Genomic DNA, 109,050 nt, shown 5'->3' on the forward strand with positions numbered 1-109,050 from the left:
AATTTGCGAACTCCAAGCTTTTATGCTTTTGTTTACGTGGTTTAAAACAAGACCCAGAGGTTATGGAAGTTGAATCATTCTCTGGTTCAAAGGATGACCCCGCCATTGCCTCTACTTGAACTTCTAAGTTTTCTGACGCAAAACAGCTAACAAGTATGCTTCGGCGTTATTTATAACCATAAACAGCACAGTTATATCATGCAAACATCAATTTTTTGAACTACGAAAGTAGGGCATGGTGTGTTTCCATGGTTACCAAATATGTTTACGGTCATGTTTATATTCCCATTGTGAATGACTACTTAATTTTACGGTAACGTTTGTTACGCTATTTTGATGTTTAATTTTCATTGTTGGGCCTTTAGAGAATACAATATTATTTATTAACAATGCCACGTTCGCTATTTCATCGCCGACCACTATATTAAAATAATATTAAATTACATTTTAATTTTAAAACCGTTTTAGATCAGGAGCACTAGCATGGTGATTACGAAGGCATAGCCTAGCCATCTCAAATATCGATCTTGGGAAGGCGTAGTCAGCCTCTTACGGCGTGATCCAGGTCTTCTCTTCACATCACTGGTTTCACGCTTTAATTTCAGCACCCGGGATACTGTTGAGTGGTGGCAGCCTAGGGTCTTGAGCTGGATATCATCATTCTTCTCTTTTTTGGTGGTTCCCTTCTACTTCTCTCTCTCTCTCTCTCTCTCTCTCTCTCTCTCTCTCTCTCTCTCTCTCTCTCTCTCTCTCTCTCTCAGGGTAACTCTTTTTTGGCTGATGCAGCATAAGCTTCAGGCTTCCTTGCACCATACAGCTAATAATAATAATATGGAGCCATGCTTATACCTCCAGAAAACATACTAATGAACGTGTATACCCTTCCAATTCCGTATTTATAGAAACGACTGATGCAATACCTTGCAATTACTGTCTGATGCAATAGAGGCATTATGTGACGCAATACCTTTGAGACAAACAAAATGACTGTAATCAAACAATATCTTATACGTTTCACTGTAAATGTTACTTTGTTTAAGGTGATGCAGTTTTTTTTTCGCCATTGTATTTACAACGAACTCCCGTATAACGCGATATATGTCTTCGCGATATAACGCGAAGACTGCTGCACAAATTGGAGCAGTGTGGCATTGGAGGCAAGTTGCTGCTATGGATAAAGGGGTGGTTGAGGGGGAGAAGACAGAGAGTGGTAATCAATGGACACTGCTCATCGTGGACTAATGTTATTAGTGGAGTCCCTCAGGGTTCAGTATTGGGGCCTTTATTGTTTTCTGTATTTATAAATGATATTGATGATGGTATATCAGGCTTAATGTCCAAGTTTGCAGACGATACGAAGGTTGGCAGGGTTGTCAAGGACACTACTGACACTATGCTGCTGCAACAGGATTTGGAAAGGTTGAGCAGATGGGCTTCGAGGTGGCAAATGAAGTTTAACATTGACAAATGTAAAGTACTACATATGGGAAACAGCAACCCCAGAGCAACGTATCAACTCTGTGGTACTACACTGACAGTGGTAGAGAATGAAAGGGACCTGGGGGTGGTGGTGCAGGCAGATATGAAGTTCTCTGAGCAGTGCAGACGAGCTGCAAGAGTAGCTCATGGTGTATTGTCAATGATATATAGGAATTTTTCTAGCAGGGATAAGGAGGTGATTATTCCCTTGTATAAGGCAATGGTCAGGCCACACCTAGAGTACTGTATACAGGCCTGGAGGCCTCATTTCAGGAAGGATGTAGAGCTGCTGGAACGAGTACAGAGAAGGGCAACTAGATTGGTGAATGGGACAAAGGGGTTCTCTTACGAAGAAAGGCTTAAGTTTTGCAAATTACAGTGTCTGGAAACTAGGCACCAGCGGGGTGATCTGATAGAGGTGTACAAAGCCTTGAATGGTTTGAGCATGCTCAATGCTGATGGGATTCTTCCTCTAGCTCAGAAAAATCACCTGAGAGGGCATAAATTCAAATTGAGGAAAGACAGATGTAGGATAGATGTGCGGAAATTTGCCTTTAGCCAGCGGGTGGTTGGTGGGTGGAACAGACTTCCATCCCTTGTCGTGGAAGTTGATAGCCTAAATAAGTTTAAGGCTCAGCTGGACAGGTATTTCGAACGAACAGAGGGGTGAAGTGGAAGTGGTTATTTTTATTTATTTATGTTACTTTTTTTTTTTTGGCTGATGCTGCATAAGCTTGCTTTCTTGCATCAAATGCCTCTACTAATGCTAATGCTAATGCTAATATCAATCCCAGGGGCTCACCACCGGCGAGTATGGGCTTGGTGCACCCAGGGTCCTGAGCTGGATATCATCATTCTTCTCTTTCTTGGTGATTCCCTTCTACTTATCTATCTCTCTCTCAGGTAACAGAATTTCTTATTTATTTATTTATTTATTTTATTTTTTTTTTTTTTTTTTTTGTGGAGCATAAGCCTCTGGTTTCCTTGCACCATATGGCTAATAATAATAATAATACAAAATATAATGTGTACTTGCAAAGCGAAAGTAATCGAATTTTGTGCCCCCTATGTTTCATGACGTCGCTTCAAGTACAGCTGAGTTGTTGGTGGAATGTGTAGTTGGATGAAGTTAGGCCTAATTGTGTCTGAAATAATGGCTTGATTTATGAATTTCTTTTGACAATGGAGTTTAAGAACGTCGTGTTTAATGCAGCGAGAGACGGCAAGCTTCGCCGTTTAAAGGCAAGCGAAAGTTATGTTATATTTTATCAAAATTATTCATATCTGAAGACTTATTAGAAACACGTATGATTTTTTTTTTGTGAGACCTTGGGTTCTAAAGCAACAAGGATTGTGTTTATGCTTCATTGACAAATTCTTGTCCTTGACATATTTTATAAAAATGTTTTCTTGTATATCTGATGCTGTTCTTTTCATTTGAATTTTAACTTGATTTGTCTAGAAGCGATGATGTGTGATATTTATCCCTTAACACTATATTTCAATGTGTCAAAGATGTGTAAGGTGCAATGTCGGAAATCTCTCCCCCCCCCCACCGTCGGTTTTGGAGGGATTTTCTGGATAAATTTTTGTTTTGAAAGTAAAAGTTAAACAACCAAAAATAAAAGACAATCAGTCAGTATAACCTTTAAACGAGTGTAAAGTTAAAACTAAGGCCGAGTTATTTTACTGTAATGTAGAGAAAGTTGCTAGTCATTTTATTGCGTGTTACGAGTCGGAGAGTATCGTGAGTGGAAAGTGTGTTCATTCAACCAGGGTATTGTTGACTCAGTGTTGAATTAAGGTCGCTTATTACGCATGAGTTATAATTCTTTAAATATTTAAAGACAATGTTTGAAATATGGGCACCTATATACAAATTAAATTTACTATGTTAGATGGGAATGCCGCACCTTTTTACAGTTTTTGATCTTACGTTGTTAAAGTTTTAAGTCGTATTTTTCAATTTATTTTAATTGAATGGTCTATGACCTTCAGAAATTGATGCTGAGCATTTTTTTTTTTTTTTATTCATGGAGTTGCATTAAAAATCTGAGCATGCACAAACACCAGGAAAATTTTCCACCGAGCTGGCAGCTGAAAGTTTGTTTCAGAAACTTGAAGTATTATTAACTCTTTTACGTATGTGTTAAATGAAAATTTATCTCATATTTTTTGAAATCTCTCTGCAAAAGCTTGGTATCTGATTCAGTCACAGTGTCATATTGAATAAGGAACAATAAAATGATTTTGTATAGGGACAGTACACACAAGTACACACAGTTAGAATCAAAGGCGATAAATAGCTGTTAGAACTACTGACGTCTTTCAACAAACCATAATTTTTGAGGACCAAGTTGTGTGGAAATGCTTGAGTCCATATGACTTTGCCCTCGGTTAACCATTGCTAATTTAGTGTTCATTGGAGAGAGATCAGTCACCTGGCCCAGTCATATGATTTCAGTTTTTAGAAAAGGTTAATGCCAAGTGAGTGGCAACAGAATCTTTTTATTGTTAGTGACTACATACGATTGGGTTTAAAGGTAAATAACATGGCTTCTAGTTAGCACTACTGTTATCATCCAGAAAAATATAATTTTGCTTTTGTATGTTGGCAGTTTTGTAAAATCATTGGGTAAAGATTCAGGGATGGGTACCCCTTTCAAAATGGTGGTGAGGAGAGGAGGGGGAAAGCAGTGATTGGCTGGTTAGAGGGGGAACAGGTATTGTGTGTGTTATCAGACACTCAGTCTAAAACACTGATGGATCCAATATCTTTCTATTACAGAAGATTTAGGAGAAGTCCGTTTGGCCTGCCTCCCTAAAATCCACTCATGCACACCTCAATGGTAAGCCTTGTTACATCACTTAGGTGGCAACGAATGTGTAGAGTGGTTCTCTTCAAGACGCCTGGTCAGCGTGAAGAGGAAAAGACCAAACCCTCCAGCATATGACAGCACAATGAAACAAATGGCCCTCAGTCCCCAGCGGCTTTCACTTCCCCTCTTACGGCAGCAAGAGGATCAGAGTGGAAGCAGAGGGTGCTAAGAATCTCTGGGTACGACCAGGCTGCCATGCACGGAAACTGAACTTGGCCTTTTACAACGTAAGATTGCTGATTGGGTAAGACAGGATATCGCTGGAAAAGGAATTAGAAAATGTGAATTGTAATATCGTCGGTTTGGCTGAAACAAGAAGAAGAATTGAATCACTTATAAGTTTATCAAGTGGAAATCTGCTGTACACCTATGGAAACAGTGAAAGGAGTGAAGGTGGAGTTGGGTTTCTGGTCCATAAAGATTTAAAAAACAACATTTTGGAATTCAAAAGTACATCACCAAGGGTGTCAAGACTAAAAGGTACAAGCTAAAGATTATAATGATTTATGCACCAACCTCGAGCCATGATGATGAAGAGGTTGAAGAAATGTACACCGAAATTGAGAGTCTTCTAGATGAGCAGAAAACCCACTACACTATTATTATGGGGGACTTCAATGCTAAGGTTGGAAAAAGACAAAACAGCACAGAAAGGGGAACTATAGGAAATTTTGGAATTGGTGAAAGAGGTGAAAGAATTGCGGAAATTGCAGAATCTCAAGGATTGTCAGTAATGAACACTTTTTTCAAGAAAAGGGTGAACAGAAAGTGGACATGGAAGAGTCCAAATGGATTAACAACTAATGAAATCGACTTCATTCTCACTAACAGAAGATATATCGTGAATGATGTTACCGTCCTGAATAAGGTAAATGTTGGAAGTGATCACAGAATGGTAAGATGTACACTTGATATAGATGTAGGAAAGGAAAAAAGTGACTAATACAAAGGTCTTTGAGATAACAGAGTAAATAATACAAAGTAAATAATGTATTAGTAAATAATACAAAGGTCTTTGAGATAACAGAGGAGGAGAAAAAGCAGTATGTACTGGAACTTAAGAACAAGTTTGAGCCTCTGCAGACTGCTCAGGACCAAGGTGTCGATGAGGAATATTACAACTTTCTGAAAGTGATAAAGCCTAAGGGAAAAAATTAGTCAAGAAACACTTGTTATGATGAACCAAAGGCGACAAATGAAGAGCAAGATAAACACTGACAAGGAGAAAATTGAGTTTACTGAGCTATGCAAAGCCATCAGAAAGAGACTCGGAGAGGACATAAGAAGATTTAACACAAGAAAAGTAGAACAAGCATTAAGGGAAAACAAAGGACTTAAATCAGCAGCCATGAGCAGTAATGCAAAAAGACAAATGATACTGAAACTGAAGGATAGCGATGGTGTACTTATAAATAGCAGAGAAGGCATAATTCAAATAACAGAAGACTACTATAGAGAATTATACAAGGAGCGAGGGAATGATACCAGCAGTGGGGAAGATGGATTGCAAAAGCACATACTACATACCCAATATTCTTCCTGATGTAGTAGAACATGCATTGAAGAAAATGAAGAATTGGAAAGCCCCGGGGGAAGATAAAGTTACTGTAGAGTTGTTAAAATTGGGAGGAAGAGACATAACACAAAAACTGGCAAGGCTCTTCACAAAGTGCATTAGAAAAGGTGTGACGCCTAAGCAGTGGAATAATGCAATCATACTTTTGCTGCATAAGAAAGGAGATAAATCAGAAATGGGAAATTATAGACCAATTAGTTTGTTATCCCACATCTACAAGTTGTTCACAAGGGTCATTACTAACAGATTAGAAAGAATTCTTGATGAGAATCAACCGAAAGAGCAAGCTGGCTTTAGGACAGGATTCTCAACTATGGATATATTCTCAACAAGATAAGCACCTTTACATAATGTCACACCTAACCTAACGGAAAAAGCAAATGAATATAAAACACCATTATGCCTGGCATTTGTGGAATATTAAAAAATGCAATAGACTCCATACAGCATAAGGCAATGTTTCGGGCACTGGAAAGACAAGGCATAAGAACCCCACATATTATGATTTTGAAGAAAATATATGAGAACACTACCTCCTTTATTCGACTAGACAAAGACAGTAGCAAATTTAAAATCGAGAAAGGAGTTCGACAAGGAGACACAATATCTCCGAAGCTGTTTACTGCTGCCCTTGAGGAAGCTTTCAGAAGATTAGACTGGTCGCAGAAAGGAGTCAATGTGAATGGAAAGTACCTAAACCATTTATGATTTGCAGATGACATTGTAGTCATAAGCCACGATCCCAAAGAATTAGAGGAAAATCTTAATCAGTTAGTAAGGATTTTGTACTAAAGATGAATATGGAGGAAACAAAAGTAAAGATGAACAAGTATGCCACAGAAAACGACATAATGATTGAAGGAGCAGTAATTGAAAAGGTATACTGGAGTTACAGCATGGATTTGTTAAGGGGCAATCTTGCCTGACCAGTCTGATTGGCTACTGGGATGCAGTAACAAAGGAACTGGATGCAAAAAATAATTTTGATATCATATACTTGGATTTCAGGAATGCTTTTGGTACTGTTACACATAAGGCTGCTGTACCTTTGCTTCCAACTACAAACTGGAACAAGTGGTATTAAGGACAAGTTACTACTGTGGATAAAAGTATGGTTTAGTGGGAGAGGACTGATTATCAATAGGGATTACTTTTTGTCTACTAATGTTATTAGTGGAGTCCCCAGGGTTTAGTACTGGACCCATTGTTGTTTTCAATATTTATTAATGATATTGATGAAGGTATATTAGGCTTAATTTCTAAGTTTGCAAACGATACAAAAGTTGGCAGGGTCATTAATGACACTAATCAAGATAAGCTACTGCAATAAGGTCTGGAAAAATTAGGCAGGTGGGCTGATAAATGGCAGTTTAAGTTTAACATTGAGAAATGCAAGGTGCTGCATATGGGTAGCAGTAATCCGAGTTTAACATACAAACTGTGTGGTACTACACTCAGGTTAATGGAAAATGAAAAAGACCTGGGTTAATTGTGCAGTCAGATATGAAGTTCTCTGAGCAATGCAGACAGGCCACGCTGAGGGCTCATGGTGTTTTGTCATTGATATACAGGAACTTTGCTATCAGGGATTAGCATTAGTAGAGGCATTTGATGCAAGAAAGCAAGCTTATGCAGCATCAGCCAAAAAAAAAAAAATAAAGTAAAATAAATAAATAAAAAATAACCACTTCCACTTCACCCCTCTGTTCGTTCGAAATACCTATCCAGCTGAGCCTTAAACTTATTTAGGCTATCAACTTCCATGACAAGGGATGGAAGTCTGTTCCACCAACCAACCACCCGCTGGCTAAAGGTAAATTTCCTCACGTCTATCCTACATCTGTCTTTCCTCAGTTTGAATTTATGCCCTCTCAGGTGATTATTCTGAGCGAGAGGAAGAATCCCATCAGCATTGAGCGTGCTCAAACCATTCAAGGCTTTATACACCTCTATCAGATCACCTCGCTGGTGCCTAGTCTCCAGACACTGTAATTTGCAAAACTTAAGCCTTTCTTCATAAGAGCACCCCTTTGTTCCATTCACCAATCTTGTTGCCCTTCTCTGTACTCGTTCCAGTATCCTACATCCTTCTTCAAATGAGGCCTCCACACCTATATACAGTACTCTAGTTGTGGCCTGACCATTGCCTTATACAAGGGAATAATCACCTCCTTATCCCTGCTAGAAAAATTCCTATATATCATTGACAATACACCATGATCTACTCTTGCAGCCCATCTGCACTGCTCTGAGAACTTCATATCTGCCTGCACAACCACCCCCAGGTCCTTTTCACAGAGTTGATCCGTTGCTCTGGGTTTGCTGTTTCCCATATGTAGTACTTTACATTTGTCAATGTTAAACTTCATTTGCCACTTCTCAGCCCATCTGCTCAACCTTTCCAGATCCTGTTGCAGTAGCATAGTGTCAGTAGTGTCCTTGACAACCCTGCCAACCTTCGTATCGTCTGCAAATTTGGACATTAAGCTTGATATACTATGATCAATATCATTTATAAATATAGAAAACAATAATGGACCCAATACTGAATGCTGAGGGATTCCACTAATAACATTAGTCCACAATGAGCAGTGTCCATTGATTACCACTCTGTCTTTTCCCCCTCAACCACCCCTTTATCCATAGCAGCAATTTGCCTCCAATGCCACACTGCTCCAATTTGTGCAGCAGTCTTCCATGTGCAACAGTATCAAAAGCCTTTCTAAGATCCAAGTATATAATATCAAAGTTATTCCCTGCATCCAGTTCTTTTGTGACTGCATCATAGTATCCAATCAAATTGTTCAGGCAAGACTTCCCCTTAACAAAACCATGCTGTGTCCGAGCTATAACTGAAGTCTTGTCTAGATGATCCTGCAGTGCTTCTTTAACCAGTGCCTCCATTAATTTTCCGGGAACAGAAGTTAAACTAACAGGTCTATAATGACTTGTGTCGCCCTTTGATCCTCCTTTGTGAATTGGGGTCACATTTGCACATCTCCAGTCCATGGGTACTTCCCCTGAGTCCAAGGAAGCTCTCATAATTATGGCTAAAGGTTTGCTTACTTCCTTTGCTGCCTCCTTTAATATAACTGGATAGTATCAGCTGGAGAATAAATTCTGGCAACGATGCACAAAAGGTAAAATGCTGATGTTATGTCTGTCTCCTCTCTCTTCTTGTAATTTTATAATTTTGAAATTTTTGTAATTTTGTACACTTTTGTAATTTTTCTTGTGCTTGAGATAAAAAAATTGTATAAGTAATTCTGTTTACATGTTCGTCGAACATTTCTTTTGTAGGTGGTAGATGACTTTCATCAACCGGTGAAATACCACCACTTTGCTTATTGGAGGCTTGAAGTGGTGAAACCCATGTTTAGTCTCTAGAGCAAAGTTTCCGGCATCCCCCTCACCCCATATGTTTCCTTCAACCCATGCTTTTTTAACCCAAGCACGGTACTAAGTACTATAGGTTCTAATACATCTCGTGTTTGGGGTTCACATAAAAAAAAAAAAAAAAAAATCAAATTCAGCACACATTGTTGTGACTGCTGCATAAGTATATAGGGAAATTCTGACTTACGTAAGTCATGGAGTGACTGTATTGATAGCAGTGGAAGAGAGAGAGAGACACAAGTGTCGAAAGCTGCTGTAAGTATTTTATTTTTATTAAAAGAAGCAAGCGCTGCAATCAGAGGGCGAAGCCCCCTAGTTTAAACATTCAGGGTCTAGAATGACCCTGTCAGAATAGCTAACCAAATTAGTTAAACATGATTTTCTCTTTATAAAACCATGCCGAGCATCCTTCAGAATTCCATTTATATCTAAATGATCCTGAATTCCACCCTTGATCATTGTCTCCACAATTTTCCTTACTACTGAATTTAGACTGACCGGCCGGTAATTTCCCACTTCACTCTTAGAACTGCCCTTATGTATTGGAGATACATTGGCACTTTTCCAATTCAATGAAATTATTTCCGAATCCAGTGTTTCTCTCATAATTAGCTTCAATAGTTCAATGTACTCACTTGCCACCTCCCTTAAGATTATAGGATATATCCCATCAACCCTAGGAGCCTTAATGGCCAGTAGGTTCGAAAGTTTTTTCATTAAAAAAACTGAAATTTCGGTATTATTAATAACATATTTTTCAACTTCACTCCCATAATTTCTCATGATATAAAGGGTTTTTCTTCTGTATGTATCGAAGCAAAGTGTTGAGTTCATCTGCAACATCATTCTCATAATCTTCCTTTGCCAACCTTTTCTGTGCCACTATTACAGATCAATCTGTAGCTGTTATAGGTTTCAATACTTTTTATTGCTCTGTAACTTTTCCATGCCATCTTTTTCTGCTCAAGTAATCTGGCAACTTCCATATTCGTCTAACTTGGAATCTTCCTCGGAGATTATTTTTTTAATGGTATATATGAATTCAAGGCTTCTGTGATGTTTTAAAGGTGTACCATAATTTTGATTGTATTTGCTATCAGTGAGATATCTACCCAGTTAATAGAGGCAGTGTAACACCTTAAGCCATCATAATTTCCTTTCCTGAAATTATAACCCATTCCTTTGCCTTTAACTGCTGTCTTCATTGTCCACCGTAGCACTCCGTGATCACTTCCTGCTTCTGGTTCGTGTACTGTCAGCCCTATTATGTCGTCTGGTTCGTGGGTGATGATGAGGTCTAGAATATTCTTTTCCCTAGTACTTTCCGTGACATGTTGCTACAAATAGCAATCATCTAGTTGATTTTAAAATTTTGACCCCTATGTCAAGTTTTCTTCCCATTTACTCCAATCAATTAGAGGCAAATTAAAATCACCCATAATAAGACATTGATGCTTACTTGCCCATTCCATTTGCATGTAGAGGCTCTCATCATAATCTTCACAATCACCTGGCCTGTAGATTACTTATATAGAAAATCAATTGATTTGGGAGGCGTAATATGGCTTAAGTAGCCCTTGCGCCAGAAAACACCACAACAACAACAACTGTAGATTACTCCCACTCTCATTATACCCTTGCTTCCAACTATCTCACACCATTCAGATTCTATACTAGCATGTGAAACGTCTGAATCCGGGAGTTCAAAAACTCTTAACAAGAATTTTTCCCCTGGAATGCCAGCTTATTTCTGATTAAAGCAGCAGCGTCGCATGTTCACTGCCCATTTCTTCACAAAGTAACTTTAACTCTCTATTAAGTAGCCTTGATTTAATGTGGTTCAGTATCTTTACAGCATTGTTCAACATAGTTTTTAGGTCTCTTTCCATCATTTTGGTGACAAGTACTTATCAATGGAGCACATGGCTACTCGAACAAGATGGCATCAACTCTTTGATGTGCATCACCACCCCAGCTGTTTTTACTGTTATTGTTCTGCCCTTATCAGTGCACACATCAACACACTTTTCCCAATTGATTTCAGGTTTTATTATGTAACTGTTTATGACATTAACATTTCTCCAGTCGTGTGACTTTCAAGAGATTTACAGAGCAGTAAATCTTCCTCGATTTTGTTCTGGAACAAGTAACATACAAATACTAATGTTATTAGTGGAGTCCCTCAGGGTTCAGTATTGGGTCCATTATTGTTTTCTGTATTTATAAATGATATTGAAGATGGTATATCAAGCTTAATGTCCAAGTTTGCCGACGATACGAAGGTTGGCAGGGTTGTCAAGGACACTACTGACACTATGCTACTGCAACAGGATCTGGAAAGGTTGAGCAGATGGGCTGAGAGGTGGCAAATGAAGTTTAACATTGACAAATGTAAAGTACTACATATGGGAAACAGCAACCCCAGAGCAACGGATCAACTCTATGGTACTACACTGACAGTGGTAGAGAATGAAAGGCACCTGGGGGTGGTTGTGCAGGCAGATATGAAGTTTTCTGAGCAGTGCAGACGGGCTGCAAGAGTAGCTCATGGTGTATTGTCGATGATATATAGGAATTTTTCTAGCAGGAATAAGGAGGTGATTATTCCCTTGTATAAGGCAATGGTCAGACCACACCTAGAGTACTGTATACAGGTCTGGAGGCCTCATTTCAAGAACGATGTAGAGATGCTGGAACGAGTACAGAGAAGGGCAACGAGATTAGTGAATGGAACAAAGGGGTGCTCTTACGAAGAAAGGCTTAAGTTTTGCAAATTGCAGTGTCTGGAGACTAGGCACCGGTGAGGTGATCTGATAGAGGTGTATAAAGCCTTGAATGGGTTGACCATGCTCAGTGCTGATGGGATTCTTCCTCTTGCTCAGAATAATCACCTGAGAGGGCATAAATTCAAATTGAGAAAATACAGATGTAGGATAGACGTGAGGAAATTTGCCTTTAGCTAGTGGGTGGTTGGTTGGTGGAATAAACTTCCATCCCTTGTCGTGGAAGTTGATAGTCTAAATAAGTTTAAGGCTCAGCTGGACAGGTATTTCGAACGAACAGAGGGGTGAAGTGGAAGTGGTTATTTTATTTATTTATTATTTTTTTATTTATCTATTTATTTATTTTTTATTTTTTTTGGCTGATGCTGCATAAGCTTGCTTTCTTGCATCAAATGCCTCTACTAATGCTAATGCTAAAATACAAGTACAGGCTGGCCTCGATTAATGCGATTAATTTGTCCCGCAAGCACATTGTGCAAAACGGAAATGTGTTAATCGAATATAATAATCAATAGAAAAAATGAATTGGTCCTTGACCTTCTGGAATGTCCATAAAGAATTTTAAAAATACCTTTTAAATAACTTTTTAACTGTATACAATGTAAAAGATAATAAAAATAGTTATGGAATTAAATGTTTATTGCATAAAACAGTGGTTCCCAAACTGTGCACCATGGAATATTTTAAATTTTCAAGGGAAACACAGCAATATTGTTTAGTTCATGCTAATAGTTCGAATTAATGGTTCGCGTGGTGTCTGAAATCTGTTGGACACCGCGTGAACTATTAGCTTGAGGTAGTTCACAGTTTCAACATTCCGTATTAAGTTATTTGGACCTAACTATTTAATAAACAGAACTGTTAGGTATTTCTTTTGGTCTAGGTGCACCATGGAAGAATTACTGAGACACTAAGGGTGCCATGAACCGAGAAAGTTTGGGAACCTCTGGCATAAAATACAATGAAGAAATGACTATTGCGGAAATATTTGAACAGTGTTGACTTTCTCTTTTCATCAATCAATTTCCAATAGCCGACAACAATCTTCTCTGGGCCCTGGTGAAATAAATATTGCAGATAACCTCAAACCTCTTGTTTGAGGTTCTCTGCGATACGAAAGATTTCATCTAGTTCTTTTACCGTTATCTCCTCAATGGTAAAATTTTCATCTGGCTCATTTAAAAATTTGAATTTTTAAATTAGCATTGTCGGGGGGCATTGTCGAGTCCACGTTATGTCAAGGATCTGGGTATATTCTTACCACGTGTACGCCATATCCAAAAACTTCATTGCTTCATACAGCATGTCCCACCCACTTTTTCTTACTATTGAATATACCATGAATTGTCAAACTAATAGAGTAAGCTTATCTGCGAAAAGATCTAAACCTCCCAAACACTTCCTAATTCATTTCACAAATATACATGGTCTCAATTCTAATCTCAACAATGTTCGTTTCCACTTGCAGTCTGCCAAACCCCATGTACTTTTTCTGACAGAATCTCAGTTATTGGTTGATTCAACTACTGCTCATCTCAGTTGCCCAGATTATTCACTCTATGATTCCTTTCGCCTCAAAGTGGTACTTGTGCATATGTCTGTTCTGATATTCCCTGTCAGAGACTTGGTAATCTGGAACCTCCTCTCTTCATCTTCTCTGGCTTAAAATCTCTCTACCTCGTTGTGTGAAATTCATCTGTTTTCTCTACCATTCTCCCAACTCCACTAATTACTTGGAATTCTCTGACTTCCTCTCTCTGCAACTTGACTTTCTCCAGTCCAACTTTCCTAAGAATGAGGTAATTTTCCCTGGTGATTTTAATGTTCACAACTCCAGCTGGCTTCCGTTTTCTAGATAAACTGACCAGCTGGTCGAGATGCTGAGGCTTTTGCAATTACTAATTACCTTGCACAGATTGTTCATTTACCTACAAGAATACTGGACAATCCTAACTATACAGCTAACACACTTAATCTTTTTCTCACAAACAACCCTTCTAAGTACACGGTCGAAGTGAGAGGTCCTTTAGGCACCTCAGATCACAACTTGGTGATTGTCTCTTCTCCAATGGAGCCTCTATCTCATGGTTATTCCCAACCTCGTATTGTTTGGCATTACAAGAACGCAAAATGGGATGACCTGCGAGATTTGTTTTCCTTGGTCGGATTACTGTTTCAAAACTTTTAATGTCCACGTTTTCTCAGATCGTGTCAGTAAAATTATTCTTGTGGGAATGGTATCCTTTATTCCACACTCCACTTTAAAATCTCGTCATTTATCTGAACCTTAGTTTTCCAATAAATGTGCTAAGGCTGTTCAAGAGAAGAATGTTGCATATGGTAATTGGCTTGTTTCTGATTCTCCAGTTTCATTTTCTGCCTACACCAAAGCTCGCAACAATTGTAAAGCAGTTATTAATCAGTCCAAACTAGAGTTTGAACAGGCTAAGAGTAGAAAACTTGCTTCTTGCCCTAATGGTAGCTGAGCATTCTGGTCTCTTGCCAAAGCTATTGGCGCCAACTTTTGCCCATCTCTGCTCCCTTCTCTGTCAAAACCAGATGGTTCTATTGTTACTTCAGCCAAGGATAAAGCTAACCTGCTAGCATCCCATTTTTCTTCCAACTCATGTATTAATGATCTCGGTAAAACACATCCCACCATTCCTAGTACACTCCATTCAATGCCTACTGTGGTCTTCCATCAAAAGGATGTCAGAAGGTTTTGAACAATCTTGATGCTAAGAAAGCTCCAGGTCCCGATGGTATTTGTGCGCTTGTTCTCAAAACCTGTGCTTCTCAACTTACTCCTCTTTTTGCTGCCTTTTTTTCACTTTCTTATTCCAAAGGTGTTTTTCCTTCTGCTTGGAAACTTGCTTATATCCAGCCAGTTCCTAAATTATGGTGACAAATCCCTCCCATCCAATTATCGTCCCATTGCAATTACTTCTACTCTATCTAAAGTAATGGAGAAATCAATTAATTGCCAACTCTTAAACTACCTAGAATCCTTCCGTCTGATCAAGAGCAACTGCTTGTGTTTCACGAAGCTTTTCCATATTCTGGCTTATGTTACCCATTTATGGACAAATTCAATGGAAAAGTTTCGTGAAACACAAGCAGCTGCTCTTGACATCTCAAAGGCTTTCGATGGTGTTTGCCCTAAAGGTCTTCTAAACAAGCTTCCATCTTATGGCGCTTCTTGATTAGACCGGGATTCGAGCCCATTACCACCAAATACGGAGGATGCGGAAAGGTCAGGGAATGACCACAACACATCCCGGAGCAATACGGCCTTAGTTGCTAATGCTCCTAAAAACCAAATGACAAACAAACCATCTTATGGTTTGCCAACTGTTTTTTGTGATTGGTTATCCAGTTTTCTCTCTGACGCTCACTGGGGTATATCTCTTTTGGGGATTACCCTGACTTCTAATCTCTCTTGGCAGGAGCACTTTGCAAATATTGCTTCCTCTGCATCTAAAAAACTTGTTTTTCTCTTTCGCTCTCGGCGTTACTTTGCTTCCAAACAGTTATTCATGCTGTACAAATTGCAAATCCGCCCTACCATGGAATATTGTTCCCACATCTAGGGCGGTGCCTCCAAAACCTCTCAGGCTTCTAGATTCCATTCAGAAGAGGGCAGTTAAGTTAATTAATGACTCATCTCTAATAGAGTCTCTCCACTCTCTCTCTCATTGACATACATGTACTATGTCCGCTGCATGCTTTTCTATACTTCCATTGGCACTATTCTTCTGAATTGGCTTCTATAATTCCCACTCTCTCTCTTTCAAAATAGTCCGAACACATGCAGCCACCATCAACATCCGTTTACTGTCCCACTTCAAACTCACAGAACCAACTTTTCATCTTCCTCATTTATTCATTCAACTGCTGTTTTCTGGAACAACTTTGCTTCATACGTTTTTCCTGAAAATTACAGTCTACAGAAGTTCAAGTCTAATGTCAACAAATATCTCCTTTCATCTTCTCAACCTCCAACCCATGCACGGTACCAAGCACTATAGGTTCTAATACCTCTTGCATTTGGGGTTTCATAAAAAAAAAAAATAATAAAATAAATTCAAATTGAGAAAAGACAGTTGTAGAATAGATTGCAAAAATTTGGCTTTAGCCAGCCAGTAGTTGATCATTGGAAAAAACATCCATCTGTTGTAGTGGAGGTCAACAACTTAAATAAGTTCGAGGGGGAACTAGACAAACATTTGGAGTGAATGGACGGGTGAAATAGGAAGGGTTTTTTTTTTTTTTTTTTTTTTTGGCTGATGCTATAATAGCTTGCTTTCTTACATCATATGCTTCTACTAATGGTAAATGCTAATGAACGTGTTCATCCGAAATGTTACTCTTGAATAATCTAAGTGTCTTTTGTAAGAAGGTTGGAAAATCAAAAAGGACAACTATCAAAGTGCCTGATCTGTACCAGGGAGTATCTGCTTTTGAGAGGTTGCTTAACATGTAATTTCAAATACTTTTGGCCTGAACTCAAGCCTTGAGTGTCCACAACAAGGGGTGTCTGTTAAAGGAGGTTTCACTGTGCTAAGTTGACAGCCATTGTGACAAATTTACGTAAAAGCTTTCTCCAAATAATTTCATAGTAGCTCAGAATGAAGAATCCTTGAAATTCTCCAAGGAGTAAGGATTTGTTATGAAAATAATATACTCTGGAAATCTATGATAACTATGTGCCTTATTAGTGCCATTAGATGAGTCTTTCAAAATTGGACCTAGTCATAATGATAGTTTGCTAATGCTAGTTGTCTGTGGTCAAAGATGGTTGCCCACAGACTAGTTGCTTGTTGTCAAAGATGGACTGAAAAATCACTATTATAATTCCCAGGAATGCTAGTTATTTTCTCCACTTAAATGCTAGTTTGAAACCAAGTCATGCTTACATATTTTTTTTTTTTTTTCAATGATTAAGTCTACAGATTAACCCTCTACTGGGTGCAATAAAAATATGTCGTTAGTAGTCGCTGTTCTCCCCAAAAAATTTGGCATTGTGAAGTAGCTGGGTGGGGAAGTGTAATACTTCGCAATATTATAAAATTTTCTGTTATTTATAAATCTGACTTATCCAGAGCACAAATTAATTGCATAATTTAACATTATATGCTCCTGTCACATTGACCTCGATCCATAGTATGTTCAAATTAATATTGATCAAGATCAGTGAGCAGTACCATACGGTACCGTGAGAATCGCTTAAATTTTAGTCAGGCAGTCAGTTAAATTCACTGGGCGGTGCGACCATTCAATAGGTCCTGGGGAGAACACTAGTAGTAACCATTATGTTTGTAATAAAGGAATTAAATAATGAAAAAAAAAAATTTTTTTTTTTTTTTTTTGAAGCATAAGCTAACTTTATTTTCATTTTGTTTTGAACACAACTATGAAAAATCCATTTTTTATATTTTCGATTATTTTTTTAAGAATAATCTGCTTCCCCCTCCACATGCTTCACATATACACTTCAGACGTGTTTTTCTAAGTTTATTAAAACCTGCACATGGGTGTTATCTTCATTGTTAGCAATTTAAAAAACATGTGCTTCATTGGTTGGATAATGGCAATAAACATCTGACACAAGTACAGTGTTGGCATTGCAATATGCTGCGGAAACATGGTGCCATCCTTGTTGATTGGACAATAAAAAAAAAGCTGATATTTTTAAATTCACATTTTGAAGTGCTTGATAATTACAGCAATACCCCACATAGCACTGACAATTGGTACCAAAACTGTTCCGTGTTATGTGAAACCATGCTAATTGAGGTATAATTATAATGGGTTTAAATTGAATGTGTACCAGAGAAAGTCTATAAACAAATTATAATAAATCTATAAACAATTTGCACTTGATAGCCAATTAAAAGGATTTGAAATAAAAAATATTGCAAAAATTTTATTAATGAAAAGGTAACAACATCCGGATCTGGTGAAGTTGTCTCTTCTTTTTCTTGGCATACAAGTCTTTGTGGCATCGAATCCCATCTTGTAAAATTTGCCACATCTTGATGCTATGTTCAACATCCAGATCTCGATTCATAATCACCTCTCAGGCCACGTCAGTCCCCCAAAAAACTTTCTCCAATTCTTCTGTTGAAAATTATTTTGGTTCCACTTCAGTGTTATCCACTTCAGAATTAATTTCCTCTTCTTCATATGCAGTTTGCTCATCGATTTCAAGGAGAGTTGCATCATCTAAGTCATTTGCATGTGAGTCGGTGCAGTCACGTACATTGGCAATATCCAAAGTTTCGAATCCCAAGTCTCTTTCAATCTTCACAACGTCTTCAGTGAATGTCTGAATTTGCAATTCAAAACCAGTGAAATCATTTGCCAAATGGGGCCAAACAGAACGCATGTTGGTGGCAGTGATTTATAGCCAAGATGCAAATATAGTTTTGATCGTATTTAGAGGGGTAAAAAATAAATTGTGAAATGAAAAGCTATCACATCATCTTGTCAGGATGGAATTAAAAATATTGAACACCGTTGCACGTTGCTACTGACTGCCCGAAGGGAGCTATTGGCACATGTGCATGTGAGACAATAGAGTTTACACCGTAACATATATTTATGCATACCTAGGCTATGACAATGCAGCATATATGTAGAGTAAGTGTCTAGGCTATTGAATGTGTTTCAATATGTACAGTAAATTTTTGACTTAAACTTAATTGAAAATAGTGTTATAGTGAAACCCGTGCTGTTTGAAGCCGTGCTAAGTGAGGTATTGCTGTATATGCAAGAAGAGGCTTTAGAAAGCTTAAAAAAACTAAGAATTTTTAAATTCTTAAGAATTAAACATAAGAATTTTTTATGGCCAAACTTCTTCACTAACAAAACTAATGAAACAGTTAAAAAGTCAAACCAGTAATGATATAAAACTAAAATTCATTGTTATTTCTCTAATAGATATTTTTACTTCCAAGTTTAAGTCATTTTGATGGACAATTCAACAACAATATGCCTGGCAGTGGGTTAAATGCAATAAGTGTATTGAACTTTGAGGGAAGTGGGGGGAGAATGCAATTTTGTACCTGTGTATTTTATACTCTGTCCTCCAAACTTTTTGGCCGCTCCCTTAAATATATGTCATTTGCCTTGCAATAATATTTTACATTCTTTCATAATTGCACTTCCCTGTAAGCTATTTTTTGGGTTTTTCCACTTGCACAGTATAAATTAGCATTAGTAGAGGCATTTGATGCAAGAAAGCAAGCTTATGCAGCATCAGCCAAAAAAAAAAATAAATAAATAAATAAATAAAAAATAACCACTTCCACTTCACCCCTCTGTTCGTTCAAAATACCTGTCCAGCTGAGCCTTAAACTTATTTAGGCTATCAACTTCCACGACAAGGGGTGGAAGTCTGTTCCACCAACCAACCAACCGCTGGCTAAAGGCAAATTTCCGCACGTCTATCCTACATCTGTCTTTCCTCAATTTGAATTTATGCCTTCTCAAGTGATTATTCTGAGCAAGAGGAAGAATCCCATCAGCATTGAGCATGCCCAAACCATTCAAGGCTTTATACACCTCTATCAGATCACCTCGCTGGTGCCTAGTCTCCAGACACTGTAATTTGCAAAACTTAAGCCTTTCTTTGTAAGCGCACCCCTTTGTTCCATTCACTAATCTTGTTGCCCTTCTCTGTACTCGTTCCAGCAGCTCTACATCCTTCTTGAAATGAGGCCTCCAGACCTGTATACAGTACTCTAGGCGTAGCCTGACCATTGCCTTATACAAGGAAATAATCACCTCCTTGTCCCTTCTAGAAAAATTCCTATATATCATTGACAATACACCATGAGCTACTCTTGCAGCCCGTCTGCACTGCTCAGAGAACTTCATATCTGCCTGCACAACCACCCCCAGGTCCCTTTCATTCTCTACCATTGTCATTGTAGTACCACAGAGTTGATACATTGCTCTGGGGTTGCTATTTCCCATATGTAGTACTTTGCATTTGTCAATGTTAAACTTCATTTGCCACCTCTCAGCCCATCTGCTCAACCTTTCCAGATCCTGTGCAGTAGCATAGTGTCAGTAGTGTCCTTGATAACACTGCCAACCTTCGTATCGTCTGGCCTGTGAACATGCTCATCTACAGACATAATACACCTTGGTCATGAGTTCGTGCTTGGGGGGACAGTTATTATCTATTTATAATTTTGTGCTTCCTTGATATAAAATAATTTGTGATACATTTTCTCCCACACTATCACTAATGTTAGTCAGAGTAGCACTAAAAAAAGGTAAATTGCAGTCATTACAACCCACTGCAGGGTGGAAGCCTCCTCAACAATTCATGCTGAGGGAAATGGACCATAATCTGCCATGCTGGTCCAGTGCGAGTTAGCAGATCGACCGTATTTAGCAGTCAGTGGCTTGAACCCCGGTCTACTCAAGAGCATGTGCTACTGCACTCCTGCTCCTGACCACTCAGCTACGGAGGCCGTCAGAGTAGCACTACTCCTAGATTAACACCCTCTGACAAAAGAGAACTCCGTTTATGTGTCCAGTAACTTTATTTAATTTACTATTGATATTGAAATTCTTGTCTCATTTGAGTCACCACACAGATATCTTGTCTTGAGGAAGATATCTTGTCTTGAAGTATGGAAGTTTCTCTCTAGAAATGCTGATTAGTGTAGAAACAGACAGACTTGCTCTTAATGAGAGAGTTCTCACTTTCTAGGAAAAACTAACCTTGTTGCTCTTTGCTGCCCTTTTCTAGCAGATCCACTTTCCTTCTGAATTGGGGTTCCATACCTATGAACAAAGCCCAAGATGTGGCCAAAACTCTTAATGGAATAATTACCTCTTTGTTCCTGCTAGAAAAATTACTATGCATAATAGGTAAAACATCACATGCCATACTGTCAGCCTGTCTATGCTGTCGAGAGACTATGTTGGATTGCACAGTTATGTCTGTCTTTTTCATTTTCTGCTGCCTTAAGTTTGTTGCTTTTCGAGTAATAAGATAACCTGAGGTTGAGACTTTGACATTTTTCTGTTTTTAGCTGAATAGTTTTAGGTCTTGTTGCAGCAGCATACCTTGGTTACTATTATTAACCACCCTCCCAACCTTTATATCATCGTCAAATTTTGACATCAAACCTGTTGTGTGCTCATTGGTATCTAACAAATATTAGAAACAAGAACCTACTACAAAATCTTGTAGAGCTCTACTAGAAACTTTGATCCAGTTAGAGCAGTAGCTATTTATAACTATTTGTTTCTTGTCACCTAACTTTTTATCCACTGTAATACTGTTTTACCAGTGGCACATTTTTCAGATTTATGTAAATGGTGTTCGTGCAGGATAATATCAGAAACCTTACTAAAGTCTAAATATACTGTCAAAATTATCCTTTAGGTCCAGTTCCCTTTTTTTTTTTTTTCTTTTCAACTTTACAATAGCTTATCAGATTAGTTAGATATGATTTCCCTTTAATAAACTCATGCCATTCTTTTATAATTCCATTTCTACCCAGATGATAATGCCTTAATCATGGATTCCATTAATTTTCTCCTGCCATAGGAGTTACACTGACAAGTTCATAATCCTTTCACACTTCCAATATGCTGGGATTTCATTTGAGTCAAGAGGAACATGCTTTATAATAGATGAGTCTGGAAGTTTCTTCTGCTGCTTGCTTTAATATCACTGAATAATTCACATTTGCATCTTTATTGTAGAATGGCAGATACTGATGGTCACAACCAGATGAGCTTTAAAGCCTAAAATCTGGGACAGACAAAAAAAAAAAAAAAAAAAACACAGGATGATGAGAACTTTGTGTTTAGGTAATATTTGTTCTAAAAATGAAAAAATCATTTATAAAAAAAGAATGTAGTTTAATTTATCTTAAAAATTGTTACATTCATACATTTTAGAAATAATTAAACAGCATTGCTAAAAAAAGTCAGACTGACTAGTCCATAGTTAGCCACCTCATTCTTGTAACCATCTTTAAAAATTTCTCTACGCCGACTGGGCTAGCCGAGTGGGTAAAGCACCTGCCTGGCAACCCAAAGGTCGCTGGTTCGAATCCTGCCTCGGGCTTGGATCAAAGTACTGCAAAAACCTTGGGAGGTGCATTATGGCCACAGAAGCCGATGCGCCAATAACTACCAAAGAAAAAAAAAAATAATTTCTCTACCAATCTGTTTTTAGTGATCGCATAATTATATAGTTTCCATTAATTCTTATCTTTTTTTTTTTTTTTTTTTTATGTGAACCCCAAACACGAGAGGTATTAGAACCTATAGTACTTAGTACCGTGCTTGGGTTGGAGGTTGAGAAGACGAAAGAAGATATTTGTTGACATTGGACTTGAACTTCTGTAGATTGTAATTTTCAGGAAATACGTATGAAGGAAGGTTGTTCCAGAAAACGGCAGTTGAATGAATAAATGAGGAAGATGAAAAGTTGGTTCTGTGGGTTTGAAGTTGGACAGTAAATGGATGTTGGCTGGTGGTAGCACGTGTTCGGACTGTTTTGAAAGAGAGAGCGGGAATTATAGAAGCCAATTCAGAAGAACAGTGCCCATGGAAGTATCTGTAAAAGAGGCATGCAGCAGAAACAGTGCGTCTATGAGAAAGCGAGTGGAGAGACTCTGTTAGAGATGAGTCATTAATTAACCTAACTGCCCTCTTCTGAATGGAATCAAGAAGCCTGAGAGAGGTTTTGGGGGCACCACCCCAAATGTGGGAACAATATTCCATGGCAGGGCGGATTTGCGATTTATACAGAGTGAGCAGCTGTTTGGAAGAAAAGTAACGCCGAGAGCGAAAGAGAAAACCAAGTTTTTTAGATGCAGAAGAAGCAATATTTGTAATGTGCTTGTGCCAAGAGAGATTAGAAGTCAGGGTAATCCCCAAAAGAGATATATCCTTTTGCCTAGAAATTGGAGTGTCACTAAAGATAAGCATAGGAGCAGAAGAATCCTTTTTGCGAGATATAAGACAAGACTGAGTTTTAGAAGGGTTGAAATCAACTAAGTTGTCTTTGCCCCACTGAAGAATTACCTGAAGATCGGCATTTAAGGAATTGGTAGCAGATTTTCGAGAAGTTGAAGCTGATTGAGCAGGACAAGGTTTTTCAAAATGGAAAGTTGAATGCAATGTGCTATCATCGGCAAAACTATGGATAGGATTTCCAGTCAATGGAAGAAGGTCATTGATATACAAGAGGAAAAGAGTGGGGGAAAGAACTGAACCTTGGGGGACACCGGCATTAGTGGAGAAGTTAGAAGACAGAGAGCCATCTACCATCACCCTCAGTGAGCGATCAGAGAGAAAACTGGATAACCAATTACTAAAAACAGTTGGCAAACCATAAGATGGAAGCTTGTTTAGAAGACCTTTATGCCAAACACGATCAAAAGCCTTTGAGATGTCAAGAGCAACTACTTGTGTTTCACCTAACCTTTCCATTGAAGTAGTCCATAAATGGGTAACATAAGCCAGGATATCACCAGTGGATCGACACTGACGGAATCCATACTGGTGATCGTTGATCAGACGGAAGGTTTCTAGGTAGTTTAAGAGTTGGCGGTTAATTGATTTCTCCATTACTTTAGAAAGAGTAGAAGTAATTGCAATGGGACGATAATTGGATGGGAGGGATTTGTCACCCTTTTTAGGAACTGGCTGGATATGAGCAAATTTCCAAGCAGAAGGAAAAACACCTTTGGAATAAGAAAGTGAAAAAAGGCGGCAAAGAATAGGAGTAAGTTCAGGAGCACAGATTTTGAGAACAAGTGGAGAAATACCATCAGGACCTGGAGCTTTCTTAGCATCAAGGTTCATCAAAGTCCTTCTGATATCCTTTTGACGGAAGACCACAGGAGGCATTGAATGGACCGTGTTGGGAATGGTGGGAGGTGTTTTTCCAAGTTTATTAATACATGAGCTGGAAGAAAAATGGGATGCTAGCAGGTCAGCTTTATCCTTGGCTGAAGTGACAACAGAACCATCTGGTTTGGACAGAGGTGGAAGCAGAGATGGGCAAAAGTTGCGGCCAATAGCTTTGGCAAGAGACCAGAATGCTCGGCTACCATTAGGGCATGAAGCAAGTTTTCTACTCTTAGCCTGTTCAAACTCTAGTTTGGACTGATTAATAACTGCTTTACAATTGTTGCGAGCTTTGGTGTAGGCAGAAAGTGAAACTGAAGAATTAGAAACAAGCCAATTACGATATGCAACATTCTTCTCTTGAACAGCCTTAGCACATTTATTGGAAAACCAAGGTTTAGATAAAGGACGAGATTTTAAAGTGGAGTGTGGGATAAAGGATTCCATTCCTGCAAGAATAATTTCACTGACACGATCTGAGCAAACGTTGACATCAGAAGTTTTGAAACAGTAATCAGACCAAGGAAAAGAAGAAAAGAAGTCTCGCAGGTCATCCCATTTTGCATTCTTGTAATGCCAAACAACACGAGGTTGGGAATAGCCATGAGATAAAGGTTCCATTGGAGAAGAGACAATCACCAAGTTGTGATCTGAAGTGCCTAAAGGACCTCTCACTTCGACCGTGTACTTAGAAGGGTTGTTTGTGAGAAAAAGATCAAGCGTATTGGCTGTATGATTAGGATTGTCCGGTATTCTTGTAGGTAAATGAACAATCTGTGCTAGGTCATTAGTAATTTCAAAAGCCTCAGCATCTCGACCTGCTGGGTCGATGTGACTAGAAAACGGAAGCCAGCTGGAGTTGTGAACATTAAAATCACCAAGGAAAATTACCTCACTGTTAGGAAAGTTGGACTGGAGAAAGTCAAGTTGCAACGAGAGGAAGTCAAAGAGCTCCAAGTGATTAGTGGAGTTGGGAGAACGGTAGAGACAACAGATGAATTTGACACAATGAGGTAGAGAGATTTTAAGCCAGAGAAGATCGAAGAGAGGAGATTCCAAATTGCCAAGTCTCTGACAGGGAATATCAGAACGGACATATGCACAAGTACCACCTTTGAGGCGAAAGGAATCATACAGCGAATAATTTGGGCATCTGAGATGAGCAGTAGTTGAATCAACCGATAACTGAGATTCTGTCAGAAAAAGCACATGGGGTTTGGCAGACTGCAAGTGGAAATGGACATCGTTGAGATTAGAATTGAGACCACGTATATTTGTGAAATGAATTAGGAAGTCCTTGGGAGGTTTAGATCTTTTCGCAGATAAGCTTGTTCTATTAGTTTGACAATTCATGGTGTATTCAATAGTAAGAAAAAGTGGGTGGGACATGCTGTATGAAGTAATGAAATTTTTGGATATGGCGTACATGTGGTAAGAATATACCCAGATCCTTGACATAACGTGGCCTCGACAATGCTCCCCGCATACACACTACTCGGACTCCCTCCAGTCACTATCTGGCAGAGTAGAGGTAGCAAGATTATTCACTAGCTGATCCGGAAGCCTCCTAGAGAGTTACCAATAGGTTCGGTCCGGTGTACTAACTAGCGGCCGGCCTGCGAAAACCGTTTTAGAGCTGTACCCTCGAAATGTAAGGAATATTGGATCTCGCCACGACGTTCATCATAACCTCAAAAGTCATCAATCATACTGCATGATGGAAGAGATAGGGAACGGTTGACCGGAACTTAGCTCTAGAGACTAAACATGGGTTCCACCACTTCAAGCCTCCAATAAGCAAAGTGGTGGTATTTCACCGGTTGATGAGAGTCATCTACCACCTAGTACTGCCTGGTAACATAGAGGGGCGGCGTTCCTCCATGTGGTGTGGGCGCCACACCTCGACCCCTGCTTACGTTGGTTCACACCTGGGTGGTCACCCACCATGTGCTTGTGCATGGAGGTTATACCCAGGATTACTAACAGTCCTACCATCGTGAAGGTGCAAGCAGAGGATTTGGCTGTCACAGACCGTCCGGACTTCGCCGAAATTGGGTCCACTTGACTTGAGTGTCACCCGAATATCAGTTCCATCAGCGTTTTAGACTCCCAGGTAGCAAGTACAGCTTGTCTGGCATATCTGAGAGAATGTCTGTGACAACCTCAAGGACCTGAATGAATAGTTACATGCTTACATGTAAATATTGTTGCAAAAAATTTATTTAATTCATCACTTATTACCAAAGCCGTTTTGAGTCTATTTTAGCATTCTTACATCCTGAGTAGATTTACAGATTAATTTATATTTATCCCACTGCGCAATTTTGTTTTCTGTCGTCACCAACCCTTTTGTTGTCTACTTTGGTCTAGGCCTTTGAACATCTTTCATTTAGAATTTACATTTGTTTGGTTCACCAGCTGGTTCCCATTAACAAATTTGAGTAATGCTCAAGGCAATCTTAATTTTCCTTGCAAAAATTAACTCTTCCTTTTACCCTTGATACCACTTGCTCTTTAGATATGCTCCATATTAATACATTACGATAACTACTTGCTAATGGATCCTTATTGCAAAAGTTCTCATTACTCAAATCATTGATAACAACAAAGTGAAGAATATTGTTCTTCCATTTGTCTTTTCTGTAGTTACTATTAATGTGGCATGAAACAGTATTAATTTTTGATCCTTTTTGCTAAAATACTTTAACTATATAGAGTAATATAGTATATTGCAGTAATATCTAAATATATGTGTGCATTAAGTGGTCTTCTGCCACCACGACAATTTGTGCTCCCTTGCCGTTCAACTGGGAGTGGAATCTTGCCCAATTATAGTTAAAAGCATTTCCTAAAGAATTCACAGAGGATGCTGGTCAGACATCAGGACATTTCCCCATTGCATTCTATATACATGCTGAATTATGTTAATGTCAGGAGACCATGCTGGCAGTTCAAAATGCTCAATATCCTCCTTGTTCACTGTTTTTTTAATCATTCATATCTGAGATAAGATATTGTCATGCAGGAAAATTAATATTTCACTAATATCTGTAGCATATGGAAGGGCTATTGGTTTCAGGTGTCAGTTACCTATTTCTATTTCTTTATGCCATGATGACTGGAATGATAGTCTGACATTTCAGAGTCATTCCAATCCCACTAAACTGATGCTATTTCACCACATGGATCAGGTTGTTTTGGATTCCATGTTGTCAAATAAGGACTTGTCTGTAAAGAGTTTGGTTCCATTGATCCAGTTGATGTTTTTGAACTTTGCATCTATATATATAAAATGCTTAGGTATGTATGCTGCCCAACAATTAGCAGCTGGCAACTGCTAATTGTTGCCAGCACCTGTTCACGTGGTTCACCTCGCATGACCACCATATCGGGCATTCTTTTTTAACTTTTGTACTAACGTTTTTCGACTGAAGAAAGGCAAGCTATGCCTGAAAGGTAACTGCTATTTTGACTGTTTATTTTATCTCTCTTTCTACAGAAAAAAAGCTGAACTTATTATTAACATAATCAATTTAAGTTTTAAGAAGTGTAAAAATGGCTGAACATCTAATAGACTAAGAGACTGAAACCAGACTGACTATGAAGACTGACAGACAACATTGAAGAAAGAGAAGTAAGATTGGAAATGAGAAGACAGGTGAAACTCTGTAGGACTAATCAAATAGAAGTATCAGATGTGAATAATCAACAATCTGTAATTAATGTGGAAGAGCATGACATCGGAAATGTGTTACAACTGTGAGTATTGCAATGTAAGATATTGGGGACATAAGTTAAACATATCGAATAAATACACTAAATACTGTCATGATGGAAAGGTTTCACTTGACCCACTGTCTGAGACTCATACTCTATTACGAGAGCTGATCACAGGGGATACATTATGAAGCAAATAACTACAGAGAACATATATGAGAGTACAACTGAGCATTGGCGTTCTCATCAGTGGATGCAGATATTATATCACCGCCTGGAAATGGTCCATACTGTTTTAGAATACACGGCCAGATTTACCATTTGGTCTCACTGTTATATCCGAACGAGGCAAATAAGCCAGGATATGGACAACTTTATATTTTCGATTCTGCTGAAGCAACAACAAATTGGCTTGAAAAACAGTCAAGCCAAGGGTTTGTGTTCTAAGTAATGCAACAATTGGATGCATTGCTGTGACAAGTTTACCCATTTGCTTAGTCATATAAACAAATGTTTCAAATAATCCAGGCCAACAATGAATGTGCACATGGTATTTATAGAAGACCCAGACTTAGATAAGAGACAATATAATGCACCTACATCCAAAATGGAGATTGCTGCAATATTTGCTGCAATTCCGTTTAGCCTAATTCACTGCTATGAATTAGGCTAAACGGAATTATCTGTTTAGCCTAATTCATAGCACTGAGAAATTATTTCAGCAGTACATTGTAGACGCCTATGTCAATGAAGACTTGAAGGATCTAGATTAACTATTTATGCCATACTCAGAAAGATCTACGAGTGGAAATGTACCATGGACTATTGGATGCAGTAGAAGCAAGAGCTCAGAATCAAAACTTGAGAGTAGGGAAGATGATAATTCTCTTGCTTTTGACTTTCCAAGGCAGCCCAAGGTACATGCAACAAAACTATCAAGATGCAATGGGAATTGTATGAAATTTTTGGGAGACCTGATCTATTCGATACATTTACTTGCAATCCTGCCTGGCCCTGATATTGTTGAATGTAATGGAAGGGAAGCAACGACCCGAACACAAACCAGACAGAACTGTGCGAATGTTCAAAATAAAACTTGCAGAACTGCTTGACGACATTCTTAAGTGGAATCTTTTTGGTACTGTGATAGCCTTCATCTACTTGATAGTTTCAGAAACGTGCACTACCACATGCATGTATACTCTTCACTCTGTCTACAGATTCTAAAATACGCACAAAGGATTACATTGACAGTCATAAGTGCAGAGCTACCATGCTTAAAAACAAATCCAAGGTTGTTTGAAATCATCACAAAGTGCATGCTACATGGTTCCTGTGCCTCACTCAACCTCCGTGCACGAAAGAATGTGTATGCAGTAAGGGATTTCTGAAGAATTTGTATGCAGTAAGGGATTTCTACTTGATAGAGTTTCAGAAGCGTGCACTACCACATGCACGCATACTCCTCACTCTGTCTACAGATTCTAAAATATGCACAAAGGATTACATTGACAGTCATAAGTGCAGAGCTACCATGCTTAAAAACAAATCCAAGATTGTTTGAAATCATCACAAAGTGCATGCTACATGGTTCCTGCGGCTCACTCAACCTCCGTGCATGAAAGAATGTGTATGCAGTAAGGGATTTCCGAAAGAGTTCATAGATACAACAGAAGAGAATGTTAACTGCTATCCGATATATAAGAGAAGAGAAGGACCTGCTGAATAAAGTACCTCTATAAATATGTTTATAAAGGTCATGATGTGGCATCTGTATGATTGCAGAGAGAGAAGGTGCCGATGGTAGTTTGGTCTTTGATGAGATTCAAACTTTCTTAGATGGACTGTACGTTGGTGCACCTGAAGCAATGTGGCTTTTGATTGAGTTTCCGATGTCAGAGAAGTCTCACTCCATTATAAAATTGGCAGTGCATCTACCTGGTCAACAGCAAGTGATCTTCCAAGAGGGCAGAGAAGAGGGCCTTGCAGCGGGAAATGTCTACAAAGCATGGTTTGAATTAAACGGAACAGATGTGCAAGCAACGCTATGAAATTACACAGAGATAACAAAGTACTATGTATTTGAGAAAAAATCAGGCAAACGTAAGAAAAGAGGTGATGGTGTTGTTGGATGTATGCCTGTTGTAAGTGTTCAAATCAGTGAGCGCTACTATCTACGCATGCTTGTTACAAGTTTTGAGCATTTGTGAACAGTCAGTGGACAACTCTGTGAAACATTTCAGCAAGCTTGCAGAGAACATGGACTTTTGAAAGGAGACAGGATATGGAACAACACACTTTCCGAGGCAATTTAAGCACATACACCAAGTTATATATGGTTACTGTTTGCAATGATATGTGGATTTGGAGAACCCGAAGATGTACCTGAACTATGGGAAAGACATAAGCAGGACATGAGTGAAGATTTCATAAGATGTTATTCTGAAGAAACTTGCCCTCTCTATGCTCTTGCAGAAATAAATGAAATGTTGAAAAATTATGGTCTGAGCCTTTGAAAAGTCCATCTGTTGAAACGATTGGCAAATGATTGCCAATGCAGCACTTCTGCATTGGCAATCATTTGATGTTTTGGAAGAACAAGCTAAAGCGATCGCAAATACAGAAAAATTAAACAACGAACAAAAAATGGCATTTGACATTATTCTTGATGCCATATACAATAAGTCAAACCCTAATCGTAACTGGGGTTTTTTTTTTTTTTTAGATTGTCTGGCTAGAACTGGGAAAACATTTCTTTACTCAACTATACTACATGCCATACGAGGCAAGGGAGATAGTGTTACTCTTGTTGCATATACAGGTATTTCAGCAATTCTGTTAGCAGGAGGCAGAACTGCTCACTCTGTTCAAGATACCTCTGCTTCTGAATGCAACTTCAACATGCAATTTAAAGCTGAACACAGGAAGCTAAGGCATTTCTACCATCAAAACACTAGTTTTGATTGTCTGTGGGATGAAGTACCAGTGACTCATGTTCACGCCTTTTAAGCAGTAAACAGACTACTACACAATCTGACAGGATTAGACAAGTCTTTTGGAGGGAAGTTATACTACTAGGCAGAGATTTTAGGCAAGTCCTACTGGTGATCGAGGCTCCAGATCACTAACAGTTGCCAGTTGTATAAAGAAAAACTTAGGCTATGGACCCAATTCCATGTACTGAAACTTATATGTAATATGCGAACAATAGCAAGCAAGAAGGAATTTTCAGACTGGCTATTAGAAGTAGGCGATGGGAGAAGTGGTGCAACTATAAGCCTACAGCCTGTTTCTCAAACACACAAGACCCTGTAGAACAACTCTTTGGTGACATTAACTTTCACACTGTTACAGCTCAGCAACTCAAAGGCAGAGCAATACTAAGTGTTACATACGGGGATTCTTTGGAACTGAACAAAGTGTTAGACCGTATTCCCAGAGAAGTAACTGTTTACAGAAGTGTGGATATTGTAGCAAGTGATGAACAAAGTGAGCATGTGGCATACCCTGAAGAATTTCTCAACAGCTTTAATACCAACAGGAATGCCTCCTCACAAGCTAAAACTGAAAGTAGGTGCTGTAATCATGCTACTGTGGAATCTTATGCCATCAAGGGAACTCTGCAATGGAACAAGATTGATAATTATGCATCTATAAAGAATCAGAGGCCCACGTAAAAGATGGATTGAACTTAGATGCTGTTCTCATACCATGAATACCTCGTATTCTATCTGATACAAATATGCTTTTCAAATTCAAAAGAAGACAGTTACGTATGCGTTTAGCATTTTCAATGACCATCAAGTCACAGGGACAGGCTTTTAAAGAATATGCTTATACCCTCCCAAACCTGTATTCAGTCATGGGCAACTATATGTTGGTCTCTCAAGAGTTAGATCAATGGACTCATTAAGTATTGTATCTGAGAAGAATGAAATTTTTAATTGTTTATAATGAAATTTATGAATAAATAAATAAAATGTGTTATTTAATTAATAACCTTTAAGACATGATGCTGATGGCATATGCTACACCGGGTACAACTAGTTTTTTAGATTCAAGCTAATTTTTGTGAGGTAGAGAAGCGGCAACAGAATAAGGAAGTGTTAAAAGGTAATTGAAAACATTGGTTAACTCTGGAGCATGGGTTCTAAGACCAAGTGGAGAAATGTCAGAAGGACCTGAAGACTTCTTATCATCAAGATTGTTCAGGATCCTTCTAAATTTACAAGTTAATCTGTAATAGTACCAGAAATAAGGTTAGGGAGGCCGATGTTGCATATGAGAAAGCATTGGCTAAGAGAGCAAAGAATAGGAATCCTCGTCCGATCTGATTAGCTTTATGATGTTGGAAATTCATAATAACCCAGCTGATGTTGTGGATGAATTGAATGGGTATTTTGCATCAGTCTTTACTGATGAAAGATCCTTCATAGTGAGAAGAGGTTGTGCAAATGAGGCTGAGCCATATAAAATTAGTGATTTCGTAATTACAAATGATTGTTTATTAAAAAAACTTTTGAGCATAAAGGCAAGTAATGCTCCCGGAGTCAATGGCATATATCTGATAGTTTTGAGGGATAGTGCCAGGGAGCGTATTGAACCATTGACATTGATTACGAGAATATCTTTGGACTCTGGGGAGATTCCTTTGAATTGGAGAAGTGTCAACGTATCGCCAATACATAAAGGTAGTTCTAAGAGTGAAGTTGATAATTAGAGACCAATCAGTCTGACTTCAGTGGTAGGAAAAATCTTAGAGGCAATAATTAAGAGTGCAATCCAGGGACATTTATATAGATATGGCATTCCAAAAGATGCATCTATACGGTGACACAATATGGTTTTGTTAAGGGAAATTCATGTTTAACTGACAGTAGCTATTTTGATATAGTTATTCATGAGCTGAATGTAGGGAAAATTTTCGACTTAAGTTTATTTGGATTTTTGCAAAGACTCTATCCCTCATGAGAGGTTACTGTATAAACTTGAACAGGTGGGGATTACTGGTAAGATTCTAAGATGGATTGCTGAGTGGCTGCAGGGCAGAAGGTTGTGATTAATGAATATTCTTCAGATTGGTGTGTTTTTTTTTGTTTTTTTTTTTGTTAGTTGTTGGCGCATCGGCTTCTGTGGCCATAATGCACCTCCCAAAGTTTTTTTTTGCATTTTTACTGTGATCCAAGCCCGAGGGGGGATTTGAGCCCACAACCTTTGGGTTGCCAGGCAGGCACTTTACCCACCAGGCTAGCCCAGTTTGCTCAGATTGGTGTAACATCAGGAGTGGGGTCCTTCAAGAATCAATTCTTAGACTACTGTTTCTCATTTTTATAAATTACATTGATGAAGGGATAGAAGGCGTGATATCAAAATTTGCAGATGATATAAAGGTTGGTAGAGTTGTTAATGACCAGTGCCAGGCAGCACTCCTTCAGGAAGACTTGAACAGGTTTCAGGAATGGTCAGAAAAGTGGCAGCTAAGTTTTAATGCAGCAAAATGCAAGTTCTTACATTTGGAGAAGAGCAACCCCAAAATAAATTATACACTTTGTGGAATTGAATTAAAAACAGTAGAGGAAGAAGGGGATCTGGAAGTTACGATACGGGCAGACATGAAGTTTTCTGAACAGTGTAAACAGGCAGCCAGAAAAGTCCATAGTCTCCTATCGATGATTTATCAAATGTTATCCTCTAAAGATAGGGAAGTCATAATCCCATTGCATATGGCAATTGTAAGACCGCATTTGGAATACTGTGTTAAAGTATGGAGGCCTCATCCGAAAAAAAGACATTGAGCTTCTTGAAAGGATCCAAAGGCAAGCAACTCGAAAGGTGAGATTAACAAAAAGACAACTGTAGGAGGAAAGACTGATTATGTGGTCTGCAGAGCTTGGCAACCAGGCACCTCAGAGGTGACCTGACAGGGTTATAAAGCACTGAGAGGATTAGTAAAACGAAAGAAAGTGAAATTTTCACTGTTATAAATAATTCCAGAACTCATCATCATCATCATCATCAGCCATTTTCAATCCACTGCAGGATGAAGGCCTCTCCAGCAACTTTCCAGTTCCTTCTGTTTTGAGCACTGGCCATCCATTTACTACTCAAAAACTCATGAATTTCATCTATCCATTTCCGCCTTTGTCTTCCAGGTTTTCTTCTAGCTCCTCTTGACTGTTATTAAACAGTCATTATTTTATTATTTGACCTCTTGACTGTTATTATTTTAATAACAGAATGGTACCCATTCTGTTATTAAAATAACAGAATGGGTACCATTCTGTTATTTTCTTAGTCCATCTGTCATCATGTCTTCGAGCTATGTGTCCTGCCCAAGACCATTTTAGTTCTTTAGTTTTGATAAGAATGTCCTTTACTTGAGTTTGCTGCCTAATCCATGTGTTTCTCTTCTTATCTAACAGTCTGATTCCCAATATAATTCGTTCCATTCTTCGCTGTGTAGTTCTTAGCTTCTCTTCCATTCTTTTGGTGAGTGCCCAAGTTTCACTTCCATAAGTCATGGTGGGGAGTATACATTGATTCATTATTTTACGTTTCAGACAAACTGGGATATTGCTCTTCAGTATGTGACTATATTTCCTGAATGCTATCCATCCAAAATTTATTCTTCTCTTGACTTCCAGCCATTTATCATTATTACAGCTAATAACTTGTCCCAGATAAGTATATGACTCCACCTTTTCAATTACTGCTCCTTCAATCATTATTTCCCTTTCCGTGGCATACTTGTTCATCATTACTTTTGTTTTAGCCATATTCATCTTTAGTCCAAAATCCTTACTAACTGTGCATAACTGATTAAGATTTTCCTCTAATTCTTTGGGATCGTGGCTTATGACCACAATGTCATCTGCAAATCGTAAATGGTTTAGGTACTCTCCGTTCACATTGACTCCTTTCTGCGACCAGTCTAATCTTCTGAAAGTTTCCTCAAGGGCAGCAGTAAACAGCTTCGGAGATATTGTGTCTCCTTGTCGAACTCCTTTCTCGATTTTAAATTTCCTACTGTCTTTGTCTAGTCTAATAAAGGATGTAGCACTCTCATATATTTTCTTCAAAATCATAATATATGGAGTATCTATGCCTTGTCTTTCCAGTGCCCGAAACATTGCCTTATGCTGTATGGAGTCAAATGCCTTTTCATAATCCACAAATGCCAGGCATAATGGTGTTTTATATTCATTTGCTTTCTCCATTAGCTGTGATATTACGTGAAGGTGATCCATAGTTGAGAATCCTGTCCTAAAGCCAGCTTGCTCTTTCGGTTGATTCTCATCAAGTATTCTTTCTAATCTGTTAGTAATCACCCTTGTGAACAACTTGTAGATATGGGATAACAAGCTAATTGGTCTATAATTTCCAATTTCTGATTTATCTCCTTTCTTATGCAGCAAAACTATGATTGCAAAACTAATTCCAGAACTAGGTACCATAAATTCAAGGGGTTGAGATTTAGATTATATTGTAGGAAGTTTTCTTTTAGCCAACAAGTTGCCCTCTCAGGAAGTTGGGGCTGACAGTTTAAATAAATTCCAAGGTCAGCTGGATAGTTACCTGCATGAGGAGGGAAGCATATAATTTGTATTCTCTTGTCTATTGGGCTTTTTTTTTTTTTTTTCTTTTTTTTTTTTTATTAGTGCAGCAAAAGCCTATGGCTTCCTTGCACTATATGGTGAATACCATTACTACATGACCTTGTATTGGAAGACAAAGGGAGGTATTGAATAGAACCTTTGGCATGTTAGGAAATTTACCAAGATCACCATTGCAAGAGTAACGGTGAATGTAAGATGCTAACAGTGAGCTTGGTGTAATAGAGATGGATTTATGAACAGGCAGTTGTGACCAATAGCTTTGTACAGAGATCAGAATGCTTGACTACCAGTTAGATGAGAAGCAAATTGTCCACTCTTACCATGTTCAGAATTGAATTTAGATTGATTAATAACCTTTTTACAGTTATCACAAGCTTTTATTGTAGGCAGAAAATTAAGCTGCAGATTTCGATATGAGCCAATTGCATTATGCTGGTTTCTTAAATTGAGAGGAGCTTAGGGTGGAATGAATAATAAATCCTCATAAGAATAATTTCACTGATGTGAATTGATTAAATAGAGATGATTTAAAGCAGCAGCCTTTAAATCAATTAGTTCAACCAACGAAAAGAGGAATAGAAATCATGCAGATAATTCCATTTCTCACTCTTATGTCAAATGCCATGAGGGCTGACAGTGGCCAAGGGAGAGGGGCTCCACTGGAGAAGAAACCATCATCAAGTTGTGAACTGAAGTACATAGAAGAAAGCTAATGTTAAGGGTTGTAAGTGAGGAAAAGATCGAGTGTTAGATTGTGGTGAAGGTTGCCATATACAGGGTGATTCACTACCAGTGTGACAAACTTGCAGGAGGTGTAGGGGGCACAAAGACGAATCGGAATCACGTAGCATTGCAGGGTCCGAAATGCCTTTGTCATGTGGTAGAGGACATTGAACGGGAGGTCACGTGAACAGCGATCCCGCTGGAAGTCAGCATTTGCAAACCGGTTCCCGAGGCAGTAGGATGGACGAGTATTCAAACGTTGAACTGGCCGACATGCACCTCGCGTATGGAGCTGCGGACTGTAACGGGCGCGCCGCTCTGCGCTTGTACCAGGAACATTTCCCGCACAGGCGTGCTCCTCATCATACGATTTTCGCACGTGTGCACAGAAGGTTACGTGAGACTGGTTGTTTCACGAGAGGTACAATGAATCGAGAGTGGACGACGAGGATGCCAGACAATGAGGAGAATGTCCTACGTCTTGCAGAAGGCAATCCGAGTAAGAGTACTCGAGCGATAGGCCAACGATTGGGTATTTCCCAATCCACTGTATGGAGGATACTGTCAACAAACCAAATGAGTTCATACCATCTGCAATGCATCCAATCATTGGAGCCTGCTGATTATCCACTCCGGAGGACTTTTGCTACTTGGTTTCTTCAACAGAAACGGTTCGCAAATGCTGACTTCCAACGGGATCGCTGTTCACGCGACCTCCCGTTCAACGTCCTCTACCGCATGACGAAGGCATTTCAGACCCTGCAATGCTATGTGATTCCTGTTCATCTTTGTGCCCCCTACACCTCCTGCAAGTTTGTCGCACTGGTAGTGAATCACCCTGTATATCTTAATAGATATATTATTATATATTGGTATTAACAGCCCCCAAGCATATGCTCAAAAACTGTATATGTGTCGTCTGTAGAAGTAGGTGTTTGCATGCTGATTTGTATGAATCCTCACACAAACACTAACACTTACTTTTACAGCCTCAATCAAAGAGAACTTTTAGAAATTACTTCAGTCCAGTTGTTGACAGGAATCAAATTCAAACCTCTCCAAATGAATGCCAGAGTGTGATGTATCTATCTGACTTAATCTCCCACAGAAAATATATCCCAGTAGATAAATTAATAAGTTAAGTTATGCCAGATTTTTTGTAATAGTAAGAACTTCAACATCTCTACCAGCTGGGTTAGTGCAACTAGAAAAATTAAAGCTAACTGGAGTTGTTAATATTAAAATCACCGAGGTAGATTTTTAATGTTCAGAGAACAACAGAGGAACAGAAGAACCTCTGACAAGAAATCAGAGCAGACGTGCACAAGTACCACCTTTAAAACAAAACAAATTGTAGAGTAAATAATTGAGATAAATGAGATGAGCGACAGTTGAGTTGACCATTAGCTGAGATTCTATCAGAAAAAATAATGGGAATTGCAGATGGAAATGGACATCACTAAAATTGGGACCGAGACCACTCATTTGTGAAATGAATTAGAAAGTTTTTTTGAAGGTTTAGATCTTTTTACATATAAATTTGTTCCAATATTTTGGTCATTTGTGAGCAAAGGTTGAAATAATGAATTAAAGGTTGGGGAACATATTGTATGAATATGTGAACATTTTAAATATGGCATACATATAGAAATATACTCATTTCCTTGACATAAAACATTGACTCAACATTTCTTCCTACATATGCAGTACTCATACTCTCTCCAGTCACAGCTAGCAATTAGAGGTAGCAGGATTATACACTAGCTGATCTGGATGCCTCTTAAAGTTACAGTAGGTTCAGACTGCTTAGGGCCTGTGAAAAACTTTGATGCTAGCCCCTGAAAAAAGAAGTATTGTACCTTGCAGTGATGCCCATCATAACCTCAAAAGGCATAACTCATGCTGCACAATGGAAGAGATTAGAAGCTACTGGAACTTTTCTCTTGAAACAAAACATGGTTTTTACCACTTCAAAATCCCCATTAATTAAAGTAGTGAAATTGCACTGGGTGATAAGAGTAATCTGCCACTCAGTATTGCTTAGTATCTGCAGAGTATCATCAGGACTAGTGTGTGATGTGGACAACCAGTGGTTCACACTAAAGTGGTCCCCTCCAGCATGGTATGGTGAAATATTTGAAAAGAATCAGGCCTCAGATATCATCACAAAAAAAATGTCTGCAAGAAACCTAAGAAATCAGTGTAAAGGAGGTGCAATATTTAATTATCTATAATATTATTGAAGGCTAGAAAATGGAATCATTTTAAGAGCATACTTGATTAAAAGTAAAACAAGTAACATATAGGGCATATTTTAACAAAGTTTTCATATTTTCCAGATGTACACACCCATGCTTTACAATGCACATTTTGGGAAAATATATTTTATATCACATATTTGAAACACAAATTCACAAGTGCTTATTAAACAAAATGTCAGTGTGGAATGAAGTTTTTGCTCGTGGTAGAAAGCTAAAAACTCATCAGTACTAATGTTATGGTCTGAACTTTCACTCTCTTCAAAAACTGTATCATCTTCAGTGTCATCAACAGCATTGCTGATTCCACATCTCTTGAAAAGCTGTCTTGTTTCAGTAACTTCCATGAATTTTTCACTCAATCATGCACCTATGAAATTGTTGCTTCATTTGTCTTGTTGGCATAAAATTGTGATTTGGTACTTCTGTCTGTTTGGTCCATTCCTTGTGTATGTATGCTTTAAAGTGTTCCTTAATTGAAATTCAGTGGCTGCAGTTGGCTAAGGCCTCCCAGAATCATCTAACTGTTCAGCAGACATCCTTTTTGTTGCTTCCATTACTTGTAGCCTGAACTGGGCACACTATAAAAGAGCTTGAATTTTCAGAAGGTCATGTGAACATTTTGACCATACTTTCTCTAGCCACAGATAGAGGAGAAAAAGAATAATCACTACTTGTACCTTCAGACCATGAAATGTGGCAATTTTAGCCAACATTTTCCAGTAAAAAAAAAAAAGTGCATCTTATAAGTTTGAAAAATAAGAAAAGCTACTACGTGATAAGTCATATATTATGAATAATAATAAATAACATTAATTAAATTTTGTGATGCCTATGACTATATTTTATACCCACAGTTGCTCAGTCTTCATAATTAATTTCTTCTCTGCCATTTCAACTAATCTTACCTCTATATTTTGCTTCAAGAGAGTCCATTTTTTTCTTTATTATGTCATTGTTTCTGAAGTACAGTTTAAGAATACCATATGCAAATAGCATGCAGTTGCTTATAGGTTAATATGATCTGGTTTTTAAGAAGCTAGATAACAATTGTAATTTGAAGGAGAATTGTAATTTATGCGTCTGTAATGTACACTCATCATTTCTACTACCAAGGTAGTTTTAATGCGTTGTTTTAATTATATCTCATATTGTGAATACCTTCACAACGAGTTGCCATGGTATTGCACTACCTCGAATAAGTAACACTTCACCTATGGAGAAGATTATTGTTACTTATTCTTGGCAGATATCACCACCCAACAGGATACCTACCCGCCCACCGAAGAGGGGCCAAAAAGCCTTGAAATGTGGGTGGTGGTATCCGCTGAGAATAAGTAAGAATAGTCTTCTCCATAGGCGAAGCATTACTTATTCGAGGTAGTTCAATATCATGGCAACTCATTGTGAAGGTATTCACAGTATGAAATATAATTAAAATAATGCATTAAAACTAGCTTGGTAAATGTGTGTGCATTACCCATGCATAAACAAACTACTTTATATTCTTAGGCATTTAGCCAAGAAGTATCTTTTAAATTGTAATTTGATCATAATACAGTAAATTTTCAGAATAACGGCACCTTCAGGGATTCAAGGTGCCGTTATTTCAATTTTTCTGTAATATTATACTTTAGAAACTGTACTTTAGAAAGTTTTATTTTTAATATATTTAATGCAGAAATAGAGAGATTAAGAATGCAATTTTATTAACTGCACATAAAAAACAAACACATTTACAGTTCAATGTCATATTCTGCCATTAATACAATCCTGTTTACGCCCTGTTTATTTTCTGTATTATATATTAAGTTTAGTCTGCATGGGTAACACAGTGGTATCATTACCATCCTCCACACACCAGATGGAAAAGGCCGGATTCAAATCTTGTTGATGACGCAAGGGACTTTTATGAGTGTTTATACTCCATGGCTGAGTTAATCGGTTTCAGGCATAGATAGCAAGGTTTCCCCCAGAGAAATGAGTTTTTTTCTGTTATTCATGCAGCAAAACAGGCAAATTGACCAGAGAACACTTGCAATTTACAGACACAATACACTTGAATTAACTTTCCGAATGACCCCTAATGTAATAGTTTGGATTATATCAAGTTTGTCACAAACTGTAATGTTGTCCTTCTTTTCTTCTCTGTATAATGTTTATTAACTTAGAGTGATAGTGAGGGGTTTTTAATTTAAAATAAATGTAAAACAGCCGTACAATCCATGATATCAGTACAGAATTCACTTCCAAAATGGCGAATGTAAACATCGGATCTCGATGTGCCCTTAGCTCAAATGTTCCTTAATTTTGGGTGCTGTTATTTCAACAGTCTACTGTAGTTGTTAAATGCTTTTTCTGAAATACAGTTTAACCTTCTAATGAGCATACTTAATTATTTTCTGTTATACACTTATATAGATATTTTTATTTACATTTTTAAAAAGCTGCATATTTGAAAGCATTGATTATGATAAGAAATCGCATCAAGAAAGTTATGAAAAAAGATGGTTTGGAAAAGGTGGAACGATATACGCTCAACTGTTCTTAAATCCATCTGTAGGGTTCAATTTCTTTTAAATTTTTGTATATATTTTCAGAAATGTTTAGCATTTTGAAGTTATAGTCCACTTTTGGTATTTTTATTAAAGAAAATTGATAAAATATGATAAATTACCATTTTTGATTTGTTTTGTTTTTGCAGATATTTCTTGATCATAGGCCAAAAGAAGAGGTCAAAATGTTGGTATCAGCAAAAACAAATGGTGCTACACCTCTTGTAATGGCTTCTCGTAATGGCCACTTGGAAGTGGAAGAATATCTTTTGGAAAAGTGCAATGCTGATATTGAACAGGTAGATGTATCACAGATTCACTATGAAGTATCATTTTTCATTTCAAACTTAATTTTCATTTTCCATGTCTTTAAATGCAATTTTTCTGTTCATGTGGGTTCTTGATCTGGCAACAGAAAACCCATTGTTATTAATCCCAGTATTGCCACCAGAGAGTAAAAATAAAAGTTTCTGACATATCTATATCAAAGGCTTGTATCAAAAATAAAACAGCCATCAGTTGTCAGTTATGTCTAAAAGATTGTTAGTACATATAAAAAATTAAAATTCATTAGCAATTAGCTTAAATTATTTATTTTCTGTAGTTCTTCCATATAAAGCAAAGTCTAAATCAATGCTAAAATGATTAAAATCCAGTACAGCACTAGTTTTGATCTAACAGTTTGAAATATGGTTTCTTGGAGGATCCCCTCTTCATAGTGGGGGAGATGGGATTCTCCAAGGAACCATTTTTCAAATATGGAACTGTGATCAACTCCACACAAAAGATTAAAAAACTTTTTTCAATGTCATGATTTTCCACCTAATCTGTATTGGCACAATTTCCATGTTCAAGTATAACTGGTGATGAGAAGTCATTAGAGGCAGGTGAAGCTTACAGTTTATCTACCAACGAAGGAAGTGCTCATCTAATAGTTCTGGTTGAATGACATTCTTTGGAACAGTAGACCAGATAGTTGCAGCACAGACCCTTAAGCTTTGCTAATTCTTGCATTGTGATAGTTATGCGTCTGTCTTCAGTTCATTGATGTTGGACCAGTAGGAAGAGGAAAGCATGTTTGAAGACCAGGCACAGGACCTGCCAATAACACCAACAAAAGGCAAGATGGACTTGTATGATGGGTGTCTCTGGTGAATAGTTACATTTCTGCCCAGATTAGGAATACTGTTATTCCCCTTTTGACCAAAGCACAGCTCATAGTCATTTGCTGGAAGTGGGGCTGTGATCTTGTTCCATTGAACCATTTGCCTCTCACTCCTACTCCTTCTGATAAGTCTTCAGTTGTGTCACAAGGACTGACTGGAGGCTGGAATGGCATTCAGTACTATTTAGTGAAGAGAGCCATTGCATCTTTGTTAGATGAATGACTGAGGATCAGAAGATGCCAGAGGTAAGAGTAAGTAGACTGTATAGTGGGGGAAGATCACCAACTCACAGCGTAGTGATTTCCAATAAAAAGCAGCTCCTACGTGAGGAGGGTAGTATAGCAACCCACTATTACATCGAAAATTTCATAAACTTAGTAGTCATCTTGTTTATGGTGCATATGGATAATGCAAAGTTCTTCAAGACATGAATAGCACCCCATGGCCTGTAAGGTCACCAAAGCTGTCCCCAATCAATCATGTCTGAGATATGGTTGGAAGGCACCTGATCGATCTCATGTGCACACTTTTGAGAGATCAAAAGTGCAGGTATCAATATTCGATCATCTCTCAATTGAAAGCTCAAGTGGAACAGGTCTGGAATGACCTACCACAAGATGACACTCAACATCTCTAAAACTGAATGTGCACATGAGTCAGTGCTTGTATTCAAGCACAGCAGTAATTGCATCCAGTATTGATTTTTTTCAACAGTGTAAACATTTATCGCTATCTCGAATAAAATTGTTGCTAATCATATATAAATCATCATCATCATGAACATGATCCAGCTTAGGTCTTTGAAGACCTGTTCTGTTGTAGCTCTTGGAGGTGGTCTTGATCTTGCTATCGTTTCAGATGGCCCACCTCTCTCTTGCCTTTTGGGTTGTAGTTAAATGCTAATTTTGGGATCCAATTTAGGTTCATTCCTTCTATGTGATTGATCCATTTTTTCTGATACTGTTTTATGTCATCTACAATATTGTCTACTTTTAATTTATCACGAATATCTTGAATTCTTCAGTGGTCTAGCCTTCTAAAGCCTAATAATGGTCTTAAAAATCCCATTTATGCTGCTTCTAGTTTTTCTCAATCTTTCTTATTTATTACCCAAGTCTCACAACTGTAAAAGAGAGCTGATTTTGAAGTAATGTTATGTAGTTGTAATTTTGTTTTTGCCATTTGTTTTCCAGTGGCATTTAATCGTTCCATTTGTTTTATTATATTTTTATAGTTTAGTGTGGTTGTCTTTCCCTTTTGATATTCAATTTTCCAAATAAGTGAAATTGGATATTTGTTCTATTATTTTGTCATCAATAACAATTTTGACTCTCTGTATGTTTTTTCCACATAATCCTATTGATTTTGTTTATGAGGTGGTCTTCATCTCATATTTTTTGCCTATTTTTATTCACTTTGTTAACTGCTATCTGTAGTTCATCTTCCAGTTTTGAAATTATGACTTTATCACCAGCATATAATTAGTTTTGATTTTATTCCTGTTTTTCAACTGTATTCTGTTAACTGTTTGCAGTGCCATCAATGATATTGATGAAGTTATATCAGGCTTAATGTCCAAGTTTGCAGATGATACAAAGGTTGGCAGGGTTGTTAATAACAGCAATGACAGTATGCTGCTGCAACAAGATTTGGAAAAGTTGGGTAGATGTGCTGAGAAGTGGCAACTGAAGTTTAACATTGAAAAATGCAAAGTACTGCATATGGGTACCCCAGAGAAATGATTACACTCAGGATAGTGGAGAATGAAAGAGACCTGGAGGTATTCAGTCAGATATGAAGTTTTCTGTGCAGTGCAAACAGGCTGCCAGAGTAGGTCATGGGGTCTTGTCAATTGATATACAGGAATTTTCCAATAAGGAGGTGATTATCCCCTTGTATAAGGCAATTGTCAGGTCACACCTTGAGTACTGCATACAGGTCTGGAAGCCTCATTTTAGGAAGGATGTAGAGTTGCTAGAACGAGTACAGAGAAGGGCAACAAGACTGGTGAAGGGAAATGAAGGGGGTGCTCTTATGAAGAATGGCTTAGGTTCTGCAAATTGCAGCATCTGGAGACTGGGCACCTGCAAAGCAATCTGATTGAGGTGTATAAGGCCTTGAATGGATTGTGAAGGCTCAGTGCTGATGGGATTCTTCCTCTTGCTCAGATTATAAACCTGAGGAAAGACAGTTGTAGAATATGTGTGGAAGTTTGCCTTTAGCCAGTGGGCAGTTGATTGCTGGAACAAACTTCCATCTGTTGTTGTGGAAGTCGATAGCTTAAATAAATTCAAAGCAGCACTAGACAAATATTTGGAACGAATTGATCAGTGAAATAGAAAGGGTTTTTTTTGACTGATGCTGTATAAGCTTGCTTTCTTGCATCCTGTGCCTCTAATGGTATGTTAGGCATCCAGGCCTAGGATGCCATTTGGGTAGGGGCACTTTGCAGTCGTGTGGATCATTTAAAAGGGCACCAAATACTTGATTTGCCTAGGGTGCAAAAATATCTCACGACGGCACTGACTTTCCATTCTTTAATAATTTTACTGATGTAAATGTTAAATACATTTGGTGGTAGTCTACATCCTTGTTTGACTTTTTTATTGGTGCTAATTGGGTCTTATAGTTGACCATTAGAATATTTTATGCAAACCTTTGAGTTTTTATATTGGCTTTGTATCACTTTCCAGTTGGGTTGGGATATTTTCTTCATGTAAAATCTGCCAAAGTTTTTGCTAGTTTACATTGTCAATGTGCTTTTTCATAATCAATAAATAGAAGAAATGTTGATAGGTTAAATTCTCTTCTTTTCTCCAAAATCATTTACAAATGAATAAGTTAATTCCATGTAAGGATTTTATTTCAGTTAAAAAATTTAATTGTTTATTCATTTAATCTTTCTTAACCCTGAGCCAGCTGCACAGGGTGTAAGCGATCCTAAAGGGCTTGGAGTGGAAAATTTATGAATTTGAATGTTAGTCAGGATAGTACGTGCTAAAGGCAGTTAATGTACATGACATCTATGTATGATGAACTAGAATGCCATTCTGATGTCCATTCCAGTCACTGAATTTTCTCCACAGTACATTGTTAAAAACAAAATGCCATGTGAGTTGATGAAGATCTTACATACATTTATGTCAGTTATTCCTTTAAAATTGGATAGCTGCTTTTTTTTTTTTTTTAAATCCTGCACTGCAAAAGTATTTTTTCTCTGAAGTACGATCATTGATATTCTCTGATATTAGATGCATACATGCAGTGTTGTAAATAAAAATTTACAGCATGTTACTTGCATATGGAAATGATGTATTTTGTGTTAATAGTTTACCACTACATATTTTTGTCTCTCAGAACAAATTAGAGGTGTGTGTAAATTCTGCATGACTATCTCCATATATCACAAAATTCTTGAGGAAGGAGGTAAAATTTAAAGGTAGTATATACTCTATAACAATACCATATACTGTGTACAGTAGCAAATTTTTGTTATAATCCTTTAATTTTCATTATAATAACGTTTGAATGTAGTTGGTTTTGGCACCCTTTTCAAAGTAGGAAACTATATGCGAGTCACTAGACCCAGTTCAGACAGAATTTCATTGTGTACATTTTCAAATTATCCGTGTTGAAAGGATAAAGATAATATAATTACTAGGCATTCTTTTAAGATTGACATTTCTTTACATTGCATTCACTATAACTTTGTTATTGTCATTTGTTTACATTTAATGGTTTGAACTGTTATTTCCATTTGTTTACATTTAATGGTTTGAACTGTTATTTCCATTTGTAACCATTTACACTGACTTTTTGAGGTGCCTCCTAGCCAGGTGGGAAGGAGTAACAGTGCGTAGCACACACTTCTTGATTAGACTGGTGTTCGAGCCCGTCACCACCAAATACGGAGGATGCGGAAAGGTCAGGGAATGACCACCGCATATTCCCGGAGCAATATGGCCTTAGTTGCTAATGCTCCTAAAAACCAAATAACAATAACACTGACTTTTAGTCATTAAAAATGTTTACAGATGTAAACAAGTTCAACTATTAGTCCTGGGGTTCTGATTGAAAAGAGTCCAGATAAGGCTTTGCCTCCCTTCTCTCTCTCAGAAAGGAGGACTGGGTATCCCCAAACATTAATTCTTGTACCCAGGCTGCCCGAATTCTAGTTGCTGACCTTGGGTATAACTGTTGGTAAAATAATCTTACATCTACTGATCAACACAAATATATGCAAAATTTAAAAAATATATATTTAATAAACTATTAAAACCAGAATGGTAAAATACACTAAAAAAGATAAAAACCAGTATAATGGCTAAAAGCAATAAAATACACAAAATAAAGGAATAGCTTTGAGTTGAGGTAGGGTGCATATTTCTCATCCCCAAAATAAACAGTATTTTCTCTTATGATACTCTTCAAATTATTGACTGCTCTTACAATTTCTGCCCATTTTTGTGGCCAGAAACACTGCATATTTTTACTTATAATCCCAGTATTATCTGCAATGAAGGGATTTATATCTACTCCATAAAGGGTAGAGATATAAGGGGATGTGAAAGTTCCCTTCACTTCCTATTTCTTTTCTGCCTTTATTTCATTTATTTATTTATTTTTTGTCCATCCTTCATTGTGCAAGATCATGTCACAATGCTGTCATGAAATGATTTCTGTTATTCATCACATGACATGACATTGAACTGTTTGAATTGTTAACATGCCATACACTTCAGAATCAAGAAAGAATCATTTGCCTTGAAAGCTGCATCTCTGTATGATTTATTTTATCACTTTTAGCTTGTTTCTAACTTTTTTATTGTATTTTCTGTTATAATATAGGTGTGTGCTCTCTCTCTCTTATACTTTATAAATTTGCTCTTCTTGGACTAATGTTATTAGCAGCTTTCCCGAGGGTTTGGTGCTCAGCCCATTGTTGTTTTCTACATTTATTAATGATATTGATGAACATATAATAAGCTTATTGGTTGTTTTCAGATGATGCAAAGGTTGGTAGGGTGGTAATCACAATAATCAGGGAATGCTACTACAAAAAGGTCTAGACAAATTAGGCAGATGAGCTCAGAAGTGGTAATGGTAATTGAAGTTAAATATTGACAAATGTATGGTAGCAGAAATCTCAGATTAATTAACCAACTGTGTGATACCACACCCAGAATGGTGGAGAATGAAAAAGATCTAGGGCTAATTGTGTAGTCTGCTATGACAGCATATGGGGCTTTGTCAGTGATATACAGGAATTTTGACATAGCGGGGATAAGTAGGTGATAAAGCTGCTATATTGTTGTTGTTTGGTTTTTAGGAGCATTAGCAACTAAGGCCATATTTCTCCGGGGATATGCAGTGGTCACAGGCTTGAACCCCGGTTCAAGCCTATGACCACCTATGCACTGCTGCTCCTGCCCACCTGGCTACGGAGGTGCCCCTGTTGTATAAGGCAATGGTTAGGCCACACCTTGAGTGTTGCATACAGGTCTGGAAGTCTCATTGTAGGAAGAACATGGATTCTATATTTATTAATGATATTGATGAAGGTATAATAAGCTTAATGGTTGTTTTCAGATGATGCAAAGGTTGGCAGGGTGGTAATCACAATAATCAGGGAATGCTACTACAAAAAGGTCTAGACAAATTAGTCAGCTGGGCTCAGAAGTGGTAATGGTAATTGAAGTTAAATATTGACAAATGTATGGCAGCAGAAATTCATGCATTAAGAAATTGCAGATAAAGGAACCACTAGGTGACACTCTGATCACCATCAAGGGTAAAGGGAAGGGTTTTTGTTTTCATAAAGGTGACTACAGTGGTCTCAGACAGTTTAAATTCTATACAGTGGGATCAATTGATGTTACCAACAGTGAATTCTAAACGAGAGTCCTTCAGGGACTTAATCTTGGTGGCTACTAGGCTTTTCATACCAACTAAGAAATGCTGTTCAAGGTTTAGGTCTAAATGGATGTTGGATGAATTAATCATATATTTGGATTTCAGGAAAGCTTTTGCTGTTGCACATGGAAGACTGCTGTACAAATTGGAGCAATATAGCATTAAGGGCAAGTTACTGTACTGGATAAAGGGATGATTGAGTAGGAGACAGCAGAGTGATAATAAATGGACACTACTCTATGTGGACTAATGTTATTAGCGGAGTCCTCCAGGGTTCGGTGCTGGGCCCATTGTTGTTTTGTATTTATCAATGATATTGATGAAGGTATATCAGGCTTAATGTCCAACTTTGCAGATGATACAAAGGTTGGCAGGGTTGTTAATGACAGTAAAGGCAGTATGCTATTGCAACAGGATCTAGAAAAGTAGGCAGATGGGCTGAGAAATGGCAACTGAAGTTTAACATTGACAAATGCAAAGTACTCCATATGGGTAGTAGTAACTCAAGAGAAATGTACCAACTGTGTGGTACTACACTCAAGGAAGTGGAGAATGAAAAAGACCTGGGGGGAAATTGTGCAGTCAGAGATGAAGTTCTATGAGCAGTGCAGACGGGCTGCCAGAGCAGGTCATGGAGTTTTGTCAATGACATGTAGGAACTTTGCTAGCAGAGACAAGGAGGTGATTATCCCTTTGTATAAAGTAATGGTCAGGCCACACCTTGAGTACTGTATACAGGTCTGGAGGCCTCATTTTTGAAGGGATTTAGAGTTGCTAGAACGAGTACAGAGAAGGGCAACAAGATTGGTGAGAGGAACAAAGGAGTGCGCTTATGAAGAAAGGCTTAAGTTCTACAAGTTACAGCATCTGGCGACTAGGCACCTGCGTGGTGTATAAGGCCTTGAATGATTTGAGCAGGCTCAATGCTGACGAGATACTTCCGCTTGCTTAGATTAAGAACCTGAGGGACATAGATTCAAATTGAGGAAAAGCAGTTGTAGAATAGATGTGCGGAAGTTTGCCTTTAGCCAGCGGGTGGTTGATTGCTGGAACAGACTTCCATCTGTTGTTGTGGAAGTTGATAGCTTAAATAAATTTAAGGCTGAGCTAGACAAACATTTGGAGTGACCGGATGGGTGAAATGGGAAGGTTTTTTTTTTTTTTTTTTTGTGTTTTGGCTGATGCTGTATAAGCTTGCTTTCTTGCATCATATTCCTCAACTAATACTAATGCTAATCTATTGGAACAGGTGCAGAGAAGAGTGACATGATTAGTAAGGGGAGATAAATGCTGATGTAGTCCTTCCCCTTGCTCAGACTACACGCGAAGATGCATAAATTCAAATTAAAGAATGGTTGCAAGAGCTGTGGGAAATTTGCATTCATCCAGTAAGTAGTTGATCATTGGAACAAGCTCCCATCTGGTGTTGCAGAGGGGGTAGTTTAAATGAATTCAAGGAACTAGACAAACTATTAAAAGGAATGATAGGTGATATGGGAAATATTGAGGGTTTTTTCCCCTCCTGGAAATCAGCTTGCTTTCTTGCACCATAAAATACTAAATATTTTATTTTATTCTTTGCGTTAATCCATGGATGCAAAATTATTTTACTAATATAATTCCTGGTGCACAAGGCCTCTTTTCTAAATATTTCTGAATACACCTGTCTGAAATCTGCAAAATTTGAAAATTCGACATCACTTTCTCCCAAGGGAGCTGGATTTTAAAGTTTACTGTTGTAATGTGAGGTTAATACTATCTTTGTTGCACATTCTCTCCAAATATGATTGATTAGGCTGTCCTCCGTATATGGAATCCAGACTGTTTTGCTATCCATGAATTTGTCTGTAATCAAATCAGTCTGTATCCATTTCTTGAATTTAGATATAGATATACTGCCCATGAACGTGCTAATGAGTAGTTTTTACTATTACAGGGCAAAGCAGACTCTGTATAGAAAGTTTAGTTAAGCACTAATAACCAATTTAATATACTTATACAAAACACATTGAATTAATCTAAGCCTTTTTACATTTAGAGAAGCCATTTAAATTTATAATGATATGTTCCTTGAATTGCTAAAATCTGTCTTATTCAAAATTAAATTTATTGATTCCCTCCTCAGCAGATTGCATCATTTTGGGTTAGAATACTGATCTTAAATTTAATGTTAGATTCCTACCTACCGCAACCTGACTAATTCTCTAGAAGTAGTTGCTGATTCTTATGACATTAGGACACATGAAGTAAATTCGGGTCTAATATAGTTTCAGCTTACTTCTATCCCCCCCCTTCCCCAAAGCTGACACACTTTATTTTAGAGCGGTGTTTCCCAACGTGGGTCCTACGCCCCACATGGGGGAAATTTGATTGTTCAGGGGGGCAATTCAAAAATTGCTCGTCTAGAGTTTAAAACAACCGCCTACTATGACTTAACTTGTACAAAAGAAGAATTGTTGGTAAAGTCTCTGTTTATTGCTCATACTGCAACTATCAATCGTACTCTTGAGGCTAGTTATGAAATTTCTTTACTCATTGCTAAATCTGGGAAAAATCATACTATAGGAGAGAATTTAATCAAACCATATCAGCATTTCTTAAAACAGTTCTGGAAAAAGATGACAAAGACGTGAAAGCTATGCCACTCAATAACAATACTGTTAGCGAAAGAATAGATGAAATGAGTGAAGATATTGAAATACAACTTGTTGGAAAGCTGAAAACAAGAAAATTCTCAGTGCAAATGGATGACTCAACTTTGAGAGACAGTGAAGCCGTACTGATAACTTATGTAAGATATATTGATAAAGGTAATTTTGCTGAAGAAATGTTATTCTGTAAATCGTTAGAGAGCACCACTACCTCCAAAGATATATATAATAAGCTAAAAAATTACTTAGATGACAATAATATACCAATGAAAAATATAACATCTTGCGCTGCAGATGGTGCTCCTAATATGATGGGCAAGAAAAATGGCTGCTTAAAATTGATGAAAGATGAGAATCCAGAAATGCTTCTTGTGCATTGTGTTAGGGAAAACTTGTGTCTCTTCAAGCTTTTTTGTGAAGAACAAAATGAAGACCATGTGAGACTTTTACTTCACATTGAAGTAAGGTGGCTCTCGAAAGGGAACTGCTTGAAAAGATTTATGGAACTATTTGATACTATTAGTGACTTTTTAAGTGACAAACCTAAAATGAAGCATCTGTTAACGGTCGATGGTAAAGCATTTGTGAGTTATTTAGCCGATATCTTTTAAAAACTAAATATATTAAATAAACAACTTCAAGGAACAAATAAAACTCTCGTCGATGCAAAAGCGAAGACATTTGGTTTCATTACATTTATTAAATTATGTCAAAAATATATTTGTAAAAAAAGTTTGAACAGTTTCGTTGTCTGCAAAAATGTGAAGTGACTGATACCGCTGTACTGTATTTGTTATTGTTGATCATCTGAAAATTCTGTCCGATGATTTAAAAGAAAGGTTTTTTGATTTAAAACAAATTGATTTTCCAACCTGGATGATGCAACCAATGTTAGTGGATTTGTCTGATGTATCAATGCAGTACCAAGAAGAATTCTCAGAAATGCAAAATGATGAGTCAGTTAAAACTTTATTCAATATAAAAGAAGCGATGGCATGGCTTTGTGATGAAACAGAAATTAAATACCCAAATTCAACCAACTTTGCAAGAGAGCTATTGTTACAGTTTCCATCTTCATATTTAGCTGAATGTGGATTTAGTGCCATAAATGATTTTGTTACTAAAGAAAAGAAATCGACTGGATATCACAATGTCTATTATATGTTTTGAAAATTTACTTCCTATTTTTTTCTTAATTTTTCCTAATGATTTCTTCCTAAAACCTAAGTCTCGTGTCCTGAACAAGTTGTAATTAGGCTTCATTTAGGGAATAATTCAATTTTTGAATATAAAAAATATGTATATCGGTGTTTCCCAACGTTACATAGGGGGCATCAGAATTTTAGAAAGACTTAGGTGGGGCATGGTAAAAAAAAGGTTGGGAAACACCGCCTAAAATGTAATTTAGAGCACTTAGCAAAAAACATTCTCATTTTAAACTCACATAATTTTACTGGGAGGAATTTTAATTTCTCCCATTTTATAGGTCATTCTGATCCTCCACACTATTACAAAAACCTTAAGGACATTGTTGGTTTATAAAATTTATTTCAGTATTATAACTTTCCAACATGTTACACTCAAACTTGGTTATAATGAGCATGGACATAAATAAGCCATGGCTATAGTGAACAAATGCTATCTCCAAGTTAAGTTGACAAGCATTTACATACAAAATTTTAACACATGGTACTCCACGGATATATCAAGCAAACTTGGTCTGCACGTTTCCAAAGTATAGCCCTCTGAGCTACTGTATTCTCTTTCTGTGGTATAGTCCCTCAGTTTAGACAATTAAATTTTATAAATAACAGGACTTATCCAAGAGTAGTTACTATGGATATTCAGTTTTTCCCCTATTTCTCTCGTTTAGAGGAGTAATAAGAAGTATTTTAATGAAATGTTAATTGTACGTGGGAAACTTGCAAAAGTAAAAATTTGTTCCCAGGCAGGGACGCAGCTACCATATTTGTCAGCTGTAATTCAGTTATAAAATTTTGTAAACACTGGAATATGACATCCTTTTCAAACAGTATCAGTAATGAGGAAAGCCACAGGGTCCAGTGAATGCTTAGGAGGAATTGAACTTGCCATAGTGTTTAAAAGTACAGTACTTTATTTGAGTTTTGCCAAAAATTTATGCCACTTGTGACAAAATTACAGTGGAGATTATTATTATTATTATTATTAGCCATATGGTGCAAGGAAGCCTGAGGCTTATACTGCACCAGCCAAGAAGGAAAAAAAAGAAAGAAAAAAAATTCTGAATTACCCCGAGAGAGAGAGAGAGAGAGAGAGAGAGAGAGAGAAGTAGAAGGGAATCACCAAGAAAAAGAATGATGATGATATCCAGCTGAGGATCCTGGGTGTGCCAAGCCTGTACTCACCAGATGTGAGCCCCTGGATTTTTCCTTTAAACAAGTATTATGTCCACAAATAAAAGGAGATGTCAGTTCATGAAAAAGTTGATGTATTTCAGAGTTAGAAAGTGGCAAGAAGCAGATTTTATCTACATTAGAAAACGCCCACACTACAAATGAGGAAATGTGATTTGAATAATCTCCATGAAGCACTGCTGGAATGGTTAAAGGCACAGAGGAATGCTAGTTTGCCAATCAATGGCCCCATTTTAAAAGTACAAGCAGAAAAATTTGCAAAATAATTAAGGCACAAGAATTGCACATGTAACAACAGATGACTTGATCATTTTAAAAATTGACATAACATTGTTTATGCTATAGTTAGTGGAAGAGAAGCCAGGCCACCTTAAATTCCAAACCAACATGGCTTTGGATCAGTGCACCAAAATTTATAGGATGCCAAAAATTAAAGAGCAACAGAACATACACACATGCAGGAAGTCATTGTTCGTGGCCCTGTTGTTTGATTGTTCATTCTTCATTCTTAATTTTTTCCACTTGTCTGGCATAATCCGTGATAGCTCATGTCAGGTCATATTGCTGAAAAATCAGTTTGCTTTATGTATTTATTGAGCATTTCTCAATTTCTCTTGAAGTTCATCTTAATGTTACTTTGAATTATTTAATTTTCAAGAATAAATTGAAAAGATTTAAAATATCTTCATTTGTTTTTAATACACATTGTAGTATTATTTATGAAATTGATATAAATTTTCTTATGGTGTTTCCATTTGGTGAAAGTGCAAATGGAGAAGCTTTTAATGCTATTCATATATGGTTTGATTGCTTTAAATGCAATTTCCTGTTACAAAGAACTTTACAAAGAAAAGAAAACATCCAAAAATCAGTTCTTTAAGAAAAATGGGGCCTCAGTATGAGTCCTTGCAGAGGTAAACTGGTAACTTTATTGTTTATAACTTATATTACAGGAGGTTTATACTAAGGAGAAAACAGTTGTCGACTAGGGAACACAAATTATATAGGAGATAAGGCACAACTTACGTTTAGTGAGGGGGTAGGATTGAGCTGCCAGTTGTTTTTCTATTTAGTAATATTTTTATACTTTATTAAAAGTGATACATATTGATCTTAAGGAACATCTGTCCTTTTTATGGACATAAAATATATATTTTACCATTGGACTATATCTTTATAGCAATGCATGCCATATACAAGTCAATACATATGGAAGTTGATTGGCCTCATTGTTTTTATTCCTCACAGTTCTAGGAATGTAACTGCAACGAATAATGTGGAATTCCTGTATATATCACTAACAATCAACAAGAAACAAGTGAATGGTTTAAAAAAAAGGACAATTGAAAAAAAAAACAAACAAAAGAAATTCATCTGCTGCATAATTATTTGGTATGCCATTTTGAGCCAAATAAGCATTACAAACAAAATCGTCTTAAGGGTTCAGTTTGAATATATCACAAGTGGTCTCTCTGCTTTCAAAATAAATTGAGTACCTTAACTGCAGAATGGATGATAAATATAGTACCTTCTAGATCGTGCAAAACAGTTGTCAATTGAACTGAATCTGAATTTGAGCAACACATTTATCCCAAAAAAGATGGTTTAGTGATGAACACAAAGACTAAGTAAGAATGAGAGAGAGAGAGAGAACTTTTAGGATCAACTTTTTTATTTATATAACACAGTCTAAAACTAAAACATTGAATGATAGGCGAGTTCCACTTTTTCAACATTTTCAGCAACACAATTCAATCATTGAAAAACAGGTTGAGTTGATCATAAAACATAACAATTAATTCCATTTTGTATGTGATTTGAATTATGCCACAGAAATGAGAATTGATGAGCTGCATTATAAATTTAGAAATTCTATTTAGAACCTGTAGAACAGAAATTCTATTCTGTTTTGCCAGGTGGTGATCAGAAAGACACATCCAGCAAGGATTTATATAAAGAACTTAAATATTTGAGAAACCATTTCAAAGACAGTTATTTTATGTGGAAAATCATGCAATTCATGTGTTCGAACAATTTAACAGCATTGTTGGCAAATATTTGTGTAGCCGAAAATTCTTTTGTTTCCCATATCAGTGGCCATCATTAAGCTTTTCAAAGATGAAGTTAATCACACATTATCTCCATTCCACAATGACAAAACATTGATTGGCTGAATTGGCAAATTTATCAATTTAAGCATGCTGTTGCCATGGATTTAGACTTGAAGTAAAAATTTTAACATGTATATAATGATACTTGTTTATTAAGCTAAATTAAGAAATTTAAAATTTATTTTAAGATTTTAATAAATTGACCTGAATGACATAAACAATGAAATTATATTTAAAAAAATTATTTTATTTTTGAACTAAAAAACCTTTTTTCAGCTTCTATGAATGGGATGGGGGCATGCTCACCAGAGCAAAGTTTGGCTCAGTGCACTTTTGATCTGGCTTTAGGAGAAGCCCTATCAGCAGATTATGAAACAGCAAGTGAATGGGGGTAAAAAATGTTTTGGGGTGTAGAATGTTAGAAAGGTTACAGGAAAGAATACATCTACAATGCAAACGAAACTGGAATGTTTAATAACATGATGCCTAATATAACTTTTAAATATAAAGGTGAAAAATGGGTTGTTGGCAAAAGATGTGAGAACCATATAATCGTTTTAACCTGTGAACATAACTGACAAAAAAGTATTTTTTTGGTAATTATATTATGTAAAATCACAGTTATATTATATAATTATATAAAATCATAGAAACTGTTGTTTCAAAAAAAAAAAAGAAAGCTTCCCAATGAACATGTTAATAAAGAAGGCATGGTTGGCTTTTGATATTTCTCAACGATATTATTATTACTGGTCATATGGTGCAAGGAAGCCTGAGGCTTTTTCTGCACCAGCAAAAAAAAAAAAAAAAAAAAAATTGAGTTACCCTGAGAAAGAGAGTGAACAAGAGTCAGAAATAGAAGGGAATCACCAAGGAAGAGAATAATGATGATATCCAGCTATGGCTGAATATGTCCCACCAAATTGAACTGTCAAACATACTATAGTGAAGTTCTGACAAGGCTACATGAAAAAAAAAATTGTAGACCTGAATTGTGCAAAGATAGTTGGACACCACATCAAGATAATGCTCCAGTACACAACATGCTCTCTATTCACCAATTCCTGGCCAAAAAACAAATCCCCTTGTGTGAACATGCCCTTACTTGCCAGACCTAGCTCTTTATTGACTTTTTTTTCTCTTCCCTAAACTGAAAAGTATATTTAAGGGAACCCAATTTCAGTCCACCGAAAACATTCAGAAAAAAATGACTGAAGTGTTAAAAGGGCTTACAGAAGATGAATTCCAGAAATGTTTCTGTGCTCGGAAGAAATGTATGAAAGTGTGTGCAAGCCCAAGGCAATTATTTTGAAGGGGATAATTTGTAAGGTGCAAAATATTTCATTATGTTTATTTTATTACAACAGTTTTGTTATTTAATAGCCACATCAGCCCTACTGTACATGGGAATAATGGTATGGGGAGATACCACACTCGCACCTTTTCCTGTCTTCGACTTTATCTCTGTATTGTTGACCTTAACTGCTCAAAATATAGATGAAATTTTAGAGTCCTATATGAGGTTGTCCCAGAATGTAATTGGTCAATTCTTTTTACAGAAAATAATACACTTCCCATACTGTTAAGCCTGTTGATGAACTGAGGGATGAAAACAATGTATTAAACTGATGAATAAATCAATAACAAATGATTTCTGGAAGTCAAAGATATCCACAGAATGGAGTAGTCTCCCAGATGCCTACACTAGGAACTTCTAGAACATGCATGGAATGCTTTGGAGAAGTGAATTGCAAGGTCACCGCCAATCAACCTATAAGAGCTAAACTCTGCTCTTAAAGGGGGAAGGAATGTACTGACCTCCAGAATAACTTTTATTTATTTATTTTTTTGACAGAAGTGATAACACTAACTGAGGGTTATACAGCAGTCAGAGGGTCATTACTTCCCCCTACCCCATTAATTCTTTTCTAACCCTTCATATAAGCCTGATGGCATAAAATGTGTTTTTCATTTAATGCTTATTCCTTCCTAACATCAATGTTCATTATTGTTTTGGTGGATTTTATGAATTGTAAAATTTATTCATTTATATATACAGTCGATTCCGGTTATTTGGGACACATCGGGACTAGTGCATTTTGGCCTGATTAAGCGACTGCCTCAATTATCTGAAGTTTCACGTAAAAAAAAAATTAAAAATACAATGGACTCCTGCTTTACAATTGGTTCACTGTAAAATAAAATCACGTTACGATGGAGTCACCATAGTAAAGTACCATTCACTATACGATATGTACTAAGTGCCAGTCATTGTGATCACGTTTGTGAATTGAATTTTAATTCTATTAAGCAGCAATTCTAACTGGCGAAAATATGAGGAATATTATCCACAGGCTATAAAAGTAAAGATATATTAAGCACAAATTTACCCTTTATTACCTTACCAATTAAAAAAATTAAATGATATGTGAAAATCGGAATAATTAATACGTACTGTAATATGTACATACTAACTGGTTGATATTTCTGTTCACTGACATTTGTAGGTGGGTGTTAAAATTTAAAACAGTAAAAAGATAAGTAATCAGTTACAGAACTTGGCACACGCAAATTTCAAGTAACACGATACGCGCAAATGAGAACGGAGTAACAAGTTATGAAGCTTTAAAAATAGGAATGAAGAAAAGATTCTGAAAATTAATTTTTTTTATATGATTGAAGATTCCATGGAAGTGTAAACACATTTCATCATAATAACCCACAGAATTCCATCTGTCAGTATTATCGCAAATTCAACAAGATCGAGTTTGCTATCCATTTATGATAGATTGCACTAACAGAAAAGCCCAATAAACAGGTGACTGCTAATTGTTTTTATTGTTTTATGGTTGTGACCTCCAGAAATCAGACCGTAGCACGTGGTTCGGTCTTAGACAATCGTAGGGTAATCTCCAGGTCTCCTGCCCTGATTAAACGGCATGTTGTCTCAATTAAGCGAATTAAACCCTGGCTATTTTCTAAATTGGGTTCTGTTTTTTAAGATTTTCCCCAAATAAACAGCTGTCCCAGTTAACCGGTGGCCCAAATAACCAGAATCCACTGTACTGAAATACAAACAGGTGGTTTGTTTAATAATGTTATTTTATTAAAATCACAACACATTTCTATTAATGCTACTGCTCCATTAACCTTTGCATAAGTATATGTTCAGTGTCATATGCAGTAGCCCTAAATAATAACCTGAAGTTATTATGGGTGTAGCTTGTTGAATGTCATTTGTTACCTCTATACACCTCTGTATAAATGGTTATAGCTTGAATGACATTTAACTCTATACACCTCTGTATAAAGTAACAAAATTCTCATGCATAAAAACTATAATCTTTAAAAAAAAAATAGTTTCACTGATTCGCCTGTATTATAATAATTTGACATGCTTTCAATTACCCTCTTCACTTTTTTATGCTGGCAACCCAATTCTCGATGCAACTTTGCCATAACTTCACTGTTCATTAAAAATGGAGTGTTAATCTCAAAAAAGTCATTTTTAAAAAAGAAATATTTGATACTTTTCACCACTTCCAGACGTTGTAAGATCATTACATTCTTGAAACATCTGATCAACAAACATTTTGTGATTAAAAATCCACCCATTTTCACTTTCACCAAAACTGACATTTTTTTTAACTTATCCAAAATTTGAGCTAAAAATATCAATGTGAAAAAACTACACTTTGGAAAGAAAGGATTTACAAGATTACTTTCTGCCTACCACCTGCTGCACCTGTACAAACTTATGTTTATGACGAGAATCACAGTGAAAACAATTTTATCTCTGTCACATTTTATCTTCATTTGTATCAATTGACTAGAAACAAACTCAGTTAATTCGAGATAAGGGGCTAAATCCATCGGACAAAGTGAAATAATGAGACAAAATCAACAACATCTGCAGGGAAACCTAAAGTATGTATGCTTTTTTAACATATGGCAAACACCAGAGCTCAATATGTGCGAGAAACTATTCTAAGTTAGACACAATTACAGAGTATAATCCTCTTGGGTGTGGTTAAAATATTACTGTAATTTTTGCCTCAGTACCAAATGTATACGGTAAATTACTTTTATAAATTACTAAAATTTCTAAAAGAATAGTACGTAACCATTCAGAATAAAGAAAACTACAATCAACATATATGTATATAAGTGGAACACCAAATTTTAAAAAGAATTCTACTGGTCAGTAGCTGTGAACTGTCCAGTGCATCTTCACATGCAGTATTTATCCAACATAAACCTGGTGCTTTTGCATTCAAATGTTTTTGTTATTAAGGGCTGCAAGGGTTATTTTTGAGGATTATGTGCAGTGTTTCTATATTGGTTTCAATTTGTTTGATGAAAGATGCATGGGATACTGTTTAAGCCTGCAACAGCAATAGATTGTTTTAGCAAATCTGGTTTGGCTTTGGGAGAATTTTTCCACAATGAACAAAATGTTAGTGAAGACAGTCTACTACCTCTCAGAATAGTTTAAACAAAATGGAATTGCAAATTTTGACCATTTAATACTTTTACTGCCAATTTTTCTAACCATGGCTTCAACGCACAGAGGTTGAGTCGGTAAGGATTGGAAAGGGCAGAAAATTTTTTGCCCTTTCTTCTCACTGTGACTGAATTAATCAGCCCCTGGTTGAAGGTTGCTTGACAAAAATGTCCTGTTTTTCTTCTGTCAAATTGGAAGAAAAAGTTCTAAATGTAGGGTGGTGTTCCCTCCAAGTGGATTAAAATTTGAAGCTGCATATATGTGTTCAGAAAAGAGTGAACATGTTCTTGTGGATACTGATTTCCGTTTCAGCCTGATATTAAGGATCAAGGTGATTTGAAGTAGTTTTGGTCCATGGGGAACTTACTGCACTTTATTAAGATCTCTGTTAGTTTCCTAAATATCTCTGGTGTGATTATCACTAAGTTCTTAGATTGCTTTTTTTTTTCTAACCATTTATAATTTTTTCTTTTCTGTAACATAGATTTTTCAGTTTGTATATTTCCTAATAAAATGCAATTCTTACTCTTACCAGTAAGTTTGAAGAATAAGGATTTAATTATCCATATTTTTTGGAAAATTAACTTATCACTTCTTTTAGATCCCATTCTCTAATAACTCTCTTGATGTTGGTGCTTATCATGAGTACTTCAAATATATAGTCTAATTTTTTTTTAAATTAACTATGTTGATTCCAAATCTGGTGCACAAACTACTCCATGTCACAGTTTTGTTGTAAAAGGGGGGGGGGGGGGATTTTAACAGCTTTTGAAAATGAACATTGGTTACTGAATATTAAGAATATTAAGATTATTTATAATTATGAATGTCTCATTATGAATAATTATGTGAACCCATTATAACATGTTTGTGAAACTTATGTGTATTTGAGGTATCACTTTGGATGTTATTATTTTTGTATAAAGTGGATTTTTTGATATTAGTATGGAAAAGTGACACCACTGCTGCCATTAACTTTATATCAATTGAAGCTCATAAAACCATTGGATATGAGATGTATACATCCTGTTTTAACATTTCACCTTCTGAAATAACTGCATGCTAAACTTGTTGTCTGTCTGTCTGTCTTAGATTTTGCATCTCCAATATCTCTTCTTTTGGCCTATTGAAGATTGAAATTGGTTGCATATGTCTGCTATTCAAGTTATTAAATAATTTAATCTTTAGAGATTCTCCTTAAACACATTTTTTAGAACATGCCAATCAGAGCTTAACAAAATTTAAAATCTTTTAATTTATTTTAAGTCTGACTGAGCAGCTGTGACCTGTTAATGTTTTTAACATAAACATTAAAAGAACTTTATAATTCATATAATTTGTGCAATTTAATTCCTTTTGTTCAATTCTCTACTTTTAAAACATTTAAAAATGTTATATTTGAAATTGACCTCTGTTTTTAATATTATCATTCAGTGACATTATTTCAACCTAATTCTATTTTTTCTTTATTTTTGTATTTTTTATTTCAGAAATTTGGTTTAGGTTTGTATGTTGCATTATAATTGGAATTTACTCTGTAATTCAAGAATTAAATGAATGAATGAATGAATGAATGAATGAATAAATAAATAAATAATGCTTACATATAATTTGAACTTAAGTCAGAGAAAAAAAGCTAAATAAAATGTTGATGAAAGGAGTGTCAGCAGTAGTTGGGTCAAACTTAGGAGTTGTATCAAAATTAGATGACAAAATACCACAGATTTCAGCAGCAAAATATTCTTGAAACCTGTGGTATTTTGATATTGTTCAGGTTTGAGAAGTTGGAAAAATCTCTTGAATTGCACTCAAGTTTCTGTAGGCATATGAAAGGTTGTTTCAGACAAAATAAATGGGAATAAGTGAAGAAAATTAGTTTGAGGTCAGAACTTATCCATGAATTGATGGATGCTATCTGGTTGGCACTTGATTCAACCAGTTTAGAAGAAAGGTGAAATTACATATGCCACTTCAGATGAACTTCCTTATACCCACTAGATCATGAATGCAACTGAAACAATGTCTGTGTGATAGAAAGTGAAATCAGTTTGGGAGAGGTGTCGTTGATTAACCAGATTGCTTGCTTTTATTTTTTTGGATAGATTAAAAAAAATTTCTGGCAAAGCTTTCCAGAGTCTAATGTAGATTTGAAATATGGTAACACAGTTGACAGCTGTCCAAAATGAAATATAATATCTGGTTAAAGAAAGAAAATTTAGTCCTTTGGATGGAGCAGAAACAATGTGTGAACACATCAAACAAAAAGAGAAGTTAATGTTAATCCAACTAAAGGAATATCTTCTTGCTTAGGACTGAATATAATTGACAATTACTTTTTATTTTTTTCCCTAGATGAGACACTGGTGAATTATTTTTTGGGGTTCATGTTAATTCTGTACACATTTCATGCATGAGACAATTTACTATATATAACAATTTGGTGAATGTGAATTCAGTGTATGACAAACAATATCTAAGATGTAAACTTTTAACATGCTTGCTGTGCTACAAATAGTTAATTTGGGGATCCCAGTACCATCCACCATTTTTTAATGCCATTCAAATTTTTTTAGGGAGATCCTATAAAAAAAAAAGAAAAAAAAAGAATCAGACAGGTATTTTTGCACCAAACAACCAAGGCTTTGAGGCATCTGTATATAATGATTGTAAATTGCATGTATTCTATTGTTGGTTTACTTTGGAGGGGGGGGATTCAAACCAAGTCCTTTTCCACATGTTATGGAAGGGCAGTTATCCTAACCACTATGCTATCTGAGGGAGTATTATTAATCAGTATGGAAGAAAGTGGGAAAGTTTTGAAGAAAATGGGTATAACGAAACAGGCCTACGCGCTCTGGATTCATTGAGGAATTTTATTGTGGCTTAAACACAGAGCGTACAGATAAAGCAGAAATATATGAGCTTTCGGCTATATGGTAGCCTTCGTCAGAATTAAAATACATGAATGGCAGTTGGAATGAAGATGTGCACTGCCAGGTGCGTGAGACGCGAGGTTTAATTGTTTGTTGACGTCTGTGGCTGTGACGCATGATGACGTGGCCAGCGCTTGTCCAATGACAGAACTACTGACTCTGTGATCGGGTTGACTTGGCAACCACTGTTCCTGTTTAAGGATTTATCCGAAGATTTTATATTTAATGATTCCAACCAGGTACGCTTTAGGTAATGGTGGGATCTGTCTACCACCACGACATCGCGGTGTGGGTCGATGTCGTGGTGGGTTGTCCAGACATGTTCGGCGATAGCTGAGTGTTCTATATCCGCTAAACGGATCGCTCTTTTGTGCTCCGAGAGACGTTTCTCGAGTCGACGTCCAGTCTCTCCGAAGTAGCAGCTAGTGCAGTCACGGCAAGAGATGCGGTAGACTAAACCGCTCTGCAGAAGGGTGGGGACAGGTGTTTTCACGTTGGAAATGAAAGAACGCAGTTTCCTGCCTGGGAGCTGGATGCACTTTATTCCGTGCGTTCTCAGGATTCTACCGATCTGTTGTGACAGGTTGGGGTAGTATGGGATGAATGCCCTTGTGGATGGCTCGTCACTGTTGGTGTTGTAGCTGGTCGTCACGATGTCACGTGTCTGTAGATCACACCTGTCGAGGACGTCAATGGGGTAGCCACACCTCGTAAGGTCTACTTTGACCCTAGTGACCTCTTTGCGTCTTTCATCAGCGGAGCTGGAGTGTGTCCAGGCGCGAGTAAGCAAGGTTCGGGCCGTGGAGAGGAGGTGGCCTCGCGCGTGTGCTGACCGGAAGTTGGTAAACTGGCCAGCACACATGGGCTTACGATAAACTGTAGTCCTCAGGTATGTGCCTTCACGTCGGACAAGTGTGTCTAAGTATGGTAAAGAGTTGTTCGACTCCAGCTCAATCGTGAATTTTATGAAGGGTGATAGTGAGTTGAGGTATGATAGAAGTCGCTGACCTGAGTCTCTAGGGATGACCACGAACACATCGTCAACATAGCGACACCAAAAGGCGATGTGATCAGGTGCGTGTGCAAAAGCACGTCCCTCTAACTCCTCCATCACGATGTTTGCTGTGACTGAGCTGACTGGGGAACCCATGGCCGTGCCATGTATCTGCTGGTAGACTGAGTCATTAAATGTGATCGCACCCCCTGCTAAGCACAGTCTGAGGGCGGTGGAAATGTCATCGGGTGTGAGACCAGTTCTTTCGTTGAGGGTTCTATCATTGTCCAAGAGTTGTCCGGGATACTACTGTATACAAACCCCTGACCATCAACCCCAACAGAGTTTTAGAACGATGGGAATCAGAGGTGAATATCCTCGTCAACAGTTGGCTGAAACAAGGGAAGATCACACAGTCAACCCGTAATCACCTCCGTGCTTCCGGATGTCAGATCCCACGGTTTTACGGCCTACCGAAAGTGCACAAAGAAGACACACCACTGAGACCAATTGTATCCTGCTGTGGATCACCGACTTACGAGCTGTCTAAATTTGTCTCGAGACTTCTTTCTCCTCTGGTTGGCAAGACCACCCACACCGTTTCCAACAGTGTTGAATTCATAAAGAGGATTCGCACTGTATCCATCTCGCAGAATCAAGTTATGGCATCGTTCGACGTCATATCGCTCTTTACCTCCATCCCTGTGGAACTTGCCATTTCTTGTGCAAAACAACTCTTGGACAATGATAGAACCCTCAACGAAAGAACTGGTCTCACACCCGATGACATTTCCACCGCCCTCAGACTGTGCTTAGCAGGGGGTGCGATCATATTTAATGACTCAGTCTACCAGCAGATACATGGCACGGCCATGGGTTCCCCAGTCAGCTCAGTCACAGCAAACATCGTGATGGAGGAGTTAGAGGGACGTGCGTTTGCACACGCACCTGATCACATCGCCTTTTGGTGTCGCTATGTTGACGATGTGTTCGTGGTCATCCCTAGAGACTCAGGTCAGCGACTTCTATCATACCTCAACTCACTATCACCCTTCATAAAATTCACGATTGAGCTGGAGTCGAACAACTCTTTACCATACTTAGACACACTTGTCCGACGTGAAGGCACATACCTGAGGACTACAGTTTATCGTAAGCCCATGTGTGCTGGCCAGTTTACCAACTTCCGGTCAGCACACGCGCGAGGCCACCTCCTCTCCACGGCCCGAACCTTGCTTACTCGCGCCTGGACACACTCCAGCTCCGCTGATGAAAGACGCAAAGAGGTCACTAGGGTCAAAGTAGACCTTACGAGGTGTGGCTACCCCATTGACGTCCTCGACAGGTGTGATCTACAGACACGTGACATCGTGACGACCAGCTACAACACCAACAGTGACGAGCCATCCACAAGGGCATTCATCCCATACTACCCCAACCTGTCACAACAGATCGGTAGAATCCTGAGAACGCACGGAATAAAGTGCATCCAGCTCCCAGGCAGGAAACTGCGTTCTTTCATTTCCAACGTGAAAACACCTGTCCCCACCCTTCTGCAGAGCGGTTTAGTCTACCGCATCTCTTGCCGTGACTGCACTAGCTGCTACTTCGGAGAGACTGGACGTCGACTCGAGAAACGTCTCTCGGAGCACAAAAGAGCGATCCGTTTAGCGGATATAGAACACTCAGCTATCGCCGAACATGTCTGGACAACCCACCACGACATCGACCCACACCGCGATGTCGTGGTGGTAGACAGATCCCACCATTACCTAAAGCGTACCTGGTTGGAATCATTAAATATAAAATCTTCGGATAAATCCTTAAACAGGAACAGTGGTTGCCAAGTCAACCCGATCACAGAGTCAGTAGTTCTGTCATTGGACAAGCGCTGGCCACGTCATCATGCGTCACAGCCACAGACGTCAACAAACAATTAAACCTCGCGTCTCACGCACCTGGCAGTGCACATCTTCATTCCAACTGCCATTCATGTATTTTAATTCTGACGAAGGCTACCATATAGCCGAAAGCTCATATATTTCTGCTTTATCTGTACGCTCTGTGTTTAAGCCACAATAAAATTCCTCCGAAGAAAATGGGTGTTTTATTATTTATTTATTTTGAAATCTGTTGAAGCCCATGTTTTAGTAGGATAACTTGGTTGAATGCTGGAATGTTAGAAGAAATTTACTTACAGAGAAACTAGAACAAAGAAAAATAAATGAAGATCAGTGGGGGGGTTTTTTTTTTTTTTTTTTTTAGCTATCAAAGCCTATGCTGTTTTAGTAGTATGAATTTGATGCCAAAATTAAAAACAGGCATATAAACCAGATGGAAGGGGGAAAAATGAAGATGATCACACTGATTTGTTATGCACAAAACTGTCATACCGTGAATTGTGTTATACCCAATTTCTTGATTTTATTTGTTTATAATCATTTAATTGCTGAGTTATCTAGTTTTATATAAAGTTATTTAAGTTCAGAAAAATAATAAAAAATTCTTGAATTGATGTGTCGAGAGTAGGAGTTTAACTTACTTAATGTTAATACTTTTTGCACAATAAAATCTGCTTGATTCATGTGGTTTTATTAGTGTTATTCATGTTTATTTAATTCAAAATTCTTAGTTATGAAACATTTTTCAATTAGGTTGGATCTGTAACATTTGAAGGAGAAACCATTGAAGGTGCCCCTCCTTTATGGTGTGCAGCAGCTGCTGGTCACTTAAATGTTGTAAGATCCTTAATTGGTCACAGAGCTTCAGTTAACAGCACAACAAAAACAAACTCTACGCCATTAAGGGCTGCTTGTTTTGATGGTCACTTTGAAATAGTCAAGTACCTTATTGAAAGTGGTGCAGACATTGAAATAGCAAATCGACATGGACACACCTGTCTCATGATTGCTTGTTATAAAGGCCATTTCAAGATTGCAAAGTATCTTATTGAATGTGGAGCTGATGTAAATAGAAAAAGTGTAAAAGGTAAGGATTTATCATAACATACTTTTACAATATAAAGGTAAAAAATATTAAATTAAGAATTGAACAGAATATTTAAGTGCCTTATTAGTATTAGTTAAGTATCTGTAGTATTAGTATTGGAAAAATGATACATGAAGGCAATCTCATATAGCATAAGCAAAAAAAAAGTATAAAAAAGTACCCTTTCTTTTAGGTACTTTTCTCTCCTAAAATTTTGATAAACCTCCAGTCTTTACAAAAATAGGTGGGAATTGTTTATTGCAACTGTCAATCACTCTGAATAAAAAAATTTGGACATTCAGTGTACATTTATCTACTTTAAGTTTAAATTTATCACCCTTTGTATAGTCATACTGTTATGAGAATGAAGTGAAAGTCACTGCCATATATTTAAGAAATAATGGACTTAGTGATAAAGGAGATGTGATTACAGATATTAAATTTCTATTATAGACAGACTGAAATGAAAACAATGAATTTTTTGCATTATTTGTTATACATTTATGATTACCTTTGTTTTAAATTAAAATTAATATAAAAATCAAAATACTGTAATTGGCCCTTTACTCCTAAAGTAGACTGCATCTGGTGGTGATCTTCAGTTCATTCTCATGGCAGTATGTTATACATTTCACATGATTTAGTATAAAGATTCCCTCAGTATTCAGTTCACTCAACCCTTTTAAATCCTTTTAAACATAAGATCACCTACAGATGCCTGGTTTCCAAGTGCTGTAACTTAGAGAATTCAGGTGTTCTCTCTTAATAAGAATTACCTTTGATGTCCTTAATCAGTCTTGTTGCTCTTATCTTTGTATTTCTGACAGATTCACATTATTCCTAAAATGACACCTTTGTATAGTAGACTCCAACAGGTGCTTCAATAAGTCAGATTTCTCGATCTGGCAATCACTTGTCAAAACAAATAATATTTGTTTTGACAAATAATATTTCAATGCATTATTCCTTGACAGGAATAATGCATTGAAATTCTTGACTCACCTGAATTTAATTCTGTTCTTAACTCTAGATTTCTGTGATTTGGTCTTGTAAAACTAAATCAACACTGTTTCTGGTTGGCTAAAACTAAGCAGGAACATATATATTACATCAATTCCTGAGACGTGCTTTCTCTCATCATGTGATTTTGACAAAATCACTTGATCTGGCAATCCTGATCACTTGTCGGTAAATTTAACATTAAACGTACTTAGCACCTGCAATAATTCTGCTTGTTTAGAATGAACTGTTTTAGCAATTTGGGTGTTATATAAAGATCAAAATTTACAGTATTGTTACATACATATATATAGGCCAAAGTCACATGATTTGGTCATGCAAATTGACAACAATGAACACAGTTAGTATATTTTCTATTAAGCTTGTTTTGGTTTCAATTTCATTTTCAAAAGTCTGGCAATAAAGTTCCTGGACTGGTACAATGAAAAACACACAGTGATTGAGCTCAAAAATGGTTTTATTTTTATTCAAAGTATTCACCACCTGATTGAATGCCCTTATTATACCCTTCTAAAAGTTTCTGAAAAGAGTCAACGAAGGCATCCAAAGAGGTGATTTTCAGTTTGGCAGTTTTGTTTTTCTTTGTCCTCAACATCCTGTAATCTCATTCTTTTGAGGGCAGTTTTACTTTGGGAAAGAGAAAGGTCAACTAGTGCTAGATCGGGAGAGTGGGGTGATTGGCTGATCTGTTACAATGCCATGTTTTATCAAAAATATCTCCACAAAAAGTATGTTATAGATGGGGCAGTGCATCAAGAACCAGTTGCCTTTCTCTTGGAATTGCAGCCTCACCTGAGAAATACACTTTAGTAATCTTTGAAGCATCTGTACTTAGAACACACATTGACTTCAGGTACAAATTCCTTGTGAATCACACTGTTTGTTGAAAAACATGATCAGCATCATCTTGATCCTGGACTTGTGTAAACAAAATGTTTTAGGCCTTGGTGATGATTGTGAAATCCACTGCATTCTCTGGCACTTCTCTGTGTTGTACTGAAAGACCCAACACTTGCCTCCAGTGATAGTACAGTCAAGGAAATTAGGATTGTCTTGTCAAGTCTGATTGAAGCCTTTGCATGATGACACTATTGCTCCTGTGAGGCTGTGCAGCACAAATTTTGCACATACCTTCCTTCCTTTTCCCTAAATCTTCATGCAAAAATTGACAATTTGTCTCCTTAATTGTCACCTCATATACAACTTTGAGAGTTTCAGCACCATGCAGGATTTTTTTTTTTTTTTTTTTATGTGAACCCCAAACACGAGAGGTATTAGAACCATTAGAACCTATAGTATTTAGTACCATGCTTGGGTTGGAGGTTGAGAAGATGAAAGAAGATATTTGTTGACATTGGGCTTGAATGTCTGTAGATTGTAATTTTCAGGAAATATGGATAGGATTTCCAGTCAATGGAAGAAGGTCATTAATATACAAGAGGAAAAGAGTGGGGGAAAGAACTGAACCTTGGGGTACACTGGCATTAGTGGAGAGGTTAGAAGACAGAGAGCCATCTACCATCACCCTCAGTGAGTGATCGGAGAGAAAACTGGATAACCAATTACTAAAAACAGTTGGCAAACCATAAGATGGAAGCTTGTTTAGAAGACCTTTATGCCAGACACGATCAAAAGCCTTTGAGATGTCAAGAGCAACTACTTATGTTTCACCGAACCTTTCCATTGAATTAGTCCATAAATGGGTAACATAAGCCAGAATATCACCAGTGGATCGACACTGACGGAATCCATACTGGTGATCGTTGATGAGACGGAAGGTTTCTATGTAGTTTAAGAGTTGGTGGTTAATTGATTTCTCCATTACTTTCGAAAGAGTAGAAGTAATTGCAATGGGACGATAATTGGATGGGAGGGATTTGTCACCCTTTTTAGGAACTGGCTGGATATGAGCAAATTTCCAAGCAGAAGGAAAAGCACCTTTGGAATAAGAAAGTGAAAAAAGGCGGCAAAGAATAGGAGTAAGTTCAGGAGCACAGGTTTTGAGAACAAGTGGAGAAATACCATCAGGACCTGGAGCTTTCTTAGCATCGAGACTCATCAAAATCCTTCTGATATCCTTTTGACGGAAGACCACAGGAGGCATTGAATGGACCGTGTTGGGAATGGTGGGAGGTGTTTTTCCAAGTTCATTAATACATGAGCTGGAAGAAAAATGGGATGCTAGCAGGTCAGCTTTATCCTTGGCTGAAGTGACAACAGAACCATCTGGTTTGGACAGAGGTGGGAGCAGAGATGGGCAAAAGTTGCGGCCAATAGCTTTGGCAAGAGACCAGAATGCTCGGCTACCATTAGAGCAAGAAGCTAGTTTTCTACTCTTAGCCTGTTCAAACTCTAGTTTGGAGTGATTAATAACTGCTTTACAATTGTTGCGAGCTTTGGTGTAGGCAGAAAATGAAACTGAAGAATTAGAAACAAGCCAATTACGATATGCAACATTCTTCTCTTGAACTGCCTTAGCACATTTATTGTTTAGATAAAGGACAAGATTTTAAAGTGGAGTATGGGATAAAGGATTCCATTCCTGCAAGAATAATTTCACTGACACGATCTGAGCAAACGTTGACATCAGAAGTTTTGAAACAGTAATCCGACCAAGGAAAAGAAGAAAAGAAGTCTCGCAGGTCATCCCATTTTGCATTCTTGTAATGCCAAACAACACGAGGTTGGGAATAGCCATGAGATAAAGGTTCCATTGGAGAAGAGACAATCACCAAGTTGTGATCTGAAGTGCCTAAAGGACCTCTCACTTCGACCGTGTACTTAAAGGGTTGTTTGTGAGAAAAAGATAAAAAACGTATTGGCTGTATGATTAGGATTGTCTGGTATTTTTGTAGGTACAGTAACCCGCCGCTGTTCGTGGAGGTTACGTTCCTGAGAAATGTCGCGAATACCGAAAACGCAAATACTGAGTTATGGCTCCCATAGTAATAAAGGGGTTCCGTTCCAAAGTATGAAATATATAAGAAAAACTAGTCTAAAATTTTGTCTATGTATGTATTATATGTACCTTCATAATATGACTATGTACATAGACAGTACATAGCAAAATGCAAGCATATGGCATCGAAATGAAAATAAGAAACAATTTAATATTAAATGTAATATTTATTAGAAATTTTAAACAAATCTTTCAAACCAGCGCCTTTGCTAGCAAAAAAAACTTATCCCGCCAGTGCTATCACCAGTTTCACTAAAGTGTTGATAAAGGAGGTTTACCTTTTCACGAATGATGAGTGAACTTAACGGAATTTTATTTTGAGTTCGGTCTTCTATCCACAGATTTAAAGTGTTTTCCATTTTTTCTTATTTAACATCTCGAGTTACAGAGCAAATTTTTGAAGCAATTAGCGCGTTTTCACGGACACTACGGCGGATTTTTTCTTCCGATTTTTTGATTGATGGTACCGTTGACTCATTGATTTTATAATGTTTTGCCACTGAGGAGACACTTTCACCATTAGAAATTTTGTCTAATAACTCAATTTTATTCGCTAATGTCATCACCTTCTTTGATATTTTCACATTTCTCTTGTTATTCGTAGCCATATTTTTATACGGGTTAGAAAGAACTTGTCCACAATAAAGTCACTTTCGTCCGTTAACACACTCAAAAAAGTCTGTTTTAAACTGCAAAACGGTAGATTTATCACTTTTGTAAGCATATCAATTTATAAATTGATAAATTTATTCAATTTATAAGCATATAAATTAAAAGCAAACAACGAAAACTTCCATTACAAGCGCACTGAACAAGGATTAGCGAAAAAAACATCCACGCTCGCGATTTTGTCACCCCTCTCCCCCCCACCCACTGAGCACTGTTTTGACCAGGAAAGATAATTTCAGCGACGCCCATGTTTTTTTATGGCGGATAATATTCACGGCACTTTAAAATTCAAATTTTTTTTAGGTTTCATTTTATATTAAATCAGCAATCGCGAATACAGATACCGCGAATAGCGGGGGTTTACTGTATATGAACAATCTGTGCTAGGTCATTAGTAATTGCAAAAGTCTCAGCATCTCGACCTGCTGGGTTGGTGTGACTAGAAAACGGAAGCCAGCTGGAGTTGGGAACATTAAAATCATCAAGGAAAATTACCTCACTGTTAGGAAAGTTGGACTGGAGAAAGTCAAGTTGTAAAGAGAGGAAGTCAAAGAGCTCCAAGTGATTAGTGGAGTTGGGAGAACGGTAGAGATAACAGATAAATTTGACACAATGGGGTAGAGAGACATTTTAAGCCAGAGAAGATCAAAGAGAGGAGATTCCAAATTGCCAAGTCTCTGACAGGGAATATCAGAATGGACATATGTACAAGTACCACCTTTGAGGTGAGAGGAATCATACAGCGAATAATTTTGGCATCTGAGATGAGCAGTAGTTGAATCAACCGATAACTGAGATTCTGTCAGAAAAAAGTACATGGGGTTTGGCAGACTGCAAGTGGAAATGGACATCGTTGAGATTAGAATTGAGACCACGTATATTTGTGAAATGAATTAGGAAGTGCTTGGGAGGTTTAAATCTTTTCGCAGATAAGCTTGCTCTATTAGTTTGACAATTCATGGTGTATTCAATAGTAAGAAAAAGTGGGTGGGACATGCTGTATGAAGTAATGAAGTTTTTGGATATGGCGTACACGTGGTAAGAATATACCCAGATCCTTGATATAACATGGCCTCGACAATGCTCCCAGCACACACACACACACACACTACTCGGACTCCCTTCAGTCACTATCTGGCAGAGTAGAGGTAGCAAGATTATTCACTAGCTGATCCGGAAGCTTTCTAGAGAGTTGCCAATAGGTTCGGTCCGGTGTACTAAGTAGCGGCCAGCCTGCGAACACCGTTTGAGAGCTGTACCCTCGAAATGTAAGGAATATTGGATCTAGCCACGATGTTCATCATAACCTCAAAAGTCATCAATCATACTGCGTGATGGAAGAGATAGGGAAAGGTTGACCGGAACTTAGCTCTAGAGATTAAACATGGGTTGCACCACTTCAAGCCTCCAATAAGCAAAGTGGTGGTATTTCACCGGTTGATGAGAGTCATCTACCATCTAATACTGCCTGGTAACATAGAGGGGTGGCGTTCCTCCATGTGGTGTGGGTGCCACACCTCGACCCCTGCTTACATTGGTTCACACCTGGGTGGTCACCCACCATGTACTTGTGCATGGAGGTTATACCCAGGATTACTAACAGTCCCACCATCGTGAAGGTGCAAGCAGAGGATTTGGCTGTCACAGACCGTCCAGACTTCACCGAAATTGGGTCCACTTGACTTGAGTGTCACCCGAATATCAGTTCCATCAGCATTTTAGATTCCCAGGTAGCAAGTACAGCTTGTCTGGCATATCTGAGAGAATGTCTGTGACAACCTCAAGGATGTCACTAAAGAGAACTAAAGACTGTCAGTTATGGATAAAATTGGTCATTCAGTCCTTGGAAGGGTGGTAAGAGGAAGTTTATAAGTGATACTGAATTGTGGAGCTTTCTTAATACACTCTCAACTTATCTAGCAAATAAAGATGCAATCTGGAAGAATGCAGAAAATACCCAGTCCGTTAGCAGTAAGAAACAAATAAGAAGTGCAAGTCATCCATGTAAAGACCAATATCCATTAAAGTAGTTTTCTCAGTGCTGAGAAAAGAACTTTCCTTTAAGCAGGACACTTATTTGTGAAAAGGCTGAATAAATTTGCCAAAAATCAAAATTATAAATGATTTAAAGCAAGCGGCTAATAAATTTCCAAAAACAGATAAGCTTGTTTCAAGGTTTCTGGTTTCCAATAATGAGTTATATTCTAGAGGCTGAGGAGGGTTTAAATGTACCAGGTGATAGCTGGAATGCTGTTTTTGCTATGGTTATAACTGAAGCAGTTTCATTTGATAATTTTGTAAATGCCAATAACAATATTAATATCAATGGATTGTGTCCAACTGCTGCAAAGAGTTTCCCAGGTGCAGACAAAACCACACAAGACATGAGAGGCTGACAGGAATGGCATGAATACTTACTGAAACAGTTTAATTTGATTTCTTCAATGTTTATAATTATACTGATATTAATGGATTGTGTGTAAGTGATAGAGAAGAAGAACACAAGAGATTGAAATAAAGAAAGATGATTCAGAAAAAAGAATTAATATTCCTAACTGCCATGAAGCAAAAAGCAATTGATGCAGTATAAAAATGAATGAAAGTGTTTGAACCGCAATAGAAAATAATTTCTCTGCATTATCTCATATTAGCATTAGCATTAGTAGAGGCATTTGATGCAAGAAAGCAAGCTTATGCGGCATCAGCCAAAAAAAAAAAAAAAAAAAAAAAAAAAAGTAACATAAATAAATAAAAATAACCACTTCCACTTCACCCCTCTGTTCGTTCGAAATACCTGTCCAGCTGAGCCTTAAACTTATTTAGGCTATCAACTTCCACGACAAGAGATGGAAGTCTGTTCCACCCACCAACCACCCGCTGGCTAAAGGCAAATTTCCGCACATCTATCCTACATCTGTCTTTCCTCAATTTGAATTTATGCCCTCTCAGGTGATTTTTCTGAGCTAGAGGAAGAATCCCATCAGCATTGAGCATGCTCAAACCATTCAAGGCTTTGTACACCTCTATCAGATCACCCCGCTGGTGCCTAGTTTCCAGACACTGTAATTTGCAAAACTTAAGCCTTTCTTCGTAAGAGAACCCCTTTGTCCCATTCACCAATCTAGTTGCCCTTCTCTGTACTCGTTCCAGCAGCTCTACATCCTTCCTGAAATGAGGCCTCCAGGCCTGTATACAGTACTCTAGGTGTGGCCTGACCATTGCCTTATACAAGGGAATAATCACCTCCTTATCCCTGCTAGAAAAATTCCTATATATCATTGACAATACACCATGAGCTACTCTTGCAGCTCGTCTGCACTGCTCAGAGAACTTCATATCTGCCTGCACCACCACCCCCAGGTCCCTTTCATTCTCTACCACTGTCAGTGTAGTACCACAGAGTTGATACGTTGCTCTGGGGTTGCTGTTTCCCATATGTAGTACTTTACATTTGTCAATGTTAAACTTCATTTGCCACCTCGAAGCCCATCTGCTCAACCTTTCCAAATCCTGTTGCAGCAGCATAGTGTCAGTAGTGTCCTTGACAACCCTGCCAACCTTCGTATCGTCTGCAAACTTGGACATTAAGCCTGATATACCATCATCAATATCATTTATAAATACAGAAAACAATAAAGGCCCCAATACTGAACCCTGAGGGACTCCACTAATAACATTAGTCCACGATGAGCAGTGTCCATTGATTACCACTCTCTGTCTTCTCCCCCTCAACCACCCCTTTATCCATAGCAGCAACTTGCCTCCAATGCCACACTGCTCCAATTTGTGCAGCAGTCTTCCATGTGCAACAGTATCAAAAGCCTTTCTAAGATCCAAGTATATAATATCAAAGTTATTCCCTGCATCCAGTTCTTTTGTGACTGCATCATAGTATCCAATCAAATTGGTCAGGCAAGACTTCCCCTTAACAAAACCATGCTGTGTCCTAGCTATAACTGAAGTCTTGTCTAGATGATCCTGCAGTGCTTCTTTCACCAGTGCCTCCATTAATTTTCCGGGAACAGAAGTTAAACTCACAGGTCTATAATTACTTGTGTCAGCCTTTGATCCCCCTTTGTGAATTGGGGTCACATTTGCACATCTCCAGTCAATGGGTACCTCCCCTGAGTCCAAGGAAGCTCTCATAATTATGGCTAAGGGTTTGCTTACCTCCTTTGCTGCCTCCTTTAATATAACTGGATAGATCCCATCCACCCCAGGTGCCTTTCTTGTGTTTATCTTCAACAATTTCTCCTCCACTTTGCTCTCAGTTATTACAAGATTCTCTAGCTTACTGCTAGAGTTGAATACACCTCTGGCATTCCCCTCGCTGAATAACTCCTCATGTGTGAATGTCGATGCAAAATATTCATTTAGTTTGTTAGCTACCCGAGCAGGGTCATCAACAGTTGACCCATCGATCTCAAGTGGACCAATCTGATTCATCCCCTTCCTTCTAGAGTTTACATAAGTAAAGAACTCTTTGCTGTTTTTCTTCGCATCCCTTGCCAAGGATCTCTCGTAATCTGCCTTCGCCTGCCTAACCTCCTTTGTAACTTGGTTACAGATCAACTTGTATCTATCATAGGCGTCCGTGTCACGTGTTAATTTGTATGTATCCCATGCATTTTTCTTCTCTGCCATATGCCTCATTAGTTCATCTGACAACCATTTAGGCCTAAACCTTGAACAATATTTCTTAGTTGGTATGTAAAGCCTAGTAGCTTCCACGATAAGTTCTTTGAATGCTTCCCATTTTGAATTTGCTGTTGGCAATATCATCAGTTGATCCCACTGTATAGAATTTAAATACTGTCTCAGTCCATTGTAGTCGCCTTTACGAAAGCAATACCCCTTCCCTTTACCCCTAATGGTAGTTACCTCTTTGAGTAACTCCCACTTCAGCACACTGTGATCACTGCCACCAAGTGGTTCATTTATCTGCAGATTCTTAATGCATGAAGAATCACTACTGATAATCAAATCAAGAGTATTACTCCCTCTAGTTGCCTCCCGAACATGCTGATGTAGAAAACAATCATCCAATAAATCCACAAAAGCCTTGCTACTGTGTGAGTGACCAGCCCCCAAATTCCAGTCAATATCTGGGAAATTAAAATCCCCCATTATAAGACTCTCTGATTTACTGGCCCACTCTATTTCTCCGAACAGTTTCTTATTATACTCATCAGAGTCATTAGGCCTATAGCACACTCCTACTCTCAATTTTGATCTCCCAATGCTTATGTCACACCAAACTGACTCGACACTGCACTGTCCAGCGATGTCGACTGGCTTCACTTCCTTGGATTTTATGTGTTTTTTAACTAATAGCATAACCCCTCCTCCCTTCCTATCCTGTCTATCCTTTCTGTAGACATTGTACTCCCCAAATTCCAGTTCTGCATTTCTTATATCTGTGTGACACCACGTCTCTGAAATCCCCACAATATCTGCCTTTGATGTTTTGAGCAATACCTCAAATTCATCAAATTTATTTACTAAACTCCTAGCATTGGTGTACACACAAGTATACATGCACCTGTTCTTTTTCTTAGCTACCCTAACACAACCCATGTGTTTACTTGTACCCCAATGATTCCCAGCAGTCTCTGAAATATCCTGCATCTTATTTTCCAGGCTGCGGCTCATTCCAATAGAAGCAGTGCAAGAATCACTTTCACCTCTGCCAGTGGCTACTGTTAATCTATTAGTCCTTGTATCCCCCCAATCTAGCAGTTTTCCGACCCACCTAACATTGCCTCGATAGCATCAGCAAACATTCTTGCACCCTTTCTATTTAAGTGTATCCCATCCCTGTAGAAGCAGTCTCTCCTGTTAACAAGTACAGACCAGGCTGAAAAAAATTCTACCCCTTGAGCCCTGCACAGTCTTTCCAGGGCCGAATTGATTGACAGGGCTCTCATCATATACTCCCTCCTATCGTGTCTGGGCAGAATTGCAGACACTTTCAATTTCAACCCTAATTCACGGCTTTTTTTCATCAGTGACCTGTACTTGTCAAGTAATTCCGCCGGTCTCCTACTACTGTTTGAACCGCAATAGAAAATAATTTCTCTGCATTAAATCATATTAAAGACATTAGGGATAGGAATTGATGAAGAAAATGTACCAGACCTGTCTTTCTAAATAATTTAAATGAAATGAGTGTTTAAGTTTACATTTACATTTTTAATGCTGTGTATTTCCCTGTAGCAAATAAATTTGCTTACTATATCCCTTTTACTTAGGTTTATGGATTAGACAAAAACTGTTTTCTGAAAGACTATTTGTAACATAATTAATTAGTTAGTAATTAATTAGTGACTTAATGTAATTTAGGGCTGGAGCCTCAGGTTACAAAAGAAGTTAACTTACGTACAAGTTAGTGCGATAACATCATTTCTGTACATAGCCAACTACTTAAGTAGTTACGAATTGGCATCATTTAAGTATATCTCATATTGTGAATACCTTCATGAGTTACCATGATATTGAACTACCTGGAATAAGTAACGCTTCACCATAGGAGAAGACTATTGTTACTTATTCTCTGTAGATACCGCCACCCATGGGGTACCGTTTTGGAGCTTGTTGGCTCTTCATCGGTGGGTGAGCAGATACCCTGGTGTTGCAGTGATGACAAACCAGTTGTGAAGTATAACTCCACAATATAAGAGATGCCTTGATGGCCTAATGTAATTTTGGGTTAGAGCCTCAGTTTACGAAAGAAGTTTACAACTTTTACCTACTTCCCTCCCTTTTAATTTTTCAATTTAACAATTCAACTTAAACATTAACCACGCTACCTAAGTAAATCATCGCAGATTAATTTCAAGGTGAGTACCGCTTTTTAAGCTTTCGCTATTCTTTTCTTGTCTATTAACACAGTACTTGAAGATTTCTAAAATTTTGTATTTATGAAAGAAGTTAACTTGCATACAAGTTAGTGCAGTAGCATCATTTCTGTACGTAGCTAACTAAAGTAGTTACGAATTGGCATAATTTAAGCACCCACTGATGAGGAGCCAATAAGTAAAAATAGCCTTCTATGGTGCAGCGTTACTTATTTGAGGTAGTGCAATATCATAGTAACTCGTGAGAATATTCACGATATGAGATATACTTAAATGATGCCAATTCGTAACTACTTAAGTAGTTGGCTACATACAGAAATGATGCTATTGCACTAACTTATACATTAATAACACAATTAAGCCAATTATATAATTATCGGTCCAGCACCCTGCTTTTGCCCTTAGTTTTTTTTTAAGGTTCTGTTTCTTGCATACCTTCTATTTCCATCCATTATAAAAGCCATATGCTGGGGAACTGGTCCACATTTCAAGATATTTGTCATAAATAAACGAAGCCATGTTAATTAATTTAATCAATATGAGAAAGATAACTGTTTTGTGGAGAAATTCAATTAATTTCTCACACATAATAACATATTGCCAAATTTCATTTTTGCCCATTAATAATCATATACTCTGTGTATGTAAGCTGTACACCAAAATAAGTGCTGTGTTGTTTATTATGTACAATTGTACATATTGCTAAAGAGAGGGTTATTATATACACGATTTAATAAATATTTTTAATCATGCTTTTTTTTATAAATATGAAATGCAAATAAGCATTGGAGTGAATATACATTTTTTTAAAATAGCTGAAAAGAATTTATTGGAATATGAAGCATATTTGAAATGCAATTAATTTTTATCAGCCAGATCAAAATCTTCCTTGATATTACAGATTCTGAGAAAAAAATCATACTGTACCAGATTCTGTTGTATAAAAGATGATGTAAAGCAAGATGTTGGAATTGTTTTTCTGTTGTTTCCATATTTTTTTTTATTTATTCTTTTTAACATATTGATCATAATATTTATTATTATTATTAGCCCATATTGGTGCAAGGAAGCCTGAGGCTTATACTGCACCATCCAAAAAAAAAAAAAAATTTCTGAATTACACCAAGAGAGATAAGTAAGAAGGGAATCACCAAAAAAAAGAGACGAATGATGATATCCAGCTCAGGACCCTGGGTGTGCCAAGCCTATACCCACCAGATGTGAGCTCCTGGGATATGGATATGACATATTTATATATCATAATAAGTGGGTCAAGGAAATAAACTTCTTAAGATTGGCCTTGAATTCACGAAGTAGGTTTTAATTTTTATCACATATAATAATAGTAATGGAGGCATGTGATGCAAGAAAGCTAGTGTATGAGCTAATGTAGCATCAGCCAAAAAAAAAAACATTTCACACATCCATTCCCTCTAAAAGTTTATCCAGTTCCTCCTTGAATTTATTTAAGCTAACAACTTCCACAAAGACTGCTGGAAGTTTGTTCCAGCAATTAACCACCCGTTGGCTAAAGGCAAATTTCTGCACGTATATTCTACAACTGACTTTCCTCAACTTGAATATATGCCCCCTCAGGTTTGTAATCTGAGCAAGCAAAAGAATCCCATCAGAATTCAGAATGCTAAACCCATTCAATGTCTTATTACACCTCAATCAGATCACTTTACAGGTGCCTAGTTTTCAGACACTACAATTTGCAGAACTTAAGCCTTTATTTGTAAGAGGACCCCTTCATCCCCCTCACCAATCTTGTTGCCCTTCTCTGTACTTGTTCTAGCAACTCTACATCATTTCCTAAAATGAGGCCTCCAGACCTGTATGCAGTACTCGAGGCATGGCCTGATCATTATCTTATACAAAGGAATAATCACCTTTTCCCTACTAGCAAAATTCCTGTATATCATTGACAATACCCCATGACCTGCTGTGGCAGCCTGTCTGCATTGCTCAGAAAACTTCATATCTGACTGCACAATTACTCCCAGGTCTTTCATTTTCTACCACCCTAAGTGTTGTACCATATAGTTGGGTATGTTTCTCTGGGGTTACTTCTACCCATGTATGCAGTACTTTGCATTTGTCAATGTTAAACTTCAGTTGCCACTTTTGAGCCTGTCTGCCCAAATTTTCTAGATCCTGTTGCAGTAGGGCACTGCCATTACTGTCATTAACAACCCTGATATATTTTCATCAGTATCATTGATGAAGCTCCAAACCCTGGTGAACTTCACTAATAACATTAGCCCACGTAGAGCAGTGGCCATTGATTACCACTCTCTATCTTCTCCAACTCAACCACCCTTTTATCCATTGTAGCAACTTACACTTAACACCATACTGCTTCAATTTGTACAGTAGCCTTCCATGCGCAACAGTGTCAGAAGTTTTCCTGAAATCCAAGTACTCTATATATCAGAATTATTTTTTGCATCCAGTTCCTTTGTAACCACATTATAGTATCCAATCGAATTTGTCAGACAAGACTTTCCCTTAACAAACCCATGCTGTGTCGGAATTATTACTGCAGTCTTGTCTAGATGATCCTGCAGTGCATCTTTAACCAGCAACTCCATTATTTTCCCTGGAACAGAAGTTAAATTAACTGGTCTGTAATTACTTGTGTCACATTTAGATCCTCCTTTGTGAATTGGGGATACATCTACACATCTCCAGTCCGTGGGGACTTTCCCTGAGTCCAAGGATGCCTCATAATTGTGGCTAAGGGTTTGCTTACTTACTTCCTTTGCCCCCTCCTTTAATATAACTAGGCGCCTCCGTAGCCAGGTGGGAAGGAGCAGCAGTGCGTAGCACACGCTTCTTGATTAGACCGGGGTTCGAGCCCGTCACCACCAAATACGGAGGATGCGGAAAGGTCAGGGAATGATCACCGCATATTCCTGGAGCAATACGGCCTTAGTTGCTAATGCTCCTAAAAACCAAATAACAAACAAACATTAATATAACTGAATAGATCGCATCCACCCTAGGTGCCTTTCTTATGTTTAACTTCAACAATTTCTCCTCCACTTTGCTCTCGGTTATTACAAAATCATTAGGCACCCTGTAAGTTTGATAAACGTTTGGCATTTTCCTCCCTTAATAATTCATGTGTGAACGTAGATGCAAAATATTCATTCAGAGTATTTTGCATCTACGTTCACCTATATTGGTCCACTTGATATCGTCTACCATCGATATCAAGTGGAAAAATCTAATTCATCCCCTTCTATAGTCTGTATAAAGTAAAGACGTCCTTGCTGTTTTTTTTAGCATCCTTTGCCAAAGATTTCTTATCTGCCTTCGCTTGCCTTATCTCCTTTGTCACTTGATTACAGACTAGCTTGTATCTACCATAGGCTTTTGTGTCGCCTGATAATTTATATGCATCCCATGCATTTTTATTCTCTGCCACAAGTCTTATTAGTTCATCTGACATCCATTTAGGCCTAAACCATGAACAATATTTCTTAATTTGTATGAAACCTAGTAGCTTCCATGATTAGTTCCTTGAATGCTTCCCACTTAGAATTTTCTGTTGGTAACATCATCAGTTGGCCCACTGTACAGAATTTAAAAACTGTCTGAAACTGCTGTAGTCACCTTTATGGAAGCAAAAGCCCTTTCCTTTACCCCTATTGTTAATTATATCTTTAAGTTTTTTTTTTTTTTTTTTTGGTAGTTGTTGGCGCATCAGCCATAATGCACCTCCCAAGGTTTTTGCAGTGCTTTGATCCAAGTCCGAGACAGGATTCGAACCCGCAACCTTTGGGTTGCCGGGCAGGCACTTTACCCACCCGGCTGGCCCGGTCGGCTAAAATATCTTTAAGTAAATCCCACATCAGTACACTGTGATCACTGCCAACTAATGGTTCCTTTATCTGCAAATTCTTAATGCACAAATAATCACTGCTGATAACCAAATCAAGAGTATTACACTATCTGGTTGCCTCTCAAACATGCTGCTGCAGAAAACAATCATCCAATCAATAAGTCCACAAAAGTCTTGCTAGCATGCAAGTGATCAATCTACAAATTCCAGTCAATATCTGGGAAGTTAAAAAATCCCCCATTATAACACAATCTGATTTACTGGCCTCTTCTATTTCTCAGTACAATTGTTTGTTGTACTCATTAGAATCATTAGGCCTATAATACACTCCTGCTCTCATTTTTGTTTTCCTGTTCATCTATGTCAACTGGATACACTTCCTTAGATTTTGTTAACTAACAGCATAATCCCTTCTCCCTTCCTATCCCCTCTATCCTTTCTGTATGCAATGGACTCCAAATTCCAATTCTGATATTTTGATCAGCACTTCAAATTCATCAAATTTATTTACTATACTCCTAGCATTGATGTACATGCACCTGTTCTTGTTCTTAGTTATCCTAACACAGCCCATGTATTTATTTTTTCATGATGACTCCCACCAATCCCTGAAACCCCAGCACCCTGCCGTCCAAGCCACTGTTTATTCTAATAGAAGCAGTGCAAGAATCACTTTCACCTCTGCCTGTGGCTACTTTTAACCTTTTAGTCTGTGAATCCCCCATGCTAGCAGTTTTCTGACCTACCTAACACTGCCTCGATAGCATCAGCAAACACTCTTACATCCCCTCTATATAAGTGTATCCCATCCCTGTAGAAGCATTCTCTCCTGTTAATAAGCACAGACCACGCTGAGAAAAATTCTAGTCCATGAGCCTTGCACAGTTTCCCCAGGGCCGAATTGATTGACAAGGCTCTCATCATAAACTCCCTCCTATCATGTCTGTGCAGAATTGCAGACACTTTCTAATTTAACCCTAACTCAACTTTTTTTCAGCATTGACCTATACTTATTAAGTAAATTTGCAGATCTTCTCCTACCCTTAATGTCTTTCATGACAATAATATCACCCTTTGTGCCCTTAAAAGATATCTGTTCTACAATGTCATCAACTTTTAACCATGGCAGACATACCCTGGTCCTATTCCACCTATCCTTTTTACACAATATATTAACTGTCTCCCTGACAATAAAGCCACCGACAATAACTAACTCTTGTGGGACCGGCGCATTCTGCCTTGGAGATTGCCACTGTGTTGCCTGATGCACAAGAGATCTGGTGTTGAGTTGGGCAGCTGAGAGCTTGATGGGTCCCCCCATTTTAATACCTCCAAGGGCATCTACCCAACTCTTCAAACACTTATAATCACCCATCAGAATGCTGAGTTGGCGCCTAATTTTGCAACACTCTCTGCACCTAGCACACACAAAGACATCCTCCTTGGCTAGATCATGTCCTGTTTCAGAGAATTCCACAAACATTTCACCAGTTGCACATTTTTTGTCATGTGTTGGAGAATCCTCCCCCTCAGTTCTCCCCTGACTCACAGCACTCCTATTTTGTGCCCGTTGCTTTGCTGCTCTAGTCTGGGGCATGGTATTGAAATTGACAATTTTGGTTAGGGATTAGACAAATTAATAAGATTAATAAATTTAATTAATTAATTATCAATACTAGACTGTCTAATAGATTCCTAAATGCAGTGACACATATTACACTATCTAATTTTACATTAGAGCTACCTATTTACCACAATTAAAAATTTGAATTCCCTGCCAATCACTCTATACAAAAACAATGGCTGCAAGATCCGAATGAAACAATGGTTTTACCTATATTAAGTAGTAATCTAAAATAAAAATAACGAGCGTAACTTGAACTATAAAGCTACTTATAAAGCACAATATAATGACAATTAAGTAAATAAAAAAATCAAAACACTTATGCTTTTTTTTTTTGGAGCTTATAATTTGCAAAGACAGTCAGCACACTAACCAACCAAACAGCCATTATCGTGTGTGTGTGTGTGTGTGTGTGTGTGTGTGTGTGTGTGTGTGTGTGTGTGTGTGTGTGTGTGATAATGGCTGTTTCTAGGAGTTGAAGTAGGAATAGCCATAGCTGAATGCCAAATAGATGTCTAAACTTTCAACTTTAAAATTGTTTATTCAGGCTACTTTACTGAAAGGTGCAACTGTCCTAAGTTTGTTGCTTCCCACAAGCAGCTCAATCCTTCTTAGGTGATCAGTTGGATGTTGCTGGGAGCAAAAGAAGAAATTGACAAATTAGGGAATGTGGCACCCAGGTGCCAATCACAATTTGGCATCCCCTTTAAAATTTTCTTCATATGTGTATGTAAGTTTCAGGTATCCCTTGAAAGTTTGCGCCCGATTGCAATGCACCCTTGGGACATCCACCCCTGAGGGCAGGGCATAGTGATCTGCTTATGCGAACAAAGAAAAGAGAATGAATGAGTTAAAAAAAACTTAGAATAAATGTAAATTTTTTTAGATATTATCAATAATCAATCAGTAATCTTTACTGTTCTTGTTGTTGGAAGCAATAACAGTACAGTGAAACTTCCCTTTAACGGACAGCCATGTGGAACGAGAATGTGTCCGGTAGAGAGAAGTGTCCGCTAACAAGAAGTCTGAGGGGAAAAAAAAAGAAAGAAAGAAAAATCGTTAAACGTTTAATGTAAAATTAAATTAAATTATATACAGATTTTGAACAATATTTTTGTAAATAATATACATTCAATTGCACTATGCATATTATGACTTTATCTTAAGAAAAATACATACAGTAATCACTTATTTTCTTCTGCACCTTCTTCCGGCTGATAATTTTGTTTTCAACATTTGGAGTGAAGAAACCATCGAAAGTCCTTCAGTATCTTCTTCAGCGGCGAAAAACATTTTTAAACGATTGATTTGTATGAGCGCTTCTATTTTCATCGTTGGTTCTTCGTTAATATGTTCTTCGACAGAATGATCTCCTTCCATTTCTTCATCCTCATGAGGAACTTCTTGAAAAATATCGATGATAATGTCATTGATATCTAGAGCACCATCTTCTGTAGTGAGGTTCGAGTCTATATCTTTGTAGCCAGGGTCATTTGTAGCGGAAGTATTACATTATCAATAGATGTTGAAATTCTTGTTCTTCTTGGTGCTCCACATTGCTGTTCACAATTTCAATTTTTGCGTTTGAGAAGCCAGACTTTACAAAACAGTTCACGACAGTTTGTTTTCTAATTGCGTTTACTGAAGAGGAAATCCATTGAATCGCATCTAAGATGCTGAGTTTCTTTGCAAGGTCACTCGCACATGTTACATCGTTCATGTTTGCAATGAGATGTCTTAAAACACGTTTTCTGTAGTGAAGTTTAAAATTTTTTATTATCCCTTGATCCAAGGGCTGACACTCTGCAGATGTGTTTGGTGGCAGAAAAACGATTTGAATGATACAATTCAATGTGCGGGTGAGATGCAGCATTATCCATGAAAAGAATAATTTTTCTGTTTTGACGAATCATGTTTTGGTTAAAGTGACTTATCCATTCGCTCATGATATCTCGTGTCATCCACGCTTTTTTATTAGACTTCCAGTCGACATGCAAAAGATTTTATGCCTTTGAAACAAAGAGGATTTTGTGGTTTTCCTATAACAAGAGGTTGTTCAAAGTCTCCCAGCATATTTGTACACAATAGTACAGTCAAGCGTTCCTTAGAAATTTTTCCGCCCTGGCACTTTTCGTTTTTTAGACTCATTGTTTTTTCAGGAAGAGCTTTAAAAAACAACCCTGTTTCATCACAGTTGTAAATATCCTTAGCTTCAAAATCACGACGTAAATCTTCCAATTTGACGGTCCACTCCATTACAACCCCAGTATCAACAGATCCACCTTCACCACTTACGGTTTTCCAAGAAATTTTATGCCGACAAAATCCCCCCCCCTCTGCACACACCGAATTCATCAGAAGTTTTACACGTGCCTTAAAATTCTTGAAAAAGGGTTTAGAACCGCGACGTAAACCTTGATAAAATTCAGAGAATCGGAAATAGAAAATAAACACACGATTGAGGCAATACATGGAAGAAACGTTCCTAGAAAAAGGGCCGTGACCTTGCCCGCTGTCCGTTATGGGGAGATCAAATTAAGTGCTAATCTAAACGAAACAGTGCAGATTGCCTGTCCACGTCCGTTACAGAGAATGTCCACTAGACAGAAGCTGAAAACACGTTAAAACCAATAGAGGAGAGTTGGAGAATTTGAAAATGTCCATTAAAGAGAGGTGTCCGTTAGGAGAAGTTTCACTGTAGTTGCTTCTCCTGCTACTAATATGGTAAGATTGACTCTTTGGATAGAACATCTCACTTAACCCTACCACATTTGTAATTTAAAGGCACACTTATCAGAAAGGCTTCTACCAGATCATCACAAATAATATTAACTTGCAACTAACTTTACAGTGTTGTACCCATTATATGATAGGGGATTATGGTCTTATATGCAAAATGTGTTTCTGATTACTTGTCCAAGAATGCAATTCTACTAGTTGACATTGCCAATCAAAGCATTCTGTATAAAGTTTTCTTCCCTTCCCCATATATTCACATTGTACAAAAGTTTTGGCTTTGTATGAAGACAAGGGTTGGTTAGGGTGCAAAACTACTGATGTAGTTAAAAGTTTGTTCTAGCTTTGCAAGGAAAAATGATGTCCTCAAAGAGTATTTGAGGACAAAACTAAAAATGCCACTAGATTATAAGTCAGAAATATCATGAAACAAATTAATGTACCATAAAATTTCAGCACATTACATTTCAAATGCATTAGCAACTAGTAATAAAACATTTTGTTTAAAAAAAATGGCAAAATGCAACGAATTTGCTTATATTGCTCATTCATTCCTCCACTTAGCACATGGCAACAAACAATGTCCAGTGCTTCAGCTACAGTGTGTACAGTATGTGAATGGCTCATGTGATGTGATGTGTATGAAAAAATAGAAATAATACTTTCCAGATTTCTATTTATCTGATTTTAATAAAAGTTTTTGCGATTTCAGAATTTCTTGAAAATCAATTTACTGGAAGTCGAATTATTACATGAGGATGGACAGAAAAATAAATAATTTCTGTTGGTACAATTTTAATGAAATTTAGAACTGTGCAAATGAAATTTATAACTGCTTTTATGTGATTTAGTTTTGCCACCTTAATATTTTTCTGGTTATAATTAAATTCTGTTGACAGTCATGAAACATGAATTTATGAAAACTTAAAAAATTAAAGATAGGGAACAGCAGACAGTGAATACCATGTAAATATATAATAGTGAAGGAACATTTCCATTCCTTTATTTCCTTGCTAGCCCAAGACCAGGGCAACTTTTTTAAAAAAGTGACATTTACTACTTGAAGTGAGGGAACAAAGACTATGTTAAAAAAAGGTTGTTTTTCACAGAAATAGACATTGTATAAAAAACATTATGGGAATCCTTGTCTCAACTTTACTTGTGTGATCGAGACCCGCTAATATTCATAAAATCGGACAAATGTTAACTTATTGTGATTTTCTCTTGTTGAGAATCTGTGCCTCATTTTGAATTTAAACCAATTAAAAATAGAATAATAAATAAAATACATAGGCTATTAAAATTTTGAAATATTATATTTTAAGTCAGGAAATCTCTTACCTGATATTTTTCAGGAATAATTGCATCCATGTAAGATGTAATCAGAATAGATGGGAATTATTTCATAGACCTGCTTAAAGATTGAAAAATCTTGTAACAAGTCAAAAGCAAGCTTTTGACCCTAAATCCATGCATGGCGAATAATTGGAAGTATAATGGGAGTTAATTACCTGAAGCTTGATGGCGGGCTTTTCGTTTATAACATCTTCAAAGGAAATAGAGATGAAAATGTTTTTCTATTCTATATGCAGTTGACTGTCGAAATAATGGCACATTGAGATGAGTGCCAAAAAAAGAAACCGGCAAATCATATGATTACTGTATTTGTTTAAGTTCACCATTTTGAAAGTGAATTCTGTACTGATATCACGGATTATACACTGTTTAACATTTATTTTAAACTAAAAACCCCTCACTATGGATAATAATGTTAATAAACTTCATACAGGGAAGAAAAGAACAACATTAAAACTTAGTGACAAATGATATAAAAATAGAAAATAGAATGGGTATAAGTAGGAGTGTATTAATGGCAGACTATAACATTGGATTGTCAACATGTTTGTTTTTTTTGTGCAGTTAATAAAATTGCGTTCTTAATCTCTCCCTGTTTCTTTTTTTGCCTCATTGTTTTTGCATTAAGTATAATTGAAATAAAAATTTCTAGATAACGGAAAAATTTGAAATAATGGCATCTTGAATCCCCGAAGGTGCCATTATTCTGAAAGTATACTGTATTTCCTTTTCTTCTTCTTCTTCAAGAGGAGTGTTTCCATTTACAATGGGTTTCCTCAGCCTACAAGTTATTTCTTGTCAGGAATTTTTTTCTGCCATAAAGTGCGGTTCAAGGTGTCTTGGTCGGTTAAGCCTCGGGCTGTCATGCACTCCCGTACTCCATCCATCCATGTCCTCCTAGGTCTTCCTCTTCTCCTTCTTCCAGGAGGTATCCATTCCGGGATAGCCTTTGGATATCTGTTTTCTTGCATCCGTTTTACCCAAGTGATAATACTCAACTTTATTTTTCGCAAGGTTCAACTTGTGAAATCTTGTGAAAAATAAAGTTGAATGACTGCAGGAAGTTTATAAGAATGCTTGTAAATTAATAATAGTATAGTGAGTACTTTAAAGACTTGCTATCTGGAGAATATGCCATTCTATTTTACTACGAACCTTTTAAAAATTGATTAAAATTTGAATGTCAAATATATATTTCTGAATCTAGAAATGACATGTAAATGTGCACTGTAGTGGAAAGCAGTCTTTTTCTGTATGTGGGAATGAAAATTATCCTGTCTATTACAGTACCCTTTCATTGCTGTCTCTTCAGCATGGTTTGCTTTGATGCATAGATTTCATTGTTGTTATTCAGAACTTTGTTTCCCCCCCTCCATTACGACTTTTCAACGCCTGAAGTTTTTAACTTTAGGTGTTAAAACTTGTATGAAGACAAAATTATAACATTAAATTTGCAACCTTTATTTAGTCTGAAGAGCAGACTAAATTACTTGTTGGCATGTATACTAGTGCAAATGATTTGATTTTTCGTTATTATTATTGTTGGCACAATTTTTGCTAGCAACTGCTAGTCATTTATCCCTTCGTACAGAATGTTGTAATTCGAACCTCAGTGTTCTCTTTGAGTTTATCTCACAGGTCCATTGATGTCTAATGTTACACAATTCCTACATTCCTCTCCTGCTTCTAACAGAGATTTTCATACTCATCTAAAAACTTACTTTGTTTACCCAGTTTAAATTAATTTATATAACAAAATAAGGTCGTAATTTTAATGTTCTCCATTCACTCTGATGGTGGAAATACAAGGAGCAATATGAAAGTAATGCCTCATATTTTTATCTCAGAAAATTTAATTCCTACAACTGTGCCTTTTACCTCAATTAATCCTCGATCATTAATAATACTTATTTTTCCACAAATTCAGCATTTTCTATGCACTTCAGCCATCTCTGAGTCAAGTGCTGTATTCCAATCCTGTAAAAGTCTTTACTCTTGCTCTGGAGGGCTTCACAAACACTGTGCTTGAGCTGGTCTATCTGCAAAATGGGTTTCATGGAGTGCATTCTTCAGTGGGCCAAAAAGGTCAGATGGTGCAAGATCCGGGCTATGAGAGGGGTGAGGAAGAACAGCACATCCCAGTTTGGTTTTGCAATGTCCTCATTAAGGTTTTTGTCAGGTCGAACTCTACAGATGTGGGCTTCAACGTTTCCACATATCAATCTGAGTTGATTGTGGTGCAATGCTGCAAGAAGTCCACAAGGAAGACCCCATTTTTGTCCCAAAACACTGTCGCCATGACTTTATTGACAGAAGGCTGTCTTTTGAACTTCTTGCACGATGAATTTTGGTGGTGCCACTCCATCGACTGTCTCTTTGTTTCAGGTTCATAATGGTAGACCAGGGTTTCACCACTTGTGGCTGTGCGAGAAAGAAAAACCTCTCCACTCTTATAGCACTGGAGAAGTTCCACTAGAGGAACTAGGCTACAACAAGGTTTTTGCCACTGGACAAAAACCTTGTAGCCTAGTTCCTTTGTGATGGTTATCACAACAGGTTTCCCTATACCTGCTGCTTTGCACAATTTGCATGTTGTGATGCTGCAGTCCTCTTTGATCAGTGCATCGATCCAGCTCTTGTTGTCTGTTGTCACTGACATTTCTGGCCAGCTGCTTTGTGGATTGTCAACAATGTCACTTTCCCCACTCTTAAAGTGTCTTACCCAATGTCTAACTGTACTCTCATCTACATTTACAGTATTGAGACACGTATGGATTTCGATAGGCGTCACATTTTCCTTGTTAAGAAATTCAATCACCACTACTTGCTTGATACGTGTATCTGTAACATCCACCATTTGGAACTATCTGTGTGCTGCACTCACGAGACTCATTGCGGTGCCACTCAGTATGGTGAAACTAGATACCTTAGTAACTGCTCAGTGACATGTGAAATGGTCTATGCCGCCACATTTGAAAGCAAAAAATTAGGAGGCATTACTTTTGTACCGGTCCTTGTACATAATTATTTCTGAAACCATCAGTGATAATAAATTACTGCGTTATCATCCACAAAAGGTAATTTATGTTATTTTCTATTAATACTTATGTAAAAGGTACTGAACCCTATCTGCTTTTTTTTTTTTTTTTCCTTTTTTTTTTTTTTGGTAGTTGTTGGCGCATAGGCTTCTGTGGCCATAATGCACCTCCCAAGGTTTTTGTAGCACTTTGATCCAAGCCCGAGGCGGGAATCGAACCCGCGACCTTTGGGTTGCCAGGCAGGCACTTTACCTACCTGGCTAGCCCGGTCGGCACTCCATCTGCAAGATGGACCGGAAGCATACATGGAAACTTTTTATAAAAATAAATACTGATACTGATGGGTTTTTAACTGTGATTACAACATTGAGGGTCTGATAGCATATGGATTTCCTGTAACTTGCAGCTATCAAATTCCTAGTGTGACTGCTTTGTGTCATTCTGAGTAGCAACAGTATGTGGCACAGAATTTCTGTCAAAAATTTTGTTTTAGATAACAGCAGTTTCAAATATGGATACACCTGAATGAGATAACTAAAACATTTCTGAATGTTATCTAAATTAGCAGCAAGCAAATGAACCACTACGTATTGCAGTGTATAGACACATTGCAACAAAACAACAGAGTGGGGCAGGCAATAAACTTGCAATTATTGTGCAAAATTAATGATTTGGTAGACTTGTTTAGGGGATATGGTTTATTATTTTAAGATAGCAGAATTAAAATGGGGAACATATTCTTTATTTGGGAAGGAAAATTGCATAAAAGAGCTGTTTTCAAAAATGGAGGATGGCAAATAGTTCTTAGTAGTGAATGGGTGTTATTTTTTCTGTATAATGGGTGGCCCACTTAATTTGTGATGCAATCTACATTTTTTTCTTCAAAATGTGCCGCGATCTACCATCTTAAGAATTTCATTGCACACGGTTAAAAAAGTTAATCAACACATTGAAAAATATTGTTTATAAATTTTAAACTTAAATACAATTCAGAATTATTATTTTAAATTCATACGTATTTAAATTTTTAATTTATGTGAAGTTTGTGTGTTCATATCATCTGCCAAGCTTTCAAAATCGGGGATATACTGTGATAATGCCGACTGTAAAGAATCTTCTGTACGCAAGTCTGTAAGAGTAGAGCATTTCTTCATTTCTGTTTGTTTCAAATACAAAAAAGCTGATTCACGTAGATATGTGGAACCAAAACAGGAATTTTAAAGTTCACTGCATTTTTTAACATTTGGGGACTTTTCTCAGCAAACATATTTCCAAAAGCCTTTTTCTGATGATCTGGCTTTTAGGAAGATATCATTTCGCAATGTAATAATTTCATTTTCAAGTGATATTTTCTCCATGTGAAAAATCTCAGTGTTTTTTCTGTAATTTGTTTCTTATCATCTAAGTTGATATTAAACGGATAAGAAATATATTAAACAGTGTCTTCAATTGTTTCAAAATCATCCACAACTTTCTCAATTTCAGAAACATATTTCTCACTATTAAATTCAAAAACAGGATATTTTTGCTACAATTGCTTTGCTTATATTTTTGTTATAATTTGCTATATATTTGATATAAATGATCTTGCATATTTGCAAAATGATCATTTTGTTTTTTCTTTGAGATTCTTAGCCGTTGTCAAAAATTGATATTTATATGCAGAAATACTACTAATCATGTCACCCACATTTTTATTTTTTCCTTGTAATTCCAAATTCAGATTACTTAATTTACTGGCAAAATCTGCCAAAAAATCAGATCACACAACCACTCCGTATCTTTGATCAACAAATTTTTTAAATTAATTAGCAAATTTTGAAATCTCTGTAGAACCTTACTCCGACTCGGCCACCTCACATCTGTGTGTAATATCAGATTTGGTTAATTTTTATCGAGTTGCATTTTGAAAAATCTCCTTTGAAGAGATTGTCCTCTGGTGGAATTCACGATTTTGAAAGCTATGTCCATAACATTTTTAGTATTTAGTCTTTTGCTGGCTAACACTTGTTGGTGGATGATACAGTGGTAACTCAGATCTGGGAATTCATCCTTTTGGCACAATGTGATGAATCCGTTAAGATGCCCCGTCATTGCTTCGGCTCCATCTGTTGTTATTGATACGAGCTTAAATAGTGGTAATTTAGTTTTTTCAATAAAATTTTTGAATGCCTTAAATATATCAAGACCTCTAGTTCTTTCTTTTAACGAAACCATACCCAGCAATTCTTTTCTAGTGGCAGAATCATAGAAAACCATACAAATAAAAATGTGCAATTGAGCTGTATCACTGACGTCTGTAGATTTATCCAGTTGTAAAGAAAAGGACACACAATTAGCAATATGAGCACGCAATTGTTCACTCACATTTTTACTCATTTTTTCGATGCATCGCTAAGGTCACTATTAGGCGGAAAATTCGATTGGTATTTACTATCGAGTGAGTTGAAGTGCCTTTCTAAATTTCCTTTAGATTCCCTCGTGACAAAATTTGTTAAGGCATTTTCCAGTTAACTTTGCTATCAGTGTTTGCCTTACTACCAAAAAGGCATTTAATTTAAGTTTTTTTATTTATTTGACTTTTACTGTTGAGAATTATGTATAATTCCTAATATTTGTTTCCTTATTCGTAGGTAATACAGCATTGCATGACTGTGCAGAATCAGGAAGCCTTGATATTTTGAAACTACTATTAGCAAATGGAGCTAGGATGGATGTTGATTCCTTTGGAATGACCCCACTTTTAGCTGCAGCTGTAACAGGCCACACTCCAATTGTAGAATACCTTATTTCTATGCCATCTTGTACAAAGAAAGAAATGATTGATGCTTTAGAGCTGCTTGGTGCCACGTATGTTGATAAAAAGAGAGATATGCTAGGAGCAATCAAATGGTGGAGAAGAGCTATGGAGGAGAGGTACAACAATAGTGTTATTCCATTGGAAAAGCCATTATCTCCTTCCCCAATTGCTGCATATGAAAATGCCACTGAAGTTCGAAGTTTAGGCCAGCTTGAAGAGTTAATATGTGATCCAGATGAAATGCGAATGCAAGCATTACTTGTAAGAGAAAGAATTCTTGGTCCTGCTCACCCTGATACATCATATTATATCCGCTACAGGGGTGCAGTCTATGCGGATACAGGTAATTTTGAGCGATGTATTAGACTCTGGATGTATGCTTTAGATGTTCAGCAGAGGGTTCTAGAACCGCTTAGTCCAATGACACAAAGTAGCCTGCTGTCCTTTGCTGAACTATTTTCTTTTATGATGTCAGAAACTTGGACAAGAACACGGCGTATACCACCTGTTTCTTTTCCTGATGTACTTGGTGTATTTCAGCGGGCATTGCGAGAGGTGGAAACTGCAATGCAACATGTGTCTAAGGTACCACCAGCAGAACGTGATTCAAGTCACTTCCATAGAACATTAATTATAGTCATGCACCTTATTGGCCTTATGTGCAGATTACAGCCTCATATTACTACTGAACAGGATATGGAATTAAAACAGAGTGTATATAAGTTAGTTAGAATGAATCCTCGAGCTCGCAATGGTTGGACACCACTGCACTTGGCATGCTTCAGAGACTCTTCATCTGTTGGGCGTTATCCTGTCTGTACCTTTCCATCTCCAGAAGTTGTTGACCTTTTATTGGAAGTTGGAGCTTGTCCAAATGCAGTAGATTATGACAATAATACTGCATTACATGTGGCTGCTATGAATAAACCTTGTGCTCGAGCTGTTTTTAAAACTCTCTTGAACCATGGTGCCCACTTAGATTTGTGCAATTTGGAACACAAAACTCCTCTTCATCTTGCACGTAGTGTCCCACTTCTAGATGTCTATCCCCTTCGCTACCTCAATCTCCAATGCCTATGTGCACAAGTAATCAGAAAGTATGTTATTCCCTTCAAAGGCTTAGTTCCTAAGAAGCTAGAGACATTCATAGAAGTACATTAATATGTATTATGTAATCTTGGATGCATATAGTCAGGAAGATTTTTCTGTGTGTAGGTATGTATGTATATCCATGTTTGGTGTGTAATTTGTGCTAAACACTATGTTCTATCATCTTTGCTAGATACAGTTTACATACGTTGTACTAAAAACTTAACATGTTCATTTTTTTTAATCTTCTTGCCACTATATTTAATGGTTTCTTTCAAGGGATATTTTTCTCTGCAGATCTATTTCATGGTTATGCCATTGAAACATAAAAAATGTATAACTGAATTATTTGTAGCACTAACATTGAATGTATTTAGTATATAATGCATAATATCTGTATTTTGTTATTCACATTCCCTTGCCATGGTCTGCTTATTTGTTTTAAATATGTTGAAGGAAATTTTCTGCTTTTAATGACTGCTTAGAACTCAAACTGATTAATTGATTTTTTTAACCTTGAAGTTTGATAGGAAAGTTGTAATTATTTACAAATGTGCATAAAGGAAATGCTCTTAATTTCAAGGGAAAAATCAAGTGAGAATGAATTTGAAATGCTGAGAGAAGCTGGTTCTTGTATAGTTTTGTATTGAAATTCTGTATATGCTGTTTTAAATTTTGCTGACATCAGTATTATAACAAAAAGTAATCCAGAATTTGGAAGATTAATTTGAAAAAATGATTTTTATTAAATAATTTTCCATATAATTTTTTAATAAAAATTATAGAATTTTGTAAACTGGCAACTTCTCTGTGTGAATGATTGTAATATATGTTTGTAACTAATTATACATAAGAAAATTGAGAATCAACCCAACATTCAGTGTATTGATTGATTTCTTAATCGATTTTAATTTTTTCTGAGAAAGTCCTTTTAGGAAATTGTATATTTTTATATAAGTATATATTTTTTCAAATTTTCTTTAGTATTTAATGAATCATCTTCCTTTGACAGTGCAGGAATAGAAAATATTTGACTTAGAAAACTGCACTGAGCAGAAATTGTGTGTTCTGCTCTTACCATTATCATCTTGTGCTAGATTCCCTTTTAATTTGGCTTCCTTGTATGCAGTATTTTATTATCATATAGCTAGTTAAAGTAATCTCAGATGATTGTATGTGAAGAAAGGATTCAAGTTACTTTTATAGAAGGCAAATTAATATTTATGAACCTGTTAGATACTTCCTTGTAGGTAGAGAGGATTTGCCTTACTAATCTTCTGTTGAAGAAGTCATGAATATTGAGGAATAATAATGGTACTTAACAGATTTTTTTTTATCATATATATATACACCCAAGTAAGCAAAATCTGAAACAGTACATTACAAAAAATGCCATTTGAAATTAAGTAATTGTCATTGACATACATACTGAGATATGTAGAACAAATGGTGAATGCAATTTGTTTGGCATTCAGCTCCTTTCTGAGCATACCTAGTGAAAAAAAACTAATGTTCTTTTGCTGCTCTACATGCTTCCAGATTGACACTATGCTGTTTTTCAGCCAAAGAGTAGTGAGACAACTGTTTGCAGATATTGCTGTAAGCATTGATAATGGGTGCTGGATAATAGAAAACCTTTATGCACAATTGTATGTACATGGAATTTTAATGTAACATTAAGTGTATATATATATATATATATATATGCTTCTACTCTCTTAGAAATTTTAGGATAAAATGCTAGCTTTATTTAATGAAATTTATGTTACAAAGCAGCTTTTTAATTTTATATTATTACTTAAGTATTTAATTAATGCAGTTCCATTTTCTCTTTAAATTTGGCAAAAATGAAAAAAAAAATAGCTTTGAGCAGAAATATTAAAAAAGCTTACTCTCCATCAGAACTCTGCCTCTTCAAACTTGCAATGTAATCAGTAATATTGGTAATTCAGAACATAAAATACAAGTTCGTGTTTTTGCTATTATTCATAATTGTAATTCACCTAAATTTTTATGAGATGGAGATGTGAAACTAATCAGTTTTTGATAAGTGCAACTTTGTTTTGGAGACATTTTTATGAACAAGATCACACAAGTAAAATTGAGTGTTTTAGAGGAATAAAGTATTTTCGTATTTTCATTTTTCTTATTAGAGCCAAATTACAATTGAGTATAAATTATATTCAGTAAATGAAAAAAATTAATTATTACACTTCTAAATCTAGAAAAAATTTAAATGGAATTTAAGTTCAATGGAACTTGATTTAAATTCCATTTCAAATGTATTCCTGAATGAAGTATGGATAGGAAGTATGTATTAACAAATATAAACAAAGACATTCTTGTAGAGTTCCAGAAAATTGCATAGGAGGGAGATATTCTGATATCTTGTTTACAGAAATTAGGAGAAAACTATTCATATCAATATGGTAGGCTCCATTGATTTATTATTTTTATAGTGCAATTCAAAGAATCTTATTTAAATGTTATTCCACTCTTTCTCTGTGTTTGAAAATAGATTATAGAATTGTAATATGTAGTGAATTATGTCACAATATTTACAATATTTTGACTTATTTTTAATTAGTCATGAGAATAGGATGTAATTGAAGGAAAAGGTTTTGACTAATCAATAAAGTCAAAAGCTGTATACATTAAAACACTGAAAATTTGTAGCCAACTTGATAATATAACATCTATATTCATGTTTCTCTTGTGCATATCTTCAATGCTTGAGAGAGAGAGAGAAAAAGACTTAGGATAATACTGACTCTAGTGATAATTTTTTTTAAATGGGTGTTATCATTAATAGGTATGCACAGTATTTATTATTTAAAGTACATTACTTGCTTTTTCTTTTTTTACTAAATCTACGGATAGTTGCTTGCAAGGAGGTTTGCTTTGTAGTGCTAAACTGAAAGAAATGTGGATGTATAGAGAGATTGGTAGAAGGGGATGATATTGATAAGATTTCAGTGAAGGAAATTTTCTTAATAAATAAAATTAACGTGTAAATATTTGAGCTGATTAAAACAAAATATCCATAAAATTTTAAAGTTTTTTGTGAAAAATCATCTTCAGTATTCTACATGGCAGCTCTCTCTCTCTCTCTCTCAAAGATACTGAAAAATGTAACAAAGCATTATGGTAATTTAAGATTATAAATGCACATTTGCTGCATATTATGTTTGAATTACCAATATTTAAATACCCATCATTGGGTTAAATAGTGAAAAGAATTTTATATGCGTTTCCAAAGTATTTCAAAAGTTCTGTATACTTATTTGGTAAAGTGATTTTGCTTGAAGCTGTTTCCTACTTGAATACTGAAATATGTTTTACTAAGGATTATAACTTTAAAAAAATAATTTGAATTGGGATTTCATATTTAATGAATTCAGATTTTTCTCATTCTGCTATATCTGCTTGTACAAAATTTCACTTAAATTAAGTATTATCTCAACAAAAATTTCATAAGTAATTTTGTAATTCAGATTTCCTAAAAAGAAGTTACGCTGATAGTTTCTCCTCTAAAAATTAGACAAACAAACCTGTGATTAGCATGTGTTTTGTGAAAGATTTTGTGAGTTTCTACCAGTAGAAATGATTTTTACAAAGAGCTCAAAAGGAAACGAAGACACCTAAGTGATGATTCTTGCCTTCATATCTTCCAAGGTTGCCATCACCATTATAGTGATCAGTAGTTTTAGAGAATCTTGCCTTTATAATAATTTTAATTTTTTTTTAATGTGTTAAGAGAATGACATAATTTGGTTGTTCATAGTGAATTAATTAAATGTGACTAACACTGAAAATAAAATAAACCACATGAATTTTTATCAAATTAATTTTATTGGTTAGAAGTATTGTCATCAAAAATATTGTTAAGTAATATATTCAACACAATAGAACTTAATTGGAGACATTTTCAGGTTTTGTATTGAATCCTGTTATCAGGCTTAATCAGGAAAGATGTGGCAGCTATTACTAACTTTACAGCAGTTCCTAATTTGATAGTCTTCTACCCTGTAAAGTTAAGAACAGTCATCAAATCTTTCTTGAGTTAAGCCTGATGATAGGATTCAATATGGAATCCAGAAATGTCACTAATTCTTAATTAGTTCTATTATTTTGGGCAATTCACTTTTTTTACACAAAAAGTAGTTGAAAATAAAATAAAATTTATGAAAAATAGGATTTAAGAAAAAGGAAAAATATTTTCATTTTTCTTATTTTAAAATGCATCTGTAAAGGTATGACCCTTCATTTCTTTAAAAAATACCTGATTAAAGAAATCTCCTCAAGCTTTTTCAAAATGTGGATTGATTATTAATTCCTCTAAGGCATTAATTGAAAGGTTTCTCCACTAAGTTAAACTACTTCTTTTTTTTTTTTTTTGCTGAGTTCTTAATATGCTGTTCATTTTTCTTTCTTTCTTTTGTTCTTTATTTATTGTAAAAGTTATATTTATACTAATTTGAAATGTTTTGAATTTATTTTTATGATTCTGGCAAGATTCCCTAAAATCTACTCAAGTTGGTGAATATACCTCTAGCTCAGTGACAGTAATTGACTCAATAACTGGAATGTTAAATAATTGTTAAATAAATATAACAAACTATATTGTTATTATTGTATTTTTCTGATTCATTATATGGGGACTGTAACACAATTTTTGCAAAAAAAGTGGCTTTGCTCATTTATGAATGGGCTTTAATGAATATATTGATGATATACATTAAATAAAACAAAATCAGTATTTTTAATAATTATATCACACTATCAGAAAATTTGTCAGACTACTTTTACTGTTTTCAGAAATCACTATAATCAAATAACATTAACAAAATTTTCAAATATGCTTTTAAAATGGCAAGTAGCAGTGAGATTTAAAAATGAGTGCAAATGCAAATTGTCTGCATTATGCATTGATACATAAATATCACTACATAATGCAGATAAAACATCAAAACAGTCATTCCCATTGTAAAATTCAACATGCCATTGCTTTCAGGGCAAAAAGTAAGTACACATTTAAAGATGATATTTTATGAACAGAATATTTCCTTATGTGGATTACTAAAGTAAATTCATCATCATCAGCCATTTCAATCCACTGTAGAATGAAGACCTCTCCAGCAGCTTTCCAGTTCCTTCTGTTTTGTGCAATGGCCATCCATTTACTACCCACAAACTTTTGAATTTCATCTGTCCATCTCCGTTGTCTTTCGGGTTTTCTTTTAGCTCCTAGTCCATCTGCCATGTCTTTGAGCTATATGTCCTGCCCAAGTCAATTTCAGTTCTTTAGTTTTGATAAGAATGTCCTTTACAGTATTTGTGTTTGCTGCCTAATCCACGTTTATCTTCTTATCTAACAGTCTGATTTCTAATATAATTTGTTCCATTCTGCTCTGTGTAGTTTTCAGCTTCTCTTCCATTCTTTTGGTGAGTGCACAAATTTCACTTCCATAAGTCATGGTGGGCATATGCATTGGTTCATTATTTTACGTTTCAGACAAATTGGGATATTGCTCCTCAGTATGGGAATATATTTCCTGAATGCTATCCATTCGAAATTTATTCTTCTCTTGAGTTCCAGCCATTTATCATTATTACAGCTAATGACTTGTCCCAGATAAGTACAGGCAGTTCTCACTTTACGAGTTTCCGGGTTTACGAGTTTTTTTTTTTTTTTCCCCCAAGTATCAAGTATCAACAAAATCAAAAATATGAACATTAATTGCAAAAAATGAATATTAAATATTCATAAATACCGCATTCCAAACCACATGCGTAGCTATACAATACAGTGTACCCTGCTTTACGATATTAATCAGTTCCAAAGACACCATCGTAATGTTAACCCAATAACACATTGTTTTTTGGTAATTCGTTTCAAGATCTTGGAAGTTGAAATTTTTGCTGTATAACTAAGCTATTTATCTCTCTAAAATGTCATTTTTAAGGTCATGAGCTTGACATTAAGGCAATATAAAAGGTTGTGAGCGTGGTTTGTAAATTGCATTAGTTACCAATTCAAATCATTAAAATGCACTACACTTTCATTGTTATCATATGTTCCGTTATAAGAATAAATTTTAAACGCGTTTACGATATTTTTTCTAAAGCACATTTCTGGATGTCACGACCATAAAACAATAAAACAATTTGCACTTTCCGGTTTATTGGGCTTTTCTGTTACTGCAAGCAATTATAAACGGGTAGTAAACTCTATCTTCTTGCATTTGCGAAAATACCGATAGCTGGAATTGTGTGGTTTTTTACATTATTATGGTGAAATGTGTTTCCTCTTTACTTCAATCAATCTTCAATTGTATAAAGAACATAAATCTTCTCCTCATTCCTTTTTTTTTAAGCTTCATAAACTTGTTACTCCATGCAAATTGTGTTAGTTGCAGTTTGTGTGTGCAGTTAAAAAATGCTTATGCATGCAATCGTGAAATTTATAATTAAAAGAGAAGATTAATCTTGGAAATAAACTCCTCTTGAAGCATTTCTGAAGAAGACTCCTTGTGCAACAAACCAGTGAGTGATCAACAAGTGTGCATTTAGTCTATGATGATGAAGAATAAACATTTTAACATTTGTAAGTCGTAAATAATTTCTCTATTATTATAATTTGCTTGATTTTACAGGCTACGTTTTCATTTCTTTTGATAAATCAATCATTGTTTAAACATATACTACAAGCGCGCGCTAGGAACAAATTAACTCGTAAAGTCGAGAACTACCTGTACTCTCCATTCACATTGACTCCTTTCTGCGACCAGTCCAATCTTCTCAAAACTTCCTCAAGGGCAGGAATAAACAACTTCGGAGATATTGTGTCTCCTTGCCAAACTCCTTTTGCAATTTTAAATTTGCTACTGTCTTTGTCTAGGCTAATAAAGGAGGTAGCATTCTCATATATTTTTTTCAATGTCATAATGTATGCTGTATCTATGCCTTGTCTTTCCAGTGCCCGAAACATTGCCTTATGCTTGGAGTCAAATGCCTTTTCATAATCCACAAATGCAGGGCATAATGGTGTTTTATATTCATTTCTTTTTCCATTAGCTACAATATTACGTGAAGGTGATCCATAGTTGAGAATCCTGTCCTAAAGCCAGCGTGCTCTTTTGGTTGATTCTCATCAAGTATTCTTTCTAATTCTTTACTCGGCCTTGTAATTGCATAAAAGTATCGGTAAAGGTTTCCACGTGTTTCAACTCCGCTAACCGTTCGTAATTTTCCCGCCTTTGTGATACGATATACCGTACTAGATAGCGTCAGTTGAACTTCGTTAGCAGTTAAATTGTACGTTTAAATAAATACATATAACGACTTAGATTACAAACGTAATATAATTAATTTTATTTAACATAATTAATTATACATATAACCACTTAGGTTACGTAACATAAATAATTAGTAAAAACAAATAATTAATACATAACTTGATACGAAAGTTATATAAAGGGATTTCGCAGATAACACTCGTTACTGAAACGTAAATATTTCGTAGATAACACTCGTTACTGAAACGTAAATATTCCGTAGATAACACTCGTTACTGAAACATAAATATAGCGTTATAACTGTGTTTGGATACAAGTTTAGGATTTAATTTTGTACAGAAATTGAAATTTTATTGAAAGTAAATCTAAATCATGACTCAAACCAGAGCAGCAAAGCAAAGGGCTCAAGCTAATGGGAATGCTGTGGCCCAGGGGAGAACTGAGGGGGGCAGTTGTCCTCTGAATCACAGCCTTGTAAGATGCACTATTTGCTTGATGTTTGCGGAGCAGTCAAGTATGGGACATGATACTGCCATGGGGGATGTCTTTGTGTGTGTGCGGTGTAAGGAGATAAGGCGACAACTCAGCGTTGTTATGGGCCTATATGAGAGCTTGAAGGATAGGATGGATGCCCTCGAAGGATTACAAGTGAGGGGCCCATCAAGCTCTCAGCTGCCCACACCAATGCCAGAGCTTGCACTTGGTCATCGCGGAACACAGCGGCAACCCCCAAGGCAGAATGCGCTGGTCCCAAAGGAACTAGTAGTTGTTGGTGACTCTATTGTCAGGGAAATGGGAAACATGCTTTGTAAAAAGGATAGGTGGAATAGGACCAGGGTATGTCTGCCAGGGGCAAAAGTTGATGACGTTGTAGAGCGGATATCATCTTTTAAGGGCACAAAAGGTGATATAGTTGTACACGTTGGCACTAATGACATTAAGAGTAGGAGACCGGCGGAATTACTTGACAAGTACAGGTCACTGATGAAAAAAAGCCGTGAATTAGGGTTGAAATTGAAAGTGTCTGCAATTCTGCCCAGACACGATAGGAGGGAGTATATGATGAGAGCCCTGTCAATCAATTCGGCCCTGGAAAGATTGTGCAGGGCTCAAGGGGTAGAATTTTTTTCAGCCTGGTCTGTACTTGTTAACAGGAGAGACTGCTTCTACAGGGATGGGATACACTTAAATAGAAAGGGTGCAAGAATGTTTGCTGATGCTATCGAGGCAATGTTAGGTGGGTCGGAAAACTGCTAGATTGGGGGGATACAAGGACTAATAGATTAACAGTAGCCACTGGCAGAGGTGAAAGTGATTCTTGCACTGCTTCTATTGGAATGAGCCGCAGCCTGGAAAATAAGATGCAGGATATTTCAGAGACTGCTGGGAATCATTGGGGTACAAGTAAACACATGGGTTGTGTTAGGGTAGCTAAGAAAAAGAACAGGTGCATGTATACTTGTGTGTACACCAATGCTAGGAGTTTAGTAAATAAATTTGATGAATTTGAGGTATTGCTCAAAACATCAAAGGCAGATATTGTGGGGATTTCAGAGACGTGGTGTCACACAGATATAAGAAATGCAGAACTGGAATTTGGGGAGTACAATGTCTACAGAAAGGATAGGAAGGGAGGAGGGGTTATGCTATTAGTTAAAAAACACATAAAATCCAAGGAAGTGAAGCCAGTCGACATCGCTGGACAGTGCAGTGTCGAGTCAGTTTGGTGTGACATAAGCATTGGGAGATCAAAATTGAGAGTAGGAGTGTGCTATAGGCCTAATGACTCTGATGAGTATAATAAGAAACTGTTCGGAGAAATAGAGTGGGCCAGTAAATCAGAGAGTCTTATAATGGGGGATTTTAATTTCCCAGATATTGACTGGAATTTGGGGGCTGGTCACTCACACAGTAGCAAGGCTTTTGTGGATTTATTGGATGATTGTTTTCTACATCAGCATGTTCGGGAGGCAACTAGAGGGAGTAATACTCTTGATTTGATTATCAGTAGTGATTCTTCATGCATAAGAATCTGCAGATAAATGAACCACTTGGTGGCAGTGATCACAGTGTGCTGAAGTGAGAGTTACTCAAAGAGGTAACTAACATTAGGGGTAAAGGGAAGGGGTATTGCTTTCGTAAAGGCGACTACAATGGACTGAGACAGTATTTAAATTCTATACAGTGGGATCAACTGATGATATTGCCAACAGCAAATTCAAAATGGGAAGCATTCAAAGAACTTATCGTGGAAGCTACTAGGCTTTACATACCAACTAAGAAATATTGTTCAAGGTTTAGGCCTAAATGGTTGTCAGATGAACTAATGAGGCATATGGCAGAGAAGAAAAATGCATGGGATACATACAAATTAACACGTGACACGGACGCCTATGATAGATACAAGTTGATCTGTAACCAAGTTACAAAGGAGGTTAGGCAGGCGAAGGCAGATTACGAGAGATCCTTGGCAAGGGATGCGAAGAAAAACAGCAAAGAGTTCTTTAATTATGTAAACTCTAGAAGGAAGGGGATGAATCAGATTGGTCCACTTGAGATCGATGGGTCAACTGTTGATGACCCTGCTCGGGTAGCTAACAAACTAAATGAATATTTTGCATCGACATTCACACATGAGGAGTTATTCAGCGAGGGGAATGCCAGAGGTGTATTCAACTCTAGCAGTAAGCTAGAGAATCTTGTAATAACTGAGAGCAAAGTGGAGGAGAAATTGTTGAAGATAAACACAAGAAAGGCACCTGGGGTGGATGGGATCTATCCAGTTATATTAAAGGAGGCAGCAAAGGAGGTAAGCAAACCCTTAGCCATAATTATGAGAGCTTCCTTGGACTCAGGGGAGGTACCCATTGACTGGAGATGTGCAAATGTGACCCCAATTCACAAAGGGGGATCAAAGGCTGACACAAGTAATTATAGACCTGTGAGTTTAACTTCTGTTCCCGGAAAATTAATGGAGGCACTGGTGAAAGAAGCACTGCAGGATCATCTAGACAAGACTTCAGTTATAGCTAGGACACAGCATGGTTTTGTTAAGGGGAAGTCTTGCCTGACCAATTTGATTGGATACTATGATGCAGTCACAAAAGAACTGGATGCAGGGAATAACTTTGATATTATATACTTGGATCTTAGAAAGGCTTTTGATACTGTTGCACATGGAAGACTGCTGCACAAATTGGAGCAGTGTGGCATTGGAGGCAAGTTGCTGCTATGGATAAAGGGGTGGTTGAGGGGGAGAAGACAGAGAGTGGTAATCAATGGACACTGCTCATTGTGGACTAATGTTATTAGTGGAGTCCCTCAGGGTTCAGTATTGGGGCCTTTATTGTTTTCTGTATTTATAAATGATATTGATGATGGTATATCAGGCTTAATGTCCAAGTTTGCAGACGATACGAAGGTTGGCAGGGTTGTCGAGGACACTACTAACACTATGCTGCTGCAACAGGATTTGGAAAGGTTGAGCAGATGGGCTTCGAGGTGGCAAATGAAGTTTAACATTGACAAATGTAAAGTACTACATATGGGAAACAGCAACCCCAGAGCAACGTATCAACTCTGTGGTACTACACTGACAGTGGTAGAGAATGAAAGGGACCTGGGGGTGGTGGTGCAGGCAGATATGAAGTTCTCTGAGCAGTGCAGACGAGCTGCAAGAGTAGCTCATGGTGTATTGTCAATGATATATAGGAATTTTTCTAGCAGGGATAAGGAGGTGATTATTCCCTTGTATAAGGCAATGGTCAGGCCACACCTAGAGTACTGTATACAGGCCTGGAGGCCTCATTTCAGGAAGGATGTAGAGCTGCTGGAACGAGTACAGAGAAGGGCAACTAGATTGGTGAATGGGACAAAGGGGTTCTCTTACGAAGAAAGGCTTAAGTTTTGCAAATTACAGTGTCTGGAAACTAGGCACCAGCGGGGTGATCTGATAGAGGTGTACAAAGCCTTGAATGGTTTGAGCATGCTCAATGCTGATGGGATTCTTCCTCTAGCTCAGAAAAATCACCTGAGAGGGCATAAATTCAAATTGAGGAAAGACAGATGTAGGATAGATGTGCGGAAATTTGCCTTTAGCCAGCGGGTGGTTGGTGGGTGGAACAGACTTCCATCCCTTGTCGTGGAAGTTGATAGCCTAAATAAGTTTAAGGCTCAGCTGGACAGGTATTTCGAACGAACAGAGGGGTGAAGTGGAAGTGGTTATTTTTATTTATTTATGTTACTTTTTTTTTTTTTTTTTTTTTTTTTTTTTTTGGCTGATGCTGCATAAGCTTGCTTTCTTGCATCAAATGCCTCTACTAATGCTAATGCTAATCTGTTAGTATCAACATCAGCCATTTTCCATCCATTGAAGGATGAAGGCCACTCCAGCAACTTTCCATTTACTACCCAAAAACTCATGAATTTCATCTATCCATCTCCGCCTTTGTCTTCCAGGTTTTCTTCTAGCTCCTCTTGGGTGCCATTCTGTTATTTTCTTAGTTCATCTGTCATCATGTCTCCGAGCTATGTGTCCTGCCCAAGACCATTTTAGTTCTTTAGTTTTGATAAGAATGTCCTTTACTTGAGTTTGCTGCCTAATCCATGTGTTACTCTTATCTAACAGTCTGATTCCCAATATAATTCTTTCCATTCTTCGTTGTGTAGTTCTCAGGTTCTCTTCCATTCTTTTGGTGAGTTCCCAAGTTTCATTTCCATAAGTCATGGTGGAGAGTATACATTGATTCATTATTTTACAGTTTCAGACAAACTGGGATATTGCTCATCAGTATTTGAGTACATTTCCAGAATGATATTCATCCAATATTTATTTTTCTCTTGACTTCCAGCCATTTATCATTATTACAGCTAATAACTTGTCCCAGATAAGTATATGACTCCACCTTTTCAATTACTGCTCCTTAAATCATTATTTCCCTTTCTGTGGCATACTTGTTCATCATTACTTTTGTTTTAGCCATATTCATCTTTAGTCCAAAATCCTTACTAACTGTGCATAACTGATTAAGATTTTCCTCTAATTCTTTGGGATCGTGGCTTATGACCACAGTGTCATCTGTAAATCGTAAATGATTTAGGTACTCTCCGTTCACATTGACTCCTTTCTGCGACCTGTCTAATCTTCTGAAAGCTTCCTCACGGGCAGCAGTAAACAGCTTGAGAGTATTGTGTCTTTCTACTTTCTCGAATTTAAAATCGAGAACTCCTTTCTCGATTTTAAATTTACTACTGTCTTTGTCTAGTCTAATAAAAGAGGTAGCACTCATATATTTTCTTCAAAATCATAATATATAGGGTATCTATGCCTTGTCTTTCCAGTACCCGAAACATTGCCTTATGCTGTATGGAGTCAAATGCCCTTTCATAATCCACAAATGCCAGGCATAATGGTGTTTTATATTAATTTGCTTTCTCCATTAGCTGTGATATTACGTGAAGGTGATCCATAGTTGAGAATCCTGTCCTAAAGCCAGCTTGCTCTTTCGGTTGATTCTCATCAAGTATTCTTTCTAATCTGTTCGTATTGACCCTTGTGAACAACTTGTAGATGTGGGATAACAAGCTAATTGGTCTATAATTTCCAATTTCTGATTTATCTCCTTTCTTATGCACCAAAACTATGATTGCATTATTCCACTGCTTAAGCGTCACACCTTTTCTAATGCACTTTGTGAAGAGCCTTCCCAGTTTTGTATTATGTCTCTTCCTCCCAATTTTAACAACTCTACAGTAACTTCATCTTCCCCCGGGGCTTTCTGATTCTTCATTTTCTTCAATGCATGTTCTACCTCATCAGGAAGAATATCGGGTATGTTGTATATGTTGCTACTTTGCAATCCATCTTCCCCACTCCTGGCATCATTCCCTCGCTCCTTGTATAATTCTCAATAGTAGTCTTCTGCTATTTGAATTATGCCTTCTCTGCTGTTTATAAGTACACCATTGCTATTCTTCAGTTTCGGTATCATTTGTCTTTCTGTATTACTGTTCATGGCTGCTGATTTAAATCCTTTGTTTTCCCTTAATGTTTGTTCTACTTTTCTTGTGTTAAATCTTATGCCCTCTCTGAGTCTCTTTCTAATTGTTTTGCATAGCTCAGTATACTCAATTTTCTCCCTGTCAGTGTTTTTCTTGCTCTTCATTTGTCGTCTTCGGTTCATCATGACAAGTGTTTCTTGACTAATTTTTTCTTCTTTGGTTTTCTTTTTACCTATAGGTTTCTTGGGCTTTATCACTTTCAGAAAGTTGTAGTGTTCCTCGTCGATATCTTGGTCCTGAGCAGTCTGCAGAAGCTCAAACTTGTTCTTAAGTTCCAGTACATACTGCTTTTTGTCCTCCTCTGTTATCTCAAAGACCTTTGTATTATTTACTCGAGTCACTGTTTTCCTTTCCTACATCTATATCAAGTGTACATCTTACCATTCTGTGATCACTTCCAACATTTACCTTATTCGAGACGGTAACATCATTTCACAATATATCATTCTGTTAGTGAGAATGAAGTCGATTTCATTAGTTGTTAATCCATTTGGACTCTTCCATGTCCACTTGATGTTCACCCTTTTCTTGAAAAACGTGTTCATTACTGACAGTCCTTGAGATTCTGCAAATTCCACAAGTCTTAGCAGATTCTTAGCACCCTCTTCTTCCACTCTGATCCTCTCGCTGCCGTAAGAGGGAGAGAGTGAAAGCTGCTGGGGACTGAGGGCGATTTCTTTTGTCGTGCTGTCATATGCTGGAGGGTTTGGTCTTTTCCTCTTCACGCTGACCAGGTGTCTTGAAGAGAACCACTCTACACGTTCGTTGCAACCTAAGTGACGTAACAGGGCTTACCACGAGAAGGTGTGCATGAGTGGATTTTAGGGAAGCAGGCCAACCGGACTTCTCCTAAATCTTCTGTAATAGAGAGATATTGGATCCATCAGTGTTTTAGGCGAGTGTCTGATAACACACAGGATACCTATTCCCCTCTAAGCCCTTCCTCTCTTATACAGCAAAATTTTGATTGAATTATTCCACTCCTTAGGTGTCATGCCTTTCCTAATTTTTGTCTTGCCAAAATACATTAGTCTTGCCAGTTTCTGTGTCATATCTCATCCTCCTAATTTTAACAACTCTTCAGTAACTTCATCTTCACTCAGGACTCTCTGATTCTTCATTTTGTTAAATGCACATTCTATCTCATCAGGAAGGATATCGGGT

At 37.0% G+C, this 109,050-nt stretch overlaps 1 protein-coding gene across 1 annotated transcript; it reads left to right on the forward strand.

Moving 5' to 3' along the window:
- The first annotated feature begins 2,593 nt into the window (after nt 1–2,593).
- Nucleotides 2,594–95,084, forward strand: LOC150090571 (protein fem-1 homolog C). Its single transcript, XM_090378801.1, has 4 exons — nt 2,594–2,721; nt 41,024–41,173; nt 66,197–66,530; nt 93,273–95,084. Exons 1-4 carry the CDS (start codon nt 2,662–2,664, stop codon nt 94,598–94,600), a joined length of 1,872 nt encoding a protein of 623 aa, XP_090234927.1. The 5' UTR covers nt 2,594–2,661; the 3' UTR covers nt 94,601–95,084.
- The last annotated feature ends 13,966 nt before the right edge of the window (nt 95,085–109,050 follow it).

The sequence above is a fragment of the Mastigoproctus giganteus genome, chromosome 1, assembly GCF_048544385.1.
Source record: "Mastigoproctus giganteus isolate SK-2022 chromosome 1, ASM4854438v1, whole genome shotgun sequence".
Classification (NCBI taxonomy): domain Eukaryota; kingdom Metazoa; phylum Arthropoda; class Arachnida; order Uropygi; family Thelyphonidae; genus Mastigoproctus; species Mastigoproctus giganteus.

Excerpts from the sequence above, each read along its gene's own strand:
- LOC150090571 (XM_090378801.1), top strand. The coding sequence starts at position 2,662 with ATGGAGTTTAAGAACGTCGTGTTTAATGCAGCGAGAGACGGCAAGCTT. Across the intron at positions 2,722-41,023 it reads GCAAGCTTCGCCGTTTAAAG|ATATTTCTTGATCATAGGCC; the intron begins GCAAGCGAAAGT and ends TTGTTTTTGCAG. Across the intron at positions 66,531-93,272 it reads AAATAGAAAAAGTGTAAAAG|GTAATACAGCATTGCATGAC; the intron begins GTAAGGATTTAT and ends CCTTATTCGTAG.